General features: G+C 45.4%; 5 protein-coding genes across 9 annotated transcripts in view; 2 read left to right on the top strand and 3 right to left on the bottom strand.

The window, feature by feature from the left end:
* LOC108156336 (phosphatidylinositide phosphatase SAC2) overlaps window positions 1-7545 on the bottom strand; it is an 8091-nt gene extending 546 nt beyond the window's left edge. Inside the window, exons 1-12 of one of the 3 annotated variants that reach the window (XM_017287733.2) lie at window positions 7350-7545; window positions 5622-5850; window positions 5121-5568; window positions 4939-5060; window positions 4520-4885; window positions 4128-4455; window positions 3997-4067; window positions 3336-3551; window positions 2836-3072; window positions 1724-2773; window positions 1080-1224; window positions 1-1014 (exon numbers count right to left, since the gene is read on the bottom strand). The exon at window positions 1-1014 is cut by the window's left edge and continues 546 nt beyond it. In XM_017287733.2, coding sequence (XP_017143222.1) covers window positions 886-1014; window positions 1080-1224; window positions 1724-2773; window positions 2836-3072; window positions 3336-3551; window positions 3997-4067; window positions 4128-4455; window positions 4520-4885; window positions 4939-5060; window positions 5121-5568; window positions 5622-5850; window positions 7350-7446 — 3438 coding nt within the window. In that variant the 5' untranslated portion in view covers window positions 7447-7545 and the 3' untranslated portion in view covers window positions 1-885. Of the gene's footprint in view, window positions 1015-1079; window positions 1225-1723; window positions 2774-2835; window positions 3073-3196; window positions 3552-3996; window positions 4068-4127; window positions 4456-4519; window positions 4886-4938; window positions 5061-5120; window positions 5569-5621; window positions 5851-7349 lie in introns of those variants that run through there. The other 2 variants (XM_017287731.1, XM_017287732.1) reach the window with 2 other exon arrangements.
* A 706-nt stretch (window positions 7546-8251) lies between these two features.
* On the bottom strand, window positions 8252-34769 carry LOC108156335 (serine-rich adhesin for platelets). 2 transcript variants are annotated; one of them, XM_033389628.1, is made up of 5 exons: window positions 34719-34769; window positions 24713-24861; window positions 9024-14566; window positions 8636-8953; window positions 8252-8588 (listed from the first exon to the last, which is right to left on the bottom strand). In XM_033389628.1, exons 2-4 carry the CDS (start codon window positions 24825-24827, stop codon window positions 8666-8668), a joined length of 5946 nt encoding a protein of 1981 aa, XP_033245519.1. In that variant the 5' UTR covers window positions 24828-24861; window positions 34719-34769; the 3' UTR covers window positions 8252-8588; window positions 8636-8665. The 2 variants fall into 2 exon arrangements, with proteins under 2 accessions (XP_033245519.1, XP_033245518.1); XM_033389627.1 differs by having other exon boundaries at window positions 8252-8953.
* A 47798-nt stretch (window positions 34770-82567) lies between these two features.
* On the top strand, window positions 82568-83505 carry LOC108154470 (ficolin-1-like). The gene is made up of 2 exons (XM_017284741.2): window positions 82568-83226; window positions 83287-83505. The coding sequence occupies exons 1-2, from the start codon at window positions 82583-82585 to the stop codon at window positions 83423-83425; spliced, it is 783 nt and encodes a 260-aa protein (XP_017140230.1). The 5' UTR covers window positions 82568-82582; the 3' UTR covers window positions 83426-83505.
* Window positions 83506-83959: 454 nt separating this feature from the next.
* Window positions 83960-115375, bottom strand: LOC108157416. Of its 2 annotated transcripts, none has more exons than XM_017289467.2 (7): window positions 115168-115375; window positions 98448-99496; window positions 91179-91393; window positions 90972-91107; window positions 90558-90691; window positions 84609-84930; window positions 83960-84534 (listed from the first exon to the last, which is right to left on the bottom strand). In XM_017289467.2, the coding sequence occupies exons 2-7, from the start codon at window positions 98917-98919 to the stop codon at window positions 84389-84391; spliced, it is 1425 nt and encodes a 474-aa protein (XP_017144956.1). In that variant the 5' UTR covers window positions 98920-99496; window positions 115168-115375; the 3' UTR covers window positions 83960-84388. The 2 variants fall into 2 exon arrangements, with proteins under 2 accessions (XP_017144956.1, XP_033245477.1); XM_033389586.1 differs by lacking the exon at window positions 115168-115375 and adding an exon at window positions 104234-104248.
* A 16950-nt stretch (window positions 115376-132325) lies between these two features.
* LOC108154359 (homeobox protein unc-4-like) lies at window positions 132326-133189 on the top strand. The gene has a single exon (XM_017284625.2). The coding sequence runs from the start codon at window positions 132369-132371 to the stop codon at window positions 133086-133088; it is 720 nt and encodes a 239-aa protein (XP_017140114.1). The 5' UTR covers window positions 132326-132368; the 3' UTR covers window positions 133089-133189.
* Window positions 133190-143658: the final 10469 nt, after the last annotated feature.

The following is a 143658-nucleotide window of genomic DNA, read 5'->3' as shown; positions in this document are numbered from 1 at the left end:
CATAAATCCAGCAACAAAATGAGAACAATCGAACGTAGGGTTTTAAAGAAATAAACCAAAAACAGAAGTGGTTTTGGAGCTTGGGTTAGACAAATTTGAAGACTCTAAGAATTGGTTAGGACTAGCCTTTACATTACATATGAAGCATAGAGGTACAATTTCCAAGGAATAAAATATAAAAACCTTTCCTTTTTTTTGTATTTAAACCTACAAGCCTTACGTTACGAAATTTCGAGGTAATAAAAGTTAAAAAATATACCGTTGCCCGTTTTTTAGTTGGTTGAATATTTAACAGAGACTTTGTGGAATAAATTTGATCAAATATCCTCTTTCTTATAAGAAATAATACAACGTGAAAAATTACAAAATAAAATAAAAAATTAACTTTTGCCTATTTTTATAGGTTTTTCACATTAAAGTTAATGAAATCATATGTCAATTGGTTAAATTTGTTGACTGTCAATAATTTATAAAATAATATCTGTACAGAACTATATGAAAATGAGATTTTAATGGCTTGGTGGACCTTTTCGTCCTTGGGAAATGCCTATACTTGCCTCTCAAAATCTACGTCTACTTTACGATTATGGGTGAATTTTCGATTTCAGTTAGCTTTAAGTTAGACACAAAAAAATGGAACTCCTACTACAGCATATGGTGCCATACCAATCACAAATACATGTTTTATGTCCTAATTCATCCAAGTATATGGAAAACGTTTTTGTCTCTGCTTTCTACTGTGATGTCGTCATATGTCATATCAATGGAAGTGAAGTGCCTCGTACAACAAGTAGAACAATTAGAACAAACTATCATAAATATATATCACTTGCACTAATACATTAATAGGTGTAGAACTTGTGAACTACTGAGTTATTGTCCCGCTTATAGGGCTATCAATTTGGTTTTGCACTTCTCGGCATCCCACAGTTCCAGCAGATGATCGCGCGAGTTGGGGCCGCGCTCTGGCGGAGAGTTCTCGGCCGACAGGGTAGTGGGCGAGAGAACGCCAGACTGCAGAGAGATAAGAAGAGAAAAGTGTCAGCGGATCAGAGATCTAGTGATCGAAACGGACTTACCTTTGTGGCTATCTTGCGGGGATCCAGGTTGAGACCAATGTTCTTGGCCAGCTTCGAGAGTGGACTGGTTAGCTGCTTCAATTTGTTGGCCTCTGAGTGGGTCGCCGGCAGGGCCAACGGCAGGCTAAGATCCCTGGCCCCGGCACTAGAAACGCGTCACACAAACACAATATTATCTTTTGCGAATAGAGTTTATTTTGAGCGCTTTTTGAGGGCAGTCAGAGCAGAGCCCCAAGGTATGCGGTTGTGTATGGAGCAGGCACAAATATTTCCATTTTTGTACAGTAATACATGCTAGTCTTAGGCATACGTATATGTAGTATTTAGAACGTATAGAGGGTTTAAAGTAATACTTTGAGTTGAATAATGTAATAAAAATTGCTGTCGATTTACATAAACACATTACAAAAAAATATCTACTACACCCAGAGAAAAAAGACCTGATCAATTAGTTATGAAAGTAGATAAAATAAATAAAACACTAATTTAAATATATATGCTATTTTTCTCTGAGTGTACGAGGAGATTATATTGGCTAGTTAACAACATACAAAACAATAAAAAAACGAGATTACAAATCACGCAGCTCAAATCAAGAAAGAAACATCTACTGCTGGCATAAATGTTAATTGTAGAATACCGACCTGGACAGCGGCTTGGCCTCCTCCGCCGCCTCGAACGCTTCGTGCGCCTCCACACAGATCTGGGGATTGGGCGTGAGTGGTCGTATGTGCGGTGCATTCTCAAGCAGGCCGGTGGGCAGACTGACATGATCCGTGACCGAGGTGATGGAAATGGTGAGCACATCCTCGGCCGTCTTGCACATGCTGTCCTTCTGCTCCAGCTGTCGCACTTCGTCCGACGATTCCCCCTTCTGATTGCCCATAACAATGCCCACCGATGGCAAGAACGCGTTCTCATTGTAGTTGCCCTTGTCCAGGGCTATCTCCACGTCGGAGTCCACCTCGGGCTCGTATAGACTGTTGTCGTGGTCTTCCGTGTCCGTGCTGCTGCTGGTGCTCGTGGCCCGTTGCTTGCCGCCTAGCGTGAACACTGCCTTTTCCGCCGCCTCCTGGCCAGGTTCGATTTGAGGATGGATTGCGGCTGCCATATGCTGTTGCTGGGTGTGGCTTGAGGGCTTCTTGAAGGTCTGACCCAATTTCGAGAACTGACCGGCCACATTGGACAGAGCCTTGGAGCTGATTTGCACCAGCTGAGATTCAGACAGGTTCCGCGGCATCCCACCCTTGGGCACATCCAGCATGGGTACTTTGCTCTTCCGCCGCTGGAGCACGCCGCCCGTGACGAAGTGGACGTCCGTATTGCCGGCATTGTCCAAGGCGATGCGAAACATCTCCACAATGGAGCTTAGAGACTCGGCCAGCTCCTCCTGCGTCTTGATCACGTACGCCATGTTGTTGAAGAAGCGCAGATTGGCCGAGCGGAACATGTGGAAGTAGCCCTCCTGTTCGTCCACGCTGTAGTTCAGACGCAAGCAGAGGTGGGCCGGGGCCGGTCCCTGAAACATTTTCGTTTGATGATGCATGCCCAGCTCTATGACGCGCAGCTGTTGCAGCTGCACCTTCTCGAAGCGCACAATTTTGTCCAGATGCGAGTCGTACTCGGCCACAATGTAGCAGTCGTCGGTAAGCAGCAATATGGAGTCCACCTCGGTTTCGCTGGCATCCCCAGAGCTGCGAAAAAACAAACAGAATCATTCGATTGGAATTAATCGTGGGGGGTAAATTCCACCCACCTTGGATCTGCATCGATTAGACCCCAGGCACCAACGGGATACTGAGCAGAGCCCAGCAGCAGGCGGCGACAGTCCTCCACAAGCATTTTGGCATGTTCGGCATTCTCTGTGGCATCAATTTCATCGGGTGCTGCTTGACCGCCCAGCGCACTCAGCGATTCCGCGGAGACCTGGTTGCCCAGCATCAGATCTATGGTGGCCTGCCGATAAGAGTCCTTAAAGCGGGCCAAATAGTAGCTAAAAGATACAACAACAAAAATAGGTTAATAGTGCTCCAAAGACATGGCGAGATGATAAATAAAGAGGCGGATGCGAAGATGATGGAAAGTGATGACATTATAAATGGGAAGAACAGAAATACCTTTTGCGAAATAAGAAACAGGGATATCGTAACAATTGGAGCAACTAATAAAAACAGTAACTGTCTGACTTCTTTAGCTTGGCCATCGACTCCATCTTCGGATTCGGATTCTGATTGTGATGGCCTCTGATATTCGCACCTGGTTGTGACGATGGATTCGAGCAACCTCAGCTCGGGTCCCAGCACGCCCACACCATAATAACCCCTGATGGGTGCTCGCGTCTCGGGCTTGAGTATCTGCAGTATCGTGCCCAGGACTTCATCCTCCTGCAGCTCATCGGCCTGCCTCAAGTGGCCCAGCATCAGATCGATGATGCACTGGCGAAACGAGTCCGCAAAGTTTTGTATGAAAAAGCTACGAAGGAATAGTTTTGGGCACGGCATTAGCTATGGGTATATTCATTAAAAACAGTGGTACCCTTCCAGACAGAACCTTGGCAGGGTTTCGGTATATATGTATGTTATATATTTGTTTAGTTAGGATATGGGGGAAAAAAGCATGCAGCATTAGTAAATCTGATCGATGAATATGCGGCTGGTTTCTTGGTCTTTCAGACAGTTTGAATTATTTTTTAATTTCAATTTGATTGATTGCCGCAAATGGGCAAAGGATTTGTTATGATGGCCAAGCGTTAATTTCAATTTCAATTCGCATCAAAACACACGCAAATGCTTAATTGGGGATCAAGTTCAAGTTCAAAATGGGGTAATGAGTGGCTGGTGTAATGGGAAAAAGGTAAAGGCAGCAAAAGAGTACAAAAAAAATAATGCTATCGTTTGAGCACGAGTATAGTACGCACCGATTGGCCGAGTTCATGCCGTCCTTCATCATGCCGCTGATTTTACGCTCCCCAGTCCGTGTGTAGTCACCCTGCGGAGCATATCACAAATACATTTAAATGGATATCTTTTTCGATTTATGGATCTTCACCTTCAGGGCATTGGTGCCGGCATACTGTCTGCTTATGATGTCGCCATTGTTTGCCCACAGCACCATGAACGGGGACTTGAGCTGCTCGGGTATGGGCGTGTACGGCGGCGAGATACCCAGTTTGACAAGCTGCGACTCCAGCACCGCCTTGCCAATGGCTGTTTGCACCACATTGGTGCGATCCAAGCAATCCATGCAGTTCACACGAAAGACTGACTTCTGATTGCAGATCATGCCGCGCTGATCGCGCCAGTGGAAGCCCATGGCGCCTGCCTCGGGGCCGATGGCATCAATCAGCGCCGAGACATTCTCGAAGCGCATGCCGCGGCTGCCACACAAACAAAAAACAAGCGGTTAAGCGATCAGCTGCATGGCACACGAGCATATCTTACCAGTAGTCGTGAAAGTCGAAGGTCACATAGATCATCAGCTCGTTGTTGTATTTAATCACATGATCGGCATAGGCGTCTCCAATGAGCTTCTCCTTGCCACTTTGCTCCACCAGATTGACGATGCAGACACGGCCATAGGTCTCCAGCTCTTTGGTGAAATGCAGCTCAAAGGCTTGCTGGGTTTCGGCCACACCACGATCAAGACGTGCCGGTGGCCGGTACTTGTAGCCGGGCTGGCTCCAATAGATCGGCACGGAACCGCGCACCTGCGTAAACGACAATTGATGGTGGCGGAAGGAGAGTATTTGCTCGGTCTCCACATAATTGGCACAGTTTCCTTTCTCATCGACGCCCCGTCGCTTGTAGCTGTATGGAATATACATCAGTCATGAACGCTTGAATGATTGAATGGTTATTACCGTGTTCCCGCCCGATGACGTGAGCGTCGCGACACCAAGGCCAGTGTGAAACACTCATTGCCAATGACACACGGCTCCACCTGCACAAATCCCTGAATGATGGGCAGTATCCATGTTTTATCCTGAAGGAAACGAAAAGTCCTTTGAAACTCATTGCGCTATAAACATTGGACTTGTCTTACATTCATTTTGAGTATGTCCTGGATCATGTGCATGTTCCAGAAGAACCTCTCGTCCGGCTGCGGTTGGCTCTCCTCCATTTTGGCCTCATGCCGCTGCAGATTGTTGGTTATATCGCAATCGAAACTGAAGTAGAAACTGTCCGTGTCATCGAAGATCTTGTGCAGCTCCTCGGTGATCCGTCGCTCGATGTGCTTCGGCTCCCGTATGCCCACAGAGGACTTGACCTGCTTGGTGGCCATATTGGCCGCCTGCTGTGTGGTGTTCTTGATGGTGTTCCCAGCACTCTTGACAGCGCCCCAGGTTTTATTCATGCCTACGAAGAGCTTGGTGCTCTTCGAGGAGCCGCCGCCGCTGCCGCCGCCGCCACCAGCACCCGAGGAAACGCTTGCATTGTTATTCTGCGCCGCTGCGGAGGCGCTGCTGTGAGTGGGCGTGGACTGGTTGCTTCTGCAATTAGTTATTAAATATTGTGTGATAAATGTGGATGGGATGTCACTTACTTGGCATGCTTGGTGCAGTTGGGCAAGTCAGTGTCTGGCTCCTCGGCACTCAGTATGCAAATGGACTTGATCTTATACACCAAATGCGGTGGATAGAGCACGCCCACGGCAGTCGCCTCCTTGACCACGACCAAGTGCGGATCGTAGACATTCGGCAGCGAGATGACGCCCACAATTCCATGCGTTACTCCAATGCATTCAATGTCATCCACAGAGCTGAGATCCCATCCTACAACGTGGAAAGGAATGGCGTTTGAGTGCCAACAATCAGTAAAATCGAATTGTCGCTGTCTAATGGCAATGACCGCTTTATGCTTGTTAGCTTTTATTGGTATTTGATTAGCTGTGGGCCACGTTTACGCCCCCTTTGTGTGCGACAATCTACAGTTACTGTTACTGGTCACTGGAGGCAAGAATCATATGCACAGTAAACACAAATAACTAATAACGAGGCAAGGACAAAGTCAATATGCCCACCCAAGGAACTGCCCGAGTGGTTGGGACTGCACGTAAGTACGTGTTTGCGTGCTTCCACGGGCCTGCCCTGCTCATTACTGGAACACGCAACCGAACACTTTTGCAGCCACGAAAAGAAAGTGGGTGGGAAAGTGCACTTTGCGGGCCACCCACATGGAAATCCTTGGGCATCCGACGGCTCTGCTCTCCATGGCAGGGCTCTACAAATTGCCTACATGCCCTTTAAAGTGTTACGCTCTTCTATCTTATCATACGGCTAAGGTTTATCTGGTTTTTAGAGGGAGATATGGCCGGTTACTGTCTGAATAAAACCAAATTTGGTTGAAAACATTTTGCGGTAGCCAAAAAATCAATAGCAAAAGATAGTTGGGGACTACTAAATAATAAATTATGTCAAGACAGCCACATTTCGTCGTCGTGCCGACAAAACATTTTCGGGAAAAAGCGAAAACTGAAGCGTTGACCTTGACAAAGATTTATGGGTTGTATGTTCTAGAGACAAAGGAACGGGGATAGGATAGGGAATAGTAGGGTAGGGGATCCAAGAACCCATAGACACGCCTTGCAACAGCAGTTCTGGGAAGTGTAATCAAAACGGGAATTAAATGCAACACGCGCGACAGAGTTGCGTGCCAGAGAAATGGATCCAAACTGTAATTACGGGACAATAAACAAGCAATTAGCGGGAAGAGTCCTGTTTACGGCACACTTTTTAAAGGGTATTAACAGAGACTGTCAATAAAAAGGCACTGGCTGCGGTTGGGCGGAAAAGTGGGTGGAAAAACCTTCACAGCCAACAAGTCTGATGGAGATTGTGAAGAAATTTATTTATAGAAGGCAGTGAGCGGATGATAAATATACTGCGTTAGAAGCTGCGGCCCCATTAACGCCAAATACGAGATAAAAGCATCGCATATAGATATGTAGGAGATTTATACTATATTCGGATTACAGGAAACGTTTGCGTGTTTAATCATCCACTCAAACATTGAGTCACTTAGAGCCACAAGCAGAGGCGACTATGAATCCTAGAGACAGCCCCCACCGCAGCCTTGACATTGACTAAAATCTAGAGCATTGCATTCTTCTCAACGACAAATCAAATGCACCGCGAAGCTTCACTGCTGATTCAACACAATTTATGCGTCGGCCCGTCACCATTATAAAGTTTATGTGGCTTTCCATTGGTTCATTAATAAGTATTAATGAAACAATGGATGCGTAATTTGTACAATGAACATTTATTATTACCCGCTTTGATTGCAAACTCCGACGTCTTGCGATTCCACCACAAACTCTTGTCGCGCTTCACGAATATGTAGTGAGACTCCGTCTGAAACACCTCCATGCTTGGCCGAGTATTTTGCTATTTTATTTGTGACATTATTTTTCCACTTAATTGTTTACGAAATACGACCAGTGTTGCCGCGCACTTATGGATCAAATATACCTCAGAAATATACCAAAATATACCGTCTCACTTTTTACATATTTCGATGAAAAACGAGCTTAGCCCACTTAAGCCCCCTTTATTTAAACAGAATAAAAGCTTGAGCTAAGCCGCGGAATATAATAATAATAATAATAATAATAATAATAATTACCCCTGTAGGTCCCATCTATATTTTATTTTTGACTAGAAAAAGACCACGATAACTTTCACCTGAACCTCGCTAAAAATTCTTCAAGATTCATAATTTTCTTGGTGCGTATTAAAATACCTATAGGCCCACAAAGGGTTAATTGTCCTCTGTCCGTGATCGGAAACCAAATTCATCAATTTTGATATTCGATTTGATATAATTAGCTAGACGTGCTGTCTAGCCATGCCCACATAATTTTATCCGATTCATGAATCAATTTTCTTCTTGACTGGCTTGTCTTAAATACTGGCTTTTATCTGGTTTTGTCTAAAAAAGGTTTTAGCGAAAAAGGTCAAACAAAAAAAAAAGAAAAGGAGTAATCGTTCCTATTGCTCAATTTTGATATTCCGTTGAATAATGCTGGCTAAATATTAATACTATTGATTGGGGCTATACATGTCCATCATTTTTTATTCTTGTCCGGCAAGGGGCAAGACAATTTTTATATTCGCAGTTGACAAAACAAACTCTTTTAGCAGGAGATCTTCCAAAAAAATGCAGTCGACATAATTTTCTTTATATTATATTTATTACAAATTTTAAGCATAGCTTAGATATATGTATATGGCTTTCTGGACGTACATATGTTTACAAATATATACATATGTGAGTACAATTATTATTTACTGCCTGTCAAATGTAGAAAGAAATCTAAAAAAAATAGTTTATTGAAATGCTTTAAACACTACATAAATGTTAATGTAAATCCCAGGGCTTGCACATCAACTGTGTGATTTGGCCAATCACTAACTTTACCGACACCAGATATTTTTGTATTAATCCCAGCTTAACGTACTGTAATTTTCCTACGGCTTAATCTAACACTTCTGACCGATCATTTGCTGCGCCAGCTGTTCACCTCGGACGATGACGCTGGCGCAGCAAGCAATTGCGGATCTTTTAGAAAAACTAAACTAATACTACTTAAATACGCAGACTGCGACGCCTATGGCCAATGTTGAGCCACTCCAGCGGCACGTTGCCGCCCACATTGTAGGTGGTGGGGGTGCAGTTCATCAGCTTCCTGGCTGGCTCGCAGCGGCGACTCACGTTCCAGTAGGCAAAGCCCTGCGGACAGCGGTAGATTTGGCCTTCGATGCGACCCGTCTGCTCCGAGTGTCCACACTTGACGAACAGCTGGCTGCACTCATCCTCGTTCAGGGCAAAGTGTCCCTCGTCGGGACAAAGTGGAGATGTGGTGCTTATTTGTACCTATTCGTAAAGAAAGAAAAGAAGGCCTTGGTAATATTGTAAAATGCTGAGGAGGGTGTCGGTGACGTACCATATTCTGGCGACGCGTTTGGGCCTCGAACAGGTTGGGGTTAGTCCTCTTCTGACCCTTGTTGCAGGTGTCGCCCGCCTCGGGCATGCCGCAGCTACACGACTTGTCCTGGTATACTGTTCCATTGGGGCATTGGAACACCACAATGTTCAGGTCGTTGCTGTCCGCGTTCTCGCTGCACTGATAGAACATGCCGCAGTTTTCTGGGTGGCGTCGGAAGCCGGTGGGGCAAACGTACAAATTCTGTCCTGGGCCTGTGGTGGGACATGGCTGAGTGCCATTCGAACTACTTGTTGGGGTAGATGAAGTAGTGGTGATTACTTCCGTCGTTGTGGGTTCAGTTGTTCCAGTAGTTGTTGTGTCGATCGGGGAAGTAGAAGTCGTGGTTTCTGACTGGGTTGTCGTTTCTGGCTTTGATGACTGGGTCGTGGTTTCTGGCTTTGATGACTGGGTTGTCGTTTCTGGCTTTGGGTACTGGGTTGTCGTTTCTGGCTTTGGTGACTGGGTCGTCGTTTCGGTGGATCCAGTAGTGCTCGGTTCAGTGGTCTCCTCCGGGTAGACTGTAGTTGTAGTGGGTGATCCTGTAGTAGAGCTAGAGCAATTTCCCGATACTTGATCCGCATAGTTACAGGTGTCTGCAGACGTATCCCACACCGTACCGTTGGGGCACTTGAAGCTGTATACTTGATATTTCCCATTCTTGCTACCATCCACGCAGCGATAGTAGTGACTGCAGTCTTCGGGATCAGCGAAAAAGCCCTCTGCGGTGCAGTTGTAGTTCGTTTCTGGCTCTGGCTCCGGAATGTTGGTAGTTGTTGGTTCTGCGGTGGTTGTGGAGGGGTTATAGCCTGGACTAGATGTTGTAGTCGTATCTTCTTGATTTGTAGCAGTTGTTGATTCATTCGAAACATTGGTTGTTTCTGTGGTTGGTTCTGGGGTAGGCTTTGGGGTGGGTTTTTCACTTTCGGTGGTTGTTTCCGGTGTCGGCTTTGTGGTGGGTTTTTCAGTTCCTGTAGTTGTTTCCGGTGTCGGTTTTGTGGTGGGTTTTTCAGTTCCTGTGGTTGTTTCCGGTGTTGGTTTTGTGGTGGGTTTTTCAGTTCCTGTGGTTGTAGGTGGACCTTCTGGTTTGGGTGTTGCTGTCGTCTCAGGTTCCTTAGGGCTCTCAGTCACCGTACTCTCCGTGTCCGTTGGTGTAGTGGATGTATAAATCGTGGTCATGGTGGTTGGTGGCTCCGTTGTCGTCGACGGTAACTTTGAGCACCTCGGTATATTCGCCATGTAATCACAAGTCTGGACATCTTCGTTCCATCCCGTACCCTGGGGGCATGTGAAGTTGTACCTTCTGTAGGAGTTGCCAGCGTTTATGCATCGATAGTACTTTCGGCAATCCTCGGGATCCGCCATGTAACCCTCGCCCTCACATTCCGTACCAGCTGGCAGCGGCTTCATCGTGGTTGTGGATGGGTTCATCGTGGTAGTTACAGGCTCTGAGGTTTCTGTGCTGCCAGTTGATCCCGATCCCGATCCCGTCGTTGATGTCATAGTTGTGCTGGGTATATCTGTGGTAGTGCTTGGCGGGGAAATAGTCGTAGTCGTTATTTCCGTTGTGGTGGAGGGTGTTGTTGGGATCATTGTGGTCGTCGATGGGGTCGATGCTTCGGTCGTCGTTGTCTCGTTTGTCGTCTCACATGGAGGCCTCTCTGCTGTTATTGTGGTATTGCAGTTGTTAAAGTTGTGGTTGCAGGTTTGAAGGTCCTGATCCCAGACAGTTCCGGCTCCACATTGGAAGGGTATCTGGGTGAACCCACCTTTGCCATTGCTAACACAACGATAGAACTTGGAACAGTTGCTAGGATCGGCCATAAATCCTTCGGACCTGCACTGTCCATCGGTGTTGGGGGAGCTCGTCGAAGTTGGTCGAGATGTGGATGAGGATGGAGATGGTTGAGATGTCGTAGGTCGCGATGTGGTAGGTCCCGATGAGGTAGGACGCGATGTGGTAGGACGCGATGTGGAAGGTCGGGACGTGGATGTTGTGGATGATGATGGTCGAGATGTCGTAGGTCGCGATGTGGTAGGTCCCGATGAGGTAGGACGCGATGTGGTAGGACTCGATGTGGAAGTTGTGGATGATGATGGTCGAGATGTCGAAGGTCGGGCTGTGGAAGTGGAAATTGTGGTTGGTCTTTGTGTCGTCGAAGGTGTTGCGGAGCCACCGCATCCCTTGACTGCCCAAGCATGGTTACAGCTCTGGATTTGAGCATCCCAGACCGTGCCAGGACCGCAAGTGAAGGGAATCAGGGTGAAGCCTCCTCTGTCGTTATCCACGCAGCGATAGAACTTTGCGCAGTTTGTCTGATCCCCAATAAACTGTCCATTTTGTGTGCACGTCTCTGAGGGATTTGATGGGATGGGGCTAGTGACCACACTGGATGAAGGTGATGATGAGCTGCCGCTACTGCTTGATCCTTGATTCGAACTGCTAGAGGACGATGAAGATGACCCCTGATTGTTATTATTATTACTAGTGGATGAAGAGGTTGTCGATGATGACGTTGAGGATGATGAGGTTGATGATTCATTTCCAGAGGAGGAGCCGCCACTTGATGAGGAACCACTGGTAGAGGAGGAGCCCTGGTTCGACGAGGAACCGCTGTTGGATGTGGAACCTCCCGTTGTTGAAGCGGATGTGGAACTTGTGCTATTGGATGATGTGGAGCCTGTGACCTTTTTGCATTTCATCGGCTGGCTTTGTATTTGACTGGGATGGTTGCAGCTGTTGGCCTCTGGGTCCCAGAGGGTGTTGGGCGGACAGGTGAACGATACCTTCGTGAATCCTCCTTTACCATTGTCCACACAGCGGTAGAATTTGGCACAGTTTTCTTTGTCTGCAAGGAATGTTTCCTCACTTTCGCACTTTTCAGCTGGCTTGAAGGGTTTCTGAGTTGTCGTTGTAGATGTAGATCCTTCGGTGGATGAGGATGAGCTTTGGTTTGACGTTGATGACTCTGAAGAACTCTGATTAGAGGATGATGATCCTTGAGTGCTAGATTCTGTAGATGAAGAAGAGCTCTGGTTGGAGGAGGAACCCTGGCTTGAAGAGGTAGATCCTTGGTTATTGGAAGTTTCGGTTGAGGAAGAAGAACCTTGGTTATTAGCAGACGATGATCCTTGGGTGGAAGACGAAGATCCTTGGTTGGAAGATGAAGATCCCTGGTTGGAAGACGATGATCCCTGGTTCGAAGCCGATGATCCTTGGTTAGAGGACGATGATCCCTGGTTGGAAGACGATGATCCCTGGTTGGAAGACGATGATCCTTGGTTAGAAGATGATGATCCTTGGTTGGAGGACGATGATCCTTGGTTAGATGACGAAGAGCCCTGGTTAGAGGACGATGATCCTTGGTTAGAGGACGAAGATCCTTGGTTGGAAGACGACGATCCTTGGTTAGAAGATGACGATGATCCTTGGCTAGAAGATCCCTGGCTGCTTGATCCTTGATTGGACGAACTTCCACTACCACTTGCCATAGCCCTGCATTGCTCCTTCTGCACATCCGTTGGATGGTTGCAGCCCTTGGTGTCGGGATCCCAAACCGTTCCCGGCGAACAGTCAAAGGGTACCGTGTCGAAACCACCATTACCATTCTCTACACAGCGATAGAATCGTCCGCAATCTGTCTTGTCAGCCAAATATGTTTCCGTATCCTTGCATTCGCCTTCGGGATTCGATGGCTTCGAAGTCGAAGTTGCTTGAGTGCTGGAACTTTCAGTGCTTGTGGATGATCCCTGATTGTTGGAAGATGAAGTAGTCGAGCTCTGCTGATTGTTGGAGGTTGACGAGGAAGATGAGCCTTGATTGGCAGATTGATTGCTTGATGAGTTTTGATTGCTGCCTTGAGTGGATGACTGGTTGCTGGATGAGCCTTGATTGCTGGAGGACTGCTGATTGCTGCCTGATGCGGTAGTGCTCTCCTGGCTGCTGCCTGATTGATTATTATTGCTGGAGGAGGAACTGCTGGAACTGCCCGATTGATTGCCGCTCGATGAGGAACTTTGATTGTTGCCACTGGATTGTTGGCCACTTGTAGAGCCTGATCCTATATTACATTGCTTCTTTTGGTCTTCGCTAGGCAAATCGCAGACTTTCTCCTCTTGGTTCCATACAGTTCCGGGTCCGCAGGTAAATGGCACTTGCTCCAGATTTCCATTGCCATCTAGACGACATCTGTAGAACTTGGCGCAATCTTTTTGATCCGGTATGTACGTGTTTTCATCCTCACATTCAGTGGGTACGGGTTTGTTGACGCCTCCTCCTTCGGTGGATGAGCTGTTGGAACCACTGGACGAGCTCTGATTACTGCCAGAACCTTGATTATTGCTGGAGGATTGAGTGCTGCCAGAGCTTTGATTGCTTCCAGAGCTTTGATTGCTTCCAGAGCTTTGATTGCTTCCAGAGCCTTGATTATTGCTCGAGCTTTGATTACTGTTCGACGATTGGTGGTTTCCTGAGCTTTGATTACTGCCAGAGCTTTGGCTACTGCCTGAGCTTTGGTTCTGGTTGTTGCTAGAGCTTCCGTTGGATTGGTTGCTTCCCGAGCTTTGGTTGCTGTTCGTGCTCGATTGCTGGTTGCTGCTCGACGTGGACGACTCCTGGTTTGAGCTCGAGCTAGAGCTTGATGTGGATGAACTTTGGGAGGACGAGGAGCTCGTCGATGAGCTCTGCTGGCTGCTGGACATGTTGGACGACGACGTGGAGTTCTGATGGCTGGACTGCGATGACTGTGTTGATGTTTGGCCTGCATAATAGCCGTCGTTCTGGGGCTCGGACTGGGCCTGATTGCGGCACCCGCCATTAGCACGTACATCAAACATATGGTTGCACGACTGTAGGGATTCGTCCCAGGCTGTGCCGTCCGAGCAGCGAAAACCGATTTTATTATAGCCCCTGCCATTCGAGATGCAGCGATAAAACACGGTGCAGTCACTGGGATCACTCATAAATCCATCATCCCGGCACACCACCTCATCGGCACCCTCCTCCCCCGACACCGCGGCGCGTAAAGATGATGAGCTGGAGCTCGAGAAGGATATGACCGAAACACCACTGAGTCCTGTCAGGCCGTAATTTGTCGGCAGCTGATTTGCCGTCGCATAGGTGCGCAGCTCATTGGCGGCGGGTGTGACGGCACCGTTAAGCAGCGCATTATGGTCATCCTCTTGGCCATCATTGACGAGTCCATCATAGCCATCCGAGCCGTCACCCAGTGCCCCCATGCTGCCGTCAATTTCGTTCAACTGGTCCACGCACTCGTCCCGCCCGGCCATCGTTGGGGGCAGGCACATGCGAAGGGTGCGCGAGAAGACCGTGTTCTCCTTACAAGCGAGCATATACGGCCGGATGTACTGCTCCGTGCGCTGCTCGCAGCGGTAGTAGATGCGGCAGTCATAGTCGTCGGCAAACAGACCCTCGCCCGGACAGTAGAAGGCCACGTCCACGCTTTGGGCCAGCGAGCTCCCATGGATTGATGAAGATGGAATGTCTGTAATAAAAGTCAGGGGATGAACGTTTTAGTTAGTTAAGTTTTCGGAGAGGCTCGATTAAGCGACTAAATTATCTACACAGCGAGAAAAAAAGTATGCTAAAGAAGAAAACGTATTTCGACAACACAATTCTAGAGGGTAGAAAACTTTTTCGCCAGTGCAGTGTCTATCGGGCACCAAATTTCGTTTGGCTGCAGAAGGAAGGTGGGAAGGTAGGTATTTTGAATGCAATTAACTTATCTTGGAAATAATTATTTGTCTTTGACTCTCGACCATTTATATTTTAGTGCGACCTCATAGGAGGCGAGTGAGTACCAGTATCATAACCCTTATAATAGCCTATTTGTAATCGCCCGCTGGAACAAACCATTGAACTGAAACTTCCTGTCACAACTGCTCGCATCTGCAATCATTATTATATATGTATTTACATACATAGGTGCATACATACATATGTACATATGTATGTAAATATATTTTGCTCAATTTCGTTTGACATTTTGTGTGTGCGCTCGTCTTTCGTTTTTCGTTGCGGGATTTTTAGCGCTGTCAAAATAAAATTGATAATTTATTGTCATTCAATGTGCGAGAGTCCTCTTTTTTGTTGGCTTTGTTTTTATTCGTGCCCCGGCGCTGCCTTCCAATAAATTTAAATGCATTTATGGCCGTTACAGCGGAACAAATTCATTTTGAAAATGAATTGTGGGTGTGTGTGGTGGGGGCCTGGTTTTTTTCGGGATGTTTTCATTCAGCTTTACAGTGGTTTTGCCCGACTCTTTTTGGTAAGTGTTGTGTGGTGCCCGACCGAATTGCTGTTGCGGCATGTAAATCGGGGCTGGGAGAGCGGGGCTGGGAGAGCGGGGCGTTGTGCTGGGGAAAATTGTAAACGCTTGGCTAAAAATTAGACCGGGTCTAGGCATAAATTTACATCAGTCACAGTCTGATATATTTGATTTCGTTTTTTCTCTCTTCCTCACATTATTATTATTATTATTATTATTGGAGCATGTGAGCCTGGCCAATGGTTTATGGCTCAAATGGCCCGGAGCCATATATTCCTCATGAAAATTGCCAAATATAATGGTCATAAAATTTAATTATACCAAATGTGCCTAAGCAGGACCATCGTTAATATTTTTAAGCCAAAGCAATAGGAAGATGAGATGGAGCGATGTTTAAAAACGAATGAAAAATTCCACATTAAACCAAGATGACCTGTGGCATTTTTGGAGCATTTATATATTTTGTATTCGCTAAAGACTGCTTAAATTTGAATTTTAAAGCCCCCTTGCAGAGCGGAACCGAAAATCTAGTAAACTAATTTAATAGAACGCTTCACAGCACAGGGCCTGGCTGGCTGGCTGGCTGGCTGGCTGGATGGTTGCTCGTGGGCAAACAAACATAAAGTTTCAATTTGTACACGAAAGCCCAAAAATGTTAAACCCATTACACAGATAGAGGCTGTGGAAGGGAAGGGTGTGCGAGTGGGCCTGGAGAGTATCCGTATCCTTGTCGTCGCTCTCCACTTGTTGGGGGAAAATTGACCGTTTTACGATTTTAATTATATATGATGTGTACTTTAGAACTTATGCAAAATGAAACGCAAGGAGAGCGCGGCCATGCGACCACAAACTTATGCGTTGTCCCACTCTGACCCCCCCCACCCAATTCCTCTACCGCCCAGACTTCCAGACCTCCAACACGCGGGGCATGGGTGCAGATAGCTGGGGAGCAGGAGCAGGAGCAGGGCGTAACATGGTTAGCCACAATCTGACCGCAGAGCATGGCCGCAAATAGTTTTGGATATGCCAATGCCACGCACCACCCAACCACCCAACCACCACCCACCTAGCGCCCAGGGTTGCAGCACTAAAATTTCAATTTTCAACATTTAAGCACGTTACGCTTTACGAAAATTTAGTTATAAAGGCATAACATAACATTTAATCGTACTCGTATTCGGTTCCCCAGTGCCGCCTGCTGTCTGGGACATCTTTTTTGACCTCCGTAGGCACAATTATCGTGGACACTGTATGACAAATAGTCATTGATAGCTAAATATTTATTGACCGGGTGTTTTCTGTTTGGCCAACTCCCAAGGAGTTTCCTTCGTTTTGTAGCGCGGCGGAGCTCCATTTAAATTTTATTTTGATAAATTGTAAACGTTGCGCTGTTCTGTTTTGTTTTGTGGCTGGACAATCTGCTTAAATGGCCAACTGTAATTAAGTTTCATTTTCGTTTTCTGTTTCTGGTTCCTTTTATAGTTATTTGTTACGAAGGTTTCTCGGTTCTGCTGCTGACACACAAAATGCCAACTGGGGACATTTTAGTGTTCCATTGGCCCTTGGGGCGGTGCTCGGTTGGGGTCGGTTAGTTTGTTGTGAGAAGGCAGGGCAAATGTCGCTTAATTAGTTATTAAAAGTTTCGCCATTATATTTTGTGCTCGATTCAGTTCCTTTTTTTTTACCCTCCTGCAGCCGCAGGCATTTTGTGGTTGACGTTGCTCAAAAGCATTTCTATTTTTTAAATTGGTTGACTTTGCAGATGAAAATTTAATCAAGAAGGTGTATTTTCCTTTCAACCATTTCTTTTGATCAAATTTTATCACAATTCAGCTTTTATTCTGAACCGAAAGTATTGATACATTTGAAAAGAAGGCTTATAAAGCATATGAAAAGAACATACAAAACTATAAGTGTGAACATTCCCATCCTGTAGAACCTGTTTGTTGCTGATCAGGATGAATCTCCTTCTCTCTAAACCCTCCGTATTATCCCATAACGGTTTTAACGACTTGATTCTATTACCTTGTCTGAGAGTGAGGGCAAAAACATGATGCAATAAAGATTGCCATTACAAAAAAGTGAAATTCAAATGTCAGTTGGCAGTTTGATATCTGTCCAAGCTTCAGTTGTCGCCGCATCCTTTAATCGGATCTCTCACTCTATCACACCAGCCAGCAGCAGCCAGGACCAGCGAGGACCAGCCAGGACCAGCTACAGCTCTGCTGGCTGGATAATTCCCCGAAGGCTATGTAGTGGCAAGTTGTAAATAGGATATTTGGATTTTTTAGCTGTTCCATCGTCGGGTTGGCAACTCCGTAATTTCATTTGCCTCTGGTGGCATTTGTCCGCTGCCTTCATGCCGGACCACGTACGTGGTGGCCCGGCCCGGATTTCAGTTTCAAGTGCATGTTTATGCCACGCCCAGGTCATTCTGTTTCGCCCCGCCCGAATTTCATGGTGCAAAATGACCAACTACAGGAAATTCAATTTATTATGCAGCCTGACAGTTTTTAGCCATTCTCTCTCTAAGATGACAGCTGCTCCAGCGTCAGCTCCAGCCCCAGACCCGGCTTCAGCTGCAGCTATTGCTGCTGCTGCTTCTCCTGCTACGTAATTCTGACAGTTGCAACGAGTAAAAAAAGATGAGTGAACCTTGCGCTAATTCTGGCATCTGTCCGGCTTGGGGTTCCTTCATTTTTGGACTCATTTTTCCTTTAGCTAAACTGCTTTCGAATGCGATGCGGCAGATGCATTTGAATTTCGCGCTGCGCTGCGCTCGAGCAGATTTTAATATTGGCAACGTCCTTGAAAGCATCGACTGCCAGACAGTACCGTACCGTACCGGACCGGACCGGACTGGGCAGTCATTACTCATACGCAGCGTGTGACACAATTACCATTTTGCATTATTCATTCCGATGCGGCTTGGCTAGATAAACTTGTTAGAAAACTTGCTGACAGCTGCCATGAAAATCTTAAATATTTAAATTTCCTGTCCGCATCGTGCCCCTCCTCCACCATCAGTCGAATCATCTCGATGGGAATTGCCTTTAACTTGTTGCAATTAAGTTGAATTTGAACTATTTAGAAGCACCAGCACTCATCGTGTTAGGCAGCTGGGAGGAGGCTCCTGGGTACCAAGGACCAGAGACCAGGGCCTGCCCTCATGCCGGTAAATTAAGCATAAAGCGCTTTTAGTTACAATCACGTTCGTCTCAATTAAACTACATTAAATTGAATTCAATTAGCAGAACCCAGGAACACGAAATGAAAGCAACATTGTCATTACGGTTAGGGGCGCCGATGGCAACGTCTTTTGCCCAGAGCCAAGGAACCAAGGGACTAAGGACTGTGGACTCAGGACCTAGGACCCGAGACTAAAGACGCAAAAATCTAGCGATGGCCTGACTGACAATTGACTTTCATTATTCCCTACATTCCTTGGTGCATTATTGAGGCCTGTCGCTGGGCATATTTGACAGAGACCAGAGACCGGAGACCAAGGAGCTGGCGAGGTCTTACTCCTTTGTGCTGCTCCTGGCTCCTGGCTTCTGCCTTCCGTCTTCTGTCTTGGCGTGTTAGTTTGCCTGTGTGTAATTAAGTTTAATATTTAATTTAATTGCATATAGACATACAACTACAGCGGCAATGTGCCTCATAAAAGGACACGCGCTGAGACAATGTTGGCCATTTTGTTACTGCTCACTGAAATTATGATGAAAGCAGTAGCACAAGGCAGAGCCAAAGGCTTTTATACAAGGAGTGGTGGGAGGGAATGGGTTGCCATGGGATGGGATGGCATGGCGTAGGCGGACTCCTTAGCCCGACTCCCCAGAGCCATAAAGGTGAAGGTCAGTGTATAGCTTCCTCCAAACTGGAACGTGCCCGTCTTAGCCAGGACTTAACTTCGTGGATACTCCCACTCGGTGGGGCTGGCTGTTGGCCAGTTGGTCAGTGACTTGCTTAGTTACTTCATTTTGCGTTGACCTCTTTCTGGGCTGCATTATTATCATTGGACTTGCCTGACTGCCTTTCTGCCCGACTGCTTATATTATGTCCTTGGCATGGGATTATGGCGTGTTAGCAGGTAGTTCGTGGTCCTCCTCTCCATACCGGGGACAGGAGTCGTCGTGTAATGAATTGTGTGTCGGGCGGCCTGATGTTTTGTTTGCTGCTCAATTTGCCAGGACAGTTAATCACATTGCGTGAAAGCTAATGTCATTAGGAGAGCTTCGTGCTGCCAACAACATACATATATAAATACCTTGTGTAAAGCATAAATCCCACGCACAATTTTATGTCAATGCCTACGCTACTAATGTCTGTCTTCGAAGACTTACACTGGCTTACTGTCTAGTAAAGTTTTATCAGCATATGTCTGCAAAGTTTGCAGTTTAAATAAAGATCAGCGTGGAGAAATGTAAGCGGGTACTTAATTAATTATAAATCCAAACCCAAATCCTACTTATATTTGAGAAACAATGTCCCTTTCGATTGACATACAACTTGGTTATAGTGTCATTTATTCATTGGCTGTTCCTTTAGAAAGTGGCTCTCTTCTGTCTCTTTTGACACTTTTGCATGGCAAATGAATTGCGGCATTTCAAGTTCCATCAACTTCCACTAACTCAAACAAGTTCTCAATAGCTGTACCTTAAAGGGGCCGACCCGAGCATATGTGAGAAGAAAACTTTACCATGCAAGCCATTGTTTTATCGTATCGAAATGGGGCGCCATGGCCAACCACAGACGCACTCCTATTACCCCCTTAACTGTTTGGCTAGGGCTCCGCAAGACTGCAACAATAGCCGCCAGCCATTGGGCGTATAAAAAGTTACATATGTATGATCCAACTTTCCTTGCCAATTGATGGGAGTGGGGGTGGGGGTGGGAGTGTGTGTATGGCCCGGGGGTCTTCAATTAATTTCATTTAGAGAGTGGCGCACAAAGATGCTCCCGGCTGTTGCTAAACACACCCAAACAATAGAATATATGTGTACACCCGAACACCCAGCCCAGGCCGAGTACACTGCGGCGCATTCACAATATTTTCAATTAAGCTTGAACAATACCAGAGGAACAATAACAATTACAACATCTACGAGGAAACCAGAGCGGGAAAGTGCTTTAAAGGCGAGGTCCAGTGTTCGTAAAGGAGTTCGAATCATATAATACGTTTCCTTTGTCTTTTGATATGATAAGGACAGGGAAGTAGAAGAAAACTTAAAACCAAACTTGTTTTGCATAGGAGTATATTTTATCTAAAGCTTTCCCTAACCAGCCCCACCACCAACCATACCACACCCAATCCCAACTAAAATCTAGCTAATTTTGAGCAACCTCTCATCTATCAATCTTACCCACTATCTTACCACCTTTGAGGGCAAGTATGTGTGGTCTGGTGTGTCCCCTGCCAATTAGGGAGTCACATACACACGATCATTTGGTAAATGAATAGCTGACAATGTGTTGAATTTGTTTGAACAGTCAGCAGAGGAGAGGCCAAAAGGGAAGTACCACAGCAGGCGTCACTTGATTCGATACTAAATTCTTGTCCATTGGTGTACGTATGGCTGCATATGTTGCTGTTAAGCTTCTGGTTATGGTTATGGCAGACAAAAGTTTTGTATTGCATTAGTTTGGTCAAGGAATAATAATTAAATTCCTTCCAAAGCACTGGCCAGTAGCCACATATTTGCTGGCATCCACTTATCTGCCAGAGGCTCCCATTTCCAGTCCCTCTGATGAGTACAAGCATCTCCAGCTACATCTGACGAATACATTGCCCCAAATTATCAGTGTGCAATGCAACAATTTCCAATATACAAATTGGCAATCTAATTGCAGTTGCAGGTTGTGTGCCCGCACCGCATCTCGCAGTGCAGTAAGGGCAGCACAGCGTAAGTTCAAGTTGAGTTTTGAAAGCTCTCGGTCAACTCACGGCTCCATCAAATATTTATAGCACTCGCCGAGGTCATTAACATTCATTTAGCAGAAAAACAAAGCCATGAATAAGCAATTTAACAATTACAAATGCCTAAGCAGGCCCAGACAAAGGGACGGACCGGACAGGTTCAACTTCCTAAGAAATGCCCCAGTCCAGTGTGTGAAAGACAAAAGACTCGACGCAGACTCGAGCACACTCCGGAAGTGCTTGAGAACAACAGAATAGGAGTCTCCAGGCCACTCCAGTTTCAACTCGGCAATCAAAGAGTCAACAGTTTGCCATAAAAATGCTGGCAACCAGATACGATACAAACTGCAATTCCAACTATGCACGTGTTAATTATTTATGCTCGGGTCCCCTGCCCCCTACCCCGACCCCTACCCCTACATTCCACGCCCCAACCCAACCCGATAAATATGTATGTTGGCCAGGCCATAGGGAGCTATCGCCTTGTAAATTCCTTCCACCAAAAAGAGTTCCTCGTATAAATTATACAAATTATTATTTAACTTCCAGCTGCACAGGCGACTTGGGTTGCAGTTGCTGTTGTTTTACCCTGACATAGGAGAGTATACTCTTTCAAAGAAGTTGGCAATGCCGTTCAAGAAGCATGTCTTATTGGTACAACATAAATTACTTCAGTGTAGCTGAAAGAGTATCTAAGGCTGCGACCGTGAAGCAGGCCTATCCTTGTCCAAGAGTCTGGCGAGTGCTGGTTAAGGCAGAAGTTATGCACAGACAAATCGCTTATTTAGATTAGAGCTGACATCTGTGGAGGGGGAGGCAGAGCCAGAGAAGAAGGTGAGAATGGAGACGGCACGCAGGCGCAGATGCATAGAGGCCTGCTCAACTGGTTGCAAGATCTTCATCCCGTGGCAATTTGCTGTTTCTTCTGGAGTTGTTTGCTCTCCTGCAGTCTGCCCCTGGGGCGTGTCGGCGTTGTTGAACAAAGTGTCTACTTAGGTTAAAGCCTGGGCACTCTGCCGGGGCTCCTGGCTAATGGATGCTCCAGGTAATTGGCACGGGGAGGCAGGCGATCATTTTCAATTAGAGAGCGACCATCTGGGGCGTGAGTTATACGCTGTTGTGGGTAAGACGGTAGCTTGATTTTGATTATACGGATAAGTGGGGTAGAATCATTTATAAAGTCAAATTTAACGAACCAATGACTGGAAGCACTTACAGATTGTTCCTAGATTAGCGTTCGTTATAAATGGGGCTGTATTCAGCAGTGCCTTGGAGTGAGTTTTGGAGTTGTCTAGACTTGTGATTGCAAAGGGAAAAACGAAAGCCAAAGGTCTCCGCTACACTTTTACCTGACTGCGCATTTGTCATAATAAAATTAGCATTTGCCAGGGTCAACAGCAGCCAGGCAGAACGGGACCGTGAAACATAGTGCAGGATGGGCCAGAGCAGGACCCTGCAGGACAGAGCCCAGAAGCACAGAGGCACTGAGGATGCAACAGAGGCCAACTGGCAATGGCAAAGAGACTTATCAGCGTGTTGACAGACCAACCAACGAAGGAAGCAACCATCGGACCAGGGCCTAGGTTAACGTTTTTCCATTTCTTTGCCCTTGCCTTTGCCATTTAGAATTTTCTTTCGTTGGTCCTGTTTATGTGCCACGCCTTGTTTGGTATTCTAAAACCGTTTCCTGTCTGGCTGATAAACAGGAAAGTACATACACTGTACATAACGTTTGCAAATCCTGCAATGGATTGTGAACAGATCCTGAAAATAATGCTATTTATTTTGGCCATTCGGGATTCTTAGGTGACAGATTTTAGTTACGGAAAAAGTCAACCTGCTGGTTTGAATTACTGTATTCGAAACTAAGCTGATTCCGGCTCTATTGAATCAAAATATCGGTCTCCTAATTCCGTACACGGGTAAATTTTCAGTGTAGCTATCACCATACAAAAAACTAAATGAAATGGCCAATTCAATTTAAACTCTATTACCCGGCAATCGATCTGCAATTCACTTTCCAACTGTTTCCAGAATGGAGGTTATCCTTTAAATGTGCATCAAAATGTCCAACAAAATGCTTTGAATTCTTCAAATTCTCAACATTGTGAAAATACTTTGATACGGCTGACTCGGCGGAAAGAGTTTTGTATGTAAAGGGAAATCAAATCACGTACAGATTCCGTCCGTGGTCTGGCCAATATCTGCTGACCAATTTCACTCAACTGCAACAAATCAAAGAGCAAAATGTTGCTCTCCGAGAGCAGCAGGAGCCAAAGCAGAGCAGGACCATGCCCCAGCCCAAGTGCTAAATAAATTGAAAATTCTAAAATTTTAATAAAAATTGTCGCAATATTGCAATAAAATGATTGCATGATTGCTCGCACCTCTTCCTCCGGTCTCTTCCATCCACATTCTGATTCTCAGACCCTCTATGGCCGCTCACGTTCCGTTCCCCGAATGCAATTGCATTTTTTCAAACGCCAACTGAAATACTATTTTTGATAAATGTATCTCCACGCTCTTTTCTGTCTCTCCTACCTCCTGGCTGTGGGATTGTCGCGGTTGTGTGGCAGTTCAGTGGGGGATTTTGTTGCTGCTATCACATGCAGCACCAGAGTGTGCATGGGGCAGGGGCAGAGACAGAGGCATCAATGCTCGGTGTGACATTGTTTGTGTGTGATTTTGTAACTGATATTTAAATTGTTCAAGTTAGTCAGCGACGTGTTTGTCTGCCTCCCACCGTCCGTCAGTTATTTTATTTTTTCCTTTTCACAGCCTTTCCATTTTTTTGGGTTTGCCATGTTTTATTCGATTGAGCTGCTGTTTGGGATTAACTTTTTATATAGAATAAAATAAATTGGTGGACAACCAAAATATCTTTGTATTTCAAGTTTAGACCATTATATAAGATTGTACATTAAATAAGAATAAGTAAGAGGTCTCTTGTCTCTACAGTAATAATATTTGATTACACACTAGTGCTTGATCTGACGGATATTGGGTATGAAAATTGAATATTTCTTTATGCAAAAGTTTTTCCTAATGTAACCTTGCCCCCAACTCCCCTTTACACCCCAACTATAAAACAATCTATATTTTATTGGGTTTTTTAAAGCCACACAAAATATTATTTTAATTGAATTGCATGCAATTTTTAAAGCGAACTATTATATTAATTGGTAATGTATATGCGCTTGAGGATGTGCACAAAAGAGAGAAACGGAAAGCAATGTTTTTGCGGTGCTCGTTCGATTTTGACAGATACATAATTAGTTTTTGCAGAGCCAAAGGCCGCAGGTGCAGTGGCTGCCACCCACCGTACGTGGGAATTATTTTTGTTTGAATCCAGTAAGAGATATCTATGAGTGTGGTCTGGGTTGGGTTGGGTATTTTATGGCGGTGGGGAAACGAATGAATTTATATAAATGTTTATGGATATTTACCTCGTGCTGCAGCGGCGCCAATGCAGAGGCTGACGAGCAGCAGGCGGCAGAGCCAACTGGATGTCCTTGTCGCCATTTTGTCGAGCTGCGAGAATGGCGGCATCTTTGGCGCCATTGCGTTTTGCCTTGCCAAAAAAATGTCACAACAACTGCAAAGAGAGTGGCGAGAAATGGTAGAAGTGTTGAGATATTTGCTGAAAATTCGCTGGCAGTCCTGTACTGCGTGGGGCGTTGCCTCCTTCCGCCAGCCGAACCGTTTGATTTTTTAAGAGCTTCGAGTGAATTTAATGCACGACATTTAGTTTCAATTATAGTCTCAACCCCCCCCATCGTTCAGTCGAGGCAATTTTGCGCGCCATAAAATTCAAATCAATTTCGCTAATTAGCAAAAGTCTCAAGTAATCAGAGAGATACCATGGGGGTCGGGTCCCCTCTCTGGTGCTGGCTGCTAGCTGCTGGCTGCCGTAGTAAAATGAATTACCCCGTCGAGCAGGAAGCCAGCAAAAGCGAGCAGGAAGGTGCAATGCATGAGGAAATGTTCCCTTGTTTCATTCCGCGCCGATGCTGCTCACTTTTTTCATGTGCCTCCTGCTCCTGTTTCTGCTGCTGCTGCTGCTGGGAGGCATCTTCACGCCTCGTTCGGTTTCATTTCCACAATTTCCATGCTCACATCCTTTGTCAGCTAGAGCACTTTCCCTAGCTGGGGGCCATTATCTTCCATTGGCTCGCCCTCGCACCCAAAGCCCATTTAATAAGTTAATTGTTACTACTGTTGCACTTTCGCCGCTTTTGAATTTATGATTAGCCACAACCACCGCAGCGAGAAGCCAAGTGCTCAGTTCTGCTCAAGGACTGGGTCCAAAGCCACTTCTAAGACGGTGACTCCGACTCTGACTCCGACTCGGTCCACTTTCCTGTCGCGGCTTGAACGCCTCTGTCTCTGTCTCTGTCTTGGTAAGTTTGCCTTAAGCCCGCACTGACATTCCACATAAACGTCAGCTGTGGTCCTGCTGCGCTCGCTTTATGTAGTCCGACTTTTATGCATTTCTAGTGCTTCGCTTCCTCTCTGATAGAATTCATGGCTGCCAACGACTCGACATAGTCCCGTTTCCCTGCCCCTATCCAATTCCGCTCTCTCATCTTGGCCAAATGTCCTCCCAGTCATTATTGTCGTCTGCGTTTTTACTGGTTGTTGCTGCCGCTTTTTCTGCTACTACTGCTCCTGCTGCTCCTGCTCCACTGGCTGACTTTGTGTCAACTTCATAATTATAGTTTTCTGTTATTTTCTTATATTTTTTTTTTCGACAAAAGTTTCTACTATGAGCAAGTCCCGGCCGGGCCGGGCACAGTGGATAAAAGTTGTTGGCCAAGTGTATGTATGAAGTTTCTGGATATTGATTTGGTGTCCAATAAGTTTGTTTATATGATTATTTGTTAACCAAGAGATGATTGCATGACTGCTTGGGGAATTCATAGTACAATTATTTTTTCTAACTGGCAAACTTTATTAACTTTATTCTTCTCAGAAATTATACATAGTTCATGAACCTATCCCACTCTTTACTATTAATCAAAATAAACTAACTTTAGCATGACTGTACCCCAATCCAACCCACTGTCATTCCAGATACAGTTGCATTAAAGAAGCCATACACATAAAGCGGCGGCAAAGATTCTATTAACCCAAGAAATTATGATAAATGAAAACTTATTACGAGAAGTCATTAAGATTCAAAGAATTAAAAACTTAAAAAAGCAAAACTGAAAATGAAGCAAAGTCGCCTTAGACTTCGACTTCGACTTTGCCTTTGCCATCGCCTTAGCTGCAGCTTCTTTTTTGCTGTTGCTCCTCCTGTTGCAGCATCATCAACGTTGCTATGCGTTGGGGGATAAGGGTAGCTAGGCGGCAGCCGTACAAAACTGTCGGCGACTTATAACAAAGCTGAGAGGGGGGTGGGGAGGGGCCCCCCAGACGGAAGGCCTGCGTCAATGGCAGAGCGCTCTTCCTTTTAAGTTTCAACTACTTCGGCGGCAAAGGAAAGTCATAATTGTTAATGGGCTTTCAGCTTCAACGAATTTTTACTGCAAAAATATATCTTTAGAGAGTGCGTAGGTGTGTGGGTGTGTGCTGCATAAAACAGTAAAATTCTGTTTAAGTTTTAATTAGATTTTTAATATTTTCGAATACGAAATATGACAGGCAGTAAGTTTGATTAAAAAACTTTCGCTTTATGCATGATATATGTTGAATCATTTTTTTTGTTTATTTCATTTGTATGATTTTTCATATATTTTTTTTGTTTGTGAGACTTCCGCCTGCCCGCCTGGTTGGTTTAATGAGCTGGCTATTAAGGCGGGGACAGATAGAGAGAGTGAGAGAGAGAGAGAGAGCAGGCGCATCATCATTACGCAATGTCAGTTGGCACTTTTATCAATGTTTCCTGTCAGTTTCGAGAACTTTGCGCCATGTCACAACGTCACGAGTGTCAGCGCCAGCGATTTTCATATTCACTGTGCATTTTTATCAGCCATTTGCCGACTCATTAAGCCAACGTCAATGCTCTTCTCCCGTCCGTCCGCTGACTGCCATGTCTGCCCAGGTTTTGGCCCTGGCTTCGGGCCCTGTCTCCGATGGATGTCTGATGGCCTGGCTGCATTTAAAAACGTCACTGCCGATTGAGTTTTACATGCTTTTAATTGACGTCGTCATGTAATGAAATTCAATTTATACTGCACGCCATTAATAGTAATTCATACTGAAGCAATGTAGTTTTTGCCTACCTCCGAGGTAGGGCCACCGTCAGCCCCAGCCCCAGTTCCGCTCATGTCAAGTCGAGCCCTGACATGAATATGCAGCACGTGAGCAGACGGGTTCGTCGTCACGAGTGTGAATGGGTTCAGCACGTACCTAGGTACAGTATCGGCGGACAGTCGTCTTGGCAGCTCTCGAACAAGACAGAAGAATGCCATAGCACTTTCAAATTGGAAATGCGTAATGCCAGTAGATGGCTGCATGTTTGCCACTAACATGTTCTCAAAATGAAATTGCATTTCATTTTGCATTTAATGAATTGCCCAGTAGTCGGTCAGACACTGGCAAAAATCAAGTTTTGGCCTGAGAAATAAAAACGATTAACAGCCACTTATATATAATTTAACGACCATTTTAAAGCCATTATCAGACAGATCTGGATATCTTAAAGTCGCGTGCCACAAAAAACACAAAACAAATATACTTGTACGCTCATAATGATGAAGATTGAGCCGAGGGGGAGAGCAGAGTCAGAAAGACGAGTCGAGTGTCACGACTTCAATGAAAATTAAAAATCACAGCATGCATTCAAATTGTGGCCAAAGCATTTTAATTAAAGTCTGTCCGCCAGCGACACAACAATCTAAATTGTTGTTCATTCACCAAAATATTAATTGACTTTTCCGATGGTCGCCTCGGTGGCCGGGTCGAAACATCATTAACGTAAATATAATTACGTGACAATTTGATGGTTTTTCGTCCGCTCTTTGCCGTGCACAAATCACAAATCAAAAAGCAAAAGCAAAATTAATTACACACAGCCCCAGTCCCACTCACAGCCCCAGAACGCCAACAGTATCGAGGCGTGCCGAGCCACCCAAGGGATCAATCAGTCGCAGTCGCAAAAGGTGAACAATAAAACGCTGCATGGCCAAATCCCGTCGACATTTATACAAACATGGCCCAGACCAGGGCGAGTCCACTGTCCGCCATCCGACATCCGACATCCAACCTTCCGCTGTGTCCAGTCAAGCGGGCAGGCTCAAAAAAAAGGGTCGTCGACGCTGTTTAACTTTGAAAAATTAAAATCCACTTGGGTCCCCCGAACCACCATTCCGCCAGCAACCACCAGCACATCCCAGCCGCGGAAAGTCTCGCATTTTTCAATGGCCAAATAATAAAGTCCGCAAATGTCAGTTGGGAGTTATAATCTGTTTGCCGCTTTTTCACGGTCGCCATTTGACTGCCCAAAGGACACCAGCAGCGGAATCGCGTATATGCGTTTTGTGGAAACACTTCTCGCAGTGGAAAAGTAAATGAAAAATTTGATGAGACACTAATTAAAGTCTCAAAGCCGAGAACGTTTTAGACTTGTTTTACATTAATTAGGGTATTTCCAGCTTCGACTTCTCATATATCGTTTAATTTTCTTGTTTTTCTTTTCGTCTGTTTTGGGATCTGGTCTGTGATTTGGTCCCTCCTAGAATGTCGATTAAATGAAACGTAAATTTGCAGCAATTACGCGGGTAAATATGCATTAAAATAAATTTGCATGCAATTATTTTTGGCACATCAAAGTCTCATCAAATTTATCAAATTATCTTGGGTGCCGATTTGTTTGTTATTTTTTTTTTTTGTTCCACCCCTCCCTCTATATCTGCTGACATCCTAATTGCCAACTAAAACAATTGCAAATTAGTTGACTGACTTTGATGATGTCTGTGTCCCTTCAATGAACCAATTTGTTTTGGTATCCGCTGAGGTGTTAATGCCACAACAACAGAATGCTCGGTGGGAGCATCTCGTTTATCAAGCTGAGGACATAATCTTTGATTTCGGGTTTGTCTCCGTCTCCTCATCGGTTGTAGGATTGTGTTGGCATTTTATGATAAATGGGCCACGAGCTGGGAAATGGGGCGGGTCCCTCGCTTGCCTTTCGCCCTTTGTTTTGCTGGTTTGCCGGATGTAAAGCGGCTTAAAGTTTGATCTGAATGTTTGGTCAAAGAAGTATCCCAGAACGCAAAAGAGAAACATTGTCTTTGCTAACCTAATTTTCAGACTCATCTTTTACGAGTTGTGTGAGTCATTTGTTATCCCGTCTTCTGCAAAAAACAAACAAAAATATATCCTCTCCTCTCAGCTGGTCGAACATGTGCCTCGTTTTAAATAAGCATTTAACATTTTCCCTCTACATTTGAAACCATTTCCATACCCTGCCGAAGGATATTATGAGCTGTCGGAACTGTTTGTAACAGAACGCTTTATTTTCTTCCGTCTGTATATAATAAAAGTCGGATCATATGTGGCTATCCTAGGAACTGTATGCTTGTACAAATATTATTAGCGACAGGACCTTGTAAGGGTATGCAAAGGTTTGACCTTTCTTTATATCTTGTTTCTTCTTGATTTGCTCTAAACTTGGTAGCATTTTTTCTTCTTGATTTCTCTGGCTCCGTTTTGCATATATTTCCCGGCGAATTAAAAAAGCGCACAGTTTTGTTGGAGGAGATAAGCTACTCAAAGATTTACGACACAGTCAGAGAGACACGCTGCTGCTTCTTCTACTATCGTTGTAATGTTGTTCTTGTTGCTGTTGTGCGAAATTTGACTAAAATAGGAGTGGGTTCCGTGGGGGAGAGACGCATAAACAAGGCAAAAGCATTTCCAACGATTTGGCGTGACAAATCCGGCACGATTTGGAGCTGTCCGTGCCGCCGTGGCAGACGCAACTTTGTAGCAGATTTATATGCAATGCCAGTGGAAACGGTTTATCACTTTGGCCTATGCCTGTGCCTGTTCGTACCTTTTTGATGCTACTGCTACCCATCCCAGACCCGAACTTAAGACCCAGTTCCGCCTAGGGCCAAAAGGTTGAAATTTTTTGAAGACAAATTCCCTTTGGATTTAGTGCAATTTCATTTACTTTTGTCTTGGCATTTAGTGAGATTTGTAAGGCAGTTGCTTAAGACGGCTGTCAGAGCTGGAGCTGGAGATGGAGCTGGAGATGGCTAGATGGGTCTGGTCTGGCATATCCGCTTTCATTTCACACAAGATTTGATTGCCCAACTGTGGAGAATGCACAGCCCTTTGCTGTTGCCCTGGACAACCTAACCGATTGTTAGCATTTTGTTCTCATTTCCATTTCCATTAAATTAACTTTGAGCGAGTGTCGAGCGCTGTCGTTGTCCCTGGCAACCCACTGGAAATGCGTATGATCTTCGGAATCATTAGTGGACCTGGGAAGGTTCTCTTTTGAGGGATTTTAAAGTACTCCTATGTTTTCTTTTTTCATTCAATAAAACAGTTTTGAAAGGAATATGGAAAAGTGCTCGCTCATTCAGCTTAAACTTTGGCCAAAAGTTTAGGCAAATGTAGAAATTCCTAATGATGCGAAATTTTAATTATATCTCCAGTACATCCACAGACATATACCGGGCTAAAGCTGCTGCCTAGACCTTTTTGATGTCAATCACTCAGGCGCTTAAGGAGCTGTCATGCCCGACTACTCCTAATAGGACCTCGTCGGGGCGTCGGGGCGTCTGCGTCTCTGGTGGATGCGGCATCTTTGAGGGCGACGGCGCCAAAAGAATTTAAATTAGCCAAGGCCCTGGTTGCCAGTCGGAGTCGGTGCAATAGACTTGGCTAAAAAGTTACCCACTTGTGCCGGTCCCGACCAGGCCTGACTTTGCTAATGAATCATGAATTTCTCAACACCATTTTTTACATCAGTTGGCTTTGTTTTTTTTTGTTTTGTTTTTTGTTTAATAAGCGTAAAACTTTTTGGCAGCCCCCAATTTTCGTTTCTCTGCTCTGCATTTCAACCAATTAGTTGGTTTGTTTGCCGATGCTGCTGTTGGCCCTGATTGACAGGCAGTCTCGAATGCTCCAATTGCTCCGTTGCCAAGTGACGAGGGATCCATTCTCTCTGAGTCTGCATGCAAGCCACTCCAACTAACTTGGCCGGAATCTGTCAGGGCGTGACTAATACCTGATCTTTTTCAAGGTTTACTTTTCACTCTGTTGCTCGTCCGTCGTTCGTTTTGCCTTTTTAAATTGGCCAAAAGTTTTTCCGGCAGCAATTGAAAGACTTGTCTGAGGACACGCCTCCACGCACGCCCCTCCAATTGTCATTTTGAAGTTTTTCGTGTCTCATGTGTGTGTGCTCGGAAGTGTTGCCGGATGACAACTTCCTTCAATGTTGAGCAGGTATTTTATATGATTTTCTCACGCCACCAGAATTTAGTGTTTTATGGTTGTTTTTCTTGTATTCGATTCACATTTGCTGTTGCCTGTGACAGCTCTATAACTCATCAATATATATTGAAAATAGTTGTGGTTAAAATGGTCTGTTTTTGACACAATTCCGAGCAGACGGACATGCACATGTGCGCATTTGGTTTTAAGTTACAAATGAATAGGTTTTAACAAGCTTTGGTTCATTTTCATCGAACAATTCCTAGACTCTCATCAACATTGGCTGCCAAAAAGTTGAAAACATTTTAAAGACTTTATATATTTATTTTAATCCATGGTCATAGCTTCCCTTAACATCTACCTCTGGCAGTTCTTTTATTAAAAATCAGAGTTCTACTTCTATTTTGATGTCATACATTATGTATTGTTTCATTCGATTAATATTCGGTTTCGAATGAGTTTCTTTTGACACAAGTTTTGTTCATTGCTTACTCGACTTTCCCCCAATCCGTCCACGACGGGCATATAAATTGGCTTTTAATGCCAAGCATTTGAGTTTTGGAACTGGTCGCACCGTACCCGTACCGATGCTGGCCAAATCAGAGCCCAGACAATGTCCAAGTGATTTGTTTAACTGGGCGAATCTTTCACAGTTGGTCGCACAGCAGTCAAGTGGATTAGGTCTCAGTTAATGACGGGGATTCTATCTGATTTAGTGCCGAAATTGAACGGAATTGAACGGAACAGAAAGAGTCTGATTTCAGGCGGGGGAATAGAGTACAACGTTTTTATGAGCCAAAGAGGTGACAGTTTTTGTCGAAAATTGACATTATGTATGCGAGAATCGTTCGCGAACATGTTGCCTGACAAGCCATAAGAATATATTGCCATTTGCTTCTGCCTCTGCTTCTGCCGTGCCAACATTTTTCCCCCGTGTGCTGCTGGTACAACAGTGCGTATGATTTTTATAAATGCCGTGTCGTTGTCGCAACAGGAAGGCAGCGCACAAAAGCAAGCCGAATTTGCTCTTTCCTTTGTCCTCACATGAGTGTGTTTGATATATACCCAGAGATATATATATAGATCCTTGTGTGTATATATGGTCCCGACTGGCTTTTTGTCGTGCCCAAAATCAATCCCGGTCGTGTATGAATTTTGCACGGCTTCTATTTTTTGCCATCAAACTTCTACCCCAGCCCAAAGGAATTTCATCTCCCCAATCAATTGACTTTTTGTGCTCGGGCCGGGGTAAGAGTGGTTCTTGGCAGAATGTTTTGGCGTTTCGTCATGCCGCTTATTATAAAAAATACCAGCAAAAACTGATTTGTCAAGGCCATACAAATATTTACCCTCACACAGCATTAAATGAACATTCTTCCTTTATTGCACAGGTATACTCACAGCCCTTCCTGGATGATGGAGCAAATGGTTATGAATGTGTTTGGGAAGGGGAAAGGAGGGGGTCAAAGTTGAGTAAAGTCTGCTGACTTGCCAGATATGTGGAGGTCTGCAATGGAATCCTGTCGATTAAGTTGATTATCATGCTGAAGGAGGCGCAGATTCCATTCGTGTGCGAGAGCTGGGTACATCTAAATATTATTAAATGAGCGAAAACCTAACCAAATGTAGCCCCGACCTAATTCTGAATATTTCCCAACTAGTGTTTGCAATTTGCATTTTCAATCAGAGTCTTCGCGAGGAAGTGGAAACAATATCGATGACAAGCGACTAGAATGACGATGACGCTGGCGATGATGATGATAATGATGATGATGATGATGATGGCAAGGACTTGTAGACTGGTTCGTGCTGCAAAAACTGGAAAGCAATGTGTAAAGGCGACGAAGAGCTCCGAGTTATGTTTTGTTTGTGTAGAACTAGAGAAAACTCTTCAAGCACGAATGCCCCACAGTCACACGTTCAAGTGTGGAGCAGAATTTTCACTCTGCTGCTGTCTGTTCGTGGGATGTGCTGTGCTTCTGTTGTCATATTTTCATCACACTTCAGGTGTGAAATAAACACACACGCACCTGAATCTACAGAGTCGTACGAGTATCTGTGTGTCAATGTTTCTTGGAGCTGAAGAAGCGTAGTGTAGGTCGGAATATTTGCTCACACTTTTTTTTTCCGGGGGTTAGACCAGTTTTCTTAGTTTGTAACAACAGCTTAATTTCTTAGTTGCCAAAGCAAACTTCAAGTTTCTTTCCATCTTTGTTTGTTTAATTTTTGGTTCACTCCGGCTTTCTCAGCCATTGGAAATTAGTACGCTCCAAGACGATGCCGGAGCCGGAGCCGGAGCCGGTGCCGGAGACGGGTCCGGCGTACATGTTGCTATGTGTTTTGCATAACTAATGATTGAGAGCAGTCTTCAGTCTCTGGGGCTGGCTTAAGGAGCTGGCCCCAATTTAATGGGAAAACAATGAACTCTTTATTATTGGGAAATCGCTTAACCAGCTCCATCTCTGGCATAGTCTCGTACTGGCGTTTTAATTAAAAACTTCTGGGCAAACCACAGTCGGCCGAAGAGGCAGAACAAATATTTGCCTGTAGTTTTGTGACCAGGCCTCTGTTTAATTCTGCCCAAATAGTGCGCAAATACAATCACAATCACACGAGCACATAATATCCGATTTCAATTGGAAGGAAAACCTATTAGAAATTATTTCCCTCTACTAAATATTTGCTCGATTGTGTGCGCATCTTTGTTATTGCTGCTAATGCCATTGTATTCAATGAAAGTCCTGCTCCGCCACCGCCACGTCCCGGCCCGCCTCGAAAAACATTTCCCATACGAGTAATAATTGTCGGTGGCCCCTGCCCCCTGTTCAATCCCGTTATTTGTATAGATTTTAAGCCTTGAATTTTCGTGTTGGGTCAAACATGCCCTAGTCCTAGTCCTGGTCCAATTCCCTGTGTGTGTCGGGCATACATGGCGTATGCGTTCTGTTGATTTAGTTGATTGGCTTAAAGGCGTGACCTCACCAACGCTACTAACAATAATTGTCTGGATGTCCTGCTATTTGCTATTTATTTGCAACCATTCAATTAGCCAGCTCTTACCTTTCTGCTCTGCTCCTTCAGTGCTCCTTCGTCTCCAATCAAATACGACTCCTGCAAGAGAGAGAGGAGGTGAGTAAAAGATAAGTTTCTGTAAGAAAATTATATTGCATCTTCTATTTAATCAAGTCTTAAGGTTTGGCATTGTTTGCCCCGCATACCAGACCGGAATTGCAATTAATAATCAAATCTGTGGTTGGAAAATATTTTATTACATTGCATTTCCCCTTGGGATGCTTCAATTAATATGATATGGGTTCAGTTACTGTTTTCCTTGGGGCTTCCCTCTCCCAAACATATAACATTGCGACTCAAACTTCTCGCTCCTGAAAAACTTTTTCAGATGCAAAATACGGCGTGAATTTAGTTGGGGTTTGTTTAGTGTTGGACTTTTTTCAGCGATGGATCGTTGTTTATGGAGTGTCCAAAAGTGTGCGATGGGATGGGAGGGTTGGGGATGGGATGGGACGGGTATGGACTCCTGTTTGTTTGCCTTTCATGTTAATGGACTTTACGCGCACATGGACACAGCCATGCAGGCGATATAAAAAGCTGCAGGAGCAGCCTTTTCCGTCGAAAGCCTTTTTTTCTACAGCCATGAACTGCATAGAGACATAGCATAGACAGACATGCCATATATACGACATAGAAAGCCCGATATATGCATAGAGGCTGCCTTGTCCGCCCAGCTGTTACCATTTGAATGTGTTGCACGGTGAGGGGTGAGCGGGAAGCGTGAGGCGGGGATGGGATAACGTTTTGTTTTTATCGATGCTTTATCGTTTAAAGTTTTCCATCAGCATAAATCGAGAGCAGAGCGGCATAGTCTACCACAGTTTTTCATTAGATTCTGACGTGACAATGTTACGTATACTTAATATTTATACTAGTTGCTTAGGACCAGGTCGTAAATAACAACCACAAAACGCTAACACACACATGTATACACTTGCAACATGCTGCTCGACAATTATTTGTGTTGCTGCAACACGCCAAATAAACATTTTTTTCACGGGATTGTTGTCGAAGAAGTGAGACAAAAGTCAACATAAAAATGAAATACAGGGCAATAATATTTGTGGAACATGTGCGGAGAGTAAGAGGGAAAGCTCTAGGGTTGGTTGGTTCGCTCTCCCACCCCATTCTCTCTCTCTCTCTATACATACAATATAGTATGTTCTATACCCTCTGAAAGGTTATTATGACTTCCTTCCTTTTGTTTACTGATGTAGGAGCAACCAGTCCAATGGTTATTGGAATACAAAATTCTATTTCTTGAGAATTTCAAACAATATCATTAAAAATTTAGAATAGACAAACTAGATCTTTTTCGTAGATGCATGGGGGCTCAGCAAGGGTATCTAGCGCTTCGGTTCATAAAGCAAGGCATCCTTTCTTGTGTGTCTGCTTCTTTGTATGTCCATAAGTAGGGAACGATTTCGGCTCGCTGCCAAAATTAATAAACTTTTTGCACCTTCCTCTGGCACGGAGAACTGCTCGTTTTTGTGCTGTTTTACCAAAGTGCTTTTTTATTGCGCGATTTTCTCAATAAAATGCGATGCGATTATATTCCAGCTGCAGCTCATTTCCATTATTAATATTCTCCTGCTCTGCCATTATGTAAATATCCAACAATGTGACCTGCATATGCTGCGCTTTGGCTTTTAATTTGGGAAACTTTCACACAAAAAAGGTATAATAAACCTTTCATATGCGTGTCTCCGCTCCCAGTATCTGGGCGTTGGAACAATGCAAATATTGGCTCTAGCAAACAACAGCAACAGTTTTGTGTGCCCTGGCCGGACTGGACCGAATAATGAAATTTCTTTAATTCTCTTCCGGCATACAAACATCTGGACCGGTACTGAGCTAGAGGCAGGAACCCAGGAGCCCGCAATTTTTAATTAAAACGCACCAAATCGAGCTTATTAAAAAGTCGCCCTGGTCAGCGAACGGTGATGAGGGGGGCATGTCCCGGGATATATGGGTCATAAGGCTAGGGGAAGCCGAGAATTAAACGGCACCCCTCCCCCCATACCAGTTCTGCTCGATGATGCGTTGTCATAATGTCAAATGCATTCGAGGCGAGGCTCAAACGGGACCAGGAAAACGTACACACTGTGCCACACACACACACAAACTCGCGGAGAGTACGATATAATAACGGTTATCCGGCAAACAGTGTGACAACTGTTTGTCCGACCCCCCCCCCCCCCCCCCCTTTGGGCCCACACGCATATTGCCGTTTTCAGCGACCTATGCAATTCGTTGGCCATGTGGACATTGGCCAGCAACTGTCATCGATGATTGTCGGCGAAAACGAGACGCAAAATATGAACAAACGTTCCCTGCCCTGCTCTGTTTGTGCCTACAACATGACCTCTTGTCGAACCGCTCCCTCCGCCCTCTATTTGCATTGCCCCAAGCGGTGGATGTAGACCTCGTAAAGCAGTAAATACTATTGTATATGGATCTGTGTGCACGATGGAATTTTTTTGCTGATCCACAGATGAGCTTTAAAAAAAATTTAAATTGCTGTGAAAATACACGTATTTCTGGAAAATTATTATTAAATATTCGGGGCTATGGCAGGAACCTAAACAAATATGGGAGAAAATTGCACACGTTAATGCTGTAGCTTTCCAGACTTGGAGCAAAACAATTAAAATATTTTCTGCACCACTTAAAATCATTTAACCCTCGACATCGACCTCGTCCCTCTAACTCCAACAGCTTATTTGTTATTTGTTAGAATTCAGTAGATTTTATTAAGTGCAATCGTGTAAAATAAATTGCATTTAGTCATAGTTGTCTGTGGAACATATTGTTGTCGAATTTGTATGGTTTGGCATTGGGTTATTTGTTGCTGTTCGAAAAAAGTAGCTGCTATCGATTTTATTTGCTTCCTTTTGCTGATGAGCTACGAACTTCTGCTCTCTGTTTTTGTATTTTCAAAGTATTTCTGTTTTTGCTTAATGATGCCATTCATTGCTTGGATTAGCTCCACGATCTGCTGGCGTTAATCAAAGCTGGGAGCGCTGTTGCAAGTGCAACATGGAAGCTGATGTGGGAGATTAGTTGGCTTTTTGCAATTGGCTCCAACTTGGCTTTCGAATGCGATTGCATGTCATAAAATGAACAAGTGCAATTGGATGTGTTATTCCTAGGGCAAAATGTTTATCTTTTGGAATGTAGGTTATTGTTGGAATTAAGAGACAATATGGTAAAAGTATATATTTCATTTCTTGGGGCATTTTGCTGATGTTCTAGCAAGTGTTCAAAAAATGGACAAGTGGCTTTGCTATTTCGGCTAAAATGTAATTTATGTTTCTAAAAAATTGACAGCTCTGTAGGTTTGAATTGGTGGCTTCCTCAGCTTTGGTTCCGTTGCATGTGCATTGCTCTGGTTAGATCAAAGCGCTTGGCTCTCTGGCGTGTGGCAGCAGCAGCCACAGACGAAAACCAAAAACCAAAAGTCAAAAGCCAGACCAAACCCAAAAAAGAAAACTTCATTTAATGCATACATACATCAACGAGTGTGTGTGTGTGTGTGTGCACCGGAAGCGTCAAAATGAACGGAAATTGGCTTAAAAATGACAACAGAAATGCAACAATAGCCAAAATGCTGCACAATATATATACATACTAGTATACGAGTATTTGTTCTCCTCGAGTCCCTTATTCTGGACAGTATGTCAGGCCACCACACAAATAGATATAGATACATATGTATATATAGAGGCAATATCTATTCATAGTCAGTTTCGTTTTTCGATTTTCGTTTGGTTTTTATGGCGTCCTGAGCATCGTTTTTGCATTTATAATTTTGGTTTCATTGTTTTTCTTGCGCTTAGTGGTCTTTTAGTTGGACACACACGTGGACACAGATAAATTTCATATTAAATATGGCAGCGTTTTTACGTATCGTTGATTATATTCGGGGCAGAGGGCGCGCCGTTTATTTTTTTTAATTATTGCAAAAGTTCCAGGGTATAAAAGGCAAAGCAAAATGTTTATGACCTATTCATTAGGACGATCTATTATCTAGATATAAAGGCGTAAATAAACAATCAACAAGCCTTTTTGTATCTGCCGATCGATTGGTTCCTTTAGCCCCTCTTGGCTTGCAAGTGTACTGACAGGCTTATATACTTTACGTGCCTCCTCCTGGCATGACTCTGAGGCAGCTGCGGGCAGGGTATCTTGTAGTCGCCACCATAATGCTCTGACATGTTTCGCTTTTATTTTTGCATGTGTCCGTTTGTATCTGTGTGGGTTTGGAGCCATTTTCCGCTTTGGCTTTTTAGTTTCGCTTCTGGTTGGCCCCGTGTGGTCGGTTTTTGTCCGCCGTTATTGCCGGCATGGGCTGGACTGTGGCATTAACTTTTGCACGTTACAAGCTTAACATTGATTTTGCGGATGCGCGACGCAGAGTCACCAACAGCCCCCAAACACCGATCCCCCCATGCCATGCCATGCCAGAACTGCGCTTTGAACTGGTCTGTCGCCGACGCTCTGGACGCTCTGAGCCATGTGTCCGGGCACTTCCGGAGGGCATCATTTGCACGAGAATTGCAAAAATGTTCGCCGTCCGGCTGAGAGAGGGACACCGCACAAAAAATCCATGCAAACAAAAAGTTAACTGGCATTTGGGCCGCTTCCAGCCACCACACAGCCAGATTCGGCTTTAAGCTGTCAAAAGCTTTAACTATGATTGTTTTCCATTTTGTTAGATACCAGATGGAGTTCTAGAATATAGAGGATATATTCACTATGTGCTGACCCTTGGCAAGGAGGCTGTTTCAATCTGAGTGATAGTTTCCATTCAGATTCTTACTATCTGTCCATATAGGATAGGGTATACAGGGTTCTACGATCCAGGATCCAGAAGTGGAGCTTGTAATACAGCTTTTGTGATTGTTCGATTTGGTGAGACTAAACTGGGTGCAGATGGCTACGTATACGTGATATTTTTAAGGGCTTATTGAATTCGGAATTTTCGGCTTAGATTCAATTGTTTAAAATTGCAATTCGATGGCTGGCCAAAGTCTGCCGTTCATATAGGAAATTAAATAAGAAAAGAAGTCGGTTTCGTTTCAAAACGACCACACAAATCCTTGAGCTCATTTGAAGTTGGTTTTCGAATAGACAACGCGTCAGGAAACGCTTTCCGGGGTGGTTTTCGAACCTTTTCACCTTCTTTTCTTTGTGTCCTTTTCGCAATGGCTGGCATCTGCCGGGGAAATAAAATTTCGACAGTTTCAATTTTCAGAAAAGCTTCTGCTCGCTCGTACACATACACATACGCATACCGGCACAGAGAAACACATATGGGTTCGCTCAGTTCCGTTTCCGGTTCTAAATACAGTTATTTCTGCATCGCTGGCAGCCAGTGCAACTCTTTCATGCACTTGAGCAGCATCGGCAGCCACCACCTGACGATTGCCCCCTAGACCGTTCCCAGTCACAGTCCCAGTCACAGTCCCAGTCACAGTCCCAGTCCCAGGAGCAACTGTTTGCTTGCCCACGGACTTGTCTGGGTCTCCCAACCCCTCCCTCTCTTACTTTCCCTGTTTCTCTCCTCACTTCTCTGTGTATTTTTGTATGCAAATAAGCAAAACATTTTAACAGAGATGTTTTTTGCGCTGTCGTCTGGGCCGCTGTCGCTGTTTGCCAATGACTTGTTGATTTTACAACTTTTCCAATTGGATGCACTTGGGCGGGAGGGTTCGCATCATGCTCGCCCTGGGGAGGAAATGCATTTCCACTCTCTGTATCCAGTCCCTGTCACTCTGTTTTCAATTATTGATGAAAATGCATGAGTTTAAAATGTAAATTGTTCGATTTATTTGCTTAGCAAGTAGATAATTCAAATGCAGCTACAGTTCCTGGATAAGCAAAAAAAAAAATAAGCAGAAATAGTAATAAAAACATATTGCACATTTGACAAACATGCGTCAAAATATGTGTGTTCCTTCACTCCACTCCGCTCTTTCACTCTCCATCTGACTGTACGAAAGAGCAGCAAATCAAGCGGAGCACGTACTTGAGCCGGAACTGAAAACTCCGTGGAATACGAGTATCCTCAGTTCTGCTGGGTGGGGGGTGCACTCAATCTCTCTCCCTCAAATAGAGATGGAAGCGTAAATAAATATTGAAAAAGGCGTCAGCGTGCCCTCATTGCCCTATTGTTATATGGATCTGATGCACCATCCAGCCATCCAGCCATCCAACCACCAGCCATCCAGCACTCCCCGAATTTTTAACCGCAAATGGCCATTGGAATTTCTTTTACACAATGGAAAAGAAAACCGGCGACGAGACGGCAGCACGTTTGAAAATTGCACAAAATCGATGGCGAAGAGTTAACGGAAAATAAATAAATAAATAATATGGGCATGCCGGGGTGTACGAGTATGTCTTTCCGGTTCCCAACGACGACTGGCGGCGTCAATAGGAGTGCTGTGCCCCATTCCCATTCCCTGCAAGGAAGTTGAGCAAAACTCTATTGTTGTTGTCGACAATTTTTGGCACTTGACACTTAATGTGCATCATTGCGCAGCTGACAATTTCAAGCCATTTCCGTGGTGCCAGCCAGAGCCTTCCCAGGCGGCACTGGCCACCCTTCTACACGGTTTCCTTCGCTGACATGCCAGTGTCTGTCATTCTGGAAGTTGAAGTTTTGCATGGCCATATAAAAATCGAAAAAATCGAATAACAAATTGCTCACAAACGCAACTGCAACTGCAACTAGCTTGTAAGTAAGGAGAGGGGTATGTGGGGTTGGGGTGTTTGTATCTGACATTTTTATGAGCAGCTGCAGAAGATTTCTGGCGTTCGTTGGATTTCCCCCGCTGTCTTGTTTTCCACCAGCAAAATTTTGTTGTGCGTGAAAAGTTGTGTGCAGATCTCTCCATATAGATTGGACAATTCTCAGATTCTCTATCTCTCCTTTTGTATATGTGAGATTTGATGTGACATTTGTGTGGGCTTGAGTTGCATGTGGCAACTTTCTGACACAAAATGTAAAAGTATTGTCAAGAGTCAAGAGTCTGGCCCGGACAACTTTTGATTGACAACGAATTTATTGCTAAATGGTATATAAGTTCTTAGTTCAATTAAAATTTGAGGCATTCCACAGAAATGTAAATGCAAAATCTCGGTCTTGCAAATGCAGTTACCTGTTCCTGCCCCAAGACCCCAAAGTGCAGCAGCTGTCGCTAATTTACAGCCTGGCTGGGAACATAGTGTGCGTTCGGGCCAAAGTTTTGGGCTGCCTTGGCCTGAATGGCCTGGATGAGGTGAGGGCCGAACTTTCAATTAAGCTTAAAAGGACACACAGAAGTTGGCGTAGTGGCCGGCTGCTGCTGCTGCGGCATATTTCAATAAGTTTTCGAACTCAGGAACGCCGCGCTAAAACAACATAACTCATACTTAACTCACCGAAACAGTTTCCCGACGCCCACAAAAGCGGCAGTGGCAAGTGGAATGTGGCTGCAATGAAAAATGGTAGAAATAGAAATAAAATTACATTAGTGGTGCGTACACTGAGAGTTCAACTTTGACCAGAAGCATGTTTCAATTAAGTTTATAGAATATATACGACTTTTTCCCTTCTTTTCCCAAATTCACAAATGAATGGAATCCTTGAATTTTCTTATCGGAAAAACTGTATTGTATTGTTGAAGATTTTTTTCGCCGTGTACATAGATTTCATGGTGTGTGGTAAAGTTCTCAAAGATGTTGCTGGGCCGCCTCATAAAATGAAATCAAATTTATGTACAGTTGCAAAGTTGCACACGGTGCGGGGAGGGGGCGGCGCAAAACTTTCAAAAGGCAACCGGGAAGTGGATCTAAACACGCGGCCAGCCCATCCTGGCCGTAATTCAAAATTCGAGTGGCAGTTGCAGTTGCCGCCGAAAAGCCAAAGGCGCAGGATGCACCGCGCTGCATCCTGTTTTTTGCTGTGGGTGGGATCTCTGTTCATGCTTGTTTTCACTGGGCCGTAGCGTAGGCCCGTTGCCCGTTGCCCGAAACTTGGCCGTATGCCCTCCGGGTGTTTTGCGGTATATGGGTGGGGCTGGACGGCCACAGCCACCCTTGCCTGTCATTTGCCGGCGGCTGCAGCGGCAACAGCAGATGCTAGGGCCGACAGTTGATGGTTGTTGTTGTTGCTGTTGTGGTACCTTGAAGGAAGCCCCAAACTGAACCGGCCCACAAAAAAAACAACAATCTCGCAGAGAGAACTCTGTAAGTGTAAGCGCCTGGAGGCGAATGCGTTTTCGAATTAAGTTATTGATTGGCTGCCAAGGGATTCCTCAACTGTGATTTAAGCCAAAGACACTCGAATGGGATTCCTTCTCCTTTGCTTTGTTTCCTTCTAATCCCGCAAAACAATTGGCAGCAGCAGCAGTGGCAGAATCTATTTTAATTGAATTTCCTGCAGAATCAATGCTGCAAAGTAAATACCGCCAGAGGCCAAGAAAATCCAACTAAACTCTGAGTGGATTTTAAAGAATTTGCCGGCGAAAAAGTGGTAAATGTGGGTAAACTCCCTTTAAGTTGAGACAAAAATACAAATAGACCAGTTATGTATGTATTCAAATAAATTGGTTGAGAATCCTCATGTGAACTTATTTTTACAGCACTCTTATCTGATATCTCCAATCTAAGTGCCAAACTCTTTTCCGACTATTATTTATGGAACAGTTTACCAATTACAAGAGAATATTTATGATTTACATATACTACATTTATTCATTGAAACATGCTGCAATGCTATGGATGATAGTCCTGACTGTGGAATACCCATTATAAAGATCTACAACCCTTTCCAAAAAATTTGAGGAATTATTATTCTTCTATTTATTCTCGATAATGATAAAGCTAAAGGAGTAAAGGACATACAAAAGACACGACAGCCCTGCAGCCTAGTGGGCACAAAAAAGGGCACTGATTCACTGTAGATGCCATAACTACGGGCAATGAAATGAAGTAAGCCCGGACAGCAATGCGAACTCAAAAGGGATACCAGCACGTATATTGGTTGGGTATTGTGAAAAAAGGGAGTACAAGTCCGTTTCCGTGTCCTGGCCCAGGCATTGGGTCTGAGTGTGTGTGTGTGTAATTGGCAAAGAAAAGGACTTCGGAGCTGTCCGTATGGGAATTATTGATAAATTCCAATGTACGAGTATGCCAGTTGACAAACATGTTGTCCTCGTTATTGTCCCCAATCGCAACCCACTCACACAGCTACCCACTCGGGGACGTTTCAATTGTAATTACGTTTATTGCATTGTTTTGGCTTTTGGAAACATCTTTTTTCTTCATATCCTTGTTGTTTGTACCATTGACTGGCTCTCGTCTTGGTCGAAGAGGAGCAATAAATGAGCTTCGGTAGGCTCCATCCCAGACGCAGATACAGATATACAGATATGGTAACAGCCAGAGCCTGCGATACCGATACAAATACAGAAAAAGCCACAGGCATGAGTATGCAATGCCTACGAACGAGCCAAGCATATTTGCAACATTCTGTTCGCAAAAGTATGCAATGAAGCAACTTCGGAGCAACTGAGATTCTGTTTTTAAATGGTGAGGGTGTACTCTGGGGAAATATATCGTGACTCTGGGAATGTTTTGTAAAGGAGTCAAGAGGAAACCCGCTTTTGAATGACATAAATGCACGATTTGATCAATTATATATTAAAGGTTCTTTTGTTGGGATCAGTGCAGAATTTATTTTTCCCTAAAGAAGCTTGTCTTATGTATGGCATTTCATAACCTGAGAACGGTTCTGTCATTATATTATAATGAAAGTGCTATATGATGCCCAAGCGTGTGTGCCCCTCTTTGCAAAAAATCTTACACTTGAAAATAAAGAATAAAGATATAAAGAAAATATGGAATTCTTATAGGTCTCTGTAATTAATTATACAATTCGTAAGTCTTAATATAGAATTCAAATCCCTAAAATACAAATTTTCCTAGAATACTTTTCGACAATTTCCAAGAGTTAATAGCTATTTTTGCAGTGTAGTAGCCAGAGTATGCGTCTCTGTCCAACTGCTTAGGGGAGCGAGCACCTTTTTGGCATGCAGTCCGCAAAAGTATGCAAGTGCGAGTGCGGTGGAATAGTTTGTCTGGCTTGTGGCACGCAGAAACAGTCCGGATTCAGGGTCCAGGGTCCGAGGCGTTGGTCCACACTCGAAGAGCTTCTTGAGCAGCTGGGATTTGCAGGCTGGAGTCAAGAGGATCACTAAGGTACATACATATGTGCCCCGATGAGGGGTAAAATCTGGTTTCGGCTTCAATTGGAACGTGAGTGCTCAGGAGGCATGAGTGCAGACCCAGACTTTCGGTTGGTTTCGGTTGGTTTTTTTTTTTGTGTTTGTCTGCTGGCATAAATATTTCATAGGGAATTCCATAAGATTGGCCAAAGTGGGCCCAAAGCAAATCAAAATGAAAATGCTTTTAAAAATTGCATCTCCACTGGACATTAAAATTTAACCGGCCCATATAATATGTTTTGACAACTTTGCTGTGACAATGCGGGGCCGGGTCTCGTCTGGCCGGACCATTTGTGGAATTGCATTTAAAAATCGTTTACTTTTGCATGAGTGCCCCACAGAAAGCACAGACAGCCAGCCAAGGGGGCAGAAAGGGGAGAGTGCTGCTGCTTGGAGTGTTTATGCTGCAATTTGTTGCAAACGCACGTAGCAATTCCATGGCCCTGGCAATCCAATTGGCCAACAACATTGTTTTTCTTCATTTTGCTTAACTTATGAAAAATAAATTCGTGTTCGGCAGACACAGAGGTATATACTACATATATACTCGTACTCCTACTTTGTTATATACATTTTTGGGGTCATCTTTTGGTCAGGTGTCCCTGCTGTGTATTTGCAACATTGCTGAGAAAAGAGCTTAGGATTCTGAGTTTTTTCCTTGGGTAAATGCTGCTGAAAGAAGAGCGAACGCACAAAACCTCATCTGGTTGTGCGAGTGTGTGTTTGCGGGGAAATTGTGTGTGAAGATGTCAACAAGCTAGTTAACTGCATTTGATCTGCACTTTCCCGGCAACACAAACACAAACACCAAGCCATCTCTCATTGTCATGGCCAGTGTGTGTGTGTGTGTGTGTGTGCGTGCGTGTGTGTATGTGTGCGTGAATCTATTATTCCTCCAGTTCTGGCACCAGCTCCGCTCCGCTCCGCAGTTATGCCACCCAAAGTATGTTAGTTTTGCTTCGTTTTCCCATTTTTCCAACGTTTTTTCCTTTGTTTTTTCTTCACTCACGTCGCCTAATACTCGGGCTACACCATGATAGTTTTCTCCTAGTTTCCCCTACGCCCGTTTTTGTCATTCCATGGCCAAGACTGAAGCAGAACTAATGCATGTGTTTGGGTGTAATGATGTCAAAATGACAGAACATTTTGCTGAAGTTTAAGTAGCATGAACACACACACAAAGAACGAGTGGCACGCATGTCTAGGTTTTGTTTTTGGGTAGTGCATGACACGCCCTGTCATTTGCAGAGACTCTGAGAGGTCTCAGAGGATGGTTCTTGACTTATCAAAACCATTTAACATTAAATTGTAATGTGCTAAATAGATAAACAATAAAAAAGCGGAGTATGTTTACCATTTATCAACTAATTCCCTCTGAATAGTATACTCTGCCATTATATCTGCCATTTAAATGAAATTTGCATCAATTAAAAGTCTAAAATGCTAGATAAAATTCTTAGAATATTTATATGAATAAATGAAAATGAAACGAACACGAATTGTGAAAGTCCAAGAGCTTGTAAATTATTTGTGTATGGCTGTGTGTGTTCTTGAAGGCAAAAGCCAAAAATTATTGCCCTCCAGAAAAGATGGGTTTCTGCCGAAATAAATTTCAAATGCAAAACTATTTAATAAGCATCAAACTGGCCGACCATAAATAAATAAAGCCATGAAAAGTGTGCTTAAAACATTCAAATGTTCTCAAGAGCACATTCGACCAGAGCAAACAAACAAGAAAATGTGTGGCTCTACTTTAAGTTAAAGCTTTTAATTGCTTTGTTTCTGCAGCATGCTCCCTCATCTCTTTTTTGGGGCATGAGCTACAGCCGTTTCATGAACACAGAGAAGAACTGAGTAGAGAATATATAAAGACTAGGGCATACGCTTTACTCAGATTGGTATGTTCAAGAAAAAAGCTGCGATTCAGAATTCATCCAGCTGTTCATCCAGACAAAATGGACATCGTTCGGCCGATTCTCAGAGAGAAAATTCATACTTACCCATAAGCTGTTGAAAAAACTTTCGTGAGGCTGTTAGACTTATTTCAACTGGTTCCAAAAGCCCCTTGGCTCTGGCAGTACTGGGTATAAAAACAAAGCCTAAACGGAAGTGTCAGTGGGCTACTCTTCTAATGTCTGCTCAACTGAGGCAGCAGCAAAGGCAGCAACAAATGCAGCAACAAAAAGCTGTTTGTTATGCTCTTGTGCCTCACTCTCTGCTCTTTACCCCCATCCCATCCCTGCAGCAGACACATTTGGGATCCTCAAGTATGGCAAAAGATGAGAAAGAACTCGTGTCTCTCCACTGCTATCCCTCTCTTTCTGTTGTAATGAATAAGCTCTCGTTAGATTGGGCATTGGGCGGCAGGAGGTTGGCTGCAGTATGGGGCTGGGCAAAGCCCCTAGCAGACAACTTATTTATGCTCACGAGAGGGCAGGAGAGGCTGCCGCCGTCATTCGTCTGGTCATGTGTCCAGATGTCTGACTGATTTGCATCTTTTCTGCATGCATTCATACATATATGTACATTCAGGCTGCCCACTCACACAGATACTCAACACAGACACACACAGAAGCGCACAGATGCAGCAGCAATTATTGCATTTACGAAATTCAGCTGCTGCTGTTGCTGTTCCTACTTCACAGATACTCGCTCGCTTTTAGATGCTTCTTGCAGTCTCCCTCTATTATTGTACTCTCTCAGAAGGTATTGTGATTTTACCTACAAAAGGAACCTAGCCAAGCAAAAGTACAAACATGACATAGATCTATCTTTGTTCCGATTAAATACATATAATTGAACACAAGTAAAACACTGTATCGATCTATCAGGGTATCTTAATATTCGGCCCCTGAGGCTAACCTTTTTTTCTTGTTTCGTTCTACAGCACGCTTGGTTGATCTCGTCCACCCACAGCCAGGGCAATTATCATTGGCCCACAGCAGACCCCCATCTCTACACTACTTCCCTGCACCTCCAGCCCAGTCCCGACGAAACCCCTTCACCGACCGGGTTCCCAGGCTCGTTCAGTTTGCGGCTTGGTCTTGCGGCAGACGACCCTTTTCGGGGGCCCTTGTCCGGGGTCATAATTTCTGAAATGTTTTGACTTGCATTCGCCTTTTATGCTGATTTACTGGCTGTTGTGGTTTTGTGACAAATCTGTTTTGCTCACTTCTGATGTGATTCTCATTCTTTGGGGCTCCGTTCCCGTCCCGTTCCTTACCCTCGATGCCATTGCCATACCGATGCTTTGGGGCTTAAATCTGCCGAAAAGTTTTATTTCAAGCAATTTAGTTTTGCATTTGTTTGAGTTGCTTAATTTGCATATGTATTTTGGAGAGCGAGGAATGGATTGTGCAAAGGCGGAACCGAGCGGCAAGAGCACAATTTAGGCTCAGTCATTAGGCATAAATCAGTGTCTGTAAAACTCATTAAATCACGCGCTTAGCAATGGAGTGGGCGTGTTCCTGTTGGGCCTAGACAAAGTCCGCCCCTAGGGAGCGACCTACAATTCATAATCGTATCTTTTTTGTAGTTTATGGTGGTTCAGGCAGTTCCTTTGATCTCTGAGGGCTTTGAGATGGGTCATCGGATAGTTGGGAGGACCCAGAACTTGATGCACCACCACTCGAAGATGGATGCTCGCTGAGTTGCCCGAGCATTGGCGTTTAATTCAATTTACGCCATCCACACCTGATGCCGCCGCTCATCTCTCGCTGACCAGGACAATAAAAACCTTACCAAATCGCTTTGGTCTTTGCTAATTTATTGGCCATGCTCTTGATGATGATGAGGATGACGGCAGAGCAGAACCGACGCAGGGAACAACAATACATGCCCCCAGAGGGCATCACGTAGCCACGGCCAGGTGCTCTTCAAGGTCGTCTTTTGCTGTGGTCGTTGCAATCTCGCCGTGGCGATAATAAATATATGCATTTTGTTGTTGCCGATGCCCCGAGAGACCCTGGTCCAGACAGGTCCAGTGCCGACTGCGGCTTTCTGCACTGAAGAAGTTATAAAAGTTATCTTTCTGTGCGCAGGTTCTTGGACTGGTGTTAATTCACGCAAATTGCTGGCGGGTAATTGTCGTTGTCGGTTGGATCTTGTGCCCATGTCCATGTCCATGTCCATGTGGCTCTGTGGCTGCAGGTCTGGAACCCATCTCCTGTCGCCCTTTGGTTACAATGAGGCTCATTTGTGCAACAAACGAGGTTGCAATTTTGTTACCATTTCTGGAACCAAGGACAAATCACAGTCTCTGTGAGGGCCAGCAGATACGTCGTACACACGTCAAGTAATTGGTTTTTGCTAGCCATAACCAGTGCGTACCCAAAATCCAACCCCAAGACTCCATTCTCTCCACTCAGGCCCCTCGAGATCCTTCCTAGTTCTGTTCTGTTGTCATAATTGCGGTTTTCGGTTGCCAGCCTCGTTGTCGTCCGTGTCCTCATCGTGGGTTTTGGTTTTGCATTTTAAGCCCTTAAGTATTTACACATCGTTAACTTTGAATTACTCTGGCATAAAATGTATTGAGTGGCTGCTCCTGCTCCCACTTCTGCAGATCCTTCAGATCCGGATTTCGGGGTCCTCTTCGGCTGCTCTTTGGAATGCAGGGGACAAGTTAGTTGGTGTAATTCTTTTTTTTTTCAGTCTGGTCAGGCACATGCCGTAGTAGATTTAATATCACAGTTTTCTTCAGCTATCTATCTGTCCTCTCCTCTGTCCCGTTGCCATGTCATGCTTGAGGTTTTTGTGTAATGAAACCGCAATTTTATGACCCATGGCCTTGCATATTCTTGGGCGATTTAAAGCGCTTTTAAATCCCATAGTTTTGCATTGATTTCTCTTTTATATGATTTCTCTCTCGCTTTGCCCGGACTCGCATCTCTTTCCCGCTCATTCTTTATGGGATATATTTTTTAATAACATTTTTTACTGACCATATAAGGGTGTTTCTGTGTGTGGGTTTGTGTGAAAATCGGAATTTGTGGCATCTGCGGCCTTGTGTCCTCTGAATCCCATCCTCTGACCCGTTCTGGTTTTGGTCCTGGTCTTGCTGTTTGTGCGCTAGTTATGTGCGTTTTATTATGTCAACATCGGGCCATTGTTCACCGGGGGGAGCTCTCTGGGATCATCGTGGGGTTGCAGGGGACTATCGTGGGGAATGAGTCTATCCCCAGTTCGGCTCTGCCCGCCAGCTGTTTTTCTGGTATTTTGCGAATGTTCCAGGCTTTTAGCTTTGATATATTTGTTAGTCTGACCATAAGCTTTATGTAATAAAATTGTTGCATTTTGAGCCCGTAATTGTCTGGTTGATGGAGTGCATTTTGATGAGTACTCGTACGATATTAAAATTGCGGAAAAAATAAACAATTGAAGAGTACACAAAAGGACATCTGATTTCTTTATCAGGTTTTTATGAATTCGCTAAGCAGCATATGCCTTTCAGGTTGATTTTGTTTGAAAATTGGTAATTAAAATAGGTTGAAATTTCCCTTAAATCTGTTTTTTTTTTCAATCATCAGATAATGCAAAAAATCTATTCTAATGGGAAAAGCCTAGTGCCATGTGGAAACACTTCTTTCTTTCTGTCAATGTAAAGGCAATTTCCTTTGCATATCTTTTATTTACACGAGCATTCATCATGCCGGAAATTAGGAGCAGAACAGCATGGAAATCTCTCTAATCTGTGCATCTGGTCCCAGGCGATCCATTTTGTGGTGACTCATGTCAATGGACATAAATCGAAATGGAGCTCTGACAGAACAAAAATCAGGCTTATCTACGGCCTGCCAATGTGACCATTACCACCTGGGCCGGGGTCTGAATCCCCCCAGGATGCCAGGGGCAGGGGAGTGGGTATCGTACAAGTAACAAACAAACAAATGGCAAAAGCAAGTAACTTAAATGTCATGCTTCCATTTTAGAGGCATCGTCAAGAAAAACAACAGCAACAACGACAAAATCTGCAATTTGTTTTATGTAATAGATTAAACTCTTCTTCCAGATACCTATGGCATGCTCGGATCCCTGACCCAGGCCAACTGCCAACTGGCATTGGCACTGTCCGTGTCCCGTGTCCTCCGCCCCAATCAAATTGAAGAAAATTGCATTTGCACGAGAGACAATTCCGAAACAATTGCAAAACTGTTTGACATGCTGTCTCTGTCTCTGCTTCGGCCCAGAGCCAGAGCCAGAGCCAGGGCCAGGGCCAGGCCCAGACCGGCCAGGCTCTACCTGTGATGCTGCCAAACAGTTTAGCAGGTAATGCCTTATATCGATATCGGTCGACACACACTGACTGAAACTGAAACGGAGACGAGGAGTAGCCGAGGGAGAGGCGAGGGAAAGGGCAGGCGAAACAGCAGCCGCTCTTGGCAGGCAGTTTGATGCAGTTTAGTTGACTATTGACTGCCAGGCAAAGCCAGAATCCACTCCACTCCACTCCCAGCCTCGACACCGACCCCGGCTCAGAAGTTGAGGTTGGAGATATCACGTCAGTTGCAGGCATTGAAGTTTTTGGCACATTTCAGTTTAAGCCATTTTGCCCGTTTTGTCCATCCTTCCGCCTCTGCTTCCGCTTCCGCTTCCACTTGCAGTTCCGATCAGGAGCAGGAGCAGCAGCACCAGCAGCAATTCGAAATCCAGAGTCCCTGGCCATGTAGTAGCTATAATTTAGTTAAAGACAAAACGTCGCTGTGTCTGCAAAATCGAACATGATGCCAATGGGCCAATATTCTCTCCGTCAATGGCAGCTTGCATGGCTTGTGTTTGAACAGGCCATTTTTGGGGACATCTGGCCGAAGCTGAAGTTGAAATTGGTATTGGTATCTGCATAAGGCCAGGGACTGCGACTACTACTCGACTGGGTACTGGCTACTGGCGACTGACGACTGGGACAATGTGTGCCGGCTGCTAGCCAAAGCCGGCTTAAATGGAGTGCCAGGAATGCACACTGGGCTTGGGTGGTGCATGGTAAAAATGGCAAGTCAAGTGCATAATTACTTAATTTCCTCTCTAGGTTTATTTCGGTCACACATGGCCACAGTGGCTGTCCTGCCCCCCGATAGGGAGCCTTTTCATTTGGCTAATTTTGAGTCTGGCCCTCTCTGGTGGCATTTCGGGGCTCAATACGAAACGTGTTTGTCTTTTTAGTGTCGAATTTGATGGCACAATCTCGAAGATTTCCCCAAACGACTCCACTCAACCCAATACGTTTGGCGAAAAACTGTAAATTTGCACAATGACAAGACTTAAGAGGCTGGGACCCTGCACGTAGCAACCTCACCGTAGGACAATAACACACAAAAATTGACAGACGAAAGCCAACGGCTTGAGCTACAACTCGGACAGAACAGAAAAGAGCCAAACAGAACAGAACAGAGCAGAACAGGACAACTGGGCAACAGGGACCAGGGATCAGGCACCGGGGATGACCCAAGACCGTTTCCGACTTCTGGGCTACTGAAATTGTCAAAGCCAAGCTAAGACCTGGTCGGAATTGGAGGAGCACGTGTTCAGGGATCCGCTTCACACTCGCTTTCTGTGTGTGTGTATTTCTGTCTTTTGTGCTGTCAAGTCGTTGCTGTTATTAGATAAGGGCACAAGAACAAGACCAAGACTGAGACTGCGACTAGGGCTAGGGCGAAGGCCAGGTCTGCTGGTTTCTTGGCTCACACACAGCTTGGCCTACACCTGTTGCCAATTGTTGTCTGCCCGGGCCGGCAGTTTATGTTTATGTTTATGGCTCTGCCTGACAAGACAACCTCTCGGCTTCCGCCTAGCAGAAGATATAGTGTCCACAGGATTTTGTGCATTTTCTTTCCTCTACCACAGCGTCTCCCTCTCCGTCTTGCTATTGCTGCTGCTGTAGCTTTTTTTATTTGTTTTAAATAAATTTTACACGGAAGCTTTTATGTAAATTTTATGGTAATTTGCCTGGCAGATTTTTGCCACTGCTCGTTGCATAAGTCTGGGGCCTTGCCCCGAAGATGTTGCCCAGCAAAAAGCCGGCCGAGTTGCTTGTCTTTTCAGCACTTCACGAGTCCGAGAGCGGACCACAAGCGGATTTAAGTGTAACACTTTTTATTTTTATTTAAATTTTGATTTCTTCTCTCTCTTCTTTTGTTAGCTGGAAATGCTGATTCATGGGGCAAGAATTGTGGCGTTGTCTGAGTTGATCGCATAGGAATTACATGACCAGAAGTTTGCCTCTCATTTCTCTTCAAAGCGATCTTGACTTTCGCCCATTAGCAAAGTGCTCGCAGAGATACAGATAGAGATACTGAAAGAGTCACAGCTGCGGTGTGGAGACCTGTTTGCGTGAGTGCCTGTGCCTGTGCCGGTGGCAGTGCCGGGGCTGGGATAATGGCTTCATCTAATCGATTACATCATTGAGGGTATCGCGTGCCGCCTCAGCAGTTTGCGGAGTTCAAGTTGAAGTTAAATTGTTTAATTCGAGCGTTTTGCTTATTTGTCTAACATTTTTTCACTTTGTTTTCTTACTTGTCTCATTGTTTGTTTGTTTTTTTGCCTGTTGTACGCTTCGCCTCGTTTTAATTGAAATTGCATCATGAGCGGAGTCATGTCATGGAACCCAGATCGGGCCGGTCTGCCTTGAGGCAGAGAAAGCCTTTCGCTGCCAAGTGCCAAAATTTGAAATGTGTGAAATTTGGCAGTCGTTCGGAATGTTCTATTGACTGTTGATGAATTTCGCATGTATTTTGGCTAATTATAGCCTCAGCTATGATATCATAGAAGTCCACAATAGTAGGTCGATCTCGGCAAAAAATATAGTAGATGATGCATTTTATGGTCTTACTTAATTGGCTGCGTTGCTGGCTTTTTTTGTGTGGTCTATTGTAAGTTCCTGTTTTATTTTCGTTAACCGAATTCATCGCAATTTGCATAAAGCAAACAAAATATGCAAATGCCGGGCAAAAGACCCAGAAAAATAAAAAGAATTTGACCACTTGACTGGCACAAATCATGTTTACACATGAGCAGCAGCAGCAGCCACTTCAGGGTTCGTCCCCATTTGACCAAGTAACCCAAAAAATTATTCGAATACCCGGCACCCCCAGCCACAGACCCTCTTTTGCTCTCTCTGCTTATTGGCAGATAATTGACACATAAAATTAGCATAATTTGCGAACAAGTGAACTGGTCAGAAGGCAGACGAGCAGGCGATAGCCATCGGAATGCATAATGACCAACAAACGATATCATTTCACTTTTCTTTCTGGTTCTTCTTTGGGGTGTGCAAATATTATTAATATTTATAGTTGTTGTGACTGTGGTTGTTGTTGAGTTAATGGATGGAATTTAAATTAACAAATTTTCACAAAATTTTGGGGTGTTGTCCGTGCGATTCTTATCTATGCAGATGGTTGGCCGTACCCACGGATATACGTATAAAGAAAGTGTGGTATTGTTACAGTTTGCTGTAAGAGAGAGACACAGAGTGGACAGTCCGCTCTCCGCTTTTGATTTTTATTGATTTTACAGGTTAGAATTGGGCAGCAGACATCTGAAATCAAGAGGGATTCACTCTTTCTCGTTCCCTCTGCTCTTCATTGACTTTGATGCATTGTATTGCCATTTGTTTGCAACAACCAGCCATTGACGGAACTTAGCCGCCTATTAAGGCCACGCCCACACATAAATCGCTGGGCAAAAGTTGTCAACATTTAACGCTGCCACTGGGACTGCCACTGACGCTGTCAATGTTGTCCTGTGACAAACAATTTAATTTATGGGAATCGTTGAAAACTAAAGCAGAATGCCAAGCAAATTGACAAAGTGAGCATAAAGAGGATGGGCATGAGGGCCAAAGTGAGAGCCAGAAGAGCTGACAAGAAGTCAAGTTGAAATGCAGAACGGGACCGCGTCCGAGGAGCACCAGGAGGAGCAGGAATGAATCCTCCGATTCAAGTGCAAGTGTGTAAGTCTTTTTTTTTATGCTTTTTTCCTTTATCTTTCCTACATTTGACACTTGAGTGCGCTCTGCTTGTTGTTGGTGTTGTTGTTGATGTTGGGCAGTTTGCGCAACGAATCAAATTTAAATTTCTTGATTGTGTGTTCGAGTGGCAGGCCCAAGCAGTAACTACTACAACTGTCAGGGATATAGACACACCAAGGAGAGATAGGGAGTGAGTGCGGAGTGGAGTGCGAGATCCTTTTGCGATTTTGCGCATAATAATAATTTGAACAACGTGCCTGGAATTGATGACTGGTCAGCGATGGCTGCTCCAGCTTCTGCTCTTGCTCCTGCTCCACGCAGAAGTGTCGCGCCGGCCCCGAGTGACTGATGGACTTGTGCACTGACATGGCTCAGACGGAACCATCTCCCCCACTGGGTCGCCGCTCGTTATCTGTTCTACGTTTTTTACACCCCTCCCGCTTTTTTTTTGTCTTTCCCGTGCGTCTCTCCCGCTGGCTGTCAGCGCACTCGGCGGCAATCTATGGCTGTTAAATGGAGCAAAAAGTGTGGCCCAAACAATGGTGTCAATTAAAGTTTACATTGTTGTAGCTACAGCTGCGGCAACAGTGGGAGCTCGGGGAGCTGATGGACTGGAAGCGACCTTCAAATTTTGAATGCGTGTGCGTAAAATTCACTCCCTAGTTCTGCACTTCTAAACAATAAAGCACTCTGGTCAAGTGCTTGACGATTCTGAGGTTTGGCCGGTCCCTTTTCGGACTGCTTGGCCATTTGGATTGATGTAGGTCCTAGAGTGACATAAAAATAGCAAAGAGGTTTCAACCTCCTTCGAAGAACTGTGATTTGTCTGGATTGTTTCAGTTAAAAGTGGGACTAAATGAATCAAATTTGTTCGAGGACCGATGCCCAGGCGTGGGACTCTGGGGAACTGAGATTTCGTTGAAACAGTTTAAGCCTCGAAACAATGGCTCATGATTCAAATTGATTTTCTATATGCATTTTATTTATTGTATTTATTGGTAATAACTTTGTCAGTCCTTGATTTATATTTCAGGTTTTAACCGAATTTATTAGCTCTGATTGCATTGACATAAAAAAATGTGCATATACGGGTATAGTCGTATTTTGCAATTTTCGATTTGCATTGAAATTCATTTTTAATATTTTATATTTATGTACAGATATTTCAGGCGGGACTTCTTTATGGCACTCACCACTTTTTTGATTGTTTTTTTATTGGATCTTTTTTCGAATTGTTTATCACACGCGTAATACTGCTGATATGACCTAAACGGAAAACACGTCACTAGTTTTGGGGGTTATCCTGCCGTCAGGATAGTTCTCACCGAGCGCTGCTGCAGATTGCGCACGCGTAACCGAATCGAGAAAGATTTGCTGCAATGGTCAGTGGGGCCGGGTTCTTTTATACCCTCGTGTCCCTTGTGGCAGAGCTGAATTCTGAATTTCTTCTGCCGCCGCTGCCGCCGCCGCTAATGAACGTCATGATGATGTTCCATTGCGGCAGCGACGGCTACTCCGACCGCGACTGCGAGAGCTTTGCCGATTCTGGGCAGAATTCGCGCTGTAATGAAAGCCCAGCCAAGCGTCGGCGTCGGCATCGGCATCGGCATAAATTGTAAGCGAACCTCTGCCGAGGGGAGATTCTCCAGACGTCGACGTCGCTGCCGCTGCCGATGCCGCTGCCACTGCCGCTTTTGTCTTTGCAAAATTGTATTTGCGGACTGCTCTCTCCCTCGGCCACTCTCTTTTTGTCTCACAGTCTGATTCTGGTTTTGGCCAAAAGCGTTCTTCTTTCTAGCCCAGGCGGCTTCTTTTTTGGCCCTGTCTCTTACGATTGGCCAACTGGAGCTGCCCTCAGCTGTTTGCCAGAGTTTTTTATTCGTTCGGGCCTTGCGGTTTTTGTTTTGTTCGCTCATTTGCTTGATTTATGCCGGAAAATACGAGTTCTCGTATTTGTTAACCGTTTGTCAGAGCCGCCACTGAATCGGACAGAGCAACAGGTGATTCATGAGCCTCCATTTCGTCGGATGCTTTTGTTTCGGGCCAAGAGCTGCTCATTAGCTCCCATCCCACTCCCAGTCCCGATTTGCAACCTCCATCACTCGAAAGCGGAATGTTTCAATTGCCAATTCAATCTGAGCCCTGGCTAAGGATCTGCCCCAGAATACAGAAAATTTGCCATATCAGCGATGAACGTGCTCTGATTTTCGCCTGGATCCCCTGCCATCCCATTGATGGGGAGAAATTGAAATCCTCTCGACGATTTTGTCATAAACATGAAGATAAAAATGTGTATAAATATATACATATATATATATTTATCTGAGCGAAATTAATTCCAAGAGAGCTCTACGGTGAAAGCTTTTGACAGAATACATTTCGTTTGGTTTTGGTTTTGGTATTGCTTTTGGTTTCTTTCCACTGAACCACTTCCTTGACTGCGTATAAAATTTAAATTTGGCTTGATTTTGATTCCCCCTCTGTGCCGCCGCTCACAGGCAAACTCATAAACGCCCACACTTCCAGCTGGCCTAGAAGAGTCGGCAGAAATTTCAATATCGGTGTCAGGTTCAATGGAGCATCATGGGGGAGGTGGCTGTGGAGGCTGCTGGGTATCTCTGTATCTTTGTATCTGTATCTGTATCTCGAAGCCCAAGACGCATAGCGCAGGTGTCGTCGTGCCGTCGTGTGTCGGTGTCAGGCGGCGCCAGAAGGCGGACAGGCCAGACTTCTTGCTGCTTCTGATGTTTCTGTTGCTGTTGCTGCCCCGCCAGTTTATGCCCGCACGTGATTTGCATTCGCAAATGGCCAAGACAGCACTCGGATGGCAGTACTCATGAGTGGCTGTGTGAGTGTTTGATATACAAATGCTAAAATAATAAATTGCCTCGAATTATTGGCACTTTCGCTGCGATGATAAAAAGAATGTGTCTTGGTAATAACAATAATAATGCGACAACGACATTGCCAACATCTTTTCCCCTCGACTGCCCAGAGAGCAGCCCCGTATCGCAACGCATCGCATCGCATCTCCCATCTTCCATCTCCCCATCGCCCGCTCCTAAGTCTCCTAAGTCCACCCCCGGCCCAAATGTGTGAGCCATAAAAATATTATTATGCTTTTCAATAATCACACGCATTAAATTATCATAATGCGAGCATTTTCAATATTTCCACGCCCCAGCAACTTAGGGAGCGGGGGCTCGCCGTGGTTCGGGTTGGTTGCCGCCACTGATTTTCCAATTTGGCTTTCTGAAAATTGAAAATTCTGCTCCCGGTGGGGGCCCACCCGGAGTTGCTGGCACAAAGCAGATGAGCAAGGGTATTATTTTTTATGAATATTATTTAGCGGTATCCAGGCTAATTTGTTGAGATTTGTCTGAACAAATTATTGTCCTATTCTTTTTGGCTATCATTGAGGAAATTGCATCCTTAATTTTAAGGTGATATTTCTGATATTTGTTTTAGAGAAAGTACTATTCTTTCTGGTTATTTTTAAGAACAGTAATCAGCAAGGAACATTTTTTGGGCTATTATTATATAAATCTACTTGTAACCGTTGATATTTCTTAAAGAAATAATTTGTTCTTTTTTTTTTACGAATTTACTAAATAAATATATATACGATTGGGATGTTATGAATATTAACCCTCGAATTTAGGTTAATTTTTGGAACTTCCAGAAGGAATCCCTTTAGATTAAAGCTGTGAAATATTTTGGCAGATAATTTTAGACTGGCTGCTGTGTCACCTCCTCAGGTAGTTTACCTGCCAGCCATCCCCGATTAACGTCATCAAAGAACAGTCGTGCCAAAAGTCTCAAAAATACTGTAACCCCATTTCCTCCAGCCTATAAACAATTCAGTTTTACAGGCACAACAGAACGGGAAATAAAATATAATAAAAAGTACAAATAAGCGAACGATTTCTAAGAAGAGAACTCTTCTTGGACCACAGCTAAAAGTGACTCATCAGAAGCGGCTTTCTCGACATCTCTCCTCTCCAGACGTCTCAAAAATACAAATAAAATGAAATCAAAAGAATGTCTGACAACAAGAGCGAACCCTCTAGATACAGTTAAGTACATTTTGATGTTTTATTTCCCTGAAATCCACTCGGATGGGAAATCCACAAGAAACCCCCCAAAAATTGTTCTTATTGAGAACTAAGCACTCCATGCAGCCTGCGAATTTGAGTGTAGGCCCACACACATTGCGGAACTGGGCTCCATATCAGCACCATATCAGCACTTTCACCGCTCGACTCGACGCCTTAAATGCATGCTGATGAGGACCAAGACGGTGACGCGGACAGTGGCTAATAGAAAGTTCTTTCCCCAATTAATTGTTATTGAGAAATTGCCAAAAAAAAAAAATCAAAACAAAGCAGAGCAAAGCAAAGCAAAACGAAATGGCACAGACTTATATGGATGGTAGGGGACTGCCACTGGGATACGGTCAAGGCAGGCCATTAAAAGTAAATCCAGTGCAAGAAGCTCGCCCCGGCCAGGCAGGGCCCGGGACAACATCTGAATTTTTATAAACTTGTCGCAGACGTGCCGCACAGATTCCCCTCCTTGGTGCTGTAATTGTTTATAGTATTGTATTTGTTGTTTTTGGCCTCTTGTGTTGTTTTATTTTTTGAATTATTTTGGGTTTTGTTGTGGTGTTGTTTTGTACCCACACCCTGTCAAAAAATTCTGTGCCAGTGACCGAGAAAAATTGGTTTTGCCGGCAATGTTCAGCCGTGCCGACGCCGCCGGCTATGGCGGGGCTTGAGCTGGGACTGGGACTGTGTCTGTGGCTAGAGGGATCGTCGCTGGCAGATACAATTGGGCATGGGCTACCAGTTTGCTGATTGATTTAGCCAGAAATATTTTGCGCTCCCACTGAACTGCTTGAACTTGAGCAGTTGCTGTTGGAACGGTATAAACCGGTTGTCGCTGTAATTAAAGCCAGCCCGACTTTGTTTTGTTTTTATCAAAGAAATATCTTAAATTGGGGTTCTTTAGTTGGTCAACGATCACAGCTAAATGGTTAGAGTCATAAAACAACTAAAAAGGAATTTAAACATATCTTTAAATCATTTTCTCTGCGTTAAACTAAATAGTGGGATGAATCTCTCTCAATAAATGTATCTATGAAGAGAATTTATTTCTTAGTTATTTAGAACAAGAAAAGTCTATAAGAAGACTCTAGAAGGTGTCAATCAAAGTGCGTTCTGTTATGATTCGGGCAGGGATTTTCAAGCCACGTGGGATATGATGCTCGTATGAACCTATGGATCTTCTATACTTCTAGAGTATTCCACGGTCATATAACTTTTATAGCTCTTTCTCCAATCTGCTGTCTTCCTAACTAGGCAATATTCAAATCATTCCCGAACTGAGGCTTAAATGTTGTGCCAATTTGCATGCTTTAAATCAGAGTTCAAGCGAGAGAAAGAGCTGGTGGCCGGTCGTTCCTCATTCGATGCTAATCAGTTCTCCAGCTGACGACAGCTTCCAAGAAGCCAAAACCAAAACCCCACCTTGATGGTCACGCTGTGATAGGAGTCCGGGGTTTTTGCATTGGGAACCGATACGAGGAAGACCTCGCCCCTTGTTTTGTTCTTTTTATGGCATAATTAATAAACATAAAAAATTATGACGTATTCATGCTAATTGCCTTTGTCTAGGACCAGGTGATTGCTTCATTTCGCTTAGTTCCCCACCTTTCTTTTTCAATAATTTATGCAGAATGGAATTTGCATCTAAATCGCTCTCGCTTGTGTTGAATACCCGCATGTTTACTTTTACTTTTCCCAGTTAGTGATAAGGTTGAGGGATACATACACGAATTATGCGGAGTTGTAAGTACTAGACTATCAGCTAAATCAAAGACAGTGTCTACTTAGACCAAATTACAGTAATTTGAGCAACATAATCAAGGCGTTTGGTCAGGTTGGGGTCTAAATATAGACACAAAAGACTCAAAAACACCAATTATAAACGTTGGTATTGTGAAGGACGCTGTAGATGCTACAAGAGAATCTTACGGAACGCCTGAAAGACGCTGATGATGATGATGATGTAAAGAAGGAATGCCAAAGGACAATTAGCGTTGGTCAGACTCGAACTCGAAAGCGAACGCGAACCCAAACCTAGCCAACGTTTGGTCCAAGATCAAAGCCCATAAAAGGCGCAGTCGGAGCAGCAGCTGTATCTAAATTTAGACAGCCGCATTGCGCCTTCTGCAGATATTTCTGCTTACTCCAACGGATGCTGCTGCTGCTGCTGCTCCTGCTTCGGGAACGAACGTCAGCAGATGTCATAGATTGTCATAGTTAGCTGATGATGACTGCTGTCTGCCGACTCCTGGGTCTCGACTCGGTCGTGAAGTGTCGACGAGTGCGGACGAGTGTTTGTGGCATTTCCGCACTGCGGACGGCTAACTAAATTAGCCAGCCGTCTTTCCGCCCTCTTTGCACAGCCTGTTGCAGTTGCAACTTAGGCTATAATTAGATGAAATCATTAAGTTTTCATTTGCAGGCATTTTTTGATTTCATTATTTTGTATTTTACGGCGCCTGGCTGGGCCCCTTAAAGCCCCATTTTACGAGCCTTATCTATGGTTCCCATATCAAAATATCTCACAAGTGACTTGAGTGCATCTGAAATGCCTGTAAATGGCTGTCACAGCGGCTTTTGTCGGTTGTCAGATGCAGCCTGGCTCTGGTTCCGTCCCTAAGGAGGTTTTTTCAGTCCTCAGTTCTCAGTTCTCAGTGTGTAATAAAATTGTGGTCTTATCATAAAATGGATATTCTTATGTGTGTTGATTTGAATTTGAGCATTTTTCTTTGGTCAGTGGGTTCTGCGGCTTTGACTGGCTCTTGACATGTAATGTGCCCGACTGGCATTTAAAAATAATATCTTAAGTGTTGTATTTACGATGCATTTTTATGCCCTAACGTTTGTAATTTGCAATCATAAAGATTGTTATGTTGGCGGGATCATAAAGCTATGATATTTCGCATGTTATGCTCCTCGTTGTTGGGGGACCACACTTCGCATTCGCTTACCTGAGAATTATTCGAATATCTGCAATTCATTTGTAGCTCAAAATGTACGAAGCGAATATTTTTTTTAAAAGGATTTTGCCCAAAGGCGTTTTGCCCATTACCATTACATTAGGGAGCCTTTGAGTCCGTGCCATGACATATCCCTAAAAATAATTATATCTGTTTGTGGTATCCACTTCCCCTGGCGTGCAAATGATTACTTAATTAGCTTTTCCCTTTAAAATTGTCCTCATCTCATTGCTGGTTCTGTATTCTGTTTTTTGTTGAGCGTTATTCGCCTGTCACAGTAATTTTTCAAATGCTCACCGAGGAGTTGTTTGTAATTTATTAAATTAAATCATGTTAAAAGGCGACGTGCCCACGCGGAGCAGGCATACCATAAATAGAAATTATGACACATTTCGTGTGGACACGGAAGCCGTCTATTGGTCGGTTTTGGGCGGGTTGTCAGGTGGCTCTGTTTTGGCTTATTAATTAGTCTAAAATTTGTGTGTGGTTACAGATTGTGGTCTCCCATCCTGCCACATACAACACTTCTTTTCCTCAGCACGCATACGCTAGGTTGTCTGGTGGGTTTTTCAACTCCATTTCCATACAATTCTCATGGTTCTGACCATCCCTTCGCATATCCATACTCGTACTCGTACTTCACATAATTTAAGGGCAGAAAATTTATTCATATGTATTCAGATATTTCATTGCAAATTACATCATCTGTTGTGGATGTGCAGGTTGATTAACTGTTGCGAAAAATATTATTATCGTGTGATTGTTGAATAATGAATCGGCCCGTACATTGCACATGAAAATACATTGTGTTTTACTCTCCGTGGGGCTTCACTCTCTTCTTGTTTTCTCTGTTAAAGATGTGTAAAGATTTGTTGGCATGGCTGTGGCAGGCTAAACACAACTTTTGATTGTATTTTAATATAGTTCACAATTCGTCGACGTTCTCCCTTTCATTACCCGCACTTTACCCAACTCATTTGCAATGCTCTGTGAGCCGTGAGCCTGGCCATAGTCATCGCGTTGCTGCCCTGCAAATAATTAAATTGTTTTTTTTTTTCACTTTATTTTTTATAGTCAGCACGAGTGCACGAGAGAGCACAGGGAATATTGGTTTCTTCTGACTAGATATAATAGGCAAATAAAGTCCATTTTAATCATATTGAAGAGCATAATTTTGGTCTGATTCTGCATCCTAAAGCACATCTGTCAGTCTCTGAATAGGTTTATTTTCTTATCTGATGATTTCCCCTTAATGAAGTGCTGCTAACGGGGTATCTTCCGATCGGGACTACCGTTGAACGTGCTCCAACTTGTTTTACGCTTACTTAATGACATCACTTCAATGGACACGCGACAGTTACGAGCCCAGTGCTGTCTCCCTCGGCTCTGCCTTGGCTGATTCTTTAATAACGTTGTCATTTATATTTCCACTATTATAGCAGACATTTGTTGTTGCTTCTGTTATTGTCATTATTCATTATCCTTTTCGACTGTGGCCGAGTGTGTGTGTGTGTGTGTGTGTGCGCTGTTTGTGTACCTTTGAGGTGTGTCTCTGTAAATGCGAAATATTTTGTAATAATTTCCAGGAACCTTTTGAATATTTGTTGCGCAAATACTGGGATCCGTGCCGCGTCGGCACATTAAGTGAGCCATTACCATTAGTTATGTGCATTGGGTGTGAGGGTGTGTGTAACTGATGGTCAGGACTCCTGGCCAGCCCCCAACCCACTCTTGGCCGAGTTAATGTTAATGAGCCGCAATCACATCAGCATCGGGGCTGCCAGCGGCAGAGGACAGCGGAGAGTCAGCCGTCAGCAGACATTGTTTGTTTGTTGTTTCATTTTGCGGGAAGGTTAATTTTAAATTAATTAAAAGTTGTTTGTTTGTTGTTTCACTGTACGCTTTTTGATACGCCACCGCCGTGAAGAGTTAAGAGCTGCGACAGCGGAAGGAACAACTCTTGGGCTTGCGTGCAGTGCGTTTCAGAACAATCAAGTTGTAGAGAGAGGATCCAAGGAATTAACACAGTACAGTTAAAAGAATGGATGGTCCGATGATAGAACTAATTTCATTAAAATATAATGATTACTCATTGAAAAATTCCATTCAAGCTCGCGCAAAAAGGAACAATTTCGAGTAGCATTATATTGCTGAAATGCACTGTATATCGCATACAAATATGATAATTACTCTGTCAATTTTCGGTCTGACAGAGATGCCATCTCTGCAAGTGTAAGTGTATGGAATTTCGTTTGAATCTTTTCATATTTTAATTTTCTTTACGGCTTCATGAAACTGCCAGCGCTTGCTCTTTAACTGTAAAGAGAGTAAACATACATATTTCAGCTTGGCCGTTTTCTGAGGATTCATTCAGATTCGGCCTCAGTCAACGCTTGTAAAGTTCCTCTTCTGCGAATCTTTCATCCCAATTTATGCACAAAGTTTATTATTAAAATCAATTTGCATACCTCACACACACACACACAACACAACTCAGACACTTGATTGTCTGTTGCTCATTTTTGGTAATTACGATGACACTTTGGTCTTAAATATTCCACAATGGTCCGCTCTGCTCTCCTCTCCTCTCCCCTCCCCCAACCGGCCAACGCCCACACAAAGGATCCCGAACAATGGGAACAGGTATGGGAGGGGGGCCTGGGGCACCTTTTTGGTGTATTTGCGCTCATTTATCATGCGGCAAAGTTGTTAAGCAGCATTTTAATTTTTTAACAGTTTTGTTGGGGCGCAGTAACAAAATGTTTTGATACCCTTTCCTCCAGAGGGTATTATGTGTGTACATATATGAAGAAAATTGTTGGAAAAAAAGCCAATTCAATATATTTTGTTTTTTTATCCTAATACGCCTTTAAGAACAGAGTTGTTAACAATTGAATATTTGAGAATAAAATTTTACCAATTGTATATTTAATTTTTTTTAAATACATATGCGGGAACAATGAGTGTTCAAGGGTATGTCAGGTTTCGGGCCATCAAGCTACTATTCGTCCTGGTATGTTTTTGTTTGCGGCGAAACGAAATGCATGAGACAGCTTAAGTGAGCTCCACTAAGGTGGTGGTGCTGCTGCTGCGGCTGCTGCGTTGCGGGGGAATGCGGATGTGGATGTGGATGTTGACAAAAACAAAAGGGCTGCCAGGAGTGCCTGAGCAGTGGGAGTGGGTGACGCGGGGGGAGTGTGAATGGGTAAGTTTTCCCAGTTTTTGTCTGGGTTCGTTGCTCGCCATTTAAGTGCAGAGACGAGCGTTGTCCTGGTTATCCCCATCGTCCCATCATCCCCTCGACCCATCATCGCATCCAGCTCTCCGGTTTTGTATTGTTGTGATGAATGACGCTGCATTCGGTCGAGTTTTTGTCCCGTCTCTGACAACTTACAAGACACGGACATTAGCAACAACTAAGGGTACAGTACAGGACTCGCAGAACACACCACCCAACGTGAGGTGACCTTAATGGTTTTATGCAAGAGGAAAGGATTAGTTTGTTGTGTCTGCCACAGACACTGGGCCTCCGACACTGAATGCTCATTAATTTCTTGGTTTTGTTGGTTTTTTTGGGGGAAAATCAAATCAGGCCACCAGAGATCAGGCCCATGCATTGCCAAAACAAATGCCGGATCATTCAAATGAGTCATTGTCAGTTTAAAGTCGCATCTTTGGCACACATCTGTCGGGGATTGATGTCTAGCACTTTGCACAAGACATTTAACACCTGCAGCACCAGCGTCCCTTGGTCACGCCCCCAACTGGAGCTATCTCTGCTCGGGACCAATCAGATTTTTCAGCAGCAGCAGCGGCAGCAGCTGGAACGGGAGCAGGAGCAGAAGCAGAAGCAGAGGCAACTAAAACGCACATCAGAATAATTTATGATGCACATCAGGCAGAGCAGTAGACCAGCGGGGGAGCAGAGTGTTGCTGCAACACCTTTCTACACGCAACGTGTGGCAGTGTCCAGGTTGAGCTACAACTTCGATGTCCATTTTGTGGCCATAATGCTTGGCCATAAGTTTGGCCCGGCAAAAACATAAACAAGCTAAATCAAGTCAAATGCGCCAATAAATCTTTGAGACCGTCCGACGTTGTCGACGCTGTCGCTGTCGCCGTTGACGTTAGCATGCAAATGCCAGGCGTGATTCTGGGTCTCGGCTTCCACGCTGCGTATACTTGATATTAAGAGCCATAACAATTTAAGTTGATTTACGCTGCAGCTGAGTCTGAGGCTGAGAGGCACAGAGCGCGAAAAAAGTTAATTGAGTTTGGGGCCGCCTGACCTTCTAATTGCTAAGCAAGACTGCAAAGTCTTCTCCGGGCTGGGTAATTGAAATGTGCACGCATAATTAATTTCCCTAGCAAGAAATCTAATTGTCCTCCAGTTCACCGCCCCAGTGTGGAATCAATTGGAGTTCTTGTGCTCGCCAGCGGAGGAGCGGTCTGCGGGGATGTTGATGTTGGAAATTATCATTTCATTGCTGGGGACCGCAACACTGGAACATCGGGCTGGGCTTTGCAAGTATTATTGTTGGCACAGCGGCTACCCAAGCAGCTCGTTACCATCAGCAATAACAAGCAGGGCAGATCCGAGCGTAGTGGAGCGGAGTGGAGCGGAGCTGGGGACAGCTTAAGTCATATTGACAGCGACGAATCCGATTCCGGAGTTGTGTAATCCGTCGCATCAGCTGCCAGGAAATGATCTGATCTGAAATGTGTGTGCGTGTGACTGCACTCCCGGATGGATTGCGGATATACAGTATTTTGGCAGCATTTGCATAAAGCCGTCTTATGTCTTTAAGGTTCTGGGCCAGGCCACATCATTGGTTATACTATAACTGTAAATGCACTCCAATCACCTCTGTCCCTCTGCCGAATTCGGGTTAAGTCAATGTTGAACAGGAATATGCGAATATTTTGAGTAAATTCTGTTTGTTTTTCTGGTCCTTCCCCCCCACATTGTTTGCTGCTGAATGAATCGCTTGTTCTGGCGCAGCACCAGCACCAGCCAGAAAATGTATCTACAAGATGCACGACCGGCCACCGAAAAAAAAAAACAGGCGGCTGCCACGGATTCGCTGGAGTGTTGGAATTCCCGCACGTTTGACGCGCGCCCGTCGGCGGCTCACATAAATTCATCATTTTATTCAAAATTTCACATTCGCTGACAATTTCATGGCCTACGAAATGTGGGCTCGATTCTTTTGTTCTTTTACTCTCTCTCACGCTATCACCCTCTGTTTTGATACCCTTGCATGGAGTATAATGATTTTGATTGAATTGTTTGTTGATATGATAGGAATAATGTAATAGGAACGATTTGTGGAATTATTTTAAATAATTTAGACAAATATTAGACCCTTATGTACTGCCGAGCTTACCAGATTTGTATGTTGGGACTTGTTTATCATATACATGTGTACATTCGCCATCGGATGGATGGTTCCGCAAGGGTATCTCAATCTTCGGACACAGAGGACAGCCTTGCTTCCCTTTCTCGTTCAGCTTGTTAATGGCGCAGTGTCTCTGGCCATTGTTTTATGCGAGCGTAAAAATATTTGCACAGTTGCCTTTGCTCTTTAAATGACGTATATGTAATATCAGACTCAGACTCAGACCCGTGCCCGTGCCTGTGCCCCGTTGGTGGGTGAGAGTTGTTGCCAGGAGGAACCTTGGCAGCGCCTGGCACTTCATTCTGATGCCGCACCGCGTGATAAGTGGGTCAGTAAAACGCGCAATTCAAAAAGAAACGGAGAGAAAAAGAGCGAAACTGAAACTGAAATAATAAAAAAAGTGTCACACCTGCTTGGGCCGGGGTGGGTGCTCGCCCGGGAACTTTACATAAATGTTATAAATATAATAAAAATAAAAATCTTATTTACACGCTTTTGAAAAGAGAAAGTCCAGAACGGCCCGCGCATACGGATCGTGCATTTATTTACTTTCGCATTTGGTTTTATTTCCTTGCTCTCTCAGCCCCGCCTTGCACCCCTTTCGGGGTAAACACTTGATTTCGAGCAATTTATATGTGAGAATTTCGAGCAGGCGGTACACCGTGTACCTCGGGCACCCCGTGTACACGGGCAATAACACAACTTTTATGGCCAATTTTTTGCTTGCCTCGTTTTCGGGTTACTTGATTTGTCAAACGTGTGTTAAATTTGGCAGGCTGAATGTTGCCGGACCCGGAAAGTTCTTTGTCACAGTGGGATCGCGGGTATTAAATATCTTAAGATTACAGTTGGGCGATGGAGATCGGCAAACATTTGATGGTTTCCCTGTTTTCTTTTCTCACGCATAGTTTCTAAGATGGAACTGTGAAAGAAACGATAAATAAACGGTTATAAAAATAACATAAAACTAGAAACCGTACCCAAATGGGGATAGTCGCAGATTGTAATACTCTTGCTGCTTTTTATTAGGGTAAAATAAATCATTCGAGATGTCGTCTTGCTCTTTTTTAGACGGTTATTGCTTTATTTGACCAAAAATAGTTCCAGAAGTTATTTTTCCCAACATCTGATGACGAATGTAGATGGACTCTTTGATCTTTTTTAGAAAACAGTAAGATTAATGTTTTCTTACATTAAAAAAACACCGCCTTGAAGAATCAGTTGTATATATTTATTCAGTTTTAGCATTTGTAGGGTATACAAATCGTTAAGCGTATGCGAATTTTTAGATTTGGTGTTAAATAAAACATTATAAAAGTTGAGTTTCGGTCAGTGAACTTTAAGTGGGTGATTCTGTTTGCTCTAGTCGTAAATAACTTTAAAGGCAAGGAAATGCTTTTTATTAACATTTGGGGAGCTCTTGTTTGCCTTTGGAAGATTATTTGCAGATGAACAACAGGAAATAGTCAGCTTTTCTAATGAGAAAAACGTAGTTGGTGAAACTCTTCTTAGCGTCTAATCTAAGATAAGGGATCTCAAAATAACTTAACAGATACTTACTTTGCTATCAAAGGTTAGAGTGTTTTCAATTTCAATCGGCAATTTCAAGCAGTTACCATTTCAGGTTCCATTTCAAGTTGAATTTCAGCCATGAGTATAATTAAATTACTCTTCTATCTTGTTCTCAATCGGTCAGCAGACACACCCAGCGTCGTTGACATTGCTTTCGGTTTCAGTTGCCATTTCGATTTCAAGGTTGATCTCGACCTACATCCTGCTACAAATAACTCGCTGTAGCCGGCTTGGCTGCCGCACATTGCACTCTGGTTCCCAGCTCCTGTGGCGGTGCCTCGGTCCGGTCCAGAAAAAAACTGTTGCACATTTAATGAAGGCGCCCCGCCGCTTCACGCCGCCACTCTGCCCTGTCATTCGTAATTTATGCTTATCTACAGACCGCACATAAGCGGCACATAAGCTGACAAGAGTCCAAGCTGCGGAGTGCGTGGATAGTTGTCCAGGCGATTGACAACATGACATTTTAAATGCGAAATGCCAGTAGCCAGTAGCCAGTAGCCGGCAGGAGTCGGCGGACAGGAGCAGTCCGCTGTTGGTAGCGGCAGTGGCAGTCCTCCGTCCGCAGCCCGGTGCAGTTAAATATGACAGCGGGAGCAACAAAAAACTAGCGCCGATTAAAAAACAACCTTTACGTGAGCTCCATTCTAATTGGCATATCATGTCGAGCCATGCGATGTGCCCCGTGTGCTGCTATGTGCGGGGCCAGAGCTCAGTGTGGATCCCAGCTTACATCGGATCGGATCGGTAGCGACCTTAGAAGCATGTTTGAGTCACTGGCACGCGTTCCCTGTACCGGCTCCATTTGAAGTGTCTGGAAGATTGACAAACGCCAGTTGGCAGTGGGAAATCGTTTCAGCCCGCCGCATTCCGTGTTAGAGCCAACTTGATGAAGGTGTTAATAAAACCAAGCTGTCAATGCTCTGCGGTGCAGCAAAGGCCGCAGTCCGACACAGTCTGTGGCATTTATTCGAGAGCCCTCAATTAGCTTACAGCTGAAATCACTTAAGTTCTCATTGCCTTTTGCGCATAAATTGTTGCCAAAATATGAGTGGATGGATGGCAAAGCCCAAGCCCTGCTTTTGGCTCCGTTGTTCCTCCGTTCCTGTTGTTCTGGTTCGGGCTGTTGATGCTCGGTTTTGCCTGCTCAGCATGCAAATCTCGTTGCCAAAGAAGTGGGGCAAAAACTTAGTTACAAATGTTTCTTTTTAGTCATTTTAAATGCCCTTGTAGAGGAGAGTCTATGGATTTAGAAAAGGAGCATGTTCTAAGTGCTATCATTGCAAATAAAGAATTTATATTCTTCGATTCTATACTAGATCTTGCATAAGAAATGCAGGTATTTTTGAATTGATAATACGTATTCCTGCATTAAAGAAGGGCATTCAAAAATCTTGTATTTTCTATTGCAACCTCTACTCTTTTGGCATTTACTCTTTGCAAGCAAAAGCAGAGCATTAAACATACAGTATCACAATTGTGTTTTATATACTTACATATTTAACTGTTAAGGTTTCTCTGGCCCAACTCTCGGCGGACGTAGAGGCAGAGGCAGAGGCAGCGGCGGGGCTAATTGAAATGCAACGAACGTTGTCGCAAAGGGGAGCGGAACGCCAAAGATGCTTAACTTATTACTGATATTATAAAGAACATTGGCAAGGCGAATTGGTCAGAGAATAAGTTGGTTTTTGTTCGGAAACCCCATTAAAGAGCAATTTAAGGCCGCTGTCTGCTTAAATTTAAAATGCTTAATTAAATGTGCATTTAACGTCATTTAGTTTCATCAAATATTATAACAAATTGTCATTACTTGTTGTTTTTGGTGGGAGCAGTCTGCTTTTGCTTGTTGTCCAGTCTGCTTGGGTCTCCATCTCGTTCCCGGTTCTCTGTCCACGGTCCAACTCACGACCTATGGCACTAATTACGTGCTGCTGTTTGGTTGCCAGCTTAGACATAGTGACGGCAACGACAAAGTCGCCAGTCGCCTCCGTCCTCCATCCTCCATCCACTGTCGGCTTCGATGCGCGCTAATCTATTACCAGAGTCATTAATCTAATGAGCTGCTGCTGCCCTGCCGCTTCCACTGCTACTGTCAATGCCCGATGCTGCCACTGGTGGCATGTGTCGAGTTTCTGCCCACTGCCTGTGTACTTGGCCATCGATTTGTGTGCTCCAGTTTACTTACACATGTCAACATCATGGCCATCGTCCATCACCTGATCCCACAATGTGTTAATACATAGATATGCGATTGTGCGACCCCCAACCCGACCACCCCCTAACCCCATCTAGCTCACGTTGCTTTGTCTTCTGCTACTGGTGCTACTGCTGCTGTTGTGGCTCGCTCGTTGTTCTCTTGTTTGCTTGTGGCAATTAACTGGGGCTAAACTGTTATCAGCTAGTCGTTGAATTGTGGACTGGGGATTGCGTATACGCCACGTTGGCTCATGGACATCGCTGCATGGTGCACGCACACCATTCTCTCGAAGTTCTCCTTTTACTTAAAGAGAATAAAGTTTTGGTAGAGAAAATAAATTGCAATTCTTGCTTCGACAAACATGTTAATGTTGATTGAGCGAATTCCCAGAACACATGCACAGCCAACACTTGAGCTGCTAAATCTAAGTCCCTGCACTTACCGCTCTTCCTGCTTCCTCGACGAAAAGTTGCTCCTGCCTGAATAAAATGTTGTGTCGCCGAAATGCTTTTCTTTAATTTTGCTGTGATTCAAAAATCTTCCAAGTATATGTGTATGTATAGAAGTATAGTTGTATACACTTATTTATATGTATTTTCGTTGCTTTTTAGAATTCTGTATTTTCTCTTTATTTTGCGTCTGTATTCAGGCTTGGAATGTTTTTCTTTGGCGCTAGAAAGTTTTGCGCAGGAGAAACTTCTGGCCAGTTGCAATTTCTGGTGTTTTGCTACAATACGATTACACATAAATACCAGCCGAATACAGTCGAAATTCTCCAGGTCAAACAAACAGCAGCCACAAAATACTAAATCCCCATGAATCTCCTAGTCATTGGGAAGCGTAATCCTTTTGTGTTATAAAATGAATGTATTTGAAAATGGAATACAAAATAATTTTTATTTGTAGAACCTATAGGCTATACTCGTATGTCATGTATAATTAAAGTTTCATAAAATAATTAGCTTTAGATTTAAATCAAAATATATTGTTCAAAAATCAGAATAATTCCATTGCATATATATTTGTCTCCATCTGCGGCAGTTATTTTTGGTTCTATTTAATTTTTAATTTTGTCTTTATTATTTGTATTTAGTTTGGTACGGCTTGCTTGTTTTCATTTTGCATCCGTATATGAATGTTTGTGTAGTTTTTTAATGCAAAAGCATTAAAAAAATTCGTGCTGATAGTTTTCAAAGACACAAAACGGCGTTATTTTTCTGCCTTGCAAGCTTTGAATGACCGTCGCCATGACAGTAATCGAAGAGTACAACTCTGCTTGCCGTTAGGGTTGTAAACGAGCCCTATCGGAACTTGTTTACACCGTCGTGAAATGCAGCTGCTGTCAATGCTCCTGGCACCTGTTTTTCTTCGGCATGTCAAGTCGTGACGTGAACGCTTAAATTGATTAATTTCCGGCTTCAAATATGGAATGAACCATTGAAAGATATTCCCTTTCGCATTAAGTGCGCAACTTAGGGAAATTCGACTGTATAACACCACCACCACACATTTAGTGGAAATATATTCGAATTTTTGGCTGTACAAATAAATATATAAATATGTATAGCAAGATGTAGCTTTTTGCGCCCACGTTGTTGCTGGCAAGCATTTCCGCACTGGTCCGGCGCAAAATTGGAGCATTTCCGGTGTTCCTACGAGAGACAAAAACAAATGCAACGCTTACTACAAAAACAAAATACAAAAAAAATTAGAAAGTAAAATAAAAGATCCAAAAATGTTCTCAGCTATTTCTTGCCAACTTTGTTGCAGCTGCATTTCGCGTAAACTTTCAGCACCAGACTGAGGAGTGAGAACTGGGGACTGGGAGCTGGGGACTGAGGTCTGAGGACTCGAGTCTCGATTTCTTTGATGAAGAAACAACAGCCACAACAACAACAACGAACCGCAGCCACCGCTTCAGAGTTCTGTTGAATCCGTGTTCACTGTTCCAAGACCACTCTGAAGGAAACAAAAAACAATTACAGCAACTAATAAAGAAACATTTAAAAAGCAAAAGTTTATGCTGCAAGAGCAAAGCTGCCGCTGCCTGAGCGAAGATCGGACGGTGTCAGGAGGAGCTATGTTGATGGTCGGGGGGTTGGGTGGTCGGGCGGTTCGGTGGGTCATGGCTGAAGTGCTGAGCCTTGGGAACAGAGCTGAGCTGAGCTGAGCTACGCTGTCCTGTCCTGTCCTGTCCTGTCCGGCAGCAGTTTTCCTTAGCGGTACATGAATAAGCAATTAAAAAGTTGTTATTAAAATTATTATGTAAAATTGTAATGAAAGTGTTTTGTTGTGTTGCGTTGTGTTGTGTTGTGTTGCGTTGTGTTGTGTGTGTCCCAAACACTTCCCTACAGTGCAGTGCAGTGCAGTGCAGTGTAGAGCTTTCTTGTAGCTTCTGCTGCTGCCTCTTCTTTTCAATCAGTTTTCCAAGTTGCGTATACGATAATTAAAGGGAATTACGCCCAGGGGGTATTTGAAAGGTTTCCGGCTGATTGTTGATAATTGTTAAAAGGGAAACTTTTGCCAGAGTTCAGTGTACTGGGTAGGCCAGCAAATTGGTAACCGCATAGGTTGGGCCCCGGGGTATGATCTGCATCAGAGCGTGTCAATGCCAGACCTGGGCAGGTCACTTCTATCCGCTATTTACCCTTTGCTGCTCGGTATGGTTGAAGCTCAACCTTGTGCCACTTTCCTCATCCAACAACCAGCCGCAAACTGACTTTCCTGTCCCGAAGCAGGGATGGGATTGCGTACCTGCCTGCCAGTGCTGGCCAGTTGCGGGTTTCTGGCATTTTGTTTATTTTAATTAGTGGAAAAAATATGTTCTAGGCACACGCAATGGAGTGCTCCTCTCGGCCAGCTCGCCTGAATGCGTTCCACACAGCCGCAGGTCGACTCAACAATGCAGCTTTGTCATGCAGCAGCAGCAGCAGCAGCAGCAGCAGCAGCAGCAGCAGCAGAAGCAGGAAGAGTGCCAGCAGAAGTGGGCCGTGGGTGTGGGAGTGGGAGAGCCGGCTCGGGGTCAGGCCAAGCATGAAAGATGGCAGATGCGTTAACGTTTGTGGTCTATCTGTCCCAGCTGCAGCTCCCTCTGCATGTGACCCCAAGTTCCACCGACAGCGACAGAACCAAACCCAAACCCAACCCAAACCCCAACCCCATCTCATCTTCAGCGCACATTGTCGTAATGAGCACACCGCAATTTGTGTCGTGTGCTGCGGGCCGTTTGCCATTCATTTGGTAAAAATAACAATTAAATGTTTTCGTAATGGCCTCTGTCCCAGACTGGGTCGGGTCCTGTCCTGCTCCTCGACGCTCTGGCTCTGGCCAACAATTCACTTTTGTTTTTGGCCTTGTTGCCGCTGCTATGAAAATAATTGCTGTGCAAATATTCTTCTAAATTACAACGTTGTGTATTTATTTTAGTTGGCCTGACGAACAGTCGCCGCCGGCGCTCCCCAGTGAAGAGTCCCGCTGCAGATGCTAAGGTGCTCCTGCCAAGGCTACTCGTACTCGTACTTCGAGATGTCGTACACATTTCCTTAAAGACTTGAAGCGGCCAATAAAGCAAGTCGGTCACGCCACACCACACCTGTTTGCTGTGCCACGCCACCCTCTTCTCGGGTAGCCACTTATTATGATGATGCATTTGCAGCAGCGCACCCCACATGTGAGCTTGGTTTCTGTGGAATGGGGTGGTGCGGCTCGTTGGATCCAAACGAGCGCAATTTTGTTTATTTCCGGCACAAAATAAACTTTCAAGGATAAGCAAACTTTTTGGCTGCCGCTGCCGCCGCTGCATCCTTAAGCAAATTCCATGAAATAATATTTTAGTGGCGCCATGGGCAATATGTGGAGCCGTGGCACACACATCCGCAACCTGCGGCATCTGCCCCACCGCCTGCCACGTCCGCCATCGCTTCCTGACAGCCGTCAATGGGACGGGACGGTATGGGAGTAGAGCATCGTCGGGGCCAGGCAACCGCACAATATTTTTAAGAGCATTTAGTGTTTTATGCACCTCTCGTTCCAAAAAAATCTTAATTTATGCAGCTTGGAATGAGGTTTTTATCTGTTCACCGCATCCTATAATATTTATATAGCTCCCTGGCTGGCCAAACACTGCTCAAGTCTTGGGGAAATATTTGGCCGTCTGCATCCGTTGCAAGTAATTAAAAAGGGGGTGGAAGCACCGAGGATCCAAATAAGGTTAATTCAAGAATCAGCAGTTAAATAGCAGTTTTTTGTTTGCCAGGGCATACTCGGATGTTTGCTTAAGTATTCATCAGCTTAAATGCTAATTCTCCGCATCATCATCAACGGTTTCGGCTTCGGTTTCGGCCGCATCCGGTCTTCCGCAACGCACTTGAAACATTTCATTTGCTAAATGTGCGGTGCGCTGTGACACACGTCGTCCCACCAGCCGCACCCATCAACTGTGCCTCTTCTGCCATCATTGTAGTTCTGTTTGGATCTCCCCCATGCAGCCAACCCCCATTCAAATTTCTCTCTGCTAATGAAGTGTGATTGAAATTTTGTTAATTTGCTCAAGTGCTCTCTCGCCCATACCCCACATCCACATCCACATCCTTGCAGGCATGTGCTTACAAGTATGTGTGCTCTTGTAGAGTTTCTTATTTACATAATCTCAAGAATTTAGCATGAATTTCTAAAGATTCGCTTAATTGAATGCAGAAATAATTTGTAAGGTCTTCCGTAAAGTTGTTCGCATAATTTGCTCTCCGAACGCAGCATCCACAACCGTAAGAACAAGTATTTCCCCATATAATCGTATATGCCTGGAATGAAAATGGAAATATTAGGTTTGGAAAATATGCATAAGCCCCTGAAATTATTTGAATAATTTTTGCATCCATCAGAGAACCAGCTAGAAACGGAATGGTTCGGATTTCTACTCAAATTATCTCTTAAATGGTAAAACCCCAGGTAAGCCCAAGACACTACAACTATGAAGTATTCTGCCAAAAGTTTTGTTTAAATTCATTGAAAAATTGTAAAGTAAATCCCTTTGTGCCTTCGGGCCACAAAGCATCGGTTACCTCATTGGTTTGCTTTCAACTGGAAGGCGAAGGCTACCGTTTCATATCCTCGTCAAATTAAATTTGCCAGCAATTTTGGGGGAGAGCAGTTCGGCTTTAATCGAATAAAATGCGTAAATAAAATTTGGTAAAGGAAGAAACCAAACAAAACGGAAGCCCACCACAGAGGGGAAGACAAGGCAACGGAGCAAGTGTGCAAAACACACTAATATTTTGCAGAAATGTTAACAAAAAACTAAATCGGAATTGCACGGGAATATTTCACGTTTTTTTAAGGTAAGAAGCGCAGGGCAGACCAGACGTAAAAAAGGAAATAAAAAACAATTACGAGACGCTAAGCACTGGCAGGACAATACACTGCCGTGCAGGACAACACGTTGCCCGGGCACGGAAATGAAGTTATTATCCTTGTTGCCGCTGCCACTGCTGCTGGCAGGCAGGACTGTAGACCATGTCCTTACGGCTGAATTTAGTGCGGCCTGGGAGTCTTGTGGGGAATGTTTCTTGCTCTTTTTTTTTGTATATCCTGCCGCGCTGCCCATTAGTTAGAGGGGAGTATAAGCACTGTTCCTCTGCATCTTGTGCAGCTCATTTTGAGGTATCAAAAATGTACATTCTCTATGCGCTGGCTGCTGGCTGCTGCAGAAGTTTCTGTTTCTGCTTCTAATGACCAGAATAGAATTTATAGGCAACGGAAAGGCGCGCAAATAAAATAACATTGACAATTGCCAATTGAATTGCCAAAGAAATACTCGCTCTATGCAATTTCAATTGGCTTAGACATGCCATGAGAATTCGCGCTTATAAATTTGCTCATGAATCGATCGCCTCTGAGACGGCGACACGCGCTTTGCGTGGATACGTGGTTCGGCTTTATTTTCCATGATAAATCGTAAGGATGCCAGCATTCAGCTGACACCATTCAGCATCCAGCAGAGGCAGCTGCAGCTGCGACGCTGTTGAACTTCAACTGAAGGTTAGCCACCGACACCGCCAACGCAGTAAGCAAACATGACCCGGACAGGGCCAGAGACTGGGGCAGGGGCAGGGACAGGGACTGATGCAGGTTGCAGAGCCAAGACCCGGACAGGACCACGTCATGACGTGCATGGCGAGGCGAGTACGTGTTTTGGTCGGGCCTGCCAGCGAGCCAAAACTCCCTGGCAATTGCCACGCATTACAGTTGCTGCTGCTGCTGCACTGCAGTTACTTTTGCGGAATGCTTAATTCATGCGTGCGACTGTGGTCCCATCGTTTATGATGTGGTTATGCTGCTGCTGCTGCTGCTCTGGATGTTTCTGTCTTCATCCTCGTGCTGGTATTGTTTGCTCCGTTGTCACACGGCGTATGCGTAATGAGCTTACGTACCTGCATGCGTGGGCGGGGCTGCTGGCTGCTGCATGTGCTCATGCCACAATTAGGCATTCCGACTGTGGCACTTGCATTGAGTGCAGACAACTGTCGACACTACGTGATGCTGCACGCCGTGATGGTGGTGCCACAGAACGTAAGCATGTGCGTAAATTGAAAACTTTAAAACGCTCCGGATCAGCATTGGGCATCGGTTGTTGCTGCATTTCGTGGTCGACTGGCCCGGACCTCGAGCTCCGGAGTCCCGACCTTTGACAGCTTTGCCAGCATTAACTGTCAACACTCGCCTTCCACATCGTGTGCCCAGAGGCACGGCACGCTGCCATTTCCACAATTATGACAAAGTGGAAAATAAAATCCAACATTTGTCCGTCTGTGTGCCCACACAGAGAGGCGGCTGGTGGATCATCCTCTGGAATGCAACTGGTTGCGCGGAGTGATGATGTCACCAAAAATAACAGAATTATTCGGACTTAAAATCTTAAAACTAAAATCTATTCTGGAATAAACAACCTTTTTCCAAACCCATTTCGAATTATGGAAAAATATTCCCAAGCAGATAATTTGTATTGTTGTTGTTCACAATTTTGAATTTCCTAAAGATATTTGTGGCATCTTGTTTGGCTTCTTAGCTTGAAAGAGCAAACTGAATTCGTTGACAGCCGCTCAAAAAGTGTTTGTTTCTGCTTGCGGCCTTTGGGGTCGAGTACTTCCATGACTCAGACCTGTCCTGACATACTCGTACATACATACATATATATCTGACTGTCCCCGAGAGTCTGTCCATTTGTTCGACTGTTGATTACATGCTACTGCTGCGCTGCGCTGCGGCTGTCATCGTCGTCGTCATCGTCAGTCCCCGCAACCGTCCCCGTCCCCTGGCACCCTGACAGGTCGATGATGGGCCGCAAGTCGAGCGGGCTTAAACGGCGCTTAAATGCTGCGGCTTCCGCGGCATCTGGGCGGGATCTGGCCGAGGGCCCTGGGACTGATGCTGGTTTTATCACTTGCATGGCCAGCGATTGCGATTGTGCACTGAACTCGCATTTATGTCTATTTAATTAAATGGGCTTCCACACACGAGTCCCAATCGTTGGTTGTTGTGGAATATAATTTAAAATTTGCATAAAGCGAAATTAAATGCAAATTACTAGAGCAAACACACACGCAGTACAGCACAGCACAGCACAGTACAGCACAGAAATTAGTACGCTGGAAGCTAAAGCTAGCAAACAAGATACATAGATGCGCAATTTCGGTTTATTAAATTACATTTAATTTTTCCAGAACAACAATGAAATCGGTGTGTGTTTTGAGTATATATTACATTAGCCTACCGCGATAATACATTTTCGCAAAGCTTTCTAGCGTCCTTTGTCTGCCTATTTTTTTTGGGTACCAAATAAAATAAATTAGGTTGTATAATTAGCTGGTTGGCTATTTTTGGCATCGGAATTTATGCCGTGTAATTACTGTTTTGCGAAATTATTAATTAAATTGCTAGTTTTATTAGCTGTCATTCCAGTTTGCTCATACACTGAATATTTGCTTTGTGTAGCAAATTGCAATTAAGTTTCAATTCCATAAAATGCGAAATGCGAAAAGAAGAAACCCGAAAGGAGAAAAATCAAAGCAAAATTACGTGGAGATATAAAAATCGAATTGTTTGCCTAAATAAATTGAATTTTGATTGCCGTTCCTGCTTCTGCTGCTGCTGCTGCACTAACGAAGCGCCATTGTTGCCACGCCCACAGAAAAATAGCACACCTACATACACACTTTTAGTCATTCAGTCACTCAGTCACTCTTCTAGGAGGGTTTATTAATGACGATTTGTCAGCCGGCTGCACGTAGCTGGCCCCAACAATATCCAATGCAAATTTCGTGCGAAAATCTCATTTGCCCAATTCAGGCTTGGAATTATATAAAAAAAAAAACAGGAGTCCCCTTCGATCCCCCTATGATCTACTAGCATTTGGTGTCGAAGGGTGGAGCGTGCCGATGTTAATAAAATATTCATGGCATCAATCGGGCCCTGACACATGCCCCTTATGCCTGATCCAGGGCTCATCCCATAACAATGGTTGGCCAAATTTATGCTAATGTATGAACCGGCACTGGCGTAGTTGAATTAGTAAAGTTCTAGCTGATGGAATCATCCGGATAAGTATAGCTTCGAGCATTTGAAGTCCATTTCTATGGGCATACATATGTACATAATCCAAAAATTGTGTCATACAACCATTAGGAGGCTTAACCTAACCCCCGTTTGTGGACCACGTCACTCTACGAGTATATGACATATGTATGTTATGCATTTAAAATGAAATGAGCGTGTTTTAAATTCTAACGAAGCAATTGTATGCACAAATGGAAGGAGCATTTAGACACAACTTTCACTCACACTCATAAAAAGTTTCTAAACGAGGAGTGGGTACGGATCAGAGGCAAACGGAGAGATTCATTTGCCATTAAAAGTCAAATTCAAATGGCCGCTTGACCACTGCCATGGCCAGAGCCATGAACTTCGCCAGTCGAATCAAATGCCTTTCACAATATGTCATTGCATGTGGATAGGGATTCCCTCCGTCGCCATCTCCATCGCCATCTCCATCTTCTCCCAGCTGGAGTGCCTAGTCCTGGTCTGCTGAGTGGCTCCTGCTGTTGCCTCAGTGATTATAGCAATTCATTTTGTTGGCTCGCCATCGTTCTTCCCTTCCCCGGATATGTGCTTTTGTGCTGTCCGGTGTCTGTGCTGCTTTCTCTGTACAATACGAGTGTGCTCAGAGGATGGTCCATTCAATTTTATGGCCGTATTGAGGAGCAGCTCGGCTATTTTTTGGTAGGCTTCAATTAATTAATTGACCTGTAATGAGGCTCCGTTTGTCCAGGAATGTGACTGACACTGAGTGGTATTTCCCAGAAATAAGGGAAGGAAGGGAAATATTACAATTAAGTTCTTATGGCAGTAATTACAAGTTCAGGGAATTTACTGGGGGAATTGAATGTGTTCTTCTTTAAAAATTATATATTTCGATTACCAAAAGCCATTCAAGTACTTGAGCTTTCTTTCGCTGCTGAAAAATGCCATTCATGGCCAAATCGGATCTCTCTCCTTCGCATTGCAGCAGCGCTGGCTTCATTACGAGCAGAGTCTGACCCGGCTTTATAATGTTATCATCCCTGTTGCCTTATGAAGCATATCGTATGACCATATATCAGAACTGCTTCCTTTTGAGTGTACCAATTTGGGCTTTAATGCTGTGGCATAAATCATTTTTTCGCAATTCGTTTCAATTGCATAAAAATATTTCATGCTGGTGCTGCTTCTGCCTCTGCTGCTGCTTCTTCTGTTGTGTACATTGCCCGAGGGCGTGGCTGAGAATGCGAGCGGAACTCGCTCGGTTGGCTGCTGTCCTGCCCCGAACCTCCGGCAAAGGATGAGGCTGATGCTGTGGTAGTGGCAGAGGCAGAGGCAGCTCGCCAGAGGCTCGAATGATGCACGTTAACATACAAGCAAATGCATTTGCCATCTACCATCAACCATTTGGCCATTGCCTGCCGGGGCCACAACTTGGCCGTGGGCCAGTCGAAAGTAATGAAAAAATGCGTTTGCCAAAAAACCAAATACATGGCCACCAGCAGCAGCAGCAGCAACAGCAGGCCACGCTGTTGGCCAAGTGGAGGAGCTGATTTCTGCCCACTTATGCAAGCACCGAGGCGAGCGAGTGTGCGGCAAATAAAAAGGCAGCTCCAGCACTGTGGCAGCTCCAGCGCCAGCTCCAAGGCGAGCACCGCAAAGCGGAAACGGAAATCGGAAACTGTGCAACTGTGCAACTGCCACCATCAGAGGCAGAGGCAGAGGCAAAGGCAGAAATAGGCGGCACCGGCACCGGGACACAAGGACAACAGCAGGCGGGCCTGGGATGACGATAAAAGTGTTGCAATTTATGGTCAGGCTAGATGGCGCCCAGGCCTGGTCCCAGTTTCAATTTCGGCCCAAGCCCCAATCTCAACCCCAAAACCCAAGCGAAGGCCCAGACCATCCATAGACAGAGACAGAAACAAAGTCAGCTAAAGTTTCTGGCTAATTGATTTTGTGATTTTATCTTTTAATGACTTTTTCGGAAAGTGCAAAACTACTCTGCGCGGCGCCTGCCTCGTATATATTTGATTTTAATTGCATTATATGCACTGCTTGCCGACCGGCCCCCTCCAATCAACTTCTGCAAGCAGTTTATTTAGCAGCCCCAGCCTAAAAGTATGCCCCGCACTTTCATTCAACTCGCAGGGGCGGATAAAAACGCGTGCGAAACGCGTCGTAAATTGAGTTGTAAATGAGGCAGCTGCTGCTCTGTTTGACAATCGATTGAAAAAGTCTCCGACTTGCAGCTGAGCTCGCTGTTAAATCTTAAAGAGCTCAGCTGAATACTGAAATTACTCTTTCCGGAAATGGATAGAAATGTTGACAAATATTTGTACATGGTTTTAATTAAAACATCTTTTTAGCCTTAGGTCTGACTGGCAATACTTGACTGACTGGAATTTTCAGCTCGGACCCTAAATTTAAAGTGCATTGCTTTTGTGATAATTTAGTAATAATTTTAATTTTAAAAAGCCGCAACAAATACCAAAAAACCTTGTATCTCATACGGGAGCTATTCTACTTTGGTTCCTTGGGTTGCAGAACATTAGTCGCATGCAGGAAGAGGTTGACTACCCACACTGTAGGATATAGCATATACCATCAAAACATGCCCTTCTACATCTGGGACAAGAAGAACAATGCCGATGAAAAGCCGGTTGGTATTACAGCAATTGACCAAGAGCATAATGATAAAAATAACGCTTTGATTCAATAAATTTTACCGTTGAGGTTAACTGAAATACTTAAATCGAACCATAACGAACAGAGCCAACAGCTTTAGTATGTCCAATCAGTCCGATCGAGAATGTTGCGTCTCTGGTTTCTTCTATTGCTGCTTGGCGTAGGTGCGGCTAACAGACAACGGAGGCATGGAAAAGACAGGCCTGATCCCGAGGAGGTGACTAATTACAGCAGCATCAAAGTTAAACACTATGGGAAATTTCTCGACGACTGCACAATGGCCAAGAATGATGGCCTCTATACCACTTTCTTTAAGGGCCAAAAAAAAAATTCAACAGTGCGGTGCGTGGCCAGCTTCTTTGGAGGTGGCTGGACGATGATCCAACGCCGGAGGGAGAACATTGTGGACTTTCGAAGGAATTGGGCTGACTATCAGAACGGTTTCGGGGACCTAAAAAACGAGTTCTGGTACGGATTGGAAAAGATCTATCGCATCGCAATGTCGGAGCCCACGGAAATTTTTTTTCTAATGCAAAACACGGAGGGGACTCGAGCCTATGCTATGTACGATCGCTTTGCCATTTTCGGCCTGAGTAAGAACTACACTATCCGCACCTTGGGAGAGTACAAGGGCGAGGCGGGTAACGGAATGCAGTACCACCTGAACATGCCCTTCTCCACCTACGATCGAAAGAACAACGGCCCAGGCCAAGATAGCTGTTCGAAGCTCTTTTGGGGCGGTTGGTGGTACAACAACTGCTATACCAGGTTGGTCGATGTGGCTTAGATCCCAGATCATAAGTTAATATGACACGGATTTCTTTACAGCAACCTAAACGGCAAGTATCCCGCGAAAAAGGAGATGCATACCAAATGCTATCGATGCATTGCTTGGACCTACTTTCAACAATACCGACCCATTACATTTGTACAAATAATGATGCGTCCCATTCGTGTAAGGACCTGATGTATGGTTTGGAAGAACCACCCTAACATTTATTATGCCTAAAAAGCCTACAACGATTAAAAGACTACAAGATTTATTAATAAAAAAACAAATGCTTACCTTTATCGGGAATAGAAAATTGTGTAAATGCCAGGTCCCTACCTTACCTTTAAATCTTTGTTTCGGCTCTATTTTCAAACTTCTTATAGACTTCCCTTGTCCTGTTACCAAGTAGAAATAAAATTCAGGCGATTGTAATTTACTGGGTCCGCTATTGTTTAGTTTCTTGGCTAAGCTCCAAGTCCAAACATTTGCTCAGAATATAAATACCTACTGTTTGAAAGGTTGCAAAAAAAAGTCAGTGGCGAAACTAATTTGATTAATTATGCTTGTTTATTCTGGTTTGAATGTATTTTGTTTGTCTTGACATTGGCATTTTTATTTGTTACAATTGTTGTTGCATTTGTTTTTTAATCGTTTCGACGATTTTCATGGCTTAAACTTTAAGTTGATATTTGCTTGTGTGGAAGCTAAATGCAAATGAAACATTAATACTTTATCCAATATTTTATGCGTCATTAAATAATCCATTAATTAACAATTAGTCGTACATGTATGTGTCTGTGTTTCAGTGTGTTTTTATGTGTCTGTGCGAGTTCATTTACTTGTATCCGTTTACATCATTAAAGCAAATATTTACAGTTTTATTGTTTAATGCGCGTGTGTACTCAACAGGAATCGCATGAACATATACTCGTGCATACTGCTGGATGTGTGTGAGTGTGTGTGTGTGTGTGTGTGTAAATCAAATGGCATTCACGAGAGATAATTAATGCGGTTCACGGCCGAGAGCTCTAATCGTACGCGCTATCGATAACACCCATCACTTAGGCTATACACTTTCCATATCCGGGCAACATCCGTGTCCCGAACAGACCCATAGCCAATTCGAATGTTCTGCATGGGGCTGTATGTCACCTGCATTTAGCTGCTTCGGCTGCAGCTAATCACGAGAGCCAGCGTGGAGAAGAGCCAGATAGTTATGCCCCCTTGCCAGGCGACAGCCGCCGTGGATGTTGTGAAATAGGCCTCCAAGAAGCTGCGCAGTCCCGTGCCCGACGACAGCGTCACTGAAATGGTCAAGAATATGCAATTTCTACGGCTGCTACATGCTGTTGCTGCTGCTGTTGCAGTTGTGGCTTACCTCTTGCCGGCACCGGATCCTTTTGTGGTGTGCCCAACTCGATTTCCTTGTACTCCTGATAGAGATCGCCAATTTGTGCCGTACAACGCAGTACGAGGCCTCCGCCAGACCCACTCCCGCTGCCGGTGACCAGTGCGTTCGCCATGCCATTGGAGTTCCCGTTGCCGTTGCCGTTGCCATTGCCATTGCCATTCACATTGCCATTGCCATGGCCATTAATACCGGCCACAAAGTGCACCGCCTGCAGCTGCAGCTTCAGACTGAGCCGGGATGCTATTAAGTTGTCAATCGTTCGTATGTACTGCGTTTCCTCCGTGGGTATCTATCGGAGAGAGGGAGGAAGAGACAGAGTACAAAGAGGACAATCAAATCAATCGCAGCGTCCACAATATTGTTTTGGTTTTTTGTCATTTGAATACTAATCAAAGACTGCCTAAAGCTCGGTGCCGGTATCGGTGCCGTTCCCCCAAAATGTGCCTTAAATTATTCATGGCGTGCTTCCAGCTGCAATTGCACTTGCAACTGATTTTCCCTACCGCTTCCGCCCCCGAGCACAAGTCAGAAAATAATGTTCCAGCATGCATGCGGCAAGGAAAAATAACAAAAAAGAAAAAAAGGGCATGAAAACAGTACGAATACTGAAAGTCGAAATAAATATACCCTATAAAGTCCGCATTCTATAATGCACCTAAAACAGAGCCACTGAAAAGCTGTAGCCTCAAATATCCCTCTCTATCATACAAAAATATTTGGGATTGGGCCCAAATTGTTCTTAAATTACAGGGTTATCTGCCCTTGTTCTGATGTGATTTATTGGATAATGTCTCTCGATATCGATCAAAATTGGAATAGAAAGGGGAGGGGGACATGCCTCGATCGGATGGGGTTATAAATCTGATCAACATTAAAACGTGGAGAGGGGCGGGGAATGGTCCCACTCGCCGGTACTATCATCTGACCTCAGCTATGTTTCCTTTTGATAGTGTATATAAAACGTAATGTTTCGCTCCGAGTTTTGTCCGACTGCATATGAATGGCAATTTGTCGTCTGTCTCCTGGTCCCCCCATCCACAGTGGGTGTGTATGTGTGCGGAGGGGTTATTACGAGCATGTTGCACTTGTGGCAATGGCTGGCTGCCAGTGGCGAGCCTTGGCCCAGCAAAACAGAGTCGAGCCGGACAGAGCACAGCTGAGCAGAGCCACTTGGCGAGTGGTAGGGAGGCGGCAGGGAAGCTGGCAATGGCAACTGCAATGCTAGCCAAGGAAACGGACACTGAAAGCGAGCGAACGGACATGGCATGTCATATTTTGTTGTTGCTTGTGGGAAGAGTTGTTGCTGCTGCTGCTGCTGCTGGGCATTGCCATTTAAAAACGAGTTTTCAATGTTGCACCGTAGCAAAAACAGCAACAACAGAACGACAACGACAACAACATCAAGAGACACTTAGTCACTCATCCGCCTGGTTGGTTTTTTCGCCTCTGCAAGTGTCCGGCGTTTTGTTTGAGAGTGTCCCTGTCCCAGTCCCTGTGTCCGTATGTGTGCGTATGTGTGTGTCCATCTGAAGTTTGTTTGCATCGTGTTCTTGTTGCTGCTATGCAAACTGTTTATTTGATGCTTGCATCACAGCCTGCCTGCGTGTCTGTGGTAGCGCTGAAAATTTCATTTCCGCCATGACACCAGCAGCACCAGAAGATCTCTGCCACCCCCGCACTGACATGCGACATGCGCCTCGATTGTTGAGATGTACTATATGCACATACAGTTGGGATATATAGTTCGCTTATGCGTCACTCCTGTGCATTCTTTCCGCTTCATTTGGCTAAGCTTTCCCTCTCGCACACACACACCACGATTTCCGTTTAGCGCATCTTTCCCGCCGAGTGCGAAAAGAAAACTCTAAACTGCCGTGCAATGCTTTTAGTCGCAAATGGCGCATCGTCCATTGTTGCCCTGCCTGTTGGCAGTGGAAATGCAGACGCCATTTTGAAAACGGTCGTGTTGCCATTTCCGTTCTACTGCATGTCCTGTTGTTGACTCATCCTCAGCACCAGCCTCCGCAGCTTTCCTGCCTGCCTGCCTGCCTGCGTCCCAGCCTTCCGCTCACAGCTAAGTTCACATGACAGCCTGAGCTGTGCTCTAAGGCCAGCGAAAACTCGTTGGCAATTTAAATACAATAAATATGCATTTCATTTCCACTTACAAACTCATTTGAGCTCCATTTACTTATGCATGTATTTTGGCCCGCCTGCGCGCCCTGCCCGTAAAAAAGGTGTAAGATATTACAGGTCTGCCAGTTTTTGGGTCAGTTAGGGTACACTTGGAAAAAACGTCTAGTCAGTTCGGCTGAGTCATCAACAAAAGAGCTAAAGAAGACAGTCATGAATCTCACCATTTAAAAATTCTATTTTAAATGCAGAATAAGTTCTTTTGAAAAATATTGAATTTATTGGAGGAGATTAGCTGAGTTTTTCCAACAAATATTCCTAATCTAGTTTTGGCAGAACAATTTAGTTCTATTTCCAATAAAATGTGTAAATTTGATCGGTTTTTTGTTAGTGTAAAGGGCTCTCAAGGATATCTCGCACTGCCTCTTCACCTTTGGGCCCACTTTGCCCCATCCACACACCCGCAACATTAAAAGCAAAAGCGCTTCATTGCTGTGCTTCGTCTCGCCTCTCGCTCGGTCCCTGTTGTTTTTGCTGTCGCTGGTCGCCTTTTAACCCTTTTTACAACAGCATCACACACACACACACCCACAAACTTACACGTTCGTACATATACATTTTGTTTCGGGTTTTGTGCGTTTTTTGGCTTAGCCTTTTTATTTTATTTTATTTGAATTTTATTTTTATTTTTATGCTGGCTGGCACAGGAAAAGCCGAAACGCAGCGACATAAAAAGTCGTTTTCAGTTTTCTCTCGCGTTTCCTTCTGCCGCACCCACACCCTCACCATCGCCCTCAACCCCCTCCTCTGCCTATCTGGTTCCTCCTGCTGCCTTCTTCGTATCCCTTGCCGCCACCAATTTAATGCCATGTAATTTACGAGAAACTCTTAAGAAGCCAAGCGCTTTAATTAAGCATGTGGCTGGGGCAGCGACCCAAAAGTGAAAATACCCTCATATTTCTTGTGATTTACCTTTATGGGATCACCGCCGCCGCCACCTCCGCGGACCACCCCTGCGGGCAATTAAATGAACATTTGGCATTTGCTGGCCTAAACATTTTGCCGGCAAATTGTTTTCCAACAGCATTAGCATGGCCCAGTGCCGAGCTTGCAGAAACTTTGTTATTTTCGTACATTATCTTTGGTGTGGTCGGGTCTGGGCCGGTCTGTGCTTCGTTGGCCAAGTCTGTTGTGATGCCCTGGCAATTAATATCGACTTGATAATTTCTGCCAAGAAAGGATTATGCAAATTGAGGGAAAAACTTTGCCAGAACGCAACGAAATATGCAACTCAACAGAACAGTCTTCCACCGAAGAGAATACTATCTGAAAATTAACAAATATTTATACAGACCATAAATTGCAAAAGATTTTTAAAGTTTCGTCTATTTCGTTCAGTTTTCGGTTGTATCGATTTCCCTTCATAGGACAGGACGGGCCATCCATTAATCAACAGCATTGAAAGCCTCGGCTAAGCTAAGCTTTAATTATGTTCTTAGTTTTCGGTGCTCAATAAATAATTTATCAAAAATCGATTGCCACACAAATCCAAATGTCTAATGGCCCCCGTATCGTACCCCTAATGCTGGTGCTGCTGCTGGCCACGACAGTCCCTAATCCCAACTAATTCCCATGAATCACCCAAAAAAGCACGAGGCAAGAAGACCAACACATTTTGAGCCACTTTTCCATTAATATGACAGAAACTTTTTAACAAATTATGTTGGTCGTTAAAGTTTTTTCTTCCCCATCTTCCATCATCCCCAACCCCCATCCCAATCCCCATGTGAGCCACCCGTTGTCTCAGTGGGTCACACACATGCTCTCATGTGCTCTCTCCCTGTCTGCCTGACTGGGCTGGGGGTACGTTGAGGTTGCTTTAATCTCGAGTTGGATTCTCGCCTCGAACTCAACACGTGCTGGGAATTATTGCAGAATTATTTATTGCATTGTTTTGTGTGACAGCAGCCACAGTGGAGAAGAGATAGAGCATTATCCCGGCCTTTCCATCTAATTTAAAGAGCGTGAACAGCTCCAGCAGCCAGATCATAATTCAATATCAAGAAGGCATCTAATGCTCGGTCATACATACGAGTATACGTACGAGTATGAAACTAAATTGCACGGCCATTGCCGCCAAAATGGATGCTGTATGGTGTACACGATGCTCTGTCTCTACTGTCTGTGTCTGGGCCAACATAAACACAGTAGATATAAAATTTTATGTGACAAGACAGACTGAGGAGACCCTACATTTCCAATCCCCAAGAACCCCGATCCACCGCACAGCAGCGTACTTTTGTCTCGGCTTTTGTCATTAGTTGGCCTGGCTTCAAAGAAAGCGGCAAGCGCCAAGCGGCAAGCGGAAAGCGGCGTCTAGATAAAATGTTAAACGGCCTGCATATGAACGGTGAAAGCATGTGTGTGTGCCCCGAAAAGTAGACTATTGCGGAACGACAGATATAAAGCGACAGGATAAGATACACACAGAGAGACAGAAAGACAGAGAGAGACAAAGCAACAGACGGACTCGGGGCAGAGGGCGAAAGACGAAGCAGGTCGCCCTGCTGCACGTTATGTCTGATGATGTGGGTAGACATAATATAAAAATTTATGAAGCGTTTAATAAGTTTTCTCTTAGCTGGGCCAGAGGAGAGCGAATCCAAGAAAGTTGAATTCGGGGCGTGTCAACTGAAAATTTGTTCATCTCGTAAATTCATTTGAAAACCGTTGTCCTCTGTCTTCTGTGTTCTGTCCGTTGTCCTCTCGTCCATTGTCCCGTCCGGCAAATTCGTTTTTGCCAGAAGTTTAACGTAATTTATTTTATGTCGTGGCTATGATTAATAACAGAAAAAAACGCTTTCGGGTTAGGACTGCCCGGGGTCTGCGTTTGCGTCTGCGGTCAAAGAAATGTTACGATTATTTGGAAAATGGCGAACGCCTTGATTTGCTTTAAAATGATGCCCGGGGGCGTAATGTCCGGAACGGGACGGCACTGCCATTCTACTCCTGATTTATGCAACTGATTAGCGGCAGTCGCAGAATTGATGCAAAAATGGAAACGCTCTCGAATGAGTAATGATGTTCCAGCCCCCTATATCGCACGAGTATATGCATATGACTCTGCCGTCACATGTTGGGCTCCACTCCACTCCGCTCCCCCCATCCATTCATCCTGCACTCACCCTCAATCTTTATGATAAATGACAGAAGGGAAATCGCACAATCAAATCAGAAGACAGGCAGAGGCAACCCTTTTTGGTTTATTGACTTCATTTGCCTGGAAGGGATTTGCGTTTGCGTTTGGGCTTGGGTTTGAGGTTGAGGCTGAGGTTGAGCCGCTTCTTGCTGGGAGACGACTTTTAATTAAGTAGGTAAGATGTGGAGTCCTTTCTAATTCGGTTTCTTGGCTCTGATTAAATTACGCCATATTCATAAATAAAGAACAAATTTTGTGAGGCACGTCGGCCGAGATTATAACCGGAGCCACATGTGCCCGAAACGAGCACAGCAAGTGGTAGATGCCATTATATAGGATTTACGATGCCGTTAGGCTGTTCAAAGCTGTTTAATTAGGCACATCCCTAAACTTGCTCCCCCCTTCCCTCCAAAAGTGGAGACAACAAAACATTAATTAGCAATCAATGCAATGCTTGTGCATACATGGAATTGAGGTCTTAATTGCCAGTTGAGCTGGCATTATGTAAAGCGTTTGGCCTCCAGCCCCCAGCCTCTAGCCTCGAGCTTCGTAATTGCCGGGGGCTGGGGCAGACCCTCACTTACCGGCACGTTGTTGATGGTGAAGCGGAGCTCGGACCGCGGCCGCGAAGGTGGCGTACTGCAATTGGCGCGCAGCACATCGCCGGGCTCGTAGCGGGTGTGCTCCGTGAACAGCTGCGGTCGCTTCTCCGGGAACTCTGGAAGGACGAAATGAAAGAGACCTTCTTTAAACGGTACACTTGACTTTACTTTGAAACGCAAGACAGCGGAACGAGGGTTCGGGCTGTAGAGTGTTTATTCAGGATTTTAATTGCTGCCAGCGGAACAACAGAGCAGCTTTGCACCATTGTCGAGCACTAGAGCACTGCTTGTGGCTGTCATGTCAATGCTGTGCTGTCCCTGGAACGCCGCTAATGAGACAGAACTCTGTCGTCGTCGTCGACGTCGTCGTCGTAGTCGTCGTTGTCGGATACTCACCCACAACTTGCATCTGGGCATAGGCCGTGGCCGTGGAGTAGAGCGGCGCATCGGCAGTCACCTCGCAGCTGAATTGACCGGACAGGCCGAAGCTGACGTTGCGTATGAGCACCAGGGTGGCGTTTGAGCTGCCCTCCTGCAAGGATAAGAGCAACATTTTCATTTCGGTGCACAATGGCCGGCCAATGGCCGGCACACTTGACTTACGTCCACCCTGATGCCGGGGTACTGAAAGACCTTCGTGTGCGGATACTCCCCGGGCGTGTAGCGGTAGAACTCCATCTGGCCGCGGTAGAACTTGATGGAGTAGAGTGGCGCTCCGTCCAGCTGGTAGTCGCACCGCAGAGCCACCGACTGGCCGCGCCGCACCGCAGGCGGTTGCACCAGCAGATTGACATCGCGCAGTGTCGCCTGCCCGGCATCTGAAAGAGTGCAAGAGGGAGAGGAAGGAAGGGCGTCCCATGAGATTTATTCAAATTGATGCGGCCTCATAAAGGATACCCGGGCAGGCTCTGGCTCTGGCTCTGGTTCGGGTTCGGGTTCAAGTACAGGTAGCTGTCGGCTGTAGGCTGTCGATATTGCTACATACTGAAGGGGGTTCCCTTGTTTATTTTAAAAGCTTTCGGTGTCGGCTCAAACGGCAGCCTGACGGCCACAGCATGGACACGCATTTGCATAGTCGTTCAGGAGCGTAAAACAATATTGAATCTCTGGCTGCATCACCATAGTTACGTTATGCTACGTCGTTGTCGTTGTCGTTGTCCTCGTCGTCCTTTTCTCGGTTCTCGCACACAAATCCATTGGATTAAGAATTGCATCCGTTGGGCCCGCCCAGCAAGTGCAACATGCAAATGACATGTAGCATACTTTTAGGCGCTTAAAGCCTTAGGAGTTCCCAGCCAGACCAAGCATCAGCACCGGGCAGAGCACAGCACAGCACACCATCATCATCAGCATCAGCATCGATGATGGCAGCAGGCAGAGCAAAGTTGACTGACTACATCAAAAAGCAATTTTCCATTTGTTTTACAATATGCCCGACCCCTCTGCTTATCCCCCTTATCCCCTTACACCCACACCCACACACACTCATACTCACACTCTCAGCCAGGCACACAGATTGTCGCACACATAGCCATAGGATGTACGACTTCCATGTGTGTGTTTGCGTTCAAAGTGTGTTTGGCTTTCCATAAACTCGCAAATCGTTTAAGCCGCCTTACGAGAAGTTGTAAACCTCTTTGCTTCCTTTTTTTCTGCTCTCTTACTCTGACTGAATCCTTCTGCCTCTGAAGCGATCCGTACTCTGATTCCTTCCCTTTCTCTGCAGCCTTTTCTCTTTCTTGTGTTGTTTTTCCACATGTGCCTGGTTTCAAATAGAAATCGTGATAGCAACGCAGCATAATCAATGCTGTCAAGGCAGTCTGCGCCTCGTGTCTGCTTCAATTTCGTCACAGCTACTAGGAATCGTATGCCTACACCCACGTCCACACGCCCACATCCACGCCTCTGCCACACCCGCTCGAGAAACAATATCCGTTTGACTGCTGCTTGTTGCGCTGTTCCTGCTCCTGCTGCTGCTCCTTCTACTTCTGATTCATTTTCATCGACAGCTTCCACAATGTTTTCTTCCTCTGTTCTCTTTCATTTTATTCCTACTATTTTTTTTCGCACTCCTGGCCGTAGTTTAAGCCCGGCCCTTACGGCCATTTGCCTTTCGGAAATTAGGCCGGGCTTAGGTTTACGGCAGCCCCTGCAGTTTGAGTGGCTGATGCAGATTTCCACATGGCACATATGCCACATATGGCACACCCACTGAGGGTTCCGGCTAGGCGCTGGGAGCAGAGCGATGATGAATTTTTGCGAGCAGTGGTTTGGTCTGGCAGCCAGAAACAAACAGAAGAAGAAAAACTTTATGGCCCTTCGATGGATTGCCAGGGATATGCCCTAAGCGAGAGCATCAATTCAGGCTTACCAAGGCACCAGCAGCTTATCCGGATTTAAAGCCATCCCATCCGAACTCCAACATCAACTTCCACCCAACCCATAATGACCTTAAATTTTTGCAATTGCTCTCAACGGTTTACCGCCCCCTGGCAACTTTTATGCAACTTTGCCACGACAAAGGATGAAAAAAACGAGCAAAAAACGAGAGGAAAATTGTGAAATATGTGCAGCTGTGATCATAAAACGTTTATTGACTGCAAAATTCAATATATCATGCATTCACCATTATGACAATATGCAGTTGCACAAACACACTCGGGTATGTGAGTGAGTGCCACGGGCGTAGCTCTAGGAGCTGATCAAGATGACTATCCCTCTTTATGTTTTCATACATATCGTCCCCAGCACTGCCAGAGACTTATAGATTCCATCCAAAACTCTATTATTTTGCGGACAGTATGACTTTAGAGTACATATTATAAGTCTTCTTTGTTGGGATATTTTCGCTTGCCAAGTAACCGTGTACCCCTTTCTGGGATCAGCAATAGCTACGCCGCTGGCTAACACACTCATACATATGTATGAACGTATGCTAGTAGTAGGTGGGGGGCTACCCGCACACTCATAAACTTTCAGCCACGCAACTGAGTTGAGCTCGCACAGATTTAGTTACAAATGAGCGCGGTAAATGCAATGGGTGGAGACGTGGGTGAGATGGGGGAGCAGCTGCTCGGCAAACTAGAGGCAGACGAACTTTTTACAGACACACGATACCGGTTCTGGGGGCACTCAATGGAGGAGCAAGTGCAAGCCATGTGATGAACTCACTTGTGATAATTTATGGGTAATATTTTTATTGTCATGTAGAGCGGCAGACACTGGGAGCAGGAGAACAGGAGTACAGGAGCCTGGAAGGAGGCAGGAGTACTGTGGCAGACGCCACGTCGCTACCAAACTAATTTAACTTATTGTCTGGCTCTCAGCCCTGTTCCTGCCTCTTTTCTTGCTGCATTGGGTACTGCCTCGACTCCTTGCCAGCTGCTTATCCCGTTGCGGCTTTCTGGAGCATGATGTGCAATAATTTCAAGGCGAAAAAAATTCCTTGCATACTTCCCAGCGCCACGATGAGCCATGAGGCAGGCGAACGAAGTCGAGTTTGCGTCTTAAATATTTTATGTTAGTTTTCAAGTTTTGTTTTCTCCGCTCGGCTGTCAATTGCCGCAGTCACCCCTAAGCGCTTTCTCGCCCTCTCAACGAACACTCTCCCCTATTTGCCCCAACTGCAAATTGGTTTTCCGGATGATAATACGAACATCCAATAAATGTTTTAAAGTTAAACAATTTACGCGTCAGACAATAACAAAGTTTTACACATGAATTCTTCATGTAATTACGCGTGGCCAAAAACGAACAAAATTAACAAAAAAATATAAATTGCGCGGTTGCACAGACAAACAGGATCCCGCAGACACACACAGTCGCTCATGGCTCTGGGGCAGAGATATATGTACAATATATTGTGGGTTTTTGTGATAATTAACGCAATATTTCTGCCGCACAAAATGCTAAAAGGGACCAGCAATATCGAATAACTTCCGCGCCAACAACAGGCACAACAAATTCTTGCAATTATTTAGCATAATGCATAAGCAAAAGCAGTATACCATTCCATGTACATATGTATATACACACAAACGTATATACAGAAAAGCGAGAATATATTTGCATAATTTTAGAACAGCAAAATTTGAGTTGAAATTACAATTTGAAGTGGGTGGAGTGCTGGAACGAAGTGAGGAGGAGTCTGAGAGTGGTCTACGGTCAACGTTTTTGTAGACAAATTGGCGCTGTTACAGTTTTGAAAAGTTGCTGACATATTTCGCCAGGCCAGGCCAGGCCAGGCCAGACAGGGACAGAAAACAGTGAAAGATAGAGATAGAGAGAGAGAGCTGGGCACTGGCATGATATAATTATGTGTTGAATTATGAATTGAAATGCTGAAAAGTTTTTATAGTTTTTATGCGCTCTGAAAACTTGCCATTCAACTAACATTTTCGGTCAACATTTATTGCTAATTCCAACTTCTGCGTGTGCGAAAATGTTTTTAGATGATTTTAATGCACTCAGATCCTATTTGGGCAGAGTCAAAGTTTATCGAGTGGCACAGAGCATCCGAGAAGATGGCGACTAAAAATAGCAAAAAATTCAGGGACGTTTTCTTCGTTGTTTCGCCGATGATGGAGTATTATAATTTGATTAAAAGCAGAGCAGACCAGCTTTCAGCAGAAAAGAAAATGATAAATCATACATTATTACCCAAAGACAGGGAAAAAGTCGGATTTATTTGCATTTCTAGGACAAAAATAAGCTGGTATTTACTTGGAAATACTTGTATGTGTTGCACTGCTTGTGTTTTTCTGCTCATTTGGTTGCCTTCCATATTTATATTTATATTTTCGTATCATTTTTGCATTGGGCGAACAGTCATCAATAAGCTTGTCAGAGGACATGTGCCATCCGTTTCAGTTCCAGCTCCATCTCGGGCTTCATCTTCATCTTTCTCTTCCTCTTTATCTGCAGCTTTTGAGCTTCTTCGTATTTGCATGTGTCCGTGTTGCCAATAAACATAAAAACGAATGTCTGCCATGTGGGTATCCATTGTTGTCCTGGCTGGTGCTTCAGGATGCCGACGCCCCGTCAGAATGTTTTCGTATCAATTCAATTATATTTGATATCACACAGTTGCCACACAAAAGCCTGCATCAATGGCTGATGTCGTGTTTAATATTGCTGACAATATTATTGCTGTCCCGTGGATAGTTTACGAGACGAGTATGTGCTGCCCCTGGATTGCTTCGAACTCTGCTGAAGTTTCTTGAGATGCTTCAATCAGTATTCTATCCAACTGAACCGTATGATTCGCTTGGATCGATCCCGGGGCCGTTGATTATCCCAATCCCAGATGTTTTATAAAATTGATTGTGTGGCTAATTGTGCAGCAGCCGCAACACTTGCCACACAGATTCCTTTGGCCTAATCCCTTTAATTTGGCCCAAAAACACACTCACACAAAGACAACAAAGGTGTAGCGTAGTTTGGGCGTCAGTAGGTTGCGTGTTTCGGCTCTGATAACAAATTGCAGTGCAGGAAGGGGTGGGGATGTGTTGCGTGGTGGGTTTTGAGGGGTGTTCTCGGTGGGTGAGTGGTGGCTGAGTGCGGCTGATGAGCCAAAAATAAACCACACGAAGCTTTTGTAATTAAATGTTGAAAGCAATTTCACGCCCAAAACCAATTCACGCAAGCTATAATCAGGTGTGGGTCTTTTTCGCTCTCTCTCTCTCGCTTTCTCTCACTCTGTATGTGGGTATATGTGTGTGTGGTAAGGGGCGTTGTTTGGGCCGTTGGTTTAAATAAATTTCAACAAAATGTGCGTAATTAATGCGCCAAACTGGACCCAACAGCATGAGGGCTCTATAAATCGTTCGCTATCAATTTGTCTGTCTGTCCGTTCGGTCCAGAAGAGTGTCTGAGTACGTCAGTGTGTGCATGTGTACGTGTGCTGTGGTCTGCCTCATGTTGCACGCACAATCAGTCGCCTTTCGGCTCTTATCGACTGGCACTGGCCATTGATTGCAGTTCATTAAGCACGCGCAGGCCCAGGCACTTTCCATCCAGGCATCCCTCAGAGGCTCGCGGACCCAGAGGCACTTTTCCCAGGCGCCAAACCGACCCCGACCCCAACCCCAACCCCAGCCCACCCCAACATCGACACCTGATAACTTGGCCAACTCATTAGCTGGCCATCTCTTTCGCTCCTTCGCTGGATCTTGCTGACCGTTGCCGTTGCCGTTGCCATTGCCATTGGCATTCCTTGAACGACTCTCGTGCCTTAACCTTTTCGTTGTGCATATATTTTCATAATATTGCCATCTCGCTTCCCACTATTTCTCTCGATTCCCAGCTATCTCTTTCTCTTTCGCTCTGCATCTGTATCTGTCCGTCTTTCGTTGCTTTTGGCCATTATTGTTGATTGCTTATTCATGCATTCATTCATTTATTCATATGCCCGAGTCTTCGGCGATGAGCACTTTGCTTGTTTGCCTTGTTATCAAAATGAAAGTTTTCCCCTAACCCCCAGTGCCACCCCATTAGCATCCCCTCCAATCTCCACTGGCAACAACTGGCCAAAATTAATTGCGGCTGGCTTCGGTTGGCTGTTTATATTTTAAATTAATTATAAATATTTATTTATCCTGATTAGTTAAGTGGGTGGTGTACCCCTTCTATGCTCTGGTCTAGTATGGCTTGCCATGCTCTGCTGGAAGATGGCTTAACCAAATTGATTTCAGTTTATTTTAGCATTGCACAGCACTTTTGCCCCACCGCCTCCATGGATTACAAAGCGCTGGCTTTAAAGCCAGGCCAAAACCGAACCGAAGCCAACCATTCAGCCAGCGGCCAGCAGCCGTCCATTACTCTTGGCCGTGGTTCCATATCTGTTCCCCGCTCCCGGCTTCTTGCTAACCGAATTCATTTCTCCCGTTCTGCTCTTCTTTTGTGGTTTCCTATAATTGATAGCAGCATCAATTTCCAAACGAAATAATCAAGCAATCCAGTGCAGCAGATACACAGATGCACAGAAAAAAGATACAGATACACATGAGACCAGCTCACGTGGCTTGATTTGCCGTGCTCTTGCCTTCTTCCTTCCGCTGCATACTTTCGTGGGCCAAAGTTAATTTCAGGTTTAAGTGGCAGCAACAGCAACGTCCAGGCAGTGGCTGTGGCAGTGGCAGTGGCAGTTGCAGCTGCTGATGTTGCTACTGCTGCTGCTGCTGCAGAATCAGGCAAAATTATTGAAGGCAGCCAAGGAGGAGACGTGGAGTGAGACTGGGCAAAACGTTTAAATGAAAAACACGAGTCAATTTATATTGCGCTGCCATCGCTGCTGACGTGCCCCTTTTCCCAGTCAGTCCCTGCCCCACTGCCAGCCGTTTAATCTTCCTCCGTTTCTTGGCGCTATTTTCAAATGTTTTTCCTTTGCTGTTTAGCCATTTTTTCGTGCTGTGGCAGTTGTAGCGTTATAGACGTGGCACAAAAACCAAATCCAACCACACACACACATACACACGTCGCCTTCGTTCATTTGGCCATGTCTGTATTTTTATTTTTTGTTTTGGCCAAAGCTCTACAAAAATCTGCACAAAAATGCACGGAAATTCATCTTGATTTGTGTTGAGCGTTTTTATTTATTTTTTTTGCTGCTTCTGCCCCACTCTCTGTCCTTCTGTCTGCGTCTCCCACTGTACGGGTATCTGTGTCTTATTCAAGGGCCCAAACTGCTGCAGTTTTTGCCTCATCCCAGTATCACTTCAGTTTGGCGGTTTGTTGGTTTGTCGGTTTGTCGGTTTGTCTGTCCCTTTTTTGTGTTTTTGTGGGGCGTGGCGCACTAAATCAGAGACATTTAAGCGCATTTTGTTAAAAGTCACTTACTGCGCTGGGCCATGGCCATGGCTGGCTTGTACTTACCACAGAAGACGCAGAGCAGCAGCAGCCAGTGCAGGAGGCTGCCACCGCTAATGTTGCTGTTTTTTTTGATAGTGTGTCTATTGTTGTTGTTGTTGTTGATGGTGATGGTGATGTGGCTGCCACAACGACACCTACGCGCGACGGTCGCTGCTGTCGCGATGTCTGTTGATGGCAACATGTTGCTTGTGACTCTGTGACTCTGCATTTCCGCGTGGTAAGTGCCGGCTCTGGCTCCCCGCAGTTTTCCCTTCAGGCGATGCACCCCGCACCTGCAACCGGGCGGGGTCGGGGACTGGGACGGTGACGGCGACGGCGACGGGGGCCACCCCGGGCCAAGGATAGCCGCCGTGAGTGATGTGGATAGAGTTGATAGCGTCTGCCACATTGTCACCGTTGTTTTGGCCACTTTGCGAGCGTTTGTTGTTGCTGTTGTCCTCTTGAATGCCGCCCGACTGCTCTTCAAATTAGACATTAATTAGGAGTGAAATTTGTTGTTTCGCTTCGGTTTTGGATTCTTTGCTCTCTCGGAGCTGTACTAAATAAAATTCCCCTTTACTTTACACGCACTTGGTTACGTATTTCTTTTGATTTTCTTCGCTAATTTGATTTGCTGTTTACGTATGTATTTCCATTTGTTTTTCACACTTGAGCACTCGAAACTTTTCCCGGTTCTGGTTCTCGTTCGTTCTTTCTCTGTCTTTGTCTCTGCCGCACAGCGAACGCGTCACACAACCGTCGGAGTCGAATGCCGCACGAAGTTTGCTTGCGACACGAAGTTGTTGTTGCTGTTGCTGCTGCCGAGCGGGGCAATGCCGCAAATGTTGCTGTTGTCAATTGCCGCGGATGCCTCTCAGCAACATGTTGCCTGGAAAGTGTCGGTGGCAGTCAGTCGCCTGCTTGGGCCTGGGCCTAGGCCTCGGCCTTTCCGCGAAATTGTTTGTCACTCGACATTTATAGGCGTTTTTAGTGTTGCCCCTAATTGCTTCATATGCCTCATCTGCTGCAACGCACTCGCACACTCCCAACCAGTTCTTTGGCTTCTTCCTGTCCTGCAACGGGAGAGAGAGGAGAAATGTTTCAATTAGTTGTTGACAAAGCGGGGGGCAGGCAAAATATTAATTTTATTGCTCGTCGTAAAGTGTACAAAGTTCCTGATAAATAATATACGACTACTCGGCAAATGCACCAGGGAGTTGGTCGAAGAACTCGGCAGCACATTCTAGCGATCGTCACGTGCCGAGACCTTGCCGCTCTGGATTGATTTATGAGGCAGTGTCTGTCGCCCGCGATTAGGCCTGGCCTGCCCATTGACCTTACTCAATCGCCGTGGCGGAACGTGCCCCGGGGCCAAGAATGCGACCCAAACTGGAGAGTGCTGGCTAATTAGCAGCCAGTCAGTCGTCCGCCAGTCGCACAGTCTGCCACTGTCATCCGCAACAATGGCATCCAATTTGGATTTGGATATTGCGCCGGGGGGCTATCAATGGGGTTTGCATTATTTATGGCATTCCCGATTCCCGTGCTGCTCTATTATGCGCGCCTCACTGCCGGAAATACACTATTTCCAATCCTTCAGTCGCTCTGTGCGATCCCCAGCGCTGGAAAAAAGAGTTGCACGCTTCCTGCCTCCCATTGTATCTCAATTGCAGCCCGCACACATTCACTGCTGCCTGAACAAAGATTCGGTATTGGTTCTGGCCCCATGGAAAGTTTGGCTAATTGCAGAGGGTGGGAGCACCGCCATTGTCTGATCCGACCCATTCTGGCATCAGCCCATCATCCTATTTTCTGATGGAAAATCGTGCACTGAAACCAAAAATCACTTCCGCTTGGTCATCAATTGGGGGGGAGACTCATCTTCAACCCCTTGCATGGGATCTGCTGCACTTCACACATCATTTCCTTTGCTCAACATTTATTATGCCATTTGTGTGAGACCAAATTGTCACAATTAGTCGGCAGGAAGGAGGGCGGGGCGACGAAGGCGCCCAAAAGGGCAACAGCGTTGCATCTATATTTAGTCCCTGTCCCTCTCTCCGTCTCCCCGTCTCCTATTCCTCTTTCACCCTACTATATGCCTCTGTTACATTGTCGAACCTCTCTCCGATTCATTTATAATATTTTGTCATTGTCGGGGTCTGTGTCTGTGGGTTGCTGTTGTTGCATTTTATTATTAATTTGTTTGTCATATTTTCACGTTTGTTTATTGATTAAAATGTGCGCACAGGCGGCTGAAAAGAGGGGATTTTTAAAGGTGGGGGACGGGTGTGTATTGTATGCTGCCAGCCGTTGTTATACCCTGTACTCGTTAAGCCTAGGGTGTATTGTATTCCTGTTGGTATAAAAAATGGACTTGGAGATAGAAGAATGTACTTTTAAGTATGAAATTTGTCGGAAATTTTACTCACCATGGCCTCAATTATAAGTATACATATATGCACATATTATATATCAATTCATCAATAACCCTTTATTCGAATTACGCCTAGAAATTACAAGGCAGCATATCCATCGCTTTGGTACTTATTCTAAGAGTGTTTTTAATAATCTTTTCTACTGGTAAATTTCCATTAAACTATATGTACCAAGAAAAATATTAAAGCACTGGGTATCTCATAGTCGTTATGCCATCTGTAGCGCTCTACTTGCTGTTTCTGCGGTGGCAATGCTTCTTTCGCCGCTGATGCTGCCACTGTTGCTGCTGCTGCCGAAAACATGTGTTGCCAGCAACATTATCATTGCTGTTGCAGCATTGTTATTTTTATTTCCCGTCTGTCCCGGCTCCACCTTCACCGCTATACCCGCTACCCGCTACCCACTGCCGCTGTCTGGTATTTTAAATAAAACATAATTTTTTGTAATTGTTGCCTCTGCGTGAAACATTCTATTGCCCCAGCACTCATCTGTCGACCCATTCACAGACCCCAGACCCATCCCTAGTCTGTCCTTTGTTCACCTAGCCTCCAGGCCTGGCCCCCATATCTGCGCCCCTCGCCACTCAGCCCAGCCCCTTGGTCTTGTTTGTTTGTACAAATTATTATGAATGATAATTTTGTCTGTCGCATTTTTCATACATTTTTCCATCCTCTGACGCTTTTATGGCTGCCATTGTTGGTTTTTTGTATGCCTGGGGCTTTGCTTTATGAATTTCATAATTAATTGTGTTTGACAGGGACCTAGTGTTTTTACAACGACCAACCATTTTTACATTTTGATTGATTCTACATGATATTTTGCTATTTATCATCATTGTGTATCGTAGTTTGGAGCAGAGCAGATTGAGATGGAACAAAAGCTGGAAATATTAATAAATACTCCAAAATGAATGCGCATAGAATTACTTGCCAACCGTACTCAATTCTATTCATTTTAATTAGCCAATTGCGGCTTTCCTTGACATAATTATTGGTCTTAACATTTGCCCCTCAGCCCCAGCCATTCCCAATGTGTAACTGTCAGTGTGGCAAAACATTCGTATTGTAATTGTCATTCCTGCCATTCTTCTTGGCAGAAAATTGTCACATATGTACATATCTGCATGCTTGTCTTTGGCATATTTTGGGCCAGAGACAAATGACAAAAGCCGCCAACGAAAGACAATTAGCCAAATGGAGACGGAGGGAGCGGGAGAAAGCCGCTTAGAGTCCTTTCATTCCGCGTTGCTTTTAATTAAAAGCAGATTAGAATTGCGCGTGCAACGTATTATTGTGGGGGGAACCCAGGTCAGGGCCTCAGCCCACTCACCCCCTCCCCAGGAAAAGTATTGCCCCCACTGCTACCCCAACCAGTAAGTACGCTTTCTTCTACCATTCCAGGCGCATTTGTCTGGAGACATTGACAATGACAGCCGCTCAAGAGTAGCTCTGACTGAATGTCGTGTGTATCTGTGTATCACTGTCTCAGTGTCTCTGTGTGTGTGGGGTTAACTGTCTCAGACAACTGCCGGAATAAAGCCAACGCCATTTGGAGTGCCACACTCCACCCCGCACTCCAGTCCCAGCTCTTTCCACTTCTGTCGTTACTTTTAATTCGAGTGCTTGAATGAAATATTTTTATGCATACTTCTTGGATGCACTGCTACTGCTACTGCTCCCTGAGAGGAGGAGCCACTCCTGGGGCGGACAACAGGGGGCAAGAGGGTGTCTCTGCCTTCAGGGCCTCGCCTTGTTACTCGCCACATCAGTCACCGCTCACTTGACACATTTCGCCTGCCATGATGCAATTGGCACCGAGACATGCCCAGCACATGGGCAATAAAAGTTGCTGTTGTTGCTGCCGCCGCTGCTGCTGCCACCGTTGTTGATGAGTTAAAAATAGCTACAAGTTTTTCACACCAAATTGCCCGAGATGCAGCCTTGCTGCACAGCCACGCGATGCGTCGACAACAAATTGAAATGTTGATTTCAAAGTTTCGGATCTTCGCGCTGCATCGACAGGCCTTCCAGCTGTCAGGTGAGACCCTCGGATTGTCATAAATCTGTCGCCGCAGTCGATGACATTTTCGGCATTGATCTGCGGAGTGCAGTCGGTTAAGCTTCCTGTATTTGGGGGCTGAAATTTAATTGCCTGCTCGCAATGTTCGCACCAAGTCAAAGATTTTCACATCAGCTTAATTACGGCACGGACCACGTGCTATCCGTGCAGCATTCCCCATCAGTCCCATTTCATCAGCATTTAAATTCAGACATTCACACACGGACACACACACGGAAGAGCAACATGAGATGGGGGCTGTAGCTGTGGCTTCAGCAGCTCGTTGGCTCCAATTTGCTGCACTTAATTGCCACAAAATGCGCATAAATGCGTTTTTATTAAATTCGCTTTAAAATTGATTTTGCACGCCCCACGATCGGCATGTGGTTGCACAGCCCTGCCCCACTTCCCAGCACTTTCCCACATTTGCGGTTGGTTCTGCTCTGAGCCTTTTGCATGAATGGCTTTTATTCATAATCATATTTTGTGAATTCATGTACATTTTCTCTCTCTCTCTCTCTCTCTCTGTCTGTCTCTTGTTCTCTCTCTCTCTCTCTCTCTCTTCTTTCCCGAGCGTTTTGCTGATTTCGTTTATTGCATGCCGCGAGGAAACTTGACTTTGAATCTTTGGTGCCGCTTCTGGCTTCTGTTTCCACTTTTAATGCCGCGAATTAATTAAAAGCCTTTCGCAGAAGCTTAGAGAATGATGTGCATTGTTGCTGTAGCTCCGTTTTTCATGCTGGTAATGCCGCCACGCCCATTTGCATTTAATCTTGGGAAAAATTAATGCGAGCTGCGATTCGCCGAGCGTGCGAAATTTATAAATGAGGCAAGAGAAATAAGATGAAGATTAAGGGTCAGAACAGAAACAGTGTGTTGTATCGGCATTGGGTTCAGAAAAGGGATTGCAGTCGCTGATGGAGATACCAAGGCCTCAAAGATGCTTCTCCTTCTTCGGAACAATCTCTGACCCCCAGCTAATAACATTTGGCATTTTCCTTTGCTTTTTTTCTCTGCCCAAATCTCACACAAAATCCAATTACGTAAAGAGGAAGAACCCCAGCGAAGGTCACAGCTCGACCTCTGCCCAACTACCCAACCACTCACTCAGTCTCCCACCTAAACAATCCCCCCCTCCTATTCCCACCCACAGAGAGCACTTGAAATCCAATTTTCATAATAAGCATGAAAGGCAAGCGCCAAAAAAAAGAGGATAACGGATGCGAATTTAATAATAATATAATTTCGGCACAATTATCTCAACAAATTAAGCCAAACCGCCGAGCAGTTCAGTTCAAGTGAGCAGATCTAACCTTGTTGTTGTTGGTGTGTTGAGGGTGTTGCTGCTACTCCTGCCCCTGCCCCTGCTGCTGCTGCTGCTGGTGCTGCTGTTGTAGGCTCTTTGACCCAAAACGACAGCTCATTTTGCGGGCAGCTCTCGAGCTCATGGGCCTGGGGTCGGGTCGTGCCTTTCGAGTATGGCCCGCTCTATGTAATTAAATTGAAATTTCAATATTGCGAGTGGCTCAGAGGATGCCAAAATGAGTGCTGGAGGGGCAGCAGGCAGCGGGCAGCGGATGGCGGGCGGGCAGAAGGCAGTCGGCAGCTGTCGTCCGCCCCTTCGGCGGAACTCTGCTGATTTATAAGCCGTGGCCAAAAATTGCTGCAAAATTAAAGTGTAATTTATGAGGCAGGCTCGCCGGCAGACTCTGCATATCCTGCGGATCCTGTTTATCCGCCAAGTGCGTGAGCCTGCTGCTAGGCGACCTTGCTACACCCCTCCCACCCTCCCTTCCGTCCACTCACCCAGTCACACCGAATCAGCGATGTTTGCGAAAAAATGAAAATACTTGGCGGGCTTAATGTTGCCTGGCCAACTTTGACCCGCCCCGGCGGCTCTTCACCTGCCACCCCACCACTACGCCACCCCAGCCCATACGCAAAGTGTTAATGTGTTTATGTGGATGGCGATGGCGATGACTCCACCATACGTCCATGTGGCTGCTCCTGGCTGACTGCCTCTACCACTGTCACTGCCCCAGTAAGAGCAACAGCCCCTGCCATCCTGTGCCTGCTTCGAGTGTCCTTTGCTCTTTTGCGTCGTTTGCCACTTGAGTTATTTAAATTGCGTAAGTGGCGATGGCAGGAGCGGGGTTGTTTTAAGGCCCGGCCAGAACAAAAAGATTGATAAAATATGTTAATTGCGCTTGTTGTGTCTTGTGTGTCGGCGGACCAGCCTGGCGGCAAGTATCTGCTGCAGCAGCCTCCAGCCCTGCTTGAAATTGTCGCCAACAATGCTGAAAAGTTAATTTTCTTGGCATTCTGTAGCGTAAATTTAAGGCGTTTTAATTATGTTTATTGCATGCTTCAGGACCCCGGCCCTGGGCTTGTGATTGTGCCTTTGCCTGTGCCTGAGACTATGCCTTTGTCAGGACTTGGTTAAGGCCGACCACAGTTGCCATGCGGCTTCTTTGTTGCCCCATCCAGAGGCACTGTAGTCAATGGCAACACCAACAACAGAAGCAGTCGCGGATTTCCCGTGGGCCATGGACTTCAATGGAATACGCATCCATATCCGCATTGCACACCTGACCATCTAATTAACCCAATTATTAGTTAACGCTGGTCAAGTCCCAGTTCCAATCGATTCAGCGGAATTGTCGTTTGCGAGATGGGGTTGTCTTGTATCCACATTCGACTAGCCACAGATATATTTTCTTTTATAATACTACAAGTAGCACTATGACTGCGCGGTGTCGCTTATGTTCCCAGTGTGTGTTCATTATAATTTATAATCATTTCTTTGGCAACAGACGTGTAACTGTTGCCCAAAGTTTAATGAGCACAGCAGGGGCTTCCACAGAACAGAGGCTCACCTGCTGCGATTATTGTTCCAAATATCAAACAATTATTTCAATTATAACTCAATCACATTCCAATGTCTGTTATCCCTCGTTCCATTGAACATCACAATAGCGGGAGGTTTCTCTGTTAAATAAGGAACTCGTAGGAATGGGAGGAATTCATATAAGGAAAGGATACCAGAGAGAGGATGGTCCCACAAAAATCACACTCAGCGAAAGAATGCTACAAAAGAATAGTTTTAGAGAATTTGACAAGCTTGGACTATAGATTTATCCACTGTCAGGATCTATAATTCTGAGTTTTCTTTTATTTTCTTTTGTTTTTTCTCTGCTTTGAAACCAACATTTGAACCCATTTTTATTCCCAGTGCAGCAACAGAAACATTTGCACAAAATCAACAATTTAAATATAGTAATGCGAAGTACGTTTTGACCGCTTTCACGCTTGACCCACAATCAACACATTCTCCCCAGTTTAACCTTTAACTCAAGCACACGCTCACACACACTCAGTAAGTTATACATACACAACACATCTACAAAACAGACCGGAAAGGGACAGGGGCAGGGACATGGACAGGGCAGCGTTGCTATGTTTCTCTGTTATTGGCAGCCAATCGAAGGCAGCTCCCAGAGCTCTCTGGGGCAGCAATTATTCGTGAGGTTTGCATGTGTTGTGCTTTGGTCGTTTCCCAGCCAAAGGTTACATAATCAAGGCCCAGGCAGGGCAAGCAGTAGCAGCGGCAGTAGCAACAAAAACGAGTAACCAATTCGAGGCATCTTTTATGTGGCTTGACTTTTGCAAGCGACCCCAACCAGGCCAAGCAGCAAAGCAATGCCAAAAAAACTTCCGACTTTTGGAGCTTTCTATTCACGTGTGAGACTGTGTGTGTGTGTGTGTGTGTGTGTGGGAAGTGCGTTTGTATTGGTGGCTTGTGTATATCCTTCCTGCCTCTTTCCTGGCGTCTTTGGCTTTTGTTGACTCAATTTCCGCATTTAATGACCCGTTGCCAAATATGCCTGAAATTTTCAAACCGATTCCAGCTGCTGGCTGCCTGCTCTGCTGCCGATTTTCCCCTCGACACGCTCCACTGAGAGTGTTAGTGTGTGTGTGTGTATGTGGTTTCCTGATTGAGTTCACCCCCGACCTCTGCTTCTGGCCCATTCGAGGGGGGGTAACTTTAAGACTGCACACTTTTGGAGGGTAAATCAAGATTATACATTATGAAGCGCAGCAAATGCAGAGGCTCAAGGGCTCAGAAGCTCATCAAAACATATTGCAACATCAGGGGTGCCGCTAATGATATCCGAAGCATTTGCCATTCCGGAATACATATAGCCTATTCCCCATTAGCGGGGAGCCCGGAGTCACTGTGGACGTGGAATGGAAACAAATAACCGAAATGCGATACACAATTATAGCTTAATCCCTGGCAATAATCAGATGCTATACGAATAGCCCCGGCCAGATCAGCTGGGTGAATAGCACCAGGACCACACCATAAGCAACACGGTTGTGTGTGTAAGCGTGTCTCCCTTTAGCCGTATCAGTGTGGGTGTCGCATTGCTTTTGATAATGGCGCATAAATGTTTTTTAACAACAGCAAACAAAGGCAATCGAAAAGCCCCGAAAACGAAATCAAAGGAGTCTGAGGATTGGAAATTGTGGGGAAGCATCATGGCACATAAACAACAATAAACACGCATGTCCGTCCCCTGCCCCTCCCCCCCGTTCCGTGCACCACCTCCCCTTCTATTGACCATATTATATTGGAAAAAGGATATGGCAACCCAGGGTATTTGGGAATGGGACATCGACTTTCGCATGCATAGGGCGTCGTCGTCTTTGTCCTTTGGCCGACTCTTGTTTTCAATCCTTTGGACAAATAAAGTTTTTATGATAGCTATTTGTAACCTTTTTGGATTTGCCACCGCCGTCACTCTTACCACTCCGCACTCAATATGGCCTAATAGCGGTTAGGTTTGTTAAGGTTTGGTCCCCCACCCCCCTTGTGACCCCTTTGCTTTGATTTAAAAATATGTTTTATCCCCACATTGGTCTCTCCGATCGGACATTTAAAGCCCTTCGTTGTCTCATTTTGTCCCTTCTCTGTTTGCCGCCTGACTTTGTAGCGCATAATTTCAACATAATAACGTTGTCTTCGTCTTGGGTGTCCTTGGTCCTTTGTTTGCACTTCCCTTGTCATGACCGCTGCGATTCGAGATGTCTGTAGCCAGCCTGCAACACGGGCTTTCAACACTTCAAGCCGAATGCGAGGGCCGTTGTTTACATTGCAAATTACATTTAACAGTGTTAATTTTTACCTTTCGCTATAAAAATGGCATTTTCATTCCGTAATTTATTTACTCTTTATTTCAAAAGTTGAACACACAATTATTTCGTATTAATTACCATTTGTTTGGCTGCCCTGCATGTCATTTCTGATTAATTGATGAAATAAATGGCGTAGTCTGCTGATAATTTTAGCTCATTTTTGCTTATTCAATAAGCAAATAATTAATCATAAACAATGTATATGAAGTGAATATAAAGTTATGCTTTGGATTAAGTTATCTAATGGGAAATACGAGTGTATCCTCGCAATGGCTCACATATCATGAAGCTCTTAAAACTCTTTGGCACACACACACACAGCTGAGGCAATAAAACCCATGTTAGCCATCATCACTTGAGGCAACTTTTTATGTCTGAGCCTCACTTAATTTGGCCATTAAACCATGTTTTTTATACCGTCTATTGTCTATTCCACCTACGTGTACGTCTAAGTCAAAGTCAAAGTCTTGTCTCGTCTCGACTTCTGCGATGATGTCCGAGAATGTTTATTTCTTTACAAATCGCCTCACAAAGGAATTATGTGCTTATGCGATAAATTTTTTATGTTATGCCCAAAGTTTTTTGTTACTTCTAACATTCTCATGTAACGCTACATAAAACGGATGGAATGCTAAGAAGAAAAACACTCGGAAACTACTAAAAAGTCAGTTCACATGTCACCAAAATGAACAACAACTAACTAACAAAACCAATGACGGGGCCAGAGTCTTAGCCAAATGAATAAATGAATTGTTAGCTGGCATATCAAAATCCGTCGATAAAAAACCATAAAAATATGATTCAAGTCGTGCATGATGAGCAGAGCCCCAATCCCCAGGCCCTTGCCACCGCTCCACCGCTCCATCGATATCTCCTTCCCAGTTGGTTGCTTCATCAACGACGACAACATGAGCATTATTGTCATTCGCATTTGAATCGAACAAATATACTTACAGTATATGTATGTATGTGTGTGGGTGTCTCTGTATGTATATACGGTAGCTTGTTTGTCACACATATCCAATAAATTTACATTTTTATCGAAAAAGTTTCTCCCTTATGTTGTTGTCGCTGCTGCTGCTGCTGCTGCTTCACCAAAGCGGAAATATCAAAAATAAATCTCTGGCTTGTTTCCGTTGTTAGAATGCGAATAACAGCGTCTAACGCTTGTAATTGGCACACACACAAACACAGGGACACACCCAGCACACATGCAAAGACAAACACACACACACACACACACACGAAGCCCACGATGGCTGACACATTTGAAACAAAAACATCAATTTGCGACTTTTAATGGCATCATCATTGACTCAATCAGTAGTGAAACTTTCATTTCATGTGCCACATCTCTCCGCTCAGCAGACAGCTCTGGCTGTCAGCAGCTCCAAGGATCCACTACCCATGGCATTCATTGTCTGCAGCTCAGGTTTTCCTCTTTATTGCGTTTTTTATAATTCCGCATACACAAATGAACGAGAAAATAAATGAGTTCGTGGCGGAGGACCACATAAGGAAACTCCTGGCGGTCTTCTTATTAACTCAGACTCAGGTTGAAAATTGCCAAGTTAATGGAATTACGCAGAACCCAGCGAAATGTTTAGCCCTGTATGCACTGACCCAGGCATTCCAATGCGACTGTCAACCCTGCTCTTAAAATACTTTTTCGTATGGAAAATTAAATGATTTGTGACTTTTGTGCGACTTTTTCTTTGGTTCCCTCTTACAGATCGGATGTTTTACGACTCCCATGTGGTTTCTGTGCCTTTGTTTTGCGCTCTTCGATTCTTGAGCTAGTCGCAAAGTATGCACATCATGTTGTGGTTGATTTTGCTGCTTTATTGCCTATTGTCTTCGGCTAGTTGGGGCAAGCAGCGTGTCAATTGAATGCCTCTGTATTAGTCACACAACTCGTTCTGGCACCACCACCACCTGGCTGCGTCGGTTTACCCATTACCCAGTCCAGTCCGCAGTAGGCAGTCCTTGGTCCAGCAATTCATTGCGCCTGTCATTCAGCCATTCATGGCTGGGAAAACTACCACCCTGCCGCCCTCCCGCCCTACCGCCAGCTCTCTGCTAGTGTCATGGAAACTAGTGTAAATGATGGGTGGAGTAGAGTCTGGTCCTTGTTGTTATTTTCTTTCTCTCCGTTTGCCACTTCTTGGCGGTCGATTGCGTGGGCGTGAATGAGATGAGTGAGCTCCATGAAATGGAGAGCAGACTGTTTTGAGGCGCAGGATCTCCAGACACTGATGGATTAAGACTTGGAAAAGAGTTGAATTTTGCCCAATAATAAAACTAAAGTGAGGAATTTCGTAAAGTTTTTAAGCGGTAAATACTGCAAGGGGGATACCATACCCAAAAAGTGGCCTTAAACAACTTGGTGGATGAAGCTTAATCAGAGCATCAGGGCGGGTAGTATCCGCATAGGAGCCAGAAGAGAAATTAAAAACACTCATGCATAGATAATACCGGAATCGTGCTGCAGTGCACCCCCCGGCCCCCCAGGTAGAAGCCAAAGAGTTTACCTGCCACCAGCGCAAGTCGATAAGCCAGCTGGAGCTGAGGATGTTGGCAAGATGAGAAAAAATACGAGTGTAGGGGAACGGGGAGAGCTGAAACCATGGCCATATTTACGTAAGCTTAAATCGCACCATGTGTCTAACTGGGAGTGTCTGTGGGGTATTTTCGTACGAGTGCTTGGAGGAGGACGCTTCGTCCGCCATGTGTTGCAAATTTTTGCAGCCCTTAGCTGCTCCCGCTTCTTGCTCCTGCTCCCTGCACGAATAAACTATGCGGCGGTGGCGGGCGAAAGTGCCGCCACTCGACTGCCAGCCAGTCCTGCCCTGGCCTGGGCGCGCCACAGTGCGTATGAGTTATGTAGATAACGCCCGGCGCAGCTCGACTGTGGCTGGAGGGCGGGTGTGCGGGCGACCGCAGAAAGTGTTTTACTCAAAGGCATCGTAACTCTTGCGCGGCGCGGAGCGGCGCTTTCTTTCTGACTCTCTCTCCTGGTTAGCATCTTTCCCGGAAAGAACTTCAATTTCTGTATCTGTTCTGCGACCCGCCCTGAGTTATTGGCAACTGGGGGAAGAGGGACATAGAAAGAGAGAGGCGAAAGCTCGCTCCCCGCGCGAGATCATATTTTTTATCTGCTCTGTGCGTAGCTGCTCAAATTTAAATTAAAACTTCGGCACTTTCGCATTTTATCCTTGACTTTATAACTCGGGGTTAACATGGCAATGCGTGGGACGTCTTGTTTCTTGCTACTTCTACGAGGGGAGGGGCTCGGAGTCCCGGGAATGCGTGTGAAACTTTGTGTCCACATTTTGCGGTTGTAAAGCGTCAAACGCTTAAAACTTAAATAGTTATTTTTTCCGCTCTTCTTGTTGCTTCATTATTTTTTATTGTTTTATTTTGCAGTCACTGCTGAAACGTTCTGGCTTTTATGGATCAAGTTTGAGGGTTTGGTTTTCCATTAGGAAAAAAGTTTGGATGAAATTTCAACACCGCACCGCGCTGATCCCGCCCCGCACTGAATGCTTTCTGCATTTTGCTTAATTTTATTAAAATTTTGCATATTTCCGTAATTTTTTGCGAGACTCTCTCCCACACAGCCGCAGATATTTTTTATGAGTCCAGGGCGGGTAGAGGGCATGCGAGTACTCGTATGAGTATTTCCTTATCGTGGTGATAAAATGTAAAATGCTTATTTGAATATTTTATAAATTTTTCATTCGCGCCTTATTTCGCAAAATATTTTGCTCACATTCTTTGGACAACTTTGACATTGGGGGGCATGGCGGGGCGGCATGTGTGTGTGGCTATACGAGTATGCTAAATGTCTGAAACACGTCTGTCTCTTTTCGCTAAGGGCCAGCACACATTATGGTCTGGACCAGCAGCTCCTGCACTTGCCCCAGGCTCGGTCACCATTCTCCAGCCGCAAAGTAAATTTGCATACCCATACATACGCGTGTGTATATGTGTGTGTGTGTGTGTGTGTGTGTGTGTGTGTGTGTGTGTGGGTGGCTTGGCATTCATTTCCGGATGAAATTTATGCAATGGCTTAAATAAGCGCAAAAAATGCCATTTTACCCTCAGCAAGTGACAAAATGTGTGTTTCGTTGGGCATAAAAAAATAATTATGCAACGAAATATTTGGGAGAGGTGGAAGAGAGGAGAGAATCATTTCCCAAGAAGCAGAGAAAACCAGAAGCAGAAACCAAAAGCAGGTGTTTGAGTACTTTGGACAAAATGAAACTTTATGCAATTGGAAAATGTTTTCAGCAGCATTTGCATGTGGCCTTTGGCAACTTTGGCATCAGCAACGAGTATTTACACATCCGTCAGGGGCTGGGGCTGGGGCTGGGGCTGGCATTTCTGAACAAAGCCCTGGGTCAGAAACACCACTGACCGACCGCATTTAGTTTTGTTGTTGATTAAGTGCTAGAGTGCAAGTTGCGGCTAGGGAAACTTTGCCCTTGCCAGGCCATGGTCAAGACAGAGCTCGGACGAATAGTTTCCAATGAAAACAAGATGTGTAGCTTAATCTCGCATCTTGCTGGGTCTTCCGTTTGAAGTTTTTCCCACAAGGCGGCACAACTCCACGGGGCAGAGTCCCCCTGCCAGATGCTTGTAGAAGACACACAACGTGTCGTACACTTGATTTGATATGCAAAGTACTTGCAGCGTTTTATGTGAGATTCAATTTCATACACTTTGCGCCGCAGCTTGCTTGCTGCTTATGCAAAATCAATAAAGAGCATGAGCGAGAGGAAACTGTGAGGAAACAGAGTGCAAGAAAAATATTTACGCATGTCAAAGGGGTTACAACACCTAACAGGGGCCAGGGCTCCGGGCTCCAGGCTCCGGGCCAGGACCCCCACTAAGGCAAGGCCGTGACGCAATCGAAACGAAAACAAAAGCAGTACAAAGTGTGTTGTCAAACGCTCTCCCTGAAAGGGTTCCATTTCTTAGAGGAACGGAGTGAGTTGGGCCCATCAGAAATCAATTTCCTGTGTCAGAAAATAGAAAGCGAAAACTTTGCCGAAAAGTTAAAGCCAAAATGAAGGAAAGAAAGTCTTGGAAACTTTTTCTTCTTTTCGTGCCTCGTGTGGGTATAACTTTTACCTGTCGCTTTCGCAATAAAAACACTGGCATCTGCTGCCACAATCAGTCAAACCATCAATAGTTTGATTAGGTCTCTGTGCCAGATGTTGACTTTAAGCAAAAAATTAGCTCTAAGCTCCCAAAGTTGCCTTGCCCCAGCAACAAATAAACAAAAACGAAACTTTGAACTGTTGCTGGCTATCTCGTAGAAAACTTTGACAACAGCCAGATATACAGATACAACTACAGTTACTGGAGCTGGCGCTGGCGCTGGAGCTGGAGTGGCTCTGGCTACATATGGTTACTGCCCCAAGCACTCGAGTTGACATTTAGCACTGCGTGTGCAACAAGGAAAACAACTCAAAGTCAGAATGGCCAAAATATGCACATAAATTTCATGGCCAAAAGTTGGCAAAATAACAGGCAACAACTGGTGGGGCACACAAAATGGGAGAAGAGCGGAAAAAGTTGCAAATGTGCAGAGATAAGCGCATACAAGGCAATGGCAACTGCAAAACAACATCAGCGACAGTGAAATATAATGAAATTAAACAAATTGCTTGGATTTACCTTGGCTGCTGATGCTGATGCTGCTGCTTCTGCTGCTGCTGGGAAACTCTTGCTGCCGGGGACCGAATCATTGTCAACGAGTGGCAAAGTTTTGCCCTTCTGACAAATCCCTGGTCGCCCTGCGACACGCCCAACCCCAACCCCGGCCCCCTGTACAAATGAGTTGTACTGGAGAAAGGTGGATGGGTTGGGTTCTGCTGCATAGCAAACGACAATTCATGTAAATTGCTTAATTTATTAGACTTTTTCAGAGGCAGCCCGGCCTGCGCCTTAGCCATGAGCCCTGTCTGGTACTTCCGCCCGCGCCACACGGCTTCCTGACTTTGACAGCGTCCCGCGACTTTGGCTTAAGCATTTCCAATTGTTGTTGGGGCTTTTCTATTTGCGCTCCGCTACAATTTCCCGCTCGTGTTCTGTGCTCTGACGGGCTTTTGTTTCGGCACAGAAAAAGTTTCGCAGCATTTTCCTAACGCTGTTTTACTTTGTTTTCGTGCTTATGTTTCTCGCTTTGGCTCAGATCGGCTCTGTTCTGCGAATTTGTTATCTTAATTCTTGTCATTTAAAACAAAAACACCAAAATAAGCGAGGAGAACCTGCCACCATTTGTTTTTAAATAAAACTCAAGGCAATTGAATACATTGGAGGAAGGCGTACAACTTTTGTGTAATACGCGTACAGATTAAAACTTTTGGCCCATGCACAGCTCGCATACGCCTCGTGCGCCATTCGCCCGGCAATTGCTGGTCTCACGTTACGCATACGCCACGTTGCCCCGTTGCCGTTATAGAAACAGGCAGGCTGCTGTTGCTCCTGCCGCGGCACGTAATGGAGGACCGTGCCAGGGAATCGCTGTCGTTGTGCTTGTGCCGCCGTCAGCTTAATGGCAGCATTCATACAAATCACAGAGTTGCTCGCCCGCCCGTCGTTTCCTGGCTGCCATTGCACTTTTCCGAGCTGTTTTCTTGTTTTCTGTGCTTTTTTGGGTGGCGGCATGAATAATATACGGAAAAATCCAAGAAAATGTAATGCACACACAAATACACCGAGAAAACTGGCGGAAAACAGCGCGCCAACGTAAAGTGCAAGAAAAGCGCGCCAGGATGAACACGAGCACGCACACTTTTGCACACAGCAACATGTATACGTAATACGTACATATATAGTGAAACGTACAGAGTCTAGAGTCTGGCATTACAAAAAACTAGGTTACAAGTTGAAACTTGAAACTTGATGGCGTTACTTTTAGTGCCGGTTCCTGCCACCAGCCATCCTCCAAAAGCTGCTGCTGAGATGCCGCCTCCTCCGGCTCCTGCTCCAGCGTCAACAAATCCCAAATGTAAAATGAAATTCATGTGCAACATACCCGACCCAGTAGACAACAATCTTTCGATGAGCAAGTCCCAGATGCGGGACTTTTTTCTGTGAATCCTGGTTCCCTTTTGATTATCACATTAGCCGGGATTCGGAGGAGCACAAACACAGGATTCGCGTCACTTGCCGGCTTTCGCAGACGAGGCTCTGGGTCTAGGCCAGAACTGCTTCACTTTGTTGGCTGCTGGCAACTGGCACGATGCGCTGGCCACCGACGGCAACTGGGTGACGAGGCGACTATTGCCATTTGCCGGATTCGCCGCAAGAGCATCGGCATCGGCATCGGCATCGCCTGCTGCCTCGGCTGCCTTGGCGGAAACGAAACGAAGCGAGTGCTGCGAACAGAGAGAGCATCTCGGCTCTCTCTTAGCTCTTGTATAACAGTTTCCATCGTTTGGCTGCTCCAGTTTGCCTCGGTGTTGGTGTGTGGGTGCGTATTTCACCCGAATGTGCCTGTGTGAGTGTGAAATTGTGTCATTAGGTGCATTTGTTTTCGTTGTCCTGTCCACCTTGTGCTTCATACCCATACCAACACCCCTGCTGTCCCGCTTTTTCCCTAATGCAGTCCAGCTCTGTCCCTGTCGCGTCCCCTGCTCGCCACAACATGGCGTATTTGCTGCCTCTTGTGCTTTTGTTGTTGCTGTTTATTTGCTTCATCTTCATGCCGTGTCACTTTTCGAGTGCCAGAGTGGGGTTGTATCCATGTGTGTGTGCGTGTGTGTGTGTGTGTGTGTGGAGGTAGGTGTGGATGTGTTGCACTGGTGTCTGTCAACTTGGCGCCGCTCATCTAACTAAATGCCAACAATTATGTTTTGGAGTCTCATTAGTTGCAACTTAAAGTGTTCTAATGTGTTGCCGTGTGTGAAGAACGATGCCGTTAATGATGTAAGCATCCGCTGCCGCCACCAGAATCAAGTCAAGTGGCGGGCTCTGCTCTGTATGTAATTTTTGGGGTCGAGTTCGTGTCGCACGGCGTTTTGTTAATTGGTATTACCTGATACTGGGTCGGACTTCTCCCCGTGTGGTACGAGTATGGAAATTTGTGTTTTATTTGTATTTGTGCGCTGTGTGCCCGTAACCCCAATGGACCGATGACAATGCCAGGCGAGGCCAGAGTGAGCGAGAACAAAGCCTGCACAATGTGGCACAACTAATCACGCTGACGTTGACAGAAAATACACTAAACAAAGAGCCAAATAAACACAACCCCGAACCAACTAACCAGCCAACACATACTCGTAGCGTCGTGAGAGGGGAGCAGCAGGGCCCGAATACGAATAGGGCCAGAACACGGCCACGCCAAACAATGTGAACGGGAGCTATAAAAATCGCATGCGAACAGGCGAGCGAGCTGGTTTAATGAAAGCCCAGGTCCAGGTCCAGGTCCGAAACGGAACCAGCACACAGGTTGGCAGGTCGGAAGGTTCGCAGGTCGAAAGGTTGCCAAGAGTTCAGGTTGCTCATGTAGCTTCTCTTCTCTTCCCTTCTCCCGCTCCAGCCAGGAGCACATCCAACTAATTTAAGCTGCGCCTTGTTATAATTACAGCGAGCAGCAACAAAGCTGTTGGAAAATGATGCGCACGTGACATCCGGCACTGTCTCTCGGTCGGACCCACTCCTGTCCTGTCCCTGTCCAAGGGTTGCGCGGCACCATCGGTCTCGCTCCTTCCAGCCAAGTCAAAAGGACAAAGTGCACGGAGGAAAAAAAAGGGGAAGCAGAAGAATGCGGGGAAATCAGCCATCAGCCAACAGAGAAAGCCACAGCGGCTAGAGGAAAAAACAAAGGCCAGGCGAACGAGTCACACGCGCCAAAAGCAAACAGAGAGCGGAGTGCATTCTTCTCCGTGGGTGTGAGCCACCAACCCCATCCGCCCACCTCCCATTCCACTCAGTTTTTAGAAAATTATGAGTGGGAGGGTGGTCTGGCTTTTTGCATTTTTTATACAATTTTCTGGGATTACGGAAGAGGAAACACGAGGAACGAGCGTAGGACTCAAGAAAATTAGTCGCGCTTTACGCTCGCGTCGGAAGGGAATAAAAAATATTACGAACTGAAGCTGAAGTGTAAATTTACTTCCGCTGCAAAATGTGGGCGTGTGACCAGCTGACAGCTGGCTGGAGGCGTGGCCAGTAGGTGGACAGACAGGGACAGGGCGCCGCTGTTACAGCAAAAACCGGAGGAGGAAAAAATGCAACTTTTTCTAATTAAGCGTACGTGCGGCTGTCAGCGGCATCAGCAGAGGGCAGTGGCAGCGGCAGTGGCAGCGGCAGAGGCAGCTTGCTCTTTACTTGTATAACTTATTGTCGTTGACAATAGTTTTAATTGAAAAGCACCCGGGCTCCATTGTGGAAGTACGTGTACGTGGACGTGTACGTAGTAGCGTAGTAAAGCCAGCTTCTGCTTCCGGCCCTGGGCTCACCTCTAACAATTCAATCAACGCTACAAATGCTGACTAGTTTATTTTTCAAGACGCCCAGACAAGTGGGCGCCCGGCAGCTACATCTTCAGGTTTCACAGAGAACCATCTTCCTTCTCGACATTTGTCTTTGTAAGTGCGTCTCGCCTGGAGCACATCACTCGGCTGCCACTTGGCTGCCTGCTGACCAGCTGCCACTGATGCTGATGCTGATGCTGATGCTTCCAGCAAAATCTTCAACTGTCCTGCCAGGGAGTCTGCCCTAATTGAAGTCCTCATCGACGTTGCTGCTGCTGTTCGTGAGGGAACGGGCGCTATGGGTATGTTCGCTCCGATTAGCGCTGGGTGGGGGGTCGCATAACTCAGCCGCATGCTAAATCAAGGAGCAGCATCTCAGCTCGGAATCCATTTCCCATAGTCATGCACTACCAGCGCACATTTATCAAGATGATGGCAGCCGGCACATGCACAGTTTACCTGTGTGCCATAAATAAGTAAGCCATCCCCATGCCCAGACCTGCCACTCATCCCGGCGATGCAATCAGCGCCTGGTATCCCCAGTACCCCCCAATACCAAGCCATCCCTCCTCGGGCCTCTCTTCCTGTCTGGCTCTGGCTCTGGGTCTACGTCTGAGTCAGAGTCTAAGGAGAGATGGCTGCAAGTTTCTTAATTTTCGTTTGCCGTAAATTTGCTCACACACTCGCCTCGTCGTGAACGCCTACTCCTGGATATTGTTGTGAAGCTTGGCGTAGCAGAAAATCGCTTAAGATGCAGAGGCAATGGAAAGTTTACCCTTTTTTGGATCTCCACCTTGGAACACTGCCTCTGCAACTGCAACTGCAATTGCGAGTGCTGCCTCAGTCATCAGTTTTGAAGTTTGTGCCAGGTTTTCACGGCGTCTCCCATTTGGCAGCTCGTATCTCTCTCTCTAGTTTGCCCCTCGGGTTGTGCAGCTCCAGCTCCAGGTCTGGCTCTGGCTCAACTTTATCGACAACGTTTACTTTTCGATTCGTTTCGTTTCGTTTTGCAATCTGTAATTACGAGAAGCAGCCGCTTTTGATGCTTCTGGTTTAACTTTCAACAGCTGCCAAGCAGTCCGGGATATTCCTACTCGTTCCTCTCATCTCATCTCAATTCCCATCCAATCCGATCCGATCCGGTGCCTTCTATCCTCTGCCAAAGTGGAAATATAATCGACAATGTCGATTGGTGCGTTTGTTTTTGTGGTTTTTGCGTTGGAAAGTTTCTTTAGTTTTGTTAGGCTGGGGATTTCTAATGCCTGGTGGAGGGGTTTCTGATTGCGCCGCATTTGCGTGCTTGAGCAGATTGCATATTTCATGCTAGTGTTTGTCTTGCCACGCGGATGGGAGAGAGAGAAAGAGTTCCGCGAGGCGGCTCATTAAGCCGCGTTTGATATGCATACGAGATCCGCAACAGGCTTCGGCTTGAATTCTTAAGAATCCGCTGGCTGACGCTAATTAGAAAAGTTGCTTCAATCAGGGGTAACACTTCCGCTCGGCTTCATCTCCTTTTGGGCCCGGCCGCCATTAACGCAACATTGGCGCTAATAGAGTCTTCGACTTTATTGAGGACTTTGGCAATAAGAGTTTGCCAACAAGTTTAAAGTTGTCTGCCCATGCCCTTCGACCTTCGGCAGGAAAAAAGGGGTAAAAAATCAAGGCGCAAATGACGGTTCACTTAATTTGCATTTAATTACAAAGTTCTACAAAGTCCTGCAAGGAATACGAAAAAAAAGAAAAGCCAAAAAAAAGAAAATAAATGAAACCCATGCCCGGATCAATGGCAGCTCCATGGCCGAGTAAATATTGCCACAGACAGGCCAGAGATAAAACATAAAATAATAAATAAGCAGAGATATATTTATATACACATACGAGTATATTCTTTATTTGAGTTGGATGTTTGCCTTCTTTTTGGATTCATTTTACTCACATGCAGCGACGAGGCTTGCCCACTTATTGGTTCCGCGGCACTCAAAAGATTAAAAAGCCATTTGATGCGGACCGCGTGGGGTATGGGTATGGGTCTGGGTCGGTGCATGGGGGTCTCGGTATGGGGCCGTGGCAAGACCAGTGGGTAATCATCCCCGGAGCAAAGTTTTGCGACCACAGCAAAGAACAAAGAGCAGTGGGAGGTTGGAGAGGATGGAGAGGGGGTTCGTGCCACACTGTACAATGAAACTTGATAAACAGCTCACGCAACAGCATACTTGTACAACAAATTGAAGTATAAACGAAAAGCAACCAGTGAAAACATGAATTTTGCTTAAATATATATTGAAAAAGTTTTGCTTATGATATTTTTTTAGAAAGCACCATTCAAATTGGTTTTCGAGGGCCCCTTCCTCCCCGGGCATGGCTTCTTAATGAAGTGGATGCTGCTGTTGCTGCAACAACAAGGGTAACCACAAAAGGCATTCAAAAATTAGCATTAGCACGCATCTCCGTATCCATCTCCATTACCATCTTCTCTTCCTTGACCCACATTGAGCCGGGGCCCCACTCCCACTCCTACTCCCACGCCGGCTCAAATTCGAGTGACGTGCGTGAACTTGCGCATTTCGTGCACGTCCTTGTCGTGTCCTCAATGTTCCTGCTCCTGCTCCATCTCCAGCTCCAGCATCTGCACCCATCATACTCCATCCCATCCTCTGTCTCTCTGCGGCTTGCGGAATTGCGCTGGCAAAATGGAAACCATTAAACGAATGTTCCACCCACCCACCGCCTACACCAGGCTCTCGTTCTCCTCTGAATAAAATGAATATTTTTATGCTGCAACTTTGGGCGAGTTCCGTTCCTCATTGGAGTTTTGATTGATAAATGTATTATTTTTTATTGCCGCGCTTTTCGTTTTCCACTCTCCATTTGCCGTTCGCCGCTTTGGTTTGGTTTTTTATGAGGCGACCTGAACGTGAATCTCGCCCGGCAGTTAATTTTCAAATTAGCTTGGCCGCCCGAGAGGTTTTTAATTACAAATACCATGGAGTCGCTATGTCGTGGGTTGTGCCCCACCATCGAGCGAGTGGCAGTCCTTGCCACAGCGACAACGGCAGCGACAGGGACAGCAACAAATGGCAACAAATGTCTGATTAAATAAATTGACATAAATTAAAAGAATATGCTGCCATGGCAACAATTAAATCAAAACTCTCGAGTAGCACAGCAGCCGGCCCGCCCAGCCCACGGCCCCCACCACTCCACCGGAGTCTCTGCCGTCCCTACTGTCTTTGGCTGTTGTTGCTTTTGATTGCATAAAAAACAAGCTAATTATGTAAGCAAGGAAGCGGTACGTTGGGCCCAACCATCCATCTGTCTCGGTACCAGCCAGCTCCTTTGAAGTCGGTTCGGTTCGTGTGCGGGGAAGACACTTTGGCATATGTTTTAATGTCAATTTCCATTTAAATTAGCTGCTAGGCAAGGGCTTGTGGCTGAGCCATGTCGGCGATGATTGAATACGCTCCGCAGGAAGGCTCATTGCCGGCTGCCTTCATATTTCGTATTTACAACGAATTTAAGCAATTCTCGCGTACGCAAGCCGATTGCAAATTGACTACGAAAAACACGAATAAAAATTCCTGCATACCAGGAGCGTAAGCAGAGGGGGAGCGAAAGATAATGGACCGAATGGTAATCTTGGGGCCAAAATGATTTCATGTATATTTTCACAGTTTGTACGAGTATGTGTATATTTTCATTTTCATTATGAACTTGTACACAACCAACCAATCCCTCTTTCGGATGCTGTCCACGCTACTGATGCTTATTGTCCATTTATTTACGGATATTTGTATGGATACCTTCATGTATGTACAGGAGGAATAATCGACGAGGCAATGGAGCGTTCTCCCAATCGATTCGAATGGCTATAGCTGGCATAGTCTACTTTTGTGCGTCCAGCGTATGAAAGTTTTTAATTGCCAGCCCCGGGCCGCTCCTGGTGCTCGACCTGTGAGGCTGGTTCTTGGGTTGGTCCTGGGTCTGCCACTTAAGCGCACAACAAGCAGCGAAATCAACTCGTGCACAAATCAAAAAAATATAAAACGAGGCCAAGCATTGCATACTCGTTGTAATATGAACATGCAATTATAAACAACATGTGCGGTACACACATAAATGCATCTATAGCTGGGTGGGTCTGAGTGCACATTGTTGTAAAATTCGACTGCGAAACGAGCAGACGAATGCCAGGGAGAGAGTCCTGCAGCGACTTCCACCTGGCACAATGCTTAATGAACTAAAAGCTAAGCAAATGAACAAAGAATTGCATTAGAACCGAATGCAAACAGTTTGTTTCTCTTAATTTGTTTTTGTGCACAAGGGCTGGGACACAAAGGCCAGTGAAGGACACGGCCCTGGTCGGTGTCCAAAATCTCTTTGGCAGTGGGAATAATTCAGTTTACATTAATTTCGCCCGCATACAGACCCTCAGATGAGTCAGGTGTATGGAAATGGTTTGTCTCAATACTGCAATGTACGTAAATAAAGCCGTTTTGACTACTCGGAGATGGAAAATATCTGACACATGTAATAATCCTCGTAATAGTTGTGGGCACAGAGTATACAAACCACACTCTTATGATATATGAGTGTGCCACATATAAGCATTCGGAAAAGGCTGCTCTTAATGAAAAAAGGGTAAAGTTGATTGGAAATATTCAATCACCCGTTAGCTTTTTCTAGGTTTGTGGCTGGATGCAGAAAATGTTCAACATTTGCCAATAAATGACGTGCCGGAAGTGTCAAATATGCACCTGTGTGCATTGCCCAAAGAATGCTTTTGGCAATGGTGCGGTGCTGACTCTCTCCTGGCCGTGGCATATATCACCAATAAGCAGAAAGTGGCTGGCTTGTGGGACTCGGGGCTCATTGTTATGCCACTGGCGTGTGGCTGCCGTGTTCATGCTGACAAATTATGCTGTTTTATGCGTTTGTCGCCACCGTCAGCCTCAGCCTCAGCTTTCGCCCAATCCCCAGCACCTCCGCACACACGAAAGACTATACGCACACACAACGAGGCATCTACATAGTTAAACGCACGCATGAGGCATGGCGACCCCAGACCGTAACGATCCGGATACGGGTGGCTGGGAGCATCTTGTTTTTCTGTGGCCTGGCTGTATTATTCTGCGCATTTCCTGGGCCTTTTTCTGGGTAGGCTCAGCCAGAATCAGCCTCTGAGCGACCAGTTCCCTGGAGTATTATCTGTCTGCTAAAAATATGATATACTCGCAGGGGGCCAGGACATGGGGCATCATAGGAGCTGTTAATATTTCAGTTGCCACAAAGTCAAAGAGAGCACCTACGGCGACAACAGCCAGCGACGCGTAAACAAATTGACAGCTTATAAAAACCTGGACGTCATGTCCCCACCAAGCAAGCGTTTTATTATGCAATCCAAGTTATGTGCGACACGTATTGAATACGCCGATACTCTTACCATCCAGGGGTATATTATGGTCGTGGATAAGTAAGTCTTATGGTAGAGCTAATATAGAAATGTGGTAGGATCCCAAGAACCATAGAAAGCTGGAGATATCTTACACTGTCAAGTTTCTGTTATGTAAAGCAGATCCATGAGATACAAAAAATCTGTGCAACAAGATACTTTTGTAATTATGATGAATTGATGTAGTTAAAACTTTGATAAAGACATCAAATATCCAATTTAAATGATACTAAAAGCATGTACATAGTATTTAAGAAGAGAAATCTCAGAGTCGACTACAGTTTCTTTGCGAAGACGACATTAATTATTTACAGCATCAGGAACGTGCCCATAATCTGTTATAAAAGCACAGGAAAGAGGGAATCGAGTCTGTTAACGCGTTCCAATTGAAGTACCCAAAATGTAGTTAAATTCCAGCATCTGTAGAGGAGAATTTTTAAAAGTCTTGCTGATTTAATTATGCCCACAATTCGTCTGCAGCTGACAGTCTTCATTTTTCTACCTGACGATTGTTAAATATTGCAGTCTCATTAACGGAAATGCATCGTTGCATCACGCTTATGCAGGGATTATGGTTTCAGCGGGCTAACAGAGGAATCCCCGCAATAATCAGCTTAATTGGTTGTAAATTAAAGCGGACTCGTTTGATTAAAGGCTGCATTTCTATTGCGGTTGGACTGGAGTTCCTGCCATGCAACATCGACCCCTCTCAGGCACCTGTTCAGAATGGAGATGCCAAGGGCTTGGGTTCACTTTGATCTTGGCAACTATTGACAAAGGCTTGGCCGGGCCTGAGCAAACATCTGAGCGGCTGTGGGTGCCATGGGAAATGCAAACAGATTTCCAAATGGGAAAGCAAATAAATAAATCGCGCGTGCTACCTGCCCGAACACTCCGAACACCCCGATCCCCGATTCCCTATCCACTATCCCTTCTGGGGGTTATTTCATGGTATATTATTTATGTTTTGGCTTGCACCCTTAACGCTGTGCTGTTGTGCATTTGGCCGGTAAATATTATAAATCTAATGCCAGTTTGTGTAATTTAATACCTTCGACTAACAGCATTTAATGACAATCGTTTCTGACACTTTGGGTGCGGCGCGGCACGGCGCGGCGCGGTGCCACTGAAATTTTGTTCGGTTATATAATATTTGATTTTAGCTGCCGCATGAATTTGTAATGGCCCGTGCAAATTGCTGGGGTGTGGTCGGCTCATAATTCGAGTAATTATGCTAAAAGTCATCGGGGAACACTCATTTCGGACATATAATCGTTCATATATAAATTTTAATATGATTTTTAACAGCGCATTACAATTGTTTGTATGGGTTGCTGTCAGTTTTTTGCCAAATAAAATAATGCGATTTAATGGAATAAATTGGAGCACAGCCAGAGTTCGATGACCGCTCCCAGCAGGCGGTCACAGCCTTTGAGTCGGTTAAGGCATATCCCAAATTGTGTCGAGTCGAGGCCCAATCCCAATCCCAATCCCTGTCAGTGCCATACGAAACCAGGCAATATGGCCGCTGACGAAGCCAGGACACTGGTTCAAAGGCCGTCTAGACGTGATCATATTAGATTTGACATTATGGGCAAAGGATTCTGTTATAAGCCCTTTGTGACTCCTTTGTGCTGTTAATTTTTCGCACTCCCCGAACCCGTCGGGCCAGAGGTGCATTGCCTTTCGCTGCAAATGTTGAATGTAACTCGATAGCTTTATTGGAATGCCATACATACGACTATGTGTGAAACTGAGATCTCTGCACAGTGTGAGGATGAGGATGGGGCTCCCCTTGTGGTAAACTGTATTCCATTTTTCCATTGAATTGATTGTAACCCACTCCAACCAGACCCCATACGCATCTCCATCAAGCTGTCTACTCCAACGTATTTGTTTTCCAAGTCCAAATACCAGACCAGGCCAGAAAGAAAAAAGAATGTTTGTCTATTTATTAAATAGGCTTGCAAATAGGCTACTCCGTCCTTGCCCTCGTCCGCGTCCCTGGTCCGGTCGCCTCGGAGAAAATGTATTCGTTCAGCTCGGTTACTTATCAAATGCTCACTTTGATTTGTTGGCTCCCGAACAGAATTGGCCACAATCAAATGGACCAAGGGCTTGGGGCTGGGACTGGGGCTGGCTCTGGTCCGGCCTGGCTTGGCCGCAAGCTGTTAACCCAAATAATTATGGCTTCATTAACTTTATTGTGTGTGTAAGTGGTTTTTTGATAAAGCTACTGAGTTATAGCCAAAGCACTGGCCGCCTCACCCGCTGCCGGCAAATTAATTGCCACGAATTGGGCCTCCACAAAACGAACAAAAAATCGAAATCGTTTTGCTAAATGACACAAATTTAGCAAACATTAAACTACAGATTTTTATATTTTACTGTTAGTGTGTGTGTGTTCCATTAGCAAAAGGGTTCTTTTCTGTATCCACAGTCAGACAGCGGACACAGGGTGCCGCGGGCAGGATCATAACAAGGCTCCTGTCATGCTGCCGTTCGTGACACATGGACTTGGCTACCCTCTAGTCGGTCTTCAATATGCGAGTATGTATGTATTTGCGGTAGGTTCCTCCGAAAAAAGCCAAAAAATATCAAGGTAAAATGTAGGCAACAAAAGCCGTCTATGCTGAGAGGACAAACAACCGCACTATTATTTTTAATGGCCAAACATTACAAGCCACGTGGCCAGGGCAGGGATGAGTAAGGAGAAAGGAGAAAGGGATCTGGAAGCGAAAGCGAACATAAAAATAAATAAGAGCAAATTGGCAGGCAAATGTTTAGTTTGTGGCAACATGTTGCCAACCAGCGCAGTCCTCATCCTCTCCTGCAAGAACTTAAAAGTTGGCACTGCCACCTGCCTCCCGTTGTCGCCATCTGCCCATCGCACTCTCTGTGGCGGCCATCCTTTGAGTTGCCTTTGAGCTATTTTATAATTAGTCCCAGCCATGACAAAAAGTTTTTGGCAAAACAACTTAAGCGCCAGCCGCCGCTCCACGGGGTCCGTTTAGCTAACCAACCGCATACGGCGCACGTGAGGCGCCCCAAAAGGAGGGGCAATCCTCCCAGCCACAGCAACAGCACCAGCACCATCACCAGCACCAGCAATGAGCTACTGTCGCAGTCCATGTGTGGGTGGTGGGTGGTGGTTGGTGCCTACTGGCTGGTGGCTGGCTGCTGTGGGTGGTGCACGGCGGTGGCTGCGTAGTTTGCCCCACATTAAATTCTACGGAAAATAATTCTCGACATATGTATGTATGGCAAAAAAAATCTGTGTAAAATCAGGAAAAGTTTTCCACATGCTCCACTGCGCCTAAATTAGTTTGGGGAACAGCCAAGGTTTGTGGGAGGCTTAGTTTTTGATTTCGCCCTCGGGGGATGGTGGTGCTACCAACTCCCCATTCCACTCAACACGAGCCGGGCTGTTAAAAATTTGAAAACTGCTAATTGGCTGTGGCCAAGCGTGGGCCATATATATGCTCGAGGTTTTGAATTTTTTGCGCTCTTTTAATAATTGGCAGCAGCTGCGTTGAGGTCTAGATCCGCTCTCGGGGCTGTGGAGCTGGAATGCATCATTGTGGTGAGAGCTGGCAGTGCAGCAATTTCCCAGAGACTTGGATTTCGATTGCGATGAATATAAACAGGGAGATGGGGATGGGGATGGCGCTGGCGATGGCGATGGCGATGGGGTGGGATGAGCAAACTTCTCAGTCAAATTGCAGTTGGTTCCTTTCCTGCCCCGTATATTTCTGCAATGGAATCGAATAATTTAAGAAATGCATTACTTACTTAGTTCGGCACTCCTTTGGGTCGTGTCTGTGCTCTTCCTTTACAAATAAGGCATGGCATGACTGTGGGGGTGGTTCCGCTTAAGTGTATGAAATGCATCAAGTGTGTCAAAATTGCTGTAAAACTTGAAGCCAGAGCACCCACGGACAGAACCTGAAGCTTGCAACCTGCGACTGCAGGGATAATGTGCACATGCCATACATTGTCGGAAGGGGAAACAGGAGACGGGGATGGAGATGGAGAAGAGAACGGACCACTCCCCACTTTCTGTAGGGGCTGCTGTGGGTTTGTCTATATAAATTGCAACATTTCATCAAGTGCTTGGTGATTACGCAGACGACTTTGCTGCAGGGTTGCAGGATTGCAGGATTGGATTGGTGAGCGCACAGCACTTCGAATGTGATTACGTGTCTTATGAAATTGAAAGGATTTGAATTTTACAATTTTCCTTTACTGCTGCTTTACAGTTGCCTTACTGCTGCCTCTGCTACTGCAGTCAGTGAGTTTTCCAGCATTTTCTTCAATCTACAGTTCACTTTTTGCAACGTGCATATGTGTCCGGATGGGAGTTGAGTTGAGTTAGGAGTGTCTTAATCTTAGGGACAGAATTGATAATTTATTGCGTCACTTTTGCATTCCATTAAAGAAATTTTCAATTTTCTTCTCAATTAGGCAGCTGAAAAAGTTTCGACAATTTGTCTTCGTTACCCGACGACGACATATCCCGGTAGATATGTATGTGTATGCTGTGTGTGCCCATGTCCTTGGCCGCATCCGGTCCGTGTCAAAAGACTTAAATGCTGTTTACGCATATCAAGAGCGTTTGACGATAAGTTTGTCCAACTCTTTCAGGCTCCAATCGAAAGTAAACAGACAAAGAAGATGCCTTTAAACTGCGGCTCGGGCGGCGGGGAAGGGATACGAATCGAGTACCTAAAGGAAATTGCTGTTGGGGCCAAACTTTTGTGGCTGAAGACAATTTCCTATAAATTGCCAATTAGCAAAGTCAATAATTAGTGAGACGACAGGGCCGTTTCATGATCTGTGTGGAGAACTCATATCCCTTGCTGGCGTGCTGGCTGTCTGCATATTCAATTCTAATTACACTTTCCTCGTGCTTCGTGTCTCTTCTTCTGGCAAACTTCTCTCGGAGTGTGGTTTTGCACATTGACTAAAAATTGATAGTTTTGCATATACGACGACGCATATCCGTGCTCCTTACGGTCCTGCACTGCTCTCCTCTCCTCTGCGTTTGCTCTGGCTTTTCCTCCGTTCACTCATCTAGTCGAGCACTGTGCTCCACTCGTTCTACGTTTTTGGTACCCGATACAGTTGCAATATCCTTTAAGCTATTTCCGCTTGTTGCTGTTCTGTGTCGTGCATGGAACGGAAATAACAATGCACCAAGTGGGACTCCTCCGAGTTGGAAGCTATCCTCTCCATAACAATGCTGTCTTGGCACATGGCATCATGTGGGGATTTATTTGTCGAAAATTGTCTGGCTTGGACGACAGAGCCCACACCAGTTCGAGGCGAATGGAGATGATCTGTGTATCTGTGCGTCTGTGTACTGGCAATTAGTGCATTAGGTGGCACAAGGAATTCATAAATAATCATGAACAGCACCTTCAGCAACTGACGTAATAATTATACGAGTAGAAGGCTCCCCCTCCTCCGCCTGCTCCTTCTATCGGAAGGATCTGCGACTACTCGCACGATGCGTGTCAGAAAGTTGGCAATACCGAACAGCATAAAGTAGAGTAACTTTCGGGTAGTCAAGTCGGATGGAGACTCTCTGTCCGGGCACCGGGGATGGCTCTGGTCTGGCAGAAGCTGGCGCCAGTCAACCATTTTGCTAATTGTCTGCATTTATCAAGCGCCAAACAAGGCGGCGCGGCACAAAAAAGCACATAGAATTTATAACAATTGTTTTAAAATTTTACAATGAAAAAGGAAAACAGCAGAGCAGAGCGAACAAGAGAGATGTCTCCACTTAGGCATTGTTGTCTGGCGTTACTTTTATTTTCGGGCGTGGCGCCACTTCTATTTAATATCGTGGAAATTAGAGCAGAGCAGCAATCCGGCGGAAATATTTAGCCAATTGGCAACATTATTTAACGGCAGGCCCCGATGCAGGCGCCTTGATTTATGCTGCAGCCTTTTGCTTTTGCTTTTCTTTTCTGTTTCCCCTATTCTGTAACTTTTTTGTAAAAACTTTGCCTGTGCGTGCCTGTGAGTGCCCGTGAGTGTGAGTGTGTGTGGCTGCAATTGTGCACTAATTTGCAGTCGGTTTAATAAATTTTTCACTGCGCCGCGCCACATGCGTGTGCGGAAAAGTTCTCCGAGTGCGAGTGCGAGTGCGGGTCGCAAACTTTTAATTTCTTGTTTTGGCAGGGCCATTGTGTCATAAATTCTTACCGCTCCACTGGCCAAGGCAGCGCGGAAAGTGTTTGGTTGCTGTGTGTTGTGTGTGTGTGTGTGTGGAGTGACCTACAGTGTGATAATTGTATTGGTAATTAATTCCACTGGCAACAAGGCCTAAGCTGGCCCCATAAATACGGCCAAGTCCGGCCGAATGGCAATTAAGCCACGGAAACAGTCTCTGCTCGATAAGAAGGTTGACGCTTTTTCCCTCTTCCCCGATTTCTATGCAAATTAAGTGCAATCAGCTTGCAGCAGCAGCAGCAGCAGCAGCAGGAGAAGAAGCAGCAGTTGCAACAACCAACAAGAACGAGAAGGAGAATGAGAGCAATAACAATGGCGACGAGAGGCAAAAATGTTAACATGAATTAGCCAGCAAGTAGTAAGTATGCAGTCGAGATGGCAACAGGAAGCGGATGCAATAAAGTATGCACCAGGAGCAATAAAAAGCGCCAGGACGTGCCCCAAGAAGCTGGCTGGCCCACATTGAACTCCCATCGAGCTGCTGCGTGCAGTTGGGCTTTGGGCGTTGGGAAACGGAAAACGGGAAATGGAAAATGGGAAACGACTAGAAGCACTGGGTGCAAAAAGAGCGATATCAGAGCCCGAGAAGAACCAACAATTAGATGGCAAACGAACGCCTTAAAGGAACTTGGGGAACTCTTGAAGAGAGATGACTCCGTACTGATGCCATACCATACCATACCAGTGCAAGGAGTCGGGGCAAACGATTCTCATATGCGACACTTGGCCACATCCTGAGAGCGACAAACACAAGGATTATGCAAATGAAGTAAGGGGTCCTTTGAAATTCATAAACATTTAATATTTCATGGGGCATTCATGAACATTTAGGCGGCCCTGCAAGTGCGTGTCGGTGTGTGGCAAAAACAATTCCTAGTTGCTGTTGTTGTGTTGTGTTGCCATTGTTTGAAACGGTACTGCTGCCTGCGTGCATGTTTATTTGTTGTTTTTCGCTCGAAACTGGAGGCAGGAGACGCAACACACACACACACACACACACACACAGAGAACAGCGCAGCACAATTTATGTACTACTACTATGTGCCCATGCACACATACATATGCATACATACATATATGCACACACCTACAACCATATGAATATCAAAGTGTTTTGCATGAATTTCTTGTGCTCCATTGGTGAAATTTTACTTGTCATTGTTGCGTCTTGAATAAAAGATGAGGGGCTTGAGGATGCAACCGGATTCGAGGAGGGATTACCAGTATTCCCTGTCTCTGCTGCAGTTCACCTCCACCTTCACCTCCACATCCATGGGCTAATCACCCAATTCCGGTGCAGAATTCAATCGAAATAAAAGTAGCAGAAGCACAGTAGAACAGAGAGAGAATAGAGAGATAGGTCCCGACCCGACTGCCATTCACGCAATTAACTAACTTGGCCCAAATGGCACTAAAGCTTTTATCTTATTATCCTGGCAAAATACCCAAAGCGCTGACAAGCAAACACAAACAAATGAAGCAGGCAAGATGGCAAATAGTCAAAGCAGCAGACGGCGGAGCGGCGAACCAAAGGAAGAAAAACAGAAGGCCAAGAGGGGCCGTGGCCGAGCTGGGCTACAACCAAACCGAAAATGTCCGCAGGACACGGGGAAAAAAGCACACCGAATCGAGAGCAAAGCGAGCGTCTAGTTCCCTGTCCAGGCCGGGACGGGGCAGGTCGGGGGCCGGTTGGGGCAGCAACGGCAGCGGCCAAAGCGCATTATGTCCTTGTCTTTGGCTCCTTTTTTGCGCTATCTCTCTCCTGTGGCCGCTTTGTTATTTCGATTTTATTCTCTAACGATTTTCCGCCTTTGATTGCGCACCTTTTTCTAGTTTTTACTTTTCACCTTTCTTCCTTGCCTTGCCTTCAGTTGTCTTCACCGGCCCTGCTTTTGCCTTGCGTTGTCATTTGGGGGGGTTATAAATATGAGCAAACATTTCGCAAGATATCCTTAATTAAAGCAATTTCCTTCTGTCAGGAGCGGCAGAGGGCAAAGGCGACGCTTGAAATGAAATTTGCAGAGGACGGCCAAAGGAAACAAGCTGCCTTGTCCCCGCCATAAAGGTGCGACCGAAAATGCCAGGACAATGACCTGTTACGCACACTTGCACACTCACACACAGGCCAATACAGACACACTCGCACACAGATACGCCCCCGTGGCAAAAGGGTTAAGAGCGAATCTTCGTGTGGCCATTAACATGAAATTTTTACCAGCAGCCGCAAAAAGAGTGCCCAAGCGGCAAGGATTTCGGTGGGGTCACGTCACGTGGCCCGCCATTGTTGTGACTCCTCTTCTGTGACTCCTGCTCCTGCTCGTGCTCGGGCTCGGGCTCGTCCTCCTCCACCATAAGCAGCGCCGTAGGAGCTGAAACAGCTTTTGTCTCCTGGTCTCAGCACGGCTCCCTCCGCCCCTTCCTCCTGTTTTCGGGAGCGACAGCGAGAGCGAGCGAGCAGACATGGTTTTTGTTCGTAAGCCCGCTTTTTCATAGTTCCTCTTGCTCCGCTTTAATCCGGCGCGTATGTCCTTGCACAACATCCTTTGCATTGTTTGCGCTATAAATACACGATGCTGGAGGTGCGCAACGAGCAGCACCACAACGTGCACCACCACACCCACCCACACCCACACCCACGCCCACGCCCACACCAGCCACAGCAAAGGCTTATCCTTGGCGTCTTCGACGGCGTCGCACAGGATGCCCCGCTTATTTATCGCATTTTTATGTGAAATAAACGATTCGGAATTGGCTACGTAAAACATTAATTTTATTGTGGGGGAAATTGAGATTGCAAAACGAAATAACAACAGCAGCGGCAGCATCCTCCACCTCAGCAGCGCCTTGAAAATTGCGAAAATTCCAATTCCCTGGAAATGGATTCACCTTGGAACAGATCAGCTTCCGCTCCCTTACCGTGCCTCAAAGATTTCTCACTAGCCCTGGCATACACCACAGCTGGCCGGGTCGAATTGGTTTGTCACACCTGATTACTGCTAATACCGATGTAATATCCATCCCGATCGTGCCTAAAACAGTCTTCAATATCTTCTTCAACCGGATAGTTACAATATGGGGCCTGGGCAACTTAGCTTGGGTTGCCTGCTGCTGATTGTGAGCTTCACTGTCCACACAGTTTCAGGAGCGGTCTGCAAGAATACCCAAATTCTGACTGAGAACAAAGGCTGCGTTGATCGCGAGGGCTACTTGGAGCGCGTCCTACTGCGCACCTGGGTCGCCGAGGATCTCGATGATGCCAAGAAGGACGCTGGGATAGGGAAACACGTTCGCTGCAATGCGGACGAGATTTTGACGGCTACTGGGTGCAGCCAGCAGACGGAGGCCCCGCGCCAAGCAGAGAGCTTCCGGGTCCCGGCTTCCCACAGCAAACTACAAGGCGATCAAGTGGTCAAGTCGGATAGCTTTGTGGGTGGTGGTGGAGGTGGCGGCGGCGGTGGCGGTGGTGGCGGCGGTGGCGGTGGTGGCGGCGGTGGCGGCTCTCACTTCAGTGCCCCGGCGCCGCAACCGGCGCTGGCCCCGCGCACGGGCCAGATCCAGGGCAGGACTCAAATGGGTCGGCCAAAGGTCATAGGTCACAATCGGCCGCGTAAATTTGTCATCCTGCCGGGCAGACAGCTTCAGTCTGGACGAAAATGTCGCCCCTACGAGGTCCACGCCAAAGACAATCGCTGTGTGCGCAAGGCTGCCCGCAAACCGACTCCCATCTACAGGCACAAGGACCACAAGTACGGACTACAGCTGCGACATCGTCATCGAGGCAAATCGGGCTGAAAATAGGACAAAATAATCAGTTTGATGGAATAGGCCACGTATTGCATTAAATATATTATCTCTTGAGCCCCAACACCTTCTGAGAGCCATATTGATCCGGATCGTATTCATTTTTTCTAATTCGATGTGAAAATAGCGATTTACAGGCAATTTTTGCGGTCGTAACTTCTTGAGGACTTTCTCGGACCGAAATTTGGCAGTGAATATTCATTGTTCACATCTTCCACATATTGCCATAGACTTAATGGGCTCTGCTCTCCCTCTGCTCGTCTAACCCTTGGCTAATTTAATTAAAATTTATATTGTGACTGGTCGTTCTATTTAACGACAACAACGACAAACCCTTTCATGAGGCCCATTGAGAGCAAATTGGTTCCTGGCTCCGAGCTGGAGACATTGACAATGGATTAATCAAAATAGATAGTTGATCCATGTACGTGTGGGTGTCTGTGTCTCCTTAAGAGTAACTGGTGTTTTTGGGAATGGAAAACATGGAAAAGGATTATGAATGTAAGGCATAATTAAACGGGATTTGCGCCTTGGGGTAACAGTTTGAAATTGTTTCCGGCCCAGCAAGGCCGCAGCATATGGATGGCTTTGACATGCTAATTAGTTAACCTCTCACGTAGCCGTACCCACAAGCCAGTCAACGTACAAATGTGAGGGTGGATGAGTGGTTTTGGGCCACATTGCTCATACGCCGCGTTTGACGGGACAAAAGCGCCGCAACTAAGTGGCTGCCGCCCAAGAGCCTGAGCCTGAGGGAAGCACCTCAGCATGATGAATAGTTTTGCAATAATTACATTACATGGCAGTTTCACGCTCAACTCGGCCGAAAGAAAGTCACACGTGGCTGCCGCTCGCTGTGCTGGAGTAACCGAATCGGTTGAGACCTCGGTTTGGGTTGCGTTTGCTTTGGAAATTCCCCGGCATCAACGAGCAGACCGCATTAATCATATTCGGGGCTAATTAGCAATTAATAACGTTTTGGAAACTGTAAATTTATAGCCAGCTCAGGGCCAGGCGACAAGCTTCGTCTTTTCAATGTCCCATCATAAATTACGCTGCCCCACTTATTAGAATAAAAATCATGGGCGGGCTGAATGGATTGAAAAATGATCCAATCTGACAATCAAACATCACAGCCCTCGAAATGCCAAAGCAATTTTCCAACTATTTCGCCTGACTTTTGCCTTTTCTGAACTTATTGATTCGTTTGTCACTCTCTGACACCGCCTGCGCATTCCCAATGCATGCTTAGAAAGTGTGCGTGTGCATTTGTTCGTGTATGTTTTGTCACAAATTCCAAGTTAATATGATTGATGGCCTAATTCGATGTTGGCTTAATTGCGGTATCTCCATTTTCGACATGAAGCTTTTTGTAAGCCCATTGAATTGTCGCTCATCAGAGCTCTAAATTTAGCATAGGAAACAGCAACAGACAAACCTAATTTAGGTAATCATCCAAATAAAGCGCAAGCAAACTTAATATCAGATTATTTTTTTACCTACTACGGACCGCTCCTAAGCGGCCCGGTTTGTTAATATATCGCTGTTAATTATTTTCTATTGCATTAAGGACAACCGGAACCGCGATTTACATTCGTATGACCACTACAACATACATATTTTCACAGATGCTTTCCTCCCTACTTAATAAATATAACCATTGCGATATCTTTTACCCGTTCAACACCTTAAAAAAAGCAAGATTTGCTTCTTCACAATTAAATGCACACTAGGTGGGCCGGTGTCTTAAGTCTTAAATCGTTTAAGTCAGATGCAGTCAGGCAGGAGTCGGAGTACACCCTAATTTATGGCCTTTCTAGGGTGCGAGAGCGACGCGTGAAATTGGCTTCTAATTGGCAGCGAATGAAATGTCACAGCCTTTGGAGAAGACTGCGACGCGACCCGACTCGACTCCATGTCGAATGGGAAGGCAGAGTGGGACAAATCAGCCGAAACTCATTTCGATACACTTGAGTTGAGTTGATACGATTGCGGTCAGAAGAGGCGGCAGGGAGACGGTATGTATTTCCATTTAAATTTAGACATGGATTTGAAGCTGGTGGCAATGCCAAATCTTGTCATAAATTCTGTGGCCAATTCAAATAAATCAGAGCAGTGATTAGTGGTGGGACCTCTTTTATTTATTAATGTATGCACAAAGAATTTATTTATAGCGCCGCCTTCACTCATTCATGTTGCAACATTTCCAGTTCCAATTCCATCCCACTCGCATCCCCATTCATGAAATTCACTGAGCCACTTGGCTGGAATTTATGCGTCATTGCACCTGCCCGAAAAAATCGAACATGCAACACTCGAACTGCTCCTGTATGTGGGTGGCAAAGAGGGGAAAAATACGAGTATTACTGTGTACAAGTATATAAAAAAAGAGGATGCACATGACACTGGCACTCGTTTGATTTACACACAGTCGCTTGACACGACAAGTGGCAATTACAAAAATCAGTTGGCAATCGTAGTCACAGTCGCTGCTCATTTGGCATGCCACATTGAGTGGCATTAAAATGTTGCCGTTTCCCTCTGCATTTACCATCACTCTGGGCCACGTATGTGTAAGACCCAATTACCAATTCCAGTATATGTCCCAGTCCCGCTCAAGATTACAGTTTGATACGGAACTCAAATCAATTCGTGCTTTTCGGGCTTCCTCCCCTCAATGCATAAATTCAACCAAAATATGCTCGATTAATTCGAATTATGTGTGCTCAGTAGGTGGCTTTTGAAGGAACTTCAAATGCCCAACTATTTGGGACAGTCCTCCGGTTTCGAGCAGTTCCAATCAGCTTCAATCAGCAGCAGATGTTGGCCGAGCAAAGCTCAGTCTTTTTTATTGCCTTATTGATTCAATTGTTTGCATGTGTAATTAAGTTACCAGCACAGTAAATGTGTTGATGATGTGAACAAATTTATTTATCATAATATTTGCATGTGTTTAAGCCGAGTATTTTTTGCCGCCCTTCGCTGGCGGTTATTACTGTTATTATAGCCGAGATTCGTTGTTGCTGCAGATGGGACTGGGACTGGACTGCGAGTGGGGCTCAGGGTGCGGCTTTGTTCCTGGTTTTCTCGTAAATATTTATGCGGTAGCTGCTGTATTATTGTCGGAATTAAAACTGCAAACATGACACTTGAAAAAATAATAAAGCAATCAGTTAAGCGCAGCGGGGGCTATGCGGGTAATTATATAAATTGTTTGCCTTTTCCATAGGCACTCTGTACGAGTATATATGAGCATACATCCATTTGTGTAAGTGTCTGGGTATGGGTGTGTCCGTCTTTATTTGCTTGTCTGAGGGCGAGTGCAATGAAATTTTATGTGCTTATAGTTGTGCTTAGCCTTACATTAAAATATGCACAAATATTTACAAGTGACTCCTCCATGGCGATGATGTCAAGTGCGATAAAAACACGCTCGTAAATGTTACGCATACGACATGTCGTGCATGCCAGGACGACGCCATTTTGCCTAGATGTTGTCAAACATGGTCGGACGTGAAGCCGGACAGGAACACCTCACTCATTGGCTTAACCAGAGAGAGAGAGAGAAAGAGAGAGGAGCCCTCATATACTTGCGCCATTTTGAAGTTGTAGATTGTGGACGTTCAAAAGGGCGATGTTGTCCTGCTCGGATCGGGACCAGAGCGTGTTCCGTGTGGCTGTGCAGATAATGTTGATGATTTTGATGTTCGTGTCATTGTCATTCGAAAGCGTTACGCGTGACGAAACGGAAGCTCTTAAAAGGCACAATGAATAAACGCTCAAAATGAGGCCAAAAGCCGCCCAAAAAGGACAGAGATGGAGAGAACTGAAAGTTGGTCCTGGCACTGTCAGTGGTTCTGCCCCTGCCACTGCCACTGCCACTGGCTCTGGCTCTGGCTCTGGCACTGGCACTGGTCTGTGGCCTCCAGTGTCCCAGCATCGTCCTGCTGCGGTTCGCCATGGCACATTAAGAAGGACTCGGCTACTCTTTCTGGTTGTAAATTTCACTGTTTTATGCGCAATTCGTTACGCTCAGCTGCCGACAGAGCCAAACTGCCTTGGCCGGAGCCGGAGTTTCCGGCAGCGCAATTGCCACGCCCCGCAAATATTTCCGTCAGAAAACAACCTCGGAACACAAGTCGTGGGAGGTGGGAGAGGTTGGGGGGGGGGTAATCATTATTTTAATTAGATGCGAGCCCGGTCGGATGATGACTTTGTGTCAAGTGGATTGGGGTGATGGCGATGGTGATACGGGGGACAGCTGCTCCACATCTAATTGAATTAAATCCCTATGTCATATGCTAGGTCCTGCCTTAGCTAGGTCTGCCTGTTCGGCAGAAGGTTAATGCATTTTTAATACACCCAAATGCCAAATTTACATATAAGCACTGAACAACCAGCATTAGCATAATATATAAGCACAATTTACACATACTCGCAGCATATTTTTGGCCAAAGGCAAACAGTCGAGCGATGGCAGGCAATTTGCTCGGCTGCCATTTAAATATCAATAATCCAGTGCGAAGTCAGATGCCCGCTGACCACAGAGCCATTCCTCACGCCGCCTCTGGCCGGGACTGAGACATATTGTTCACGGTCCACACCGCCACACCACCACAACTCCACACAGCCCCATCCGGCCATAAAAAATCACAGGACAGGCACAGGACTGGCACAGGCAGGGGCTGACGGCGTAGTCTATCTGTCAAATACATCAAATCTTGCTGGTCGGCCCCCCTGAGCAAACACAGACCAGGCAGCGAAAGGCAACCAAACGGAGCTGAGCCGAGAACTGAGAGCTGAGCTGAGAACTGAACCAAGTCTGAAATGTGTATATCATTTGGATTGATTGCTGGGGCCACCCGAGCCAAACCCCAACCCCCAACACCAACACCAACCCCAACTCAAGCCATGCCATGCCACACCAGAGTCGGGGTCGGTTCGGTTGTGGTGTCTTTGTTTGTTTGCGTCTGTCGGTCTCAGTTTGCGGGAGTTTGTGCGTGCGTGGCGGATAGGATGGGATGTGTTCTCTACAAGCGTGCGGCAACGGCAACGGCAACAGCAACGGCAACCGGAAGGTATACCGCCGGCCACCAGACGCCGTCGGGCGTCGTCTTCGTTGTCACACTCAGTTTGTTGACACGTGCAGCGGCCAAAATGAGTTATGGGAAGTGGGCGAAATGGCCAATGGATCACTGCACAGTCATAGTCACGGCTTAAAGTTGGGCAACATTCGAGTTTAGCAAATGATCATAGCGCGGCGGAGCAGAGCAGCACATCGGGCCGCAAATAAAAAGCCATAAATAGCCAACTTCAAGTTGGAAATTTCGGCTTTACTGCAGAACAATGCACACAGAGCACACAGAGAGGCTGCACTGCTCGACACTGAGCCAAGAAAGAGCCGTGCTCTGTTGTGGCTCTCGAGGAGCAGCCCGAAAGATGTCGACGAAGTGCAAAGCGCTTCAAACGATTTTCCGCAAAGTTGACTGCCTTCTGCAGTGGAAGGTGTTTTGAGTGTGCACTGCCAACCACATCCACATCCCCATCCCTATCCCCATCCACACCCACATCCACATCCACGCTCTCTGTTTGTGCGTTGTATCTCTGTGTATTGTGTGGGAGTGTGCATGTTTATGGCCACAACAGCAGCGGAGGCGACTGAAATAAAATTCTCGCCGAAAGCCTTAAGGTATTCCGCACCAACAAAATATGCGAGCATGTAAGACAGACCGGAAGGAGAACGGAGAATGGAGTAGAGAGCAGAATGGAGGAGCCAACGGAATGGGTTGCCAACTTCACACCCAAAGGCGGCAAATTTTTGGCAACAAACTTTTGTGGGAGCTGGAGCATCAGCAGCAGCAGGAGAGGCGGTAGTGGTAGAAGGAGCTAAAGAAGGAAGAAGAAACTGAAGACAGCCGAAGGAAGGATAGGGAATGGAGCGAGGAATGGTGATGTGGCCGAGGCGTGGCGGAATGCGAGTGTGGAGGAGAGTGCTGTCTTGTAGGTGTGCCAGAGTGGGTGTGGGTGCGGGCGAATTTATTGCCTAGGGAAGCATATCTTGGCGCGACGATGCTTCTTCCGCTTCTGGGACCTCTGCCTGAGGCAGGGGCCGGGGCCGGGGCCTCGGCGGGGGCTGCAACATGTCGCAAAGTTGTCGAAGCGCGCTGCCTCCTCTAGCAACAGCAGGGAATAGAGAGTTTCAAGAAGTTGTCGGCTCCGAAAGAAATAGGAGGAGCAGCGGCAGAAAAAAATTAGAAGCTGAATATGTTTTAGTGGCGCAACTGCGCTGACAGTTGTGTAAAATATACGCTCCGCTCATAATTTATATCAGTTTTGTTAACTCAACGTGACTGCGTCGCGGGATCGCCAGGATAGGCTGCCAAGTGTCTGGAGTCTGGAGGCCGGAGTCCGGAGTCTGCCATGTCCCAGTGCCAGTTCCAGCCACTGCCGCGGATACCTCAAGCGGATTCAAGAGCAACGGCCGCACGTTCGTGCAATTAGCCAAATGGCACCACCATCTGACTTATTGCCCTTCGTGTGCTCTTTTCGGCCCACTTGTCGGCTAGACCCAGTCCACTGGCACTGGTACTGGCACTGCCACTGCCACTGCACTATGGCTATGGGTATGGCTATGTCAAAAGCAGATGCCAGGCATTGCAGGAGCAAATATTTGCACTGCCTCAGGCCTCAGGCAGAGCTAGCAATTGAAACATTTTTGCTGCATAGCTTCCGGCTGATGCCAACCTGGCGTATGCGTAACATAAAATGTTCATTTTTGGCAGCAGAAACCGCAAAATGCGAACGAACAGTCTTTTCTCTCCTCCCTGCCCCCTTCAGAGACCAGACCATAATAACTGCAAATCCCAAATGCCTGCCATTAGTGGTCTCGACCAGAAACCTCTCCCATAGTTTCTGTTTAATTAACTAGCATGCATAAAGGCGGTGGGCCACCGCCCCTCGCCTCACGCCTCTCGACCCCCTTGGAGCCACAGCCCCCATAAAGGCATTGTTAATCCACTTTGAGAACTCAAAATGCTGTAATCTTTAAATGTGTATGTGGGGGGATGGCCGACCACAAGAGCCACCGCAACCCATAATGACAAAGGAGAGAATTTGTGCTCCTTAACACCATCCCTTGCCCATCGCATTCGCATCCGGTTGGTACGGCCCTGGCCAGGGCTCGTTTGGGCCCGTTACAGGGCTGGCTGCTAATCAAATTACTTTCATTAGCCAGTACTGGCCATTACATGCCCGGGTCATGTATGGCCGAAACGGAGCTTTGTTTGCGGTTGTGCAATCAGTCCCAGCCGAGATTCCTGCCACCAGTCAATCAGGCAACAGGAATGTCAGTCAGAACCAAAAACCGAATCGAAGTATGATGGAGAGCTGAATACTGAAAACTGAATACTGACAAAATGAAATCAGACACAAGAGTGGGTGAATGCAATAAGGAAGAACAATAACAGTAAATCTCATTATTCTTCATTTGATTTCACATTCGCAGACTCTGGAAAGCAGCCATGAGAACATCCGAGCATCCAAACAGCCAGCAGCCAGGGAATGAGTCTTGCTTTTCACACGCAGCTCGGTGCTCTCACGGCCCACAGATCAGAGCTCTGCTCTGCCATCGTCTGGTAATGTTATTTACCCAGCCATTGTTGTTATAAATTTCAATTAAATAAAAATCAAATTAAATTATATGATGGCTATCGATGGGAATCCAATGATGGTGATGACGAACCGGGATAATGTGGCCGTCATTCTGCAGCCAGTTGCAGCGGGCCCGATGTCGATGTCGATACCGACTCATAATTGAAATCTTCAATGTGCTAAATTTAATGGTCGGAGTTCCCATTGAGCTGCTGTCATTGCAATTACTCGTACCCCGAATCCTCCGACTCTCGTCAACGGCAATGATGGACCCGCCTGATTTATTGCTTTGTCTTTGTCTTTGCTTGGTTTTGGCCAAGAAGGATATGGACTGGTAGCTGTAATGAGGAGCTCTCTGGGTTAATTACTTTATATACCGATAGACGATGGTTCTGCACTCAATTCTATATCGATTTGCAATCAGGCTGAGAGCCAGATCCAGAGTCAGAGCTAGAGCCCGACTCGACTCGACTCTCCTCTCTTTTTGTGGCATGCAGCCTTTGTCATGTTTTCGTTTTCATTTCCAGTTTTGCAAACCCAATTCGAATTTGATTTGATTGCTGGCATTTCTATCTTCTCTCCGCAACCCTTTCGCCTATTCGCCCTTTCGATGGCGTTTGTTCCGTTTTCATCTTTTTCATTTTGCGGCAACAATTTAGTGCATTTTACATTGTTGGTAATGGTAATGTTCAGCAATGACAGTGGATGGTGCTCCAGATGCAGTTGCAGTTGCAGTTGCAGTTTCAGTACGAGTAAATGTCCTTTCATAATTTTACCCCAGAGAAACCCCCAGCCAAAACATACCCAACAAAGTTGACATTGTGCCAAGTGCAATTAATATTTGATTGCGCGCTAAGCCATCGCGTGGACGCTTAGTACGTGAAGGCCTGCCTGCCTGCCACGTATTCGGGGACTCCTGCCACTCCCCGCTTGAGTAACTTTGACTGCTTTGATATTTTAACTGAGTGAATGACGGACTTTCGGCAACAAACTTTTCCATTTAACGGTGCCGGAAATTATCTCGTGGCATAAACGCAAAGCGCTGCTCACTCGTAAATCCTAATAACTCTGCTCAACCCACTCCTCACCAGCACTCATCGGACTAAGACCTCCGTCAAAGCAGAGCAGAGCAGAAACGACACAGAACAGAACAGAACAGAACAGTAAAAGGACATGGAGGGGATAGACAGTCAGGGTTCGCATGCCCTGCATAATGGCAAAGTTTTGCATTTTGCCAGCTCCGAAATGAATTAAAAATGATTTTATAGTTGCATCCAACACTGCTCCGACACTGCTCTGGAAACTGTAGATAAACATGGGCATACTCGTGCCATTCCATGAGTGGCCCAAAACCAAAGCTAAACATAAACTGCGTGAAGCCGCACAGCCGTAGAGCGGACTTCTTGTGGGTGGACGTTGTTCTGGCACGCATGCCATTTGCCAAATGAATTTCCTTGCAAATAAACAATTGCGTTGCCAACTCAATGCCAGACCAGTCCAGTGCAGCTCAGCTCCGTTCTTCTCCAGGTTAGACCAGGTCAGTTCTGGCAAAGAAATGCTAACCAAAGAGCATAAAGTTGCTCACAGTTTTAATGCAAGCTGTGGGGGCTCTGCACACCTCTCTTCCCACTCTAAGCTGCTGGCACTCGCAGCTTCCGACCAGGCCCGCGCTTGATGTATTAAAGCAACTGCAGTGCTGACGTCATACAGGGCGTATGATTCATATATGCACCGATGCATACGGAGAGCAGATAGCTGCTATATTCCGAATTCCATGAATTCCGTATGCGAGTGAAACCAATTAAAGGTCTTGCTGATGGACCGGAAAGGCCACGTTGAAAGTTTATTGCTTTGACTCTGTGCCGTTCAATTAAATAAATGTCAGAAGCAATACCGAAACCCTTTGCCCCAAGGGTGTGGGTGTGGGAGCTTGGGTGGATGTGGGTCCCTCCATCGTTGGTGTATGAGAGTGTCGGTGTCTGTGTGTGTGCATAAATGGCCACAAAGTTAACTTATTTCAGCTGTTTGGCGTTGGCGTGCAAACGTCAGTTTGGCGCACTATAGGAGAAATTCCGGTAAAACTAATTAAAGGCATTTAACAGGACTGGGCTGGCCATTGCGGGACCATAAGGCAGAAATTCAGACTCCGGAAGCCCTGTAACGAACCAACAGGATGTACAACAAGTTGCCCTTAAAGTTTCCAGAACTGCACTCGAAATCAAATGCTGGCCAACATTCGGTCAAAAGTGAGTGGACTCGCTGAATTAATTGTTAAATCAACGATAAAGAGAGAAAAATTTCAGCAAAGGGAGAAATATTTCTGGAAATTGAAGCGAACATTTAATTCCCAGACAGAAAGGAGCAGCGAAACGACACTCCGCGGGAGAGGGAGAGGAAGTGGGAGTGGGAGCGGCAGGCGGTGGTCCTTGCAAAGGATTTTGGATTCGAGTCGAGTCGAGATTGTTGCCAACGCAGCACCAGCTGCCACTCGTCTCGTACTGTTGGCACTGCCACTGTTGCCGCTGCTGCTTCTGTGGTCTCCCTGCCGTTATGCTTTAACTAAATTGCGGTGTTTGCGGCGAGCTGCCTCTCGCCCCTTTTAATTCCTGCCTCTCTCTCTCTCTCTCTCTGTGTGTGTGTGTGAAACAAACACTCAAACAATTAAAAGTAAAAATTCCGCAAAAGTTTTCGCATTAGTTTTACGTTGATGATGCGCTCGACCATGGCGGAGGCGGTGGCAGCAGCAGCAGAAATTAGCAGCAGCCCCAAATGCGCAATACCTAACTGTATAAGTATGCATATGTGCGTGTAAGTGTGTGGGTGTCTGTGTAAATGTCTGAACTTATGTGTGTGTATTGGTAGGTGCAGCAAAACGCATTCGCCTGTGCTTAATGCGGCGCGTCAGTGCTAA

Source organism: Drosophila miranda, chromosome 2 (genome assembly GCF_003369915.1).
Source record: "Drosophila miranda strain MSH22 chromosome 2, D.miranda_PacBio2.1, whole genome shotgun sequence".
NCBI lineage: Eukaryota > Metazoa > Arthropoda > Insecta > Diptera > Drosophilidae > Drosophila > Drosophila miranda.
This window is presented reverse-complemented; position numbering and strand designations above follow the sequence as displayed.

Bases quoted from the DNA above. Each gene is read 5' to 3' on its own strand.
- LOC108157416 (XM_017289467.2), bottom strand. From the start codon at position 98,919: ATGTCTAATTTGAAGAGCAGTCGGGCGGCATTCAAGAGGACAACAGCA. The intron at 91,394-98,447 runs GTAAGTACAAGC...GCACTCTTTCAG, and splicing joins GCTGCTCTGCGTCTTCTGTG to ATGCCGGGCAGGCGACACTG. The intron at 84,535-84,608 runs GTAAGCCACAAC...TGACCATTTCAG, and splicing joins GGATCCGGTGCCGGCAAGAG to TGACGCTGTCGTCGGGCACG.
- LOC108156335 (XM_033389627.1), bottom strand. From the start codon at position 24,827: ATGGCGCCAAAGATGCCGCCATTCTCGCAGCTCGACAAAATGGCGACA. The intron at 14,567-24,712 runs GTAAATATCCAT...CTTTTATTACAG, and splicing joins TGGCGCCGCTGCAGCACGAG to ACATTCCATCTTCATCAATC. The intron at 8,954-9,023 runs GTACGTCACCGA...CTTTACGAATAG, and splicing joins AAACGCGTCGCCAGAATATG to GTACAAATAAGCACCACATC.
- LOC108154359 (XM_017284625.2), top strand. From the start codon at position 132,369: ATGGGGCCTGGGCAACTTAGCTTGGGTTGCCTGCTGCTGATTGTGAGC.
- LOC108154470 (XM_017284741.2), top strand. From the start codon at position 82,583: ATGTTGCGTCTCTGGTTTCTTCTATTGCTGCTTGGCGTAGGTGCGGCT. The intron at 83,227-83,286 runs GTTGGTCGATGT...ATTTCTTTACAG, and splicing joins TACAACAACTGCTATACCAG to CAACCTAAACGGCAAGTATC.